At 44.3% G+C, this 143162-nt stretch overlaps 4 protein-coding genes and 1 long non-coding RNA gene across 7 annotated transcripts; 2 read left to right on the forward strand and 3 right to left on the reverse strand.

The window, feature by feature from the left end:
- Nucleotides 1-3210: 3210 nt before the first annotated feature.
- OTUD3 (OTU deubiquitinase 3) lies at nucleotides 3211-32323 on the forward strand. 3 transcript variants are annotated; one of them, XM_079150683.1, is made up of 8 exons: nucleotides 3211-3545; nucleotides 8732-8880; nucleotides 11140-11252; nucleotides 14807-14929; nucleotides 26298-26429; nucleotides 26869-26965; nucleotides 28249-28433; nucleotides 29333-32323. In XM_079150683.1, the coding sequence occupies exons 1-8, from the start codon at nucleotides 3325-3327 to the stop codon at nucleotides 29507-29509; spliced, it is 1197 nt and encodes a 398-aa protein (XP_079006809.1). In that variant the 5' UTR covers nucleotides 3211-3324; the 3' UTR covers nucleotides 29510-32323. The 3 variants fall into 3 exon arrangements, with proteins under 3 accessions (XP_079006809.1, XP_079006811.1, XP_079006810.1); XM_079150685.1 differs by having other exon boundaries at nucleotides 3391-3531; XM_079150684.1 differs by lacking the exon at nucleotides 3211-3545 and adding an exon at nucleotides 3759-3829.
- A 3211-nt stretch (nucleotides 32324-35534) lies between these two features.
- Nucleotides 35535-52724, reverse strand: PLA2G2E (phospholipase A2 group IIE). The gene is made up of 7 exons (XM_079150711.1): nucleotides 52048-52724; nucleotides 43929-44059; nucleotides 42512-42655; nucleotides 41955-42035; nucleotides 41052-41190; nucleotides 40749-40855; nucleotides 35535-39392 (listed from the first exon to the last, which is right to left on the reverse strand). Exons 3-7 carry the CDS (start codon nucleotides 42543-42545, stop codon nucleotides 39250-39252), a joined length of 504 nt encoding a protein of 167 aa, XP_079006837.1. The 5' UTR covers nucleotides 42546-42655; nucleotides 43929-44059; nucleotides 52048-52724; the 3' UTR covers nucleotides 35535-39249.
- Nucleotides 50897-52758, forward strand: LOC306667896. Its single transcript, XR_013765670.1, has 2 exons — nucleotides 50897-51046; nucleotides 51629-52758. It is a non-coding gene; the product is annotated as an uncharacterized lncRNA (long non-coding RNA).
- A 15769-nt stretch (nucleotides 52759-68527) lies between these two features.
- LOC306663340 (ras-related protein Rab-5A-like) lies at nucleotides 68528-70614 on the reverse strand. The gene is given in 2 exon segments (XM_079143741.1): nucleotides 68528-70185; nucleotides 70188-70614. Coding segments are annotated over 2 exon segments (645 nt in total). The 5' UTR covers nucleotides 70504-70614; the 3' UTR covers nucleotides 68528-69856.
- Nucleotides 70615-126458: 55844 nt separating this feature from the next.
- PLA2G2A (phospholipase A2 group IIA) lies at nucleotides 126459-130694 on the reverse strand. Its single transcript, XM_079148747.1, has 5 exons — nucleotides 130462-130694; nucleotides 129646-129788; nucleotides 129293-129437; nucleotides 128926-129035; nucleotides 126459-126915 (listed from the first exon to the last, which is right to left on the reverse strand). Exons 1-5 carry the CDS (start codon nucleotides 130686-130688, stop codon nucleotides 126773-126775), a joined length of 768 nt encoding a protein of 255 aa, XP_079004873.1. The 5' UTR covers nucleotides 130689-130694; the 3' UTR covers nucleotides 126459-126772.
- Between the last annotated feature and the right edge of the window lie 12468 nt (nucleotides 130695-143162).

The raw sequence follows: 143162 nt of genomic DNA on the forward strand, positions 1-143162 counted from the left end.
TCATCTCTTACTGTGCCTAATTTATAAATTAAACTTTATCATAGGTGTGTATGTACAGAGAATGACATAGTATATATAGTATTAGGCAATTCGCATTAGACAGTTTTAGACAACCACTGGAGTCTTGGAACTCTTCCCTGTGGTTAAGGAGACTACCGCGTTTCTATTTTTAGGGTAGATAAGGAGACATGAGTACATCAGCAGGAACAGCCCAGTTGCCCTACAAAGTGGCTGTATTCATTCAGCTCCCAATGGCGACGTTCGAGAATTCTCCTTCCCCACACCCTTGATGGTTCATTCTTGAAAGTCCTAAAGCTAAATTGCTTCACTGAAATTCTATTAGTCACACTTTTTACTCATCTGTACTAAACGCTGCTCGGGTCTGACGATTCTTTACATGGACTCTGACAGCTGGCACGGCATCCATTCTACTCACTGAGCACTCCTTCCCCTTGGCCTTTAAATACAATTTCTAAGCAGCGTGGATTTGCACTTACAGAGCGTGCTGTCCAGCACAGGCCTCGGGTGAAAGAAGAAAACGAGCTCATTCAGAATTCTCTGCATGGGCCGAAAGGCGAAGGACTTAGGCCGGAAAAGATCTTTGCAAGGAGGGCGGGCATTTGCATCCCTGCCAAAGTGTTTGTGATCTGCATTTCCACAGGTTCCGCGGTGACAGACCCTTTTCCCCTGGTTTCTGAAGTCTGGAGGGTCAGTCTTTGCCCCTGAGCCTGTGAGTTTTGTACAAGCAAAAGAATGATTTAAAGAACTTTATTAAGTTGGTGCTTGTGTGCTTAGGGTTTTGTATTTTTTATTCAATATTTGTAAATCTCCCTCTTATTTTCATGCTGTTGTTATTTTATGGACTAGGAAACTGAGGTTCAAAAGCTAAATAACTTGCCTAAGGAGCGATCGCATCCAAGCTTATTGGGCTCCAAATCTTTGTGACCTACTTTAGTGCAGAGAAATTAAATAGAAAATCCAACAATAGTGACATGAGGCAACAGAGGGTAGAAAGACCGTTTCAGCAACACATACATAAGGCATACGAGAGCTAGCAATGAAAGAAAATCCATGTGTTGAATAGGGTGCTTTGTGGTTTGTGAGAAGTTATGTGTGGATTTTGACATAGTGGTTCAGAGGGCACACTGGAGCCAGAGGGCCTGGCTGCAAATCCTGGTTCTGCTATTTATGAGCTGTGTGATTTGGAGCAACTTACTTAACCTCTCTGTGCCTCAGTGTTCTCATCTACAACATGGAGATAAAAATAGTATTAACATACTGTAGTGATTAAATAAGATAGTATATGTCAAGCAACCTGGCACGTAGGCAACACCATGAGAAGTCCGTTATCATCTCATGTGGTTATCACTGCCCTCGTTCCCATTTTGCCAACGAGGAAAAGGAAGCTCAGAATTGAACAACAGCCCAAGACCACGGAGTCAGTCAGAGACAGACCCGGAGCAGAACTAGGTCTCTGTCGTCCTGTCTGGGGCTTTCCACGTATAGCACCCCCTCTTCGCTTTTCTCAATATGAACACAGGGGTTTGTGCCAGGCTTGGATGTCTGTGGGGGACAGGGCGAGACCAGGCACAGTCCTAAAGGAGGGAATTCAGGAATGTGGAGCACACAGGCCACAATTAATCCAACGGGTTTCATGAACTTTTACTCCCACATGATACCTGTGCTTTCTGTCGACTTTCTTCCATCCAGCCCCAGCCACTAATGTGATGTCCCCTGTCCCAGGGCACCTACCTGCCATCCTCTGCAGCCCATCCTCTTCGCTATAGCCAAAGTCATATATCTCTAAACACGAACCAGATGTGCCAGCTCCTGAGTAAAACCCTCAGTGGCTCCCCATGACCCAAGGACTTGGACGAAACTCCTTCATGTGGCCTGGGAGATCCCACCCGATCTAGCCCGTCTTCGTCTGTTCTGTGTTGCTATAACGAAATAGTTGAGGCTCTGTCAGTACAGAGGTTTATTTGGCTCAAGTTCTGGTGGCTGGAAGGTCCAAACAGCATGGTGCCAGTGTTCTGTCAACGGTCCTGAGCTGTGTCACAACAGGGTGGAAAAGCAGAAAAGGAACTTATTTCTCCTATCCTATCTCACTTCCATTTCTTGCCTTATGGCTCACGCCCTGTGTTCCTTCTGTTCCTTGAAATCCAGCAGTGGTGTTGGAGACGATCTTCTTGCTCTGAACCTTCCTAGTCTGGCCAAGTTCCACTCATCCTTTATGCTTCAGCTTAGAACTCAACTGTTCTGGGAAGCTTTGTCTGCATCTTCTGCTTCACTTTTCAATTTTTTCTCCCCAGCGCCCGTACCTCCCTTTTGATAGCATCTGCCATGTGGTTTGTGATTGCTCTGCTTAAGCTAATCCCACTGGACTCTGGGCTCCCTGAAAACCATGGTCGTGTCTCTCTAATTCCCTGTTCTCCCTGGCACCTAGCGCGGCAAATAAGAGTTATTTACATATTGATAATTAGAAAGAGAGATACTAGTCGTAGCCAAGGAAGTGGGGGCTGTTGACAAACGTAACTTGAAGGAGACAAGAAAATAAGACAAAAGGCAGAACCATAAGGAACATTCTTAGGGATGGCAAGAGACTAGTTACACAGTCCAAAGGGGGAGAAGACAGTAGCATTATTGTGGGAAGAGAGCAGATGAGAAATAGGGGCCAGGATGAGGAAGAAGCGGGGGGGCCTTGGAGGTAGGGCAAAGCTCCATCTCTTAGTTCTGTGATCTCTCAGGTTCAGACCCCTGTGATTTGTGAATCAGCAAACAAGAATGAGCCATCTGGAAGAGCCTATTGCAACTGTAGGCTCAGTTTTCTCGCTCCCTCTTTCTTTTTTTATTTCTCCAGTGTTGTGGATGGAACCCAGGGCTTGGTGCACGTTAGGCAGGTCCTCCACCGCTGAGCTCCAGCTCCAGCCGTCACTTGTTTATACTTTCCCTCTTTTCCTGACTTTTGCCGCTGCTCTCATCTCCCCCTCTTCTACAAATAGTGCCTTGTCCTTGACGTTTTAAGGCTTCTTGCTGTCTGGTTCCACCTGCTCCTGAGTACTACCCACCGCTAGGGGGCGGAGTAGAACAAACCAAGGTGGGTGCCTCTCTAGCCCTCCCAGGGTCCCTCTATGGTGCCTACCGGCCGAGCCCCCGGAGAAGGGGGCGGGGATTCCATCACGTGACCGTGGTGCCGGGCGCCCGCGCAGGCGTCGTGGGCTCGTCGCCGTCGCCGGGCTCGGTCGCCCGTGCCTCTTCTGCTAGGCGGCCGGCCGGCGGGCCTGCGGCTTTCCCTCGCGCCGCTGCGGGCCGCGGGCCGGGGTCATGTCCCGAAAGCAGGTGGTAAGGAGCCGGCCGGGCAGTGGCAGCCGGAAAGCCGAGGCCGAGCGCAAGCGGGACGAGCGGGCGGCGCGCCGGGCCCTGGCCAAGGAGCGGCGGAACCGGCCGGAGCCCGGCGGCGGCGGCGGCTGCGAGGAGGAGTTCGTCAGCTTCGCCAACCAGCTGCAGGCCCTGGGGCTGAAGCTGCGGGAGGTGCCGGGGGACGGGTGAGGCGGGCCGGGAGCGCGGGAGGCGGCGCCGGGGACGCGCCGGGCCGGGCCGGGCCGGGCCACCGTCGCCGCTCCCGACCTTCCCTTCCTTCGCGCGTCCCGAGCGCCTCCCGCGAGCCAGCACCGCCGCGAGGGCGCGGGTGCCCTCCCCGGGGGCGCGCCGCGACCCGAGGCTCCCAGGCGTGGTGCACGCCGCGAGGGAAGTGGAGGGGGCTGACTGTGGACGGGGCTGGAAGGCCTTTCCGACGGGTGACGTTGAAGCCGAGACCTGAAGGAATGAGGTGGGGAGACAAGTGGGAAGGGGCGTCAGCCCCCTGCGTGCTGCTTTGCCTCCTTCGGGCCCTTGCTGTTGGCGGTGGCCCCATCTACACTTGGCCTGCTGTCCACCCAGCTGCAGGCAGATTCTCAGTTTCTTACTCCACGGGCCTTAGCTTCTCCTTTTGGCAGACGCGCTTACCGAGCTTGCATGGGGCTTGGACAGAAATCCAGGTTCAGTTCTTTAAGGAACACGGGATAAATGAGTCGGGCAGGGGAGAGAGTGGAGGAAGGGAAGGCGATGGGGATCTGGAGCATGGTTGGAAGAAGGAAGATGATAAGGTAGAGGGGGAGGAGAACAGCATCCCCATCTCAAGGGCCGAGGTCTGGTTGCTAGGGGTTCACTGCAAGAGACAGTCTCGAGGATAGCCTGGCTCCGTTTTTTCATCCCTTCAAATGAACTGTCAGTTTGGGCAGAGAGAAGAACAGGGTGAAGCTGGAGACCAAGCAGTGTTTCCTTAGCTAGAATTTTTTGTTTTCATGATCTCATGTTACATTGCAGCTTGTTGATCAACGCTGTTAATAAACTGTCCCTAATTTACCTTTCCTACCTTTTCTTCTGTGCTTTGGGCAAATTGGATTTCTCTCTGTTCATAAAGAGTTGGCCACACCCTCTGGCCCTGGTGTTTTTGCTGAAGTCACAATTAGAGCTTGATCACATTTATTCCCCACACCTAGCACAGTGCCTGACACAGAAGGTATTCAGTACCTGTTTCCTGAGAGAATGAGAAAAGTTGAGAGGTTAGGCTTAAAGTTCATAGTCTGTCCTGATAACACATGCGTAAGCACCCTGCTGTGTAGACCAGAATACCAGTTGAACGCTTTGGAATTGGGGTGAGGCCATTCCTTGCAAATGATTGGATTGTTTGTGCGTTACAGTGGGCATGGTGTTCTCCACCTTAGGGCGCTGGAAACAAGTACTTCACAGAAAGTTGCTCATGAGTAGGAATCAGTGTGGGAGCTATAAAATCTTTAGGGGGTTTCATATGGTTTTGGGAAGCTTTGAGAGTACTACTTCTCTCCTTCCCCCAGGGAGAGCATACTCCCCTAGTTCTCCACGGCGCTTTGCTGGAGAAGGTCACTCGTGACACACTGAGGATACGGATGATGCTGTTAGGAGTTGATAGCCCCGGAAGGGAGAAGCACTGGGTCTCGAGCGTTTTGGTCTTAAGACCCCTTTGCATTCTTAAAAGTTACGGAGGAACTCGAGCTATGGTTTATTTGAGTTATAGCTGTCAGTATTTACTATATTGGAAAGTGAAACAAATTCTTGAGACAGGGATACACAGACACACGTTCCATTAGCTACCCATACCCGATGTAAGAGTGACAAGCTTATACACCTGGTAGCCGTACACTTGTGAGAGAATGAAAAGGAAGAAGGTAGTTGATGACACGTTAAATTTTTTAGCTCACAGATGCCCTGAAAGAAGACCTTCCCGCTTCGCTTCCCCAGTCTCTTGGGCCATGCTCTGGGAACAGGTGATACAGTATGTTTACAGTAAACACCTGTATGGTTTGACACATTCTCAGTAACACTGACTGACTGTAGCGTACTCTTGTGAAGGAAGTGGCTTACCACTCCCCGAAGTGGTCAGGAAGGTCTTCTCAGTTCATTCACAGATATTCACAGGTATTCACGGCAGGTATTCTGTACTACTAATGCCTCTCAGGAGGCCATCCTCTGCCCTGATTGTGTCTTGAAGGGCCAGTAGGAATATCCCAAGAGAAGATTCCAGGTTGAGTAGTGCATGCAAAGGCCCATTGTTTTTGGGAGGGCCCCAAGTTGTAGAGACAACAGGAGTGTAGACTCGAAGGTCAGAGATAAGGGCAGCAAGGGTGCAGAGGCTCGCTCAGCCGGGGTGCTCAGGTGTCTGACTTCCGAGGCCCCTGTTCTTTGGATAGTATTAGATAAAGTGATATTTACTCTTGCATGGGCTCCATGAAGCTAAGCCCCTCCTGTCCACTAGTTCTTCACTGGGGTAGCAGGAGCTGAACTTGGTCAGCCCTCTTTGGCGTCGTGGTTCCTTTGAATATGGTGATGTCAGTCTTCCTCATTGCAGTGTGTAGTGGAGGGTCTTGCGTGTGGTGGGAAGTGTCAGATATTTTACCTACATACCCTTATGTACCTTAATGAAGTTATGCTGCTCTAAGAAAATAGTTGACCACCTTCCCTTTTCTCTCCATTCTGGTCTGATTGCAGTGTGAGTAGCCAGAGGTCCTACATCTTGCTGTTGGCAGCTCGCTACTTGTAGTGTTCTTTAATTGGTTGTTTTGGGAACTCAAATGCAAGACCTTACTTGTATCTCTAAAGCTCAGTGCTTCTCAAGCAGGATGATTTGCCTCCAGGGGATATTTGGCACTGTCTGGAGACATTTTTGGTTGTCATAACTGGTGGGGTGGGAGGTGGTGGTGTGCTCGAGGCCAGGGATGCTCCCAAGTGTTGTATAACGCACAGGACGGTCCTCATGACAAAGGGCTCCCCGAAGGGCCCTGAGTGTGGAGGTCGAGAAGCTCCCCTGTGGTGTGATGGTGGAGCGTGGCCTCAGCAAGCAGCTGGATCTCCTGGAGGTCCTTAGGGCACTGCTGCTGTCTTCTCAGCATCTCAGCTGCTCTTGCTGGTTCCCCTGAGGGAGCCTGTAGTGTTTGTCACGTTTCCTGTGTCACTACTTTGTAACCCTGTTAGGAAAGCAAGTGATTTCAGTCTATCCTGACTTGTTTTTAGTGGGCTCAAAGGAAGTTTGGAAAATGAAAAGTAGATGAAATAAATCTAACACTCCTAATGCTACTGTCTGGGGAGGATGATGGCTGACTTTCTGTGGTTGACATATGGGGGGAGAGTGCAGACTGGAGCCAGAGTGGCCTGGGTTTGAGCCCTGGGTCCACCACCTGCTAGTTTGTGACCTTGGCCAAGTTACCCTCCTGGGAAAACCCTAACTGCCTCCTGGGGTCTGAGGACTAAGTGCATCTAGCAGGGTAGAGCACTGCTCAGTCCTCGCACACTCACAGCTGTTCCAGTGGTGGCGTCCCTGTTTTCGCCGTACGTCACTGTGTGTTCCTGTGTGTAGTGCACAGCCGGTCGTGTTGGTGCTCATGCAGCGTGAAGGGGTTCACACCTGCCTTCTGGGCTGATAGGGAGGACATTTGCCCACCTCCCTGAACGTTCTTAGTAAGCAAGCGACTCTGTATGGAGCATTGTGCGTAAGTGACTGGGGAGGGGCCGGGGAAGGCCAGGAACTGGGGAATGAACGGATCTTGCCGTGCACGAGGAGGAGCAGAGCACCATTCATTCCAGTTCTATCTGTGACTCTGATGCACCAATTACAACATGAACAGAAGGAAGACCAGGAGAGCATAGGAAGGGGACCAGTCTGGGGGGGGGGAGGAGAAGAATTCCTGGGAGTTGTAATGGGGAAAACTGTGGTATGTGCCTTTAGGAGTGTGGCAGAATTAACCCCACTATTATGTGTAACTAAAATGCACTAATACATTACAAAGCAAAATAATTATATGTATATAATTTTGTGTTAAATCCTACCTCTTAAAGTAGGTTCAGAAATAGACTAGTAGTGCAGATGCTAAAGGTTTAAGAAAAACTTGAGAGGAAAACGTTTTATCTGTTAGTCTCCTTTCTTTCCCCCAGTGGTTGAGAAAAGACTACCATTATTAGATTTTAGCAATAGACACTCAGTCTAGTAGATAGAACTCTATATCCCAATCCTTTCTAGAATCTTGCCCCAGATGGATTTCTGGTTTCTTGATTTCTGATTTATAGAATCACCCTTATTTAAATTCTCTCTCCTCCTCCTCCACCAAAAATATAAATATACTCCTTATACATTGAAGAGATTCCTGCCTCTTAACTTTCTATTGAAAACTTACTTTTCTGAGTTGAAAAACAAAGCCTTTCTTCTCCTACACACGTAGGTGTGAAATTCTTCTGAAAGTGGTGAATTTATGTTTTGGAATTGGCATCGCCTGTCTCGTAGCAAGAGCTGCTAGCCTGGCGTGCGGCTGGGTGGCTGGCTTTGAGTGCTCTGTGTCCCTCCTTCCGGGCACCAGGCTGTCTTGTTTCAGTCTCTGTGTTTCTGGGCTTTGGTGCTGGTGATATGTTGGGAATTTTAGGACTCTTTGAAGGATTTGAAAATAAAGATAACTCTTGGAGTTCATTACTAGCATTTTAATTTTAGAAAAACACAGTGTGTTTAAAATTTTCATTTGGCAGGAGTAACAGTGGCATGCCGCTCCCTGGGTGACAGGTGAGGAGGCAAGGGGGGCGTCTTTGCACAGCGCAGCTGCTCGCCGTCCAGGTGCTTCCTTCTCATAGCTTTCTCTGCTTCTTAGCACTCCTTCAGGTACTGTGTTCAGTTTGTATTGGGGTCTTGACACATTGCTGTCTCCTGGGTACTTTTCGTTTTATGAATGATGTCCTAGAAGAGTAGCTGTAGTGAAACTTAGTTCAGAAAAGAGGCAGTGGATTCGACATCATTTGGAAGGGGGTCTGGGAATTATGGCCTGTTGGCCTGGAATGGCCTGTGAGGTCTTCACCCTGTGTTCAGGTAGTTAGGGTGTCCTCAGCTCCACTTGTTGAGGTAGCTGAAGCCCAGAGAAATTTAGTGACTTCCCAAGCCAGTCAGCCGGTTGGGGACTAGAATCCTTGTTTGCTGTCTCTGGAGAAGGTAATGTGGTTGAATGTGTCCTGGGGCTCTGCCCCGGCATTTGGGAAGAATCCTGACCTATCAGACTTGAGGCTTTGCCTCCTCTGTGTGTGGAAGATTTCCAGGGATGGCCTGGCATGAAGCATCATTTGTTTGAAATGAACTAAGTTCGGTTTTGAAAGGTCTTGACCATCATTTTTGTTTTGACAGCAATTGCCTGTTCAGAGCCCTTGGTGATCAGTTGGAGGGACACTCACGAAATCATCTCAAGCACCGACAAGAGACTGTGGACTATATGATAAAGCAGCGGGAAGATTTTGAACCCTTTGTTGAAGATGACATTCCTTTTGAGAAGCATGGTAGGTTCACTGTGGGACATTGGCTTCTTCAGGAATCAGGGAATCAGGGATGCTTTGGTAATTAAGTGCATTAGCATCCCCCTGCCCTGCCCACCAAGAGGTTTGGCTACTATCAATTATGGCATTTGTGTATTCATCAGCTACTTATTTGCATGCTCTGTAACAGGCAGCATGCTGGGCTGTTGGGGAGCTGTTGTATGTGCCCTTAATAAAAATGGTGAAGTTGGGGCTGAAAGTGTAGTCAGTGTTAGAGTGCTTGCCTAGCATGCATGAAGCCCTGGGTTTGATTCCCAGCACCACCAAAAGAGAAACAAAAAAAAAAAAAAAAAAAAAAGAAAAGAAAAATACTTTTAATTGACCTGAAAAGCTGTTCTTGTTTTTTTGTCAATAGAATAGGAAGAACTGGCTACACAACTGTGTGTATGCTGGTTCTCTTTTAAAAGGTGAACACACATGACAGAGAAAGTCTGGAAAGACACCAATATTGTATGGTTGTTATTTCTTGGCTGCACTTATTTTTCAGAATGCTCTTTACATTTCTATAAAAACACTAAAACATCTATCTCATAGGGCTTTTTGTGAAGATTAAATTAGATAACAAGATTAAAATAAATGCTTAGTGAGTTAGTTGCCTGGATATGATGGGATTATTCTCAGTTTTTTTTGGTTTTTGAAGAATCTCATATTACTTTTGTAATCAGAAAAATTAATGAAGTCATGTTAATTTCTCACTAAACTCGAACACAATCTATATTCTTTGAGGCAAGTCAGTTAATGACTTTACTAATTCCTTTTGGGTTCAGATATATTTAAGAAATACAAATGAACTTTTAGGCTTTAATTCAACAAATATTCACAGAGGCTCCACCGTGCTAAGTGCTGAATCCTTAACGTTTTACACGTAGCATTTTCATCCCAGGGCTCATGTCTGTCTCTTATCAGGAAAGAGAATCACTCCTGTGTTTTGATCACGGACTCCAGAGGCCACATTGAGAACGAGTGGGAGGGAGGGGAGGCAAGGCAGGCTGTCCACATTGACGGGATGAGGGAAGAGGAGGGTCTCCATCAAAGCAGCTAAGGGTAAGGATAAGAAGTAGGACCCAGTCCCAGACACAGCTTGTGTATAATTGACAGAACTTCCTGGCAGTGAAGAGGGGAGAGGGAGGAGACAAGGGTGATTCTGAAGTGTCTGCTTTCGGTACAGCTTTTCAGGGAAGCTATCAGTGACTCTAACCATTCCTCACTAGGAAAGATCTATTTATTAGGCACCAGATATGTAGCATCAAACTGCCAGTGGGTCGTTCATACCAGTCTCTGAATTCTGATGGCCCCTCTGGGATCACTCTTTGTCTAGCTGATGGACACAGTTCATCAGAGAGTTAGCATTTTACAAATTAAATATATGCACATGGGGCATGTTTTATGGCTTAGTGCTGTACAAAAACTTGGATCACTTTTCCTATTAAAATATTTTGGATAGGAAGAGTTTTTAGTTTGTGATGTGAAATTTCCCTTCAGATCTTCAGATATCCTCAGGAAAGTCCATGTGGTAGATTTGGAGGTGTGTCAGGATAGGGCTGATCCCAGATGTGGTCCAGGGGCCACTGTGAATAACAGAGATGCTCCTTTAGAGGTTGCCTTGCAGGAGCCTGGGATAAAGGCCAGACCCCTCTTTGGGCAAGGCCACATTCTTTTCTGAAGCACTTAGGCATCAGTAGTGTGTCTTCTGGTTGTTTGTTCCCACTAGTTGTAAACTCTTTGAGAGCAAAGGCTTAGCGTCACGCTGCCTTCACGAAATCTCAGCTTGCCCTGTACAAACTCTGTGACCTTGAACAGGTTACTAACTATTCTCTGCCTCAGTTTCCTCATCTGTTGAGTGGCATGCATAATAGTAATACTTCTTCCAGAGGTTTGAGGACCAAAATTGGTAATCTATGAGAAACAGTCAGTTAGAGCAATGCTTGACACATGCATCCCTTAGCATGAGCTGTTGTGATCACTGTGTTGTTGTATTTACTGGGAGTACTTGGTAAATATTCATTGAAGGAATAAACGAAGGGCTCCTTCTTCAAAGAATGGTTAGTGCTCTGCGACTGCACACTGTTCACCCAGCTGCATTCAGACACTGATGAAGCTGGTGAGCTGTGCAGGGGTGGATGCTTGTTTCTTACTCTTTGGAACTAAATAAATACCAAAGCTTGTTTGCATTTGGATTCCTTCATTATAAAGACTGCCTTTTTCTTTCTTATTTTCATGCAGTGGCCAGTTTGGCAAAGCCTGGTACTTTTGCCGGCAATGATGCAATTGTAGCCTTTGCAAGAAATCATCAGTTGAATGTGGTGATTCATCAACTAAATGCCCCCCTGTGGCAGGTAGGTCACATGTTCAAGAATTTATCTACTTAATGAGCTTTGGGGACATCCTAACAGATGGGGCTTGACTTGTGACATTGAATATACAGAAAAACTCAGACTGTGAGCCTAACCAAGAATCTTGGGGTGACTGGAATTAATTCCTGTGATGTGGACAAATGGAGTTGGGAGTACAATCAGAACTCTTAAAATGCTATCAAGGTTATTCTGCAGTCAGTTAATTGAGTAATTTGGGGACAGAGAGCTTAATGTGCAACTTCTGTAGATGATTCCTTAAAAATATCCAAGTGAGCATTTAAAGGATTAATTAGCACTACAGGTTCTGGTTTTGGAGTTTGCATGTTCCCATGTTTGTTTCTATGCTTTTTGGGTAGAGTGAAACAAGACGAAACTCATCAGAATAGCCATCACCAGCAGTGTGTTTGATCAGTGTGTTTGATTCAGTCATTCATACTGCAGGGTCTAGGATGTCAGGCTTGGTTTCTGTTCTGCTCAGCTGTATACAGTGGTTTCAGTGGTTCTTCTACAACGAAAAGAAAAGGTTTTAGAACACATGTCAAGCGTGTGCTGTGGGAGGGCAGACCCCTTGTGAAGCCACTAGGGTTTCCTTCGCCCACCCCCTTTGTGGAGTGGTGTCCATTCAGCTCTTTTTACCTTCTTTACCTTTGGTAGCTTAAATTAACCTCATCTCCCAAATAGTCCAGCACACCAAACATTCTGGAGTATGGACGATCAAAGATTGGGCTGCAGGTGCGTGCAGGCTCCCGCCCCTTCTCCTCAGCTCAGGGTGCCTCTTGTCACTTTGTAGCTCGGGTCCTGAAGACTGGCGTATGATTTCTGTTACTCTCTTCCCCATCACTTCCCTATTTCTAACCTTTTCTTAATTAGAAAATTAAAACATGTTAATTATAGAAAACTTTAAAAGTTAAAAAAAAAACCCCATAAAGGTAAGTAAAACTCACCCAAAGTCACACTGCCTGGAGATGGTCACTGTTAACATTTTAATGTGTCCCTCTCATTCACACACACATACTTAGCTATAAAAAAACATTCAGATGTAATTGGAAAGGTACAGAGCAGGGTATTTCTACAACACATTTTAAACACATCTGCATGTAGTACAATTTTTGTGTGTGTGTGTGTGTGTGTGTGTGTATGTGTATGCATACACACAGGCCTACATTACCCTGAATAATTATTATCATAAAGGTTACAACACCCTTTTTTTTATGTGGCATCTGCGTATACTCCCTTGTAAATTGCTTAATCATAGCCTGTACTGCTTAAGGAAAAAAGGTCAAGTTTATAGAGATATGATTTACATGTAGCAAAACTCGCTCTTTTCAGGTGCGTAGTTCTGTGTTTTGACAGTCATTCAGCCTCCACCACAACTTGTGAAATAGTTCCACCACCACAGGTTGCGCCTGCTCTTCGCGGTCACTGGTGCCTGCACCCAGTGCCCGGCCTCTCGTAACCACGATGTGATTTGTCTCTTATGGTTTTGTTTTTCCAGAATGCCATATAAATGGAAGTATTCAGGCTTTTGTGTCTAGCACAGCTTCTCTTTAACAAAATGCTGCTGCGACTCCCCGGGTTAGTAGGAGTTTCACACTACAGGGATCTAATAGCAGGAGTGAAACAGTAGCTGGATGTTCTCTGGGGCATTGTTGCTGGAGGTAACCTGCTGACCCCAGGTAGAGCGATCACCTTTTCAGTGGGGCGCTTTCTAAGGATGACGTATGAGCCAAGAGTACTGGTTACTGCTTTGTTCCAAATTTTGTCATTAGGCTTACACTCTTTAGCAGAAGTCTTCAAAAAATCATTTGGAGCTTAATCTTGAAGGAAAATACTTGGTGCTAACTCAGTAACCATAGCCTACTTTTTCTTGCATTTGATAACTTTTTTTCCCTAAGTTTCTTGATTACCTAGGGAGTGTGGAAGATAATTCAATGTAATTAGATTTTTTCACACTTATTTCTATAGTGTTCTCTTTCATGAATTGCTGAATGATGAAGGTACATATTTTAAAAATAGATTTATGTTATTTCCATTGGATTTTCTCTGCGTCCCTCTTCTCCAGTGAAACTTTTAAGAATTGAAATGCATTGGTTGCTCCCGTCTGGGTGAGACCTCTTGCGTTAGTGATGAGTAGGCTCACACTTAACAGCATGGACACACTGGCGCTTGCGTGCTTTTCTAGTTAGAAACAGTTTGTGCTATGGACGTTGTGGATGTGTGTAACACGGAAGGTGAAAGTCCTCTGTAATCTGCCCATGAAAACTGTGGTTCACAACTTAGGGACTATTCTTTGGGTTTATTCATAGTATGTGTATATTGTTGTTAAGTATTTAAGGGCTTTAGAAATTGTGTCATTCAAAAATTCTAATACAGTGCCCCCTTTCCTAGTACTCTTCCTGGGAGACAAATGAGCTGTCACTATTTTCTGTATCCACAGTAGACCCTCTGCTTTGAGACCTAGATGTTCTGCTGGAGAAAACTTCTATGGTCCCAGCATCTGGACCTGGGTGGACCACAGATGCTATTATAATAATGGTAGTTTCTTAACTACTTATGACTTGGAGTAACAAAGAGAAGGAGGTGTTGATGTTTGGAGTTTCAACAAAGAGATAGTTCCTGGGACAGAGTCAGAGTTACTTTATAGAGTTTTTATGGAAGTGGAGGTTTTTTTTTTTTTTTTGTGGTGCTGGGGATTGAACCCAGGTCCTTGTGTGTGTGAGGCAAGCACTCTACCAACTGAGCTATCTCCCCAGCCCCAAAAATGGAGTTTTTATTTTGGGATCTGCCCAGACCAGACTTAGGGCTTCTTTCTTGCATGACTTTAGGGAGCCCCGTTCTTGTGTGTACCAGGGTTGCGTTCATACATGGAGTACCTTGTGAATTCTGCTTCCAGGGCTGTGCAGTGTGGTAGCATTACTTTACTAAATATAATTTTGTTTTTAAATTGGTGAAAGCAGAAGATTTTTGAGTTTATTGCTGATAATATGTCTGTGGTTGATGGAAAATGCAGTTTTTCTTTTAAGGACAGGTGAAGCTAATGAAGTGTGTCAGGTCCTCCATTTATATGACTTCTTTTCAAGGTTCTAGCAATTTTATAATTGTAATTTTGCTGGAGGTAACCTGCTGCATTCTGTTTCTTGAAAAAGCCTCTCAAATTGTTTGAGCTTTAAGCTCAACAACTCTAGATCCACTCCCATCTTCTCTGTTGGAAGGGCCTGAGTGTTTAAGGGACTGTGAGGCCCTAAAATCTCTGAAACTTAAACTTATCTAACTTCGCTGTAAATCTGCCCTTGGTATTTGAAGGTGTTTTCTTATGGATTTATTTCCATATTGTAGCATATTGATTAAGTGCATCGAAGCATATAAGCATGGGAGGAAGATAATTCAGAAATCAGTAATGACATACCTGGTCGTATTTTCAGCTAGCATCTGGCAGAGTCTGCTAACTGGGCTTCCTGGGCAACCCAGGTAGGCACTTCTGCCCAGAGGTCGACAGTCCAGACCCTCTCTGGCATCTCCCCATCTTTCGTCTACAGATTCGGGGTACAGACAAAAGCAGCGTGAGGGAGTTGCACATTGCCTATCGGTATGGAGAGCACTATGACAGCGTTCGGAGGATCAATGACAACTCAGAGGCACCAGCACATCTCCAGACTGATGTGAGTGAGCCTGCTTCCTTTGCATTTTCAGCCCTACAGGAGGAAGGTCCAGAGCCTTGTGCCCTGGAGCTGAAAACCAGGGTTTTCTTTTTTTTTAAAGTAGAACGTTGCTGCTAAAGATCTCTGGGTTTGGATATTAGAATGTTTCTTCCTTTTTGGTTCAGGTGAGGGAGAGAGAGAGGAAATTGCTTATTAGCATTTTGTTTCCCCTGTTAGCTGATAGCTATGATTATGTATATATAAAAATCTGTGAAATTAAAAAATTACTTTCGTATTTTAAAAATTGACCCATGTCTGTTTTCTGAAATTTGGAAACTATAGAAAAGGTAAGAAGAAATACAGAATCACACAGAATCAGCTACCCGGGTGCCAGTTTTGTTACTGTTTTGGTAGATTTCCTTTTAGTCATTTAATGTATTACAGATGGTTTGAGATTGTATTATTCATATAGCTATAATTCCTGCTTTTTTCAGTTAACACATTATCACAGAAGCCTTTTCTCACCTTTGTTACTCATTATTTTTAAAACAGTTTTATTTTTTGAGTTGTTCATATTTGTCCGTGGATCAGAATTCAAAATGTTTAACAAGATATATTTTGATTGAAAGTCCTTCTGTCACCCTTCTGCTTTAATCATCTTGTTCCCTTCCCTAGATGCAACTTGTGGGATCAGTATGTCAGAAAGTCTCCTAGGGATATCTTGCATATCGAGGAAATACACGTGCATATGTATACGCTCCGTTTTTCCTGTTTTCACACTGTCTCCATCCCCCGTTGTAGCATCCTGTACTACCACGTAACATCCTGTGCTTGAATCCTTCACTGTGCTTTTTGAATTTAATGTGGAGTTTTAATTCACAGCTATGTAAAAAACCTTTTTAAAAGGCTTAATGGTATTCTGTTATGTGGATGCTTTGTAACATGGCGACCGGTCCCTTATTGATGGACTTTAGGTGCTTTCAGACTTTGCCTTAGACTATTGTCTAAGGCATTGCACTATGTACCCCTTTTCACACATGCCTTAGTGTGCCTCCAGGATAGATTTGTAGAAGGTCCTTTCTGTGTCAGAGGATTTTGATAAATACTGCCTGGCTACTTTCTATCAGTATTTTACCACTTTACATTCCCACTTGTAATAAGTGGCTCCTTCTCTAACTTTTGCCAGCACAGTAAGTTTTTAAATCATTTTCAATGTTAGGAAAAAAAAAAAAATTTTTAACATGATTTTAATTTGCATTTCTTTTGTTAATTTATGCATCTTTCTCTTTTTTTTTTCTTTTTTTTCTTGTAAACAAATGGGATACATGTTGTTTCTCTGTACATGGAGTAAGGCGTACCATTTGTGTAATCATAAATTTACATAGGGTAATGTTGTTTGATTCATTCTGTTATTTTTTTGCCTTCCCCCCACCCCTCCCATCCCTCTTTTCCCTCTATACAGTCCTTCCTTTCTCCATTCTTGCCCCCCTCCCTAACCCTAACTCTAACCCTAAAACTAATCCCTCCCACCCCCCATTATGTATCATCATCCACTTATCAGCGAGATCATTCATCCTTTGGTTTTTTGAGATTGGCTTATCTCACTTAGTGTGATATTCTCCAATTTCATCCATTTGCCAGCAAATGCCATAATTTTATCATTCTTTATGGCTGAGTAATATTCCATTGTGTGTGTGTGTGTGTGTGTGTGTGTGTGTGTATATCACAGTTTCTTTATCCATTCATCAATTGAAGGGCATCTAGGTTGGTTCCACAGTCTGGCTATTGTGAATTGAGCGGCTATGAACATTGATGTGGCTGTATCTCTGTAGTATGCTGATTTTAAGTCCTTTGGGTATAGGCCAAGGAGTGGGATAGCTGGGTCAAATGGAGGGTCCATTCCAAGTTTTCTAAGGAATCTCCACACTGCTTTCCAGAGTGGCTGCACTAATTTGCAGCCCCACCAGCAATGTATGAGTGTACCTTTCTCCCCACATCCTCGCCAACACCTGTTGTTGCTTGTATTCTTGATAATCGCCATTCTAATTGGGGTGAGATGGAATCTTAGGGTGGTTTTGATTTGCATTTCTCTTATTACTAGAGATGTTGAACATTTTTCCATATGTTTGTTGATTGCTTGTAGATCTTCTTCTGTGAAGTGTCTGTTCATTTCCTTAGCCCATTTGTTGATTGGGTATTTGCATTCTTGGTGTAGAGTTTTTTGAGTTCTTTATAGATTCTGGAGATTAGTGCTCTATCTGAAGTATGATTGGCAAAGATATTCTCCCACTCTGTAGGCTCTTTCTTCGCATTGCTGATAGTTTCCTTTGCTGAGAGAAAGCTTTTTAGTTTGACTCTATCCCAGTTATTGATTCTTGCTTTTATTTCTTGTGCTATGGGAGTCCTATTGAGGAAGTCTGGTCTTAAGCCGACATGTTAAAGATCTGGACCTACTTTTTCTTCTATAATCTGCAGGGTCTCTGGTCTGATTCCGAGGTTCTTAACCCATTTTGAGTTTAGTTTCATGCATGGTGAGAGATATGGGTTTAGTTTCATTCTGTTGCATATGGATTTCAATTCTCCCAGCACCATTCGTTGAAGAGGCTATCTTTTCTCCATTGCATATTTTTGGCACCTTTGTCTAGTATGAGAAAATTGTATTTATTTGGGTTTGTGTCTGTGTCCTCTATTCTGTACCATTGATCTACCTTTCTATTTTGGTACCAATACCATGCCGTTTTTGTTACTGTTGCTTTGTAGTAGAGTTGAAGATCTGGTATTGCGATACCCCCTGCTTCGCTCTTTCTGGTAAGGATTGCTTTAGCTATTCTGGGTTTCTTATTCTTCCAGATGAATTTCACAATTGCTTGCTCTATTTCTGTAAGGTACGTCATTGGGATTTTAATTGGAATTGCATTGAATTTGTATAGCACTTTAGGTAGTATGGCCATTTTGACAATATTAATTCTTCCTATCCAAGAACATGGAAGATCTTTCCATCTTCTAAGGTGTTCTTTAATTTCTTTCTTTAGTGTTGTATAGTTCTCATTGTAGAGGTCTTTCACATCTTTTGTGAGATTGATTCCCAAGTATTTTATTTTTTTCGAGGCTATTGTGAATGGGGTAGTTTTCCTAATTATTCTTTCCAAAGATTCATCACTTATGTATAAAAATGCATTAGATTTATGTGCATTGATCTTATATCCCGCTACTTTACTGAATTCACTTATGAGTTCTAAAAGTTTTCTGGTGGAATTTTCTGGTTCCTCTAAATATATAATCATATCATCAGCAAATAGGGATAGTTTGAGTTCTTCTTTTCATATTCGTATCCCTTTAATTTCTTTGGTCTGTCTAATTGCTCTGGCTAGAGTTTCAATGACAATATTGAAAAGAAGTGGTGAAAGAGGGCATCCCTGCCTTGTTCCAGTTTTTAGGGGGAATGCTTTCAGTTTTTCACCATTTAGAATGATATTAGCCATGGGCTTAGCATAGATGGCCTTTATAATGTTAAGGAATGTTCCCACTATCCCTATTTTTTCTAGTGTTTTGAGCATGAAGGGATGCTGTATTTTATCAAATGCTTTTTCTGCATCTATTGAAATAATCATGTGATTCTTGACTTTAAGTGTATTGATATGGTGAATTACATTTATTGATTTCCTGATGTTGAACCAGCCTTGCATCCCTGGGATGAAACCCACTTGATCATGGTACACTAACTTTTAAATATGCTTTTGTATGTGATTTGCTAAAATTTTGTTGAGAATTTTTGCGTCGATGTTCATTAAGGATATTGGTCTGAAATTTTCTTTCCTCGATGTGTCTCTGTCTGGTTTAGGTATCAGGGTAATATTGGCTTCATAGAATGAGTTTGGGAGGGTTCCCTCCTCTTCTATTTCATGGAATACTTTGAGAAGTATTGGAATGAGCTCTTCTGTAAAGGTTTTGTAGAACTGGGCTGAGAACCCATCTGGTCCCAGACTTTTCTTTGGGGTAGGCTTTTGATGACTTCTTCTATTTCATTTCTTAAAATTGGTCTATTTAAATTGTGTATGTCCTCCTCGTTCAGTTTAGGCAATTCATATGTCTCTAGAAACCTGTTGATGTCTTTGAAATTTTCTATTTTGTTGGAGTATAGATTTTCAAAATAGCTTCTGATTATGTTTTGTATTTCAGTCGTGTCTGTTGTGATATTTCCTTGTTCATTCTGAATTTTAGTGATTTGGGTTTTCTCTCGTCTTCTCTTTGTTAGTGTGGCTAATGGTTTATCAATTTTGTTTATTTTTTCGAAGAACCAACTATTTATTTTGTCAATTTTTTGTATTGTTTCTTTTGTTTCAATTTCATTGATTTCAGCTCTGAGTTTAACTATCTCCTGTCTTGTACTACTTTTGGTGTTGGTCTGTTCTTCTTTTTCTAGGGCTTTGAGCTGTAGTGTTAGGTCGTTTATTTGTTGAGTTTTACTTTTTTTATTGAATGCGCTCCATGAAATAAATTTTCCTCTAAGTACTGCTTTCATAGTGTCCCAAGAGATTTTGATATGATGTTTCTTTGTTCTCATTTACCTCTAAGAATTTTTAAATTTCCTTCCTAATATCTTCTGTTATCCATTCATCATATAATAGCATATTGTTTAATCTCCAGGTGTTGGAGTAGTTTCTGTTTTTTACTCTTTCATTTATTTCTAATTTCAATCCATTATGATCTGATAGAATACAAGGTAGTGTCTCTATCTTCTTGTATTTGCTAACATTAGCTTTGTGGCATAATATATGGTCTATTTTAGAGAAGGATCCATGTGCTGCTGAGAAGAAAGTGTATTCGCTCTTGGTTGGATGGTATATTCTATAAATGTCCGTTAAGTCTAAATTATTGATTGTGTTATTGAGACCTATGGTTTCTTTGTTCAATTTTTGTCTGGAAGATCTATCCAGTGGTGAGAGAGGTGTGTTAAAATCACCTAGTATTATTGTGTTATGGTCTATTTGGTTTCTGAAATTGAGAAGGATTTGTTTGACATACATGGATGAGCCACTGTTTGGGGCATAGATATTTATGATTGTTATGTCTTGCTGATTTATGCTTCCCTTAAGCAGTATGAAATGACCTTCTTTATCCCTTCTGACTGACTTTGGCTTAAAGTCCACATTATCTAAAATGAGGATGGATACCCCAGCTTTTTTGCTGAGTCCATGTGCACGGTATGTTTTTCCCCATCCTTTCACCTTTAGTCTGTGGGTATCTCTTTTTATGAGGTGAGTCTCTTGCAGGCAACATATTGTTGGATCTTTCTTTTTAATCCAATCTGCCAGTCTGTGTCTTTTGATTGATGAGTTCAGGCCATTAACATTCAGGGTTATTATTGAGATATGATTTGTATTCTCGGTCATTTGGTTCATTTTTTAAATTTTATTTATTTTTTTTGACACAACTTGGTTCCTCCTTTATTTGACAATTCCCTTAGGATAATTCCTCCGTTTGCTGATTTGCTTCTTTGTTTTTCATCTCTTCCTCATGGAATATTTTGCTGAGAATGTTCTGTAATGCTGGCTTTCTTTTTGTAAATTCTTTTAGCTTTTGTTTATCTTGGAAGGATTTTATATCATCGTCAAATTTGAAGGTAAGTTTTGCTGGGTATAAGATTCTTGGTTGGCATCCATTTTCTTTCAGGGCTTGAAAAATGTTGTTCCAGGCCCTTCTAGCTTTTAGGGTCTGGATTGAAAAATCTGCTGATATCCATATTGGTTTCCCCCTGAATGTAATTTGGCTCTTTTCTCTCACAGCCTTTAAAATTCTGTCTTTATTTTGTATGTTAGGTATTTTCATTATAATGTGCCTTGGTGTGGGTCTGTTGTAATTTTGTGTATTTGGAGTCCTATAAGCCTCTTGAACTTGATTTTCCATTTCATTCTTCAGATTTGGGAAATTTCCTGATATTATTTCATTGAATAGATTGTTCATTCCTTTGGCTTGTTTCTCTAAGCCTTCCTCAATCCCAATAATTCTTAAATTTGGCCTTTTCATGATATCCCATAGTTCTTGGAGATTCTGTTCATGATTTCTTAACCATCTTCTCTGGTCAACTTTGTTTTCAAGGTTAAATATTTTGTCTTCAATATCTGAGGTTCTGTCTTCTAGGTGTTCTATCCTATTGGATATGCTTTCTATGGAGTTCTTAATTTGGTTTATTGTTTCCTTCATTTCAAGGATTTCTGTTTGTTTTTTTTCAATATCTCTAACTCTTTATTGAAATGATCTTTTGCTTCCTGTATTTGCTCTTTTAACTGTCGATTGGTGCGATCATTCAGTGCCTACATTTGCTCTTTCATCATTCAGTGCTTGCATTTGCTCTTTCATCTCATCGTTTGCTTCCCTGATCATTCTAATTATGTACATTCTGAACTCCCTTTCTGTCATTTCTTCTGCCATGCTGTCATTGGATTTTATTGATGTAACATCTAGATTAGTTTGTAGCATTTTCTTTCCTTGTTTTCTCATATTGTTCAGGTATCAGTGGACTGCTGAGATATTGCAGATTTCCTCTATTGACTTATAATGTCCCTGAAGATTTCTAGTATATCCCCTCTTAACCTTCAGTAGCCTAAAGTCTTGGAGGAAGTCGATAATGCAGTGCTCCACAAGGAAGCTGCTTCTCTAGGGGTGGTGTCCTTCAGGTGGGGTATATTCCCTGCTAGTGAGCAGAGGTGCCTCCACTTGTTGACCAATGGTCATCCAAAGGGGAACTAGGCTGTGGGCTGAGGCAAGGCCTGTTTGGGCCTGTGTCTCTGGTTTTACCGTCCTTTTGGAAAAACCTCACCCGGCAGGGAAGACTCACCCCGTGGGGAGATCTTGCTGGTCAGTTCCCCTCCTAGAGGTTCCCCTCAATCCACAACTACTGCCTGGGCTGGGCTGCCTTCCTCTGCAACGTTCCCAGGGGCCCGGACCTACCTCCTGGGCCTGGGAGCCTCACCCTTCGCAGACGAGTCTCCTTAGGCTGCCTCTCCTCAGCGAATCTGCCCACAGTCCTGGAACCTGCACTCTGCCCCTAAGCGTGTCTCTGTGTGGCTCTTCCACCAAGAGGCTTCCTAGGTCCTGGGACCCTGCTCTGCACCTAATCTCCTGGCTATGCGGCCCCTCCTCTGAGCAGCCACCTAAGCCCTGTACAGTCGCTCTTGAGTCCCAGCGACCCGCCGCACGCCTCTTCCTCCAGGCAGCTGCTCAGTGTTCTGGTGCGGTTGCTAGGAGTCCAAGCAACTCACTGCGCGCCTCCTCCTCCCGACAACCACCTGTAGCCCTGGTGCAGTCATTCCGAGTCCAAGTGACCTGCTGCACTCCTCCTCCTCCGGGCAGCCCCCCTGGTGTTCGGGAGTGGTCGCTCTGAGTCCAAGCGACCTGCCGCATGCCTCCTCCTCTGGGCAGCCTCCCGGAGCTCTGGTGCGGCCACTCGGAGTCCAAATGACCTGCCGTGCTCCTCCTTCTCCTCCGGGCAGCCCCCTGGGTGTTCAGGAGTGATTGCTCTGAGTCCAAGCGACCCGCTGCACGCCTCCTCCTCTGGGCAGCCGCCTGGAGCTCTGGTGCAGCTGCTCCACGACCAGGCGACCTGCCGCGCTCCTCCTCCTCCGGGCAGCCCCGGTGTTCAGGAGCGGTTGCCACGAGTCCAAACAACTCACTGCGCGCCGCCTCCTCTGGTCAGCCGCCTGTAGCCCTGGTGCAGTCAGTCTGAGTCCACGTGACCCACGGCGCTCCTCCTCTTCCTCCGGGCAGCCCCCCGGTGTTCGGCAGCGGTCGCTCTGAGTCCAAACAGCTCGCCGCGCAGCTCCTCCTCTGGGCAGCCGCCTGGATCCCTGGTGGGTTGCTCTGAGTCCAAGCGCTGTGCTGAGCGGCCTCTTCTACGATGCTCCCAGTTGTCCGAGTTCACTGCTCCAGCAGGGGGAGGGGTGTCTCGTTGGGCAACTCTACTTCACAAAGTTCCCTGTGTTCCGGGACTACTGCTCCATCCGGGATGCCTCCCCAATGGGAGAGACTCACCCGGCGGCTTTGAGTTGGTCCCAAGTCTCTCAATATCTCCTCTTTTGAATCCTGAGTCCTGGAGCAACATGAAATGCAGCCACCCTCTAGTCCGCCATCTTGAAACGCCCTCTCTTTCTGTGTTTAAGACTTACTTGTACTTACTTTTTTGTGGATGCTATTTTCTTCTTATTAAGTTGTATTAATGATTTTTAGGAACTTTTTGTACATTAAAGAAATTAGCCTCCATTTGTGATATAAATTGTAAACTTTTTTTCATAGTTTGTTTTTGTCTTTTTAGTTCTATCTCCTATGGTCTTTGCTATGAAACATTTTAAGATTTTTATATGGTTAAATTTATCAATATTTGTTTTCTTTTTTTAAGGGATTCTGCTGGGGTCTTTATGTATGCTAGGCAAGCTCCACCTACTGAACCTATCCACAACCCTATCAATGTTTTCTAATATACCTTTGGAGTTTGGGGTTATAATTGTCCTATAGTTTATTCTTGTGCTTTTCTAATTCATTTTATTTTTTTAAATTAGATTTTGATTCTATTTGAAATTTACAATCATATAAGGGTATGAGGCTCTGGACCCAACTTTGTGTAGGGTACCTAGTTATATATTATTCATTATAATATTTTTTCTCACTGACTTAAAATGTCATATCCTCCCTGTGCCATATACTAAATTTCTATATGTATTTGAGTCTGTGTTTAGACATCTGGTTCTGTACCAGTGATCTCACTGTTGACTTGTTGTTGCCCTGTTGTTTTAATTAGTAACAGTTTTAAAATCTGGTAGATATTTTTCACTCATCATAAATTTTCTTTTTCATATGCATTTTTCCTTTTTCGAAAAACTAGGAATATTGGAATCAGTATGTCTAGTTAAAAAGTCCTGTTCAGTTTTTTTTTTTTAAATTGGTATCTCATTAAGTTAATAGACTAAGGAAAAATTGACATTTTTCTGATGTTAAGTCTTCCTAGCCATGGACCTGGTAAAGTTTTATGTTTGTTTAATTGACTTTCTTTTTTCTCTTGATCTGTAGGAGCCTTTTCTTTATACAGATCTTGCCCATTTTTTTTTTTCTTGTTGTTGAACAATTCAATTCTGAGGTGTTCTGCTTTGTGTTCCTATATAAGGAAAAGATCTTTTTTTCCTCTTCATATTTCCTAGCTGGTTATCATTTGTATATGAGATATTAACAAAATGCTAATTATATGCCCAGATATTCTGTAGAAGTCTCATTTAAAAAATGGAAATAAAAGTCACATGGTAGAAAATGAACCATTTTAGAGCATAGAACTCAGTGTCACTGGGTACACCGTCAGTATTACATAAGCACTTCTTCTGTCTAGTTCCAAAACACTTATCCCCCCAAAGAAAATTTTGTACCCATGAAGTAGTTGCTCTCTGTTCCCCTGTGTCTTCCAGCAACCACCAGTCTTCCTCGTCCCCTTGGCTTTACCTATTCTGGACATTTAATACAAATGGAATCCATCCATACGTGACCTTCCTGTTTGGCTTCTTTTGCCTAGCATAATGTTTTCTAGATTGATCCATATTGTAGCATTTGTCAGTATTTTGAAAAAAATGGCCTTATAATATTCCATTGTGTAGATATATCACATTTTGTTTGTCCATTCTTCCACTGATGCACATTTGGTTGCCTATCAACAAAGCCAGTCAAACTTGCCTTCTGGCTATTGAGAATAGTACTACTGTGAATGTTTATGAATGTATTTGAGTACCTGTTTTCAGTCTTTTGGGATATACATAGAGTGGAATTGTTGGGTTACATGGTGAATAATAAATTTAATTTTTGAGGGATAAAAAGTGGCCAGATTGTTTTCCACAGTGGGTGGTACCATTTTATATCACTCGCAGCGGTGTATGAAGGTCCAGTCTCCCACATTCTGATTCTTGCTTTCTCTCTCTTCCTCCTCCTTTTCCTTTTCTTAATGGCCATCCTAGTTCTAGTGGTTTTCATCTCATTTTCCTATTGACTAATGATGTTGGGTATTTTTTTCGTGTGCTTTTTTTGTCTGTTTAGCTTTCGAAAAATGTCTGTTCCAGTCCTTTACTTATTTTTAATTGAGTTGTCTTTTTGTAAGAATTCTTCATAGATTCTAGGGACTAGATTCTTCTCAAATGCATGATTTGCCAGAATTCTTTTTGTTTATACTAGGGTATTTTGTTGTTGTTCGTCTTGTTGATTCTCGTTTTTTCCCCAGGTACAGAATTCTCTTATCTACAAATAGTAATTTCTTTTTCCTCATTTTATACTTTTGTTTGTCTTGGCTAATTACATTGGCTGTTACTGCTAAAATGTTAAATAATAATGGTGGGAGTAAAGTCCTGCTGTGTTCCTTACTTTAGTGAGAATGAAGGTAGTAGCATTCTGTGGGTTTCCAGTGGTTAACTATGCCCGTACTGTGAAACCTTTATCTTGTTTCTGGTTATTTACCACTACAGGTAATGTTGTTATGAGCACTTTTATATAAATCCTACATTTGACATTTCCTTTGGCTACATTCCAAAGTTGCAAAACTATTGGGTCTGGGACTCTTGAAACTCATTGTTAAACTGTTAATGTATGATTTTATAATAGGTTGTTTTGTATTAACTCTCTAAGGAATATACTGTCCATTGTTGGACTCCACTTCAACTTTTACATACAAAAAAAAGAAATGTCTTTGTCTATTTTCCCATCTCTTTCTTAATGGGAAGCAGAAGAAGAAGGTGTTGGAATAGTCACAGGGATGGTTTTAGCTTTTCTTTTCTGATTTAGGCTTTGATCACAAAGGCCTCTTAGACTCCAAGTGAATTAGTCTTTGTTGCTTCAGAACTCCTATTGGCAGGTCCCTGAATGTGGTGGTACACACTGGAGGGAGAAGAGCCATGCTCTGCCGAGTATCCCAGAGCTCACCGATGACCAGGACTTACCTGGGAGCCAGATGAGAGTTGTGTGTGTGTTTCCTGAAGACCAGAATGGTTCTTCTGCCAAAGCGCATTCACTGTGGGTGTTGAGGACCCTGTCCAGAGGTCCAGCTCTCAGCTCTGGCAATGAGCGGAGGCAAGCTTGCTGTTGTAGTCGGCAGACATTGCCAAAACATTGGCCTCTAGACACTGTAGGAGCTCTGTTGCTGTCCCTGATGAGTGGTTCTCCTCATCTCTTTATTTTTGTTTGTCTGTGGTGGCCTAGAATCTCAGTGTGTTGATGAAATTCAGTCTATTCATTGTTCTCTTCAAATTGTTTTCAGAGTTTTCTCCCCTGTGTTCGAATGTTTGAGATTAGGGTATATTTCTGTGTTGGAGATTCTGAATGGGTTTTGCTAGAGTTTCACAGTTGTTATGCTTTTTGTTTCCTTTAGTTTCAAATGCTTCACCAAGATGAGTCAAATAAAAGAGAAAAGATCAAGACAAAGGGAGTCGACTTTGAAGATGACCTGAAAGATGAAGTAGAAGATGCTGTCCAGAAAGTTTGTAATGCAACTGGATGTTCAGTTAGTATTCCCATCATGCAGTAGCACTTTCTAAACACGTGAGCGATGCCTAGGTTACCTGCTAGTTTTGCAGCATCACTGTAGCATGCCAGCGTGGTGGGCCAGAACGAGTCCAGGGGATTGGTGGTCTGACTTAATGAGAGCTGTTTCATTCATCGAAGTCTAGTAGTATTAGACTTCATCTAGTACTACTGAAATCTTAATGAGGGGGTTTAATTTTTTCTGACTGGTATTGGCACTATTAAAAGTGAAGTTTTATGAAGGGAATTTATTTATAATAATAAAATGGGTTATTTCAAGCAACCAACCTTATTTGAAATTTCTAAATGGACCTCCTGTTAATTCTCACTGTTCCATCTTTGTGTTTATCAGATTGTTGAAGTAGAGCTAGGCAGGAAAGTAGATCCAGTCTTGAAATTTTTCTTTGTTTCTTGGATAGGATTTTGACTTAATAGTCCAGAACCTGGAAGCTGAAAATTATAATATTGAATCTGCAATAATTGCCATGCTTCAGATGAACCAGGGAAAAAGAAACAGTAAGTCCATGAATGATATTTATAGGACTTTGAAATGATTGAGTTGGTGATTTTCCAAATACTCATTTTTAATCAGTTGGCAGGGGGTACTTGTCCTGTCATTTATTCATTCATTCAGCAGGTATTTGCTGAGTGCTTCTGTGTGCAGGCATTTTTTTTTACTGACCCCGCATCAGGAAGAGTAGTCAGAAGGTAGAGAGGGTGGTAGAGTCAGGCAGGTGAGTTGGCTGATGGTACGTAGTAAGGCATGGTGCAGGGCGCTGGGAGAATGCATGGGAAGTCCACCTGGAGGGGCAGAGTGTCCTTCTAGAAATAAGCTCTTATAAGACTCACGTGCTGGCCTGGGGCTGTGGCTCAGTGGGGAGTGATTGCCTAGCGTGCATGAGGCACTGGGTTCGATCCTCAGCACCACATATAAATAAATACATAAATGGTCCATCAACAATGAAAAAATATTTAAAAAAAACTCAAATGATAAGTGAAGAAGAGAGAAAAATACCTTATTTTTATATTGGAAATGTTAAGAAAACTAACATCTATTAACTGGTGATAATTCAGAATTGTTTTAAAAATATAATCTGTGACTCAGAGGAAGGAAGATGTAACATCTTATTAATTTCTCAGGTCATTTATTTAAAATGATATCAATAAATACTTTTTGCCAGATATCATATGCCAGATACTTCCTGTTCCTGGCGTTAGGGCTCACGTGCTTGAGCATTTTAGTGTCTGCTTTATGTGTTTGCTGTGTTTCTTCAGAAGCCATGAGTAACTTGATCTTTGTGATGTTGACAGCCTCATCCAGGGTGGTGTACTTGACATGTGGAGAGTGAGGTTGGGAGCTGCGTTTGAAGTGGTATTTGATTTTAATTAATTTCAGTTTTAATAGCCACATGTGATTGGTGGCTGCTGTATTGGACAGCACAGCTTTAGGTTCTGGGTTTTTTTGTTGTCGTTTTGTTTTTTCTTCTGAGTTCAGGGTACAAGTGAATGATTTCTCCCTAAAAATTCATGTTAAAAATTTTATCCAAGGAAACAATGCGCTATGCTTGTGGGATGCTAACCATGTCTTAGGACCAGCCTGGTCAGCAGGTTATTTTTAAATCTATCTGCGGAATTTACTAATTATTTTGTCTCCATTTTCCCCACTGTATTGACTTGGTATTAAGCGTTTTGTTTCAGGGAAACACACTTCCTGCATGGCAGTCATCTGGGGACTCAGGTGATGTTGGAGTCCTTTAACATAGCATTTGCATTATGTAATTAATACCTTTCTTTGGAAGATGCAGAGGAGAGCCTTGAGCCCAGTGGCCAAGTACCGAAGCAGTGTGGCCCTTTATGGGAGGAGGGTGGCAGCCGTACCAGAATCTTTGGAAATCAGGATTTAAACGAAGGCAGGACTGAAAACAACAAGACCCGGGCCAGCCCTAGTGAAGAAAACAAGGCAAACAAAAACCAGCTTCCAAAGGTACGAGGGAGGCGGTCCGAAGGGCAAGTGACGGGCTGCTGAAAATCTAGCAGTGGTGGGAGCTTGAATTTCACTGCAGTGTGTATTTTTCCTTTAATTTATAAAATAGTTATTGTGGAAATCTGGGGAATGCATTAGATATATCAAGAAGCAGAATGAAGACTTTGTCTTGTTTGCTGAGTGCCGTGACATTTAGAAGGACAAGTGCTGCAACTGTCCTGTGCCTGTGTCACTGCACATGTGGGCTCTTTCCACTGTGTTCCACGCTTTTCACAGACGCCATCATCTGCAGCCAGCATGTCATGTGTGAATTTTTGTGTTGTACATTATTTTCTTGCATTAAGTCAGGAGAGGAGTTAGCTGGTTAAAGGGCATGGATATTGGAATCTTTTGCAGGCTTTTGGTAAATTATCAGGTGCTTCCCAGAAAGGTTGTACATCTCCCTCCCCACCCCTATAAACAGATGTGACATTGTTCATTTTGCTGAAATTGGGATTCATTTTAAAGACTCACCATGAATTTCTGAGCTCAAAATGCCACCTGATGTGAAAAGCCACAGGCAGAGGCAGAGGGGCTATAAGCGTCTAAGGATTTCATTACAGTTATCTGGGTCTTAAATTATGAAAAAGATGTCGTCTGGCCCCTTGCTTATTGTCTCTTGCTGGACAAGGGTGATGTCTCTTTGGGTCATTGTGAATTGGTTTATGGGGAGAATGGAGCTGACTGCTAGTTCAGCCAGGGGATGTAAAGTCCAGCATAATGGAAAGTGGGGCGCTCTGGCCTGTGGGGTGGGCTTCCTCTGTTCTTGTCGGAGTCATCAGAGCCTCGAGCATTTGTGAGCCCAGCATCTCTTGCAGCAGGTGGCAGCTTGAGTCAGCCTCGGTGACCTTCTCTTTCAGGTCACAAACAAACAGCGCAGGGAACAGCAACGACTGGAGAAGAAGCGGCGACAGGAGGAAAGGCACCGTCACAAAGCCCTGCAGAACAGGAGTGGCCATAGGGACAACAACAGAAGTGAAGCAGATGTGAACACACAGGTCACCTTGGTGAAGACCTTCGCTGCTCTGAACATCTGACTGGCCTCCTGGGAGCCGTAGGAAGAAGGACCACGGAGTGCCGCACAGGCCTTGCAGGGAGGCACCCAGCACACCACTCAGTCACACGCCGAGTTAGTTCCTTTCAAGCCGCCTCTTGTTCAGATTTGTCAGTGCTGTGTTTTGTTTTATAAAAGTGCAGTGAGGCCATTCATATTCTGTAATACACACTTAAAATACTGCGTTACAGGGGTGGATAGTTAGGTCAGGAAAAAACCTTTTCTGTGTGGCTTTTTTTGCCCTGAAAAAGCAGTTCAGTGACCCTAGGATCTTCCTTTAGTACTTAGGGTAAGTTCATGAAGTAGTTTAACTGTTACAAATTCAGAATGACAGGTTTCTTCATTTCTCTCATTTTCAAACAGATACCAACATGTAGAGTGTTTATGAATGATCTCCGACTTAGGAACATATTTAGATTTAATTTTCTCCCTATCTTATTACTCAGAACAATTCAGGAAGTGTTTTCCCAAAGTAATGTGACACGGGTGGCCTGCAGAATCAGGGGGGCTGCACAGCTTCACCTCTCCTTCCTGACTGACGGCCTCGCAGTTGCGCGGGTGCTGTGGGCTCGGTGGCACTCAGGCCATAACCTGGGCACCTGCCTGGTAGAGTGTGAGGCCTGAGCTTTCCTGGGAGGTCATTCCTGGTGTTGAGTCTAGGTATTTGTTTTTGACAGCGGGAAGGGTGGTGTGTTACTGCTTTGAGAGAGTTCTGCAATCTTGGTGGTCCATAGAGCAGGTTCCCTAGTGTAAAACAGGAAGCTCCTGGGTTTCTGTCTAGGAAGAATCGAAAGAATGATTTTTTTCTAGAGCAGAAGTCTGAGTGACTATCTCTTAAAATTTGTTGTGTTCACTTTTTAAGCAACTCTTTTTTCTTTCCTAGCATTCTAGACTTAGAAAGATGCCTTTAGAGAAATAAATGGTAACTTGACCTTATAGGTCGCAAAATTTTCTTAGTATTGTGGCAGTGGAATCCCATAAAAAGTAGTAGCATTTATTTCTTGTTATTTCAACCTAGTTTGGGATTTGGATGGGGGAGTACCTACTCTGCCAGCTGTCAGTGACTTAGGGTAAACAGGCAGGGTGGAGTGCTTCTCTGGGCTGAGACCTTCAAGTGACTCACAGTTCTGAAGCGCCATCAGGGGACAGGTGGCATTCTGAGAACTGGGTTAGGTGGATGCAAATTCTGAAACGGTCCTGTGTGCAGCAGACGTGAGGCTTTGCCTTCTGGGAGCCTTGTATTTGGGCAAGTAACATACGCTGAGCCAAAAGGAAGGCAAATTCTTGGTTATCTGTCGCAACCCTCAGATCTCAGTTATAGGCACCTAGAGGCAGAATGAAGACCGTAAGCAGTTTTAATGTGTGCAGACATGTCGCTGTCAGAGTGGGTCCTGGACCTGTGGAATTATCTTTATCAGTAGGCTTTTTGCTTTCTTTGTTTCAGTGATGCCTTTTAATTTTTGTTTGTTTGATTTGGGGACTTTATGTAGTTGGAACATCAGAAGTCTCCTGGAGTTGTGCCCAGGACATTGTGGATTGGGCTTCTTCCTGGGTACAGTACATTGCAATATTGTGCAAATTTAAAGACTGCATTGCACTTTTTCTCTGCTCATCACAGTCCTGGGTTGAGACTCGAGCACTAAGTTGCAACACGGGAAGGCTCTCTGTTGCCTTTTCTATCGGGGTGCAAGCTGGTGCTTGAGGACAGATTGTTCTCTTGGCCTTCACCTCTGGGCAGATTCCTGGCTGAGCTTTTCTGAAAGAACATTCTTTCCTGTCTGCTCTGTACTGTGTGAGTGCAGAGAACAGATCCCCTCAGAAGGATCAGCTTTACCAGAAGCTCAGAAGTCAAAGTAGAAATACCTTGTGGAGACCGTTGTTGTCATTAGTCAGATTGCTTCATTTTCTCGGTTAATGAAGGTGGCCTTGGGCCCTATTGAGTTTTAAGGTTTTAGAAGCTGCTGAAAGGTTTTATTAAAGAATACTGGGAACATTTATTTATAAATTACCTAATTCCGATAACAGACTTCAGCAATTCTGGGTCACAATAGCACTGGTTTTATAAACTAATCAAATGGCTTTAGTAGTTTTCGTTTGTTACCGTTGTAGAACTTTTCATTTATAATTGGTCTGTGCTTAGTGTGTTAATGATTAGAAAGGGTATGGTACCCAACTTAAAAGGTGTCTTCTAGCAGAAGGTTGAATTTAGACCCCTGCCTTGGTCCCCTTGGAGTGAGAGGTGGGTAGAGTCCTCAGGCTTAGTTGCCTTGCTGGGCACTTGTTCTTTACTTTGTTGGCAGCCACAGTGGAGGCCGTGTGTTGAGTCTAAGGTGATGATTGTCAGCTGCTGGTCCCCCAGGGCAGTTAGTCACGGAGCTCAGTGTGGGACTGAACCTGTCTCAGCCTCTCAGCCTTTGGGGTACGACTCAGCTTCACAAGGTTAGGTCCCGGTAGCCTGTGGAGGGCCAGGAGAAGGGGGTGGAGCAGCATTTCATAGCTGCTTTCTGGCCTTATAGACTGTATATAAAGGTTTTATGGATTTTTTTTTAAACATCAAAACAAGAAAAAAATTTCAGTAGCAAAAGCTTTGAACTAGGGAGTTAGATGTATTAAAACAACATAGACCTTAACTTCTAAATAGTATAGTTGTCACCAGGAGATATTAGAAAGATAGAATGTATATGTATTTACTTTTTCAATAATAAGAATACACCTTCAGGAGTAAAGTGTGTTTGAGGAATTGTGGCAGAAAGAGGAATCTTAAATGTTAGTTGAAGTCGTTTATAGTTTTTTTTTTTTTTTTTTTTTTTTTTTTTTTTTTTTTAAATAAGCTCTGAAGACATTTCCAATTCCATTTTGATTGTGAGGACTGTGAAATGGGGTCTCCCTTCTGGGGCAGCTTGAGCTGGGCTCAGTGAACCTTCATATAGGTCGTGGACAGCGCCCACTCTGCTTCCCTGGGGAACTCGTACAACATGACGCGTGTGCTGGGCCAGGAGGAGGGCTGTGTGAGGATGGGGAGAGAGTCACTTGCATGTCATCTAGTCATTTCAGGGGGACTTCGGTGTAGTGGGTCACACTCGTAGCGAGTCCCTGTAGTCACTGTGCAGTTTCTCGCATTCTGAGAAGCTCTTCAGAGTCTGCCCGGGTTTTACTGGGTCAACATGGACGCCCTCAGTTTACCTCTGTGAAGGGTTCAGATGATGAGAGGAAACTTGAATCCCTAGTCGGAACTGACGGAAGTCTCCCTGACTGGGGAAGCAGCTCTTTGTGGCAGAAGAGTGCAGCTTCTTGATGGAGCGTGTCACCTCTGTGCCCTCCCCAACTCCCTTGTCCCGTAGACAGGGCTCTTCAGCTCTTTACCTCAGCCCGTGTCGCGCCTGTAGACTCGGCTGATGCAGCGCTCCTGCCACTCCCGTCCTCACGGCTTGCTCGTCTCGCTCCCAGCCAGGTGGCTGAAACTGGCCTTCAGCAGGTGTTCAGAGCTGACTTAATAATGGCACTTTTTCCCAAGGTGTCTTCCCTGACTGTAAAGCAGATTTTGTTTTTCCACTGACATCCTTGAATTGAAGATCTAGATGCATGTACTTAAGTTTTAATAAATCTGCCACTACATGTCAGAAAAAGTAAAACTGATCATTTCTCACATGTGGAGATGATACCAAGCCTCTGTGGCCACGTGTGTGGACTGTGTGACGTGCTGTGCCACTGAGGCTGGACCACAGGAAGCGCTGTGCCTTGTGGGTGGCCTGACCCTCTTCTGTCCCAGGTAAACTTCGCTTTCAAAACCTCAGGCTCTTAATGAGTTCTTCCAAGTGGTTCTTTCTAGAGTCTCTATTTAACGCTCCTCATTGTGACTGCTTTGTAGCCCAAGTGAAATGTTGACTGTCTTCTCAAAGGTACCGAAGAGGGGGCGGGTGCCAGTGCACAGCATGACTGCATAAGCATGCTCGAGATTCAGAGCTGCTTCTGCTTGCTGTGCTGCTCGTCACAGAAGGTCCTGATCACTGGAGGAAACCTCTGAGGTCCAGCTCTGATCCTTTACTTGTTGGCATCCAGCTGGTCCCTGTTGCCAGCCATCCATGACAGTCATTGGTGCTCAGTCGCAGATCTTTGCCTGTGGTTCGATCCCTGGCAGGTCTTTCAGCTGAGATGTGGGCCACACTGGCGTGGGGCTCCTTGGGTCTTCTCATTCTTGGGCTTGTTTTCCGTGGGGGCTGCCCTCCCAGCAGCTTTCACTAGCACTGAAACCCGGAAGGGGAAGGGAGCCACGAGTCAGACTTGGCACCCGTGCTGCCCTTCCTGGTGGCCAAGTGCTGGTGTGCGTCAGACCCTAGGACGGAGGGCGAGGAGTCTGGGTGGGCCTTCTCTTTTTCCCAGTTGCACTCTACTTGTTCTAGCTTCGGTCTGGAGATGTTGAAGACCTCCGTGGGGTCACAATCCATAGACTTAGCAAGTCTGCCTTATCTCTGGAGCTCGGGGGTGAGAAATGTGACCTTACTCATGTCCATAGTTCATTTCCCCTAGGCTTTTTCTTTTCACAGATTGTGTTCATCTGAACCATTTTTTTTTAATTTTCCAAAGTACTGTACTTGGCTATTTGCAGTGTTTTCAAAACCAAATGTTTCTTTTTTTTGTTTTTAATCTTCAATACTTGGTGCAATAGAAGCTGCAAAGATGTGCCACTTATCTATGAAATGGAGTTTTGTATACCAGTAAATTCTAGTTAAAAAAACAAAGTTTCTGTGCTTTCTTTTCTTTGCTGGGGACTAGACCCAGGTCCCCGTACATGCTAGGCAAGTGCTCTGCCACTGAGCGACAGACATCCCAGCCCAAAGTTGTTTTTATCAGCATCTGACTGCCATTTGAATGAATGAGAGGGCCTAAGAAAGCATGCTGGGAAATGTCCTTTTTAGAGACCTTTGCATCTGCTGTGTATGTGTGGGTTGGATTGGGTGTTCTAGTCCTTGGGGAGCTGACTGATGTGGCTTTGGTGCAGTGACCACAGCCTCTGCACACCCTGGCAGAGCTGCTCCTAAGACCTGAACACGTGCGATCTCTGCCTGATGCCTTCGAATGTCTTTGACAGTCTACACCCATCTGTTAACTGTGGAGTCAGGAACCCCAAGGGTTGGCTTGACCCCATTCCAAGAGGGAACTCATGTCCCCAGACACATGTGGACAGCTGTGACCACAGCACAGATTCATCTCGAAGAGGTCTACAAAGGGGTGGGGAGATTGGTGGCCACAAAAAACTAGAGGAAGATAAATCCCCATTGTGTCCAACAGGCCTACTCCACGTGTGGCCACCACTGTTGGCCAGAGGCCGGCTCAGCAGAACTCACATGCCTCTCTCTTAATTTTGTACTCAACAAGCAGCTTTCTGAATTGGCTCCTTGGTGCCTGGACAGCAGAAAAGTCCCAGAGTAGCATTTCTCTTGAACTGTCCCCCTCAGTGCACATAAGGTATGAGTGGCAGTACACAGTAATGCGTAAAATGTCCTGCCCTGGCACGGTTCTGGCCGGACTGCTGGCAAAATGGGTTCTCTGAGACCATAATGATGCAGAGGTTGATGGCATCTTGGTTGAAAGGGATCGAGGCTAGTCCTGCCACTTCATAGGTTCTGTCTTGGCAGAAGGAAATGTTTTGTACCTCGGAGAAACTCGTCTAAGCTTGTTTGAACTTGGTTATTCAGTTTTAGTTCAATTTGGTCCCTCATCTAAACATTCAGGAACACCCAACATTTGATGACCCTCTATTGTGGGCAGCTAATATTTCTGGACATTGAAACAGACATGGACCCTGTCCTCACAAAGCTGCCAGTTCAGGGCCAAAAGTTAACGTGTGACTGTGACCCAAGAGAACACGCCCTAAAGGAAGGCTGAGAAGAGGACTGTGGACACTGCCATCGGGACCTCAAGGAAGGCTGTTGGAGGAGGTGGCCTCCGGACTCCGAGTGAGGGGAGAGAGGCTGCGGAAACAGTGAAGGCATTTTGTATCCAAGGACCTTAAGCAAAACCAGGGAGTGGGAGCGTCCATGTAGTTAAGGTACAGAACTAAGGGTACAGAACTAGTTTGGAGGAAGACTGGGGACTTCTTCCCCCACCTGCTTCCCATGTCCCTTTTGCCACTGGAAGATTAGTACCATGCTTGCTGAGTGCACGCTGAAGACGAGGTGTGCTTTCTGACCCGGGGTCGTTACAGGTGGCTGCGAGTTCTCTGTATGTGGGCCATCTGCTCAAGGACACGGAAGATTAATATTTTCAAACATAATATAAGGTCCATTTAAGAAAGTGAGCACTCAGATGGTAGCAAATCCAAAGGCTTTTTGCATGAATCATGACACTATAGCATCATTTCCCTAAACTAGTTCCGGTGGTCATGTATTCAACTGAACAGATACTCACCTAGCACCTGTGGTGCCATGGCCGCCTCAGGGGAGGCAAAGGGACAAGTAATTGGGCATAGATGGAGTGGTAATGCACCAGAACTTTGAATACCTTGTGTCATCTGAAGCTTAAAGCCACGCCATGGGCTGATGCATTTTACACGTGAAGGAGTAAATAAATGGACCAAGATCACAGGTAGCAGCAGAAGCAGGATTTGGACCCAAGACTGCCTGCTGCCACCATATGAGAACCCAAATAACGGGTAAGCAGCACTAGGAAAGATCTCCAGACACGGGTTGGCATACAGAAGAGACTGGAATCTGCTCCAGCTGGAAAAGGTGGAATTCGAGGTGCATCTGTGAACAGGGGAAGCTTTTAGGTTGAAGAAGGCTATTTGCATGAAGGAATGAAGGCAGGAAAGCAGTGGATCATGGAGAGCCACTGCTGGTATGGTGGGGAGGAGTGACTCGATGGAAATCAAGCCATCGGTGGACAAAATAGAGACGGTGAAGAAGGGAGGGCTTAAGAATCTTTGGTGCTGATCCTCTACTCAGCTGTAGTTAGTGTAGACTAATTGGTATGTCTGCCAGTTAACCCTATCTAATTTTTCTCTATCTCCAGCATCCACCAAATGCCAGAAAGTTTATACAAAGCTTATTGAAGGAAAGAATGATCTTCATAGTACACAGTTCTCCAGCAGTGACACTTGCAAAGAACTTCAGAGAAGCAGACAAAAGTCCCCGGAATCATAATCAGACTCTTCAGTTAGCTCAGAAATTCCATCGTGATTTCTAATCACTTATTCAGCAAGTTATTTAACTGGGCACTTCATTCCTAGCTTTTGTTAGGGGCTAAGTAGGAACAACAGCAAAAACAATCCGAACTCTGTCTTCAGATTCGAAGAGATAAACGATGAAACATTCAGGCCACAACGTCCATGCCCCAAACTTGATGTAGTTCTTTGCCTCATTTATCCACACATCCATCCAATGAATTAATACATAAAAGCACTGAGAACAGTGCCCTGTAAACACAAGGTGCTTAGTAAAATGTTGTTTTGTCTTATTTTAACATTCATTCATTCACAGGACACAAATGTACATGTGCTAGGCATATAAATATGCGTTCATACGTACTGATTTTACTGATTTACTTAAACCTCGCTACAACCAATCTGTCAGGGGAGTGTCATTGTTTCATTTTACAAATACAGAGATCAAGGCTGTGCCCAGTCTTCTATGACTTGCCAGCACACCTGGAGGTCTTGTTAACCTACTGATTCTGACGCAGCAGGCCCCGCAAGCTCTGTTTTTCTAACAGGACCCCCACTGCTGCTGCTTTCCTAGACCTGCCTGAGCCTCTCAGCGCTACAGCATACCCCCTGCTGCTGGGTGGCTCAACACAGGTCTGTAGTAGAACCTGACTTCAAGTTCAGCGTTCTCCTTTTCCTTTTTCAGTCCTTTTCACAAGTCTGCAGCTGGAAGCCAAGTGTATATAGGTACACAAGCGGGTTTAGCCTCCTCGATTCATTCATTGAACATTTATTGAGCTTGGGGAAAACCAAGGGTATGAACCTGGCCTGTGACCAAGAGACTCACAATCTGGGATCACAGCAGGTTGCACTGGGATCTATCTTAAGTTGCAGTTTTCCCTTGTTGGGACGGTTACACAATTGGAAGATCACCTGGTCTGCATCTCAGCGTGCCCAGAAATCACCCCTCTCTATCCCACCCACATCGCTTCCTTTTCCTGAGTTTATTTCTGCAGGCACACCATCATCCTAAAATGGTTGGAAGTTCTTTGATGATTCCTTAGCATGTTTATTACTGACAATGCAAGTTCAGAAAGTTCATTAGCCCAAAGAACACGGCCCGGGGCATGAAGGGAAATCGCGTAAGCCAAGTTCGGGTTTCTTCCTAGTAGTGGAACAAGGTGGACACCAGAGGGCGCCTCAGGATCACTTTCCCTGACCAAAGGGACTCACGCTCACCCCCACAGAAGCCAAGCTCATTTCAAGACACAGTCTTTGGGTGGTTCCAACTTTGGGTCAATTACAACAGCAAAGCTCATATCCTGGTCCCCCACACTTTTTATTTTTATTTTTATTTTTGCTAGCTCAGAACTTCTTTGCCTTTTAAATTCTAGGAGGATGTACCCCTTTATTTCCTGTGCTCCTCAAAGTCTCCATGGGTGTACACATACCATGAGAAGGACCAAAGGGAGTGAAGTTTGTCCAGCCTAAGCCATGGGCTTTGTACCAGGCACCGTGGCTTGGTCCTGTTCAGTAGGCACATCCGGGTCCTGTAGGATTTCGTCAGTGTATTGCAGGCAGCGGAAACAGCATATCTACAGTCCTGAGTGAAATCTGCTGAGGCACATGGCTTCCAGAATGGGCTGCTTGCCTCCTGGTGGGAATCTTTTGGGTTGACCCACGATGTCCTACCCTCACCTCCTCTTCCCGTGCATGTGCTCACAGCTGGCCTGGTCTGGATATGCAGTCTTTCTGAGGTGACAACTATTGGGTCTGGTCAACATGGCTACGTCACAAAATTGGCAGCTGATGCCAACCTCTTGAAGAAATTAAGAGAGAGGAGCAAGGATGCCCTGGTAGAATGTCCCCTCTTGGCCCTCCGATGTCCATCTGTCAAAAAAGGGGATTAGATAAGATGGATCTAGAGTTGCTTTCCCATCTAAATCAGTCTTTGTCACTGGGGGCGTTTTGAGGTCTGATGACAGTGGGGACAATATTTTTAGGTTGGTATTTTTTTATCCTCCTCACATTAAGCCATATGGCCAGAAATATTCCTTTTGGAGATTGCCATTATTGTCTCAGAGAAGATTGCAGAATGTTTAAAAAAGAGAATCATGGAAACTTACTGTTGTGAAATTGAAAGAACTTAATATTGACATTGCAGATGGGGACCACCCAGTCAGATTTGTTTCCTCTGCATTCCAGGGCTTAGCACCAGACTGGCGCATGGCAGGTGCTCAAAATATGAATGAATGAATGAATGAATGAATGAATGAACAAAAGAAGGAATAGGGTTAGACTAATCAAATCCTAGCATGACAGAATCTGCAAATCAGAGAATATTAGAGCCACAGGGAGACATTATTATTCAGAAGAAAGAAAGGAGACCCCAGGGGTGGGTTACTGAGTCTTGTGGGTGCTGCAGGGGTCATGGCCACTAGGGCTCTCCCTGGGGGAGGTGGAGGCTCTGGGGAGGCGACGGGTTTGCAGGAGAGGGCTTTTCCAGAGGGAGGGCCTTGGTTCTAAGCTTGCTCAGGCCTGGGGCTGTGGCACTGCGGGTGGCCCCGCAGGCCCAGCAGAGCTTAGCAAGGCGGGGTGGGCCCGGTGCACAGCTTGTTGGGGTAGTGGGCGTATTTGCGGTCGTAGGTGCTCAGGTACTGGCGAAAGCAGAGCGCAGCCCTCCTGTCACACTCGCAGGTCAGCCGCTGGCAGGTGGTCTTGCCGGCTGGATGGAATAGGTGAGTCAGGCACCGCGGCTGGTGGCTGGATGGCGCCTGGCTGCCCCCGGTGCATGTCTCAGCCGCATCCTCACGGTTCTGACGGGAGCCTGCAGTGAAGCAGGCTCCAGGGCTGGGGGCGTCAAGGGTGGGGCGGGGGAGGCTCCGCGAAGGCCGGAGTTGGACCTTACTGTCCCTCCTTCCCCCCAGCCCACTTCCTGGCTCTTGGCCCCCGCCTGCCGGTGAGAACGTCAGGTCCTCTTGTTCTCACCTGCCCCTGGCCAGGGGTTTCTGGGCAACTCCTTCCCCTCGTGAGGGTGCACTGCGGCCCGCAAGGAGAGGGAAGTAGCTATGGGATGCGCATGCCACGAGTGGCCCCTGGAGTGCACAGAACCTATTTTTCTGTCCACACCGGCCTGGGAATCAGACTTTCCAGATCTGCCCTCCTGGAGGCCAGCTGCCCAAAGTCACATGGTGGGCAGAAGGTGAAGCCCTGCGAAGAACCCAGAGCCCAGGCCCCCCACCTGCTACCTTCCCTCGCTGGACCCCAGCGCTGACTATCCCAGCCTTGCATGAACCCCAGGGGTGGGTGCCCACCACCTTTATCTCCCACAGCTGCCCCCCTGAGTGGCCCGCTAAAGGAACGAGACACTCTGAGCCCCCTCTGCCTTGGAGTTCTGGACCCAGCTCTGCCCCTCCCCTCTGGGACCTTTGACATCTGAGCTGTCTTCTCTGACCTCCCAGGCCCTTTGCTGCTCCTCACAGCCTTGGGCCTGCCCTCCCTCCAGGCTGTGCCTGGCCTTACAGCAGGGAGGCCTGGCTTCGGTCCACCTGAGCCCCACACTCTCAGTTTAGGCTGCTTTCCCAGCTGGAGACCAGAGGAGAGATGATTGGTCCAGGTGAGCATTGGATGTGGCAAAATGGAAAGGACCAGCCCACCTGACAGCCCTAATAAAGGGAATCAGCCTTTGGGAACGGGGTCTGCTGTCCCAAATCAAAGCTCCTGCTGCCTCCATCCCGGGGGCCTGGAGATGGGCGTGTGAGTCCAGCTCATCCGGGTGCGGCTCACCTCGGCCCCTTCTGCACCCTCCCCAGAGGCTGGAGCTGGGAGGTGTCTCTGGGTGGGGAGGAAGCACCTGGGCTGAGGCAGCGACCGGGCTGCACTGACGGACCGCAGGATCTCTAGCCCAGATGCCTGGTGGGCTTGGGGACTGGTGGAAGCCGCTGCATGCCTCCCGATGATGGGAAACCTCATACCTCCAGGCAGGGTCTGCCCCTGACAAGGCCCCAGGTCACATCAGGAGGGGATCCAGTCTTAACTGCCCCTGGCCCAGCATGTGGGTCACTCCAGGCCGCCCACTTACCACAAAAGATGTCCTGCTGGCTGGCGGAGAAAAGGTACTTTTCCAGTTTGGGTTCACAGCCCAGCTTCTCCAGCCGCCCGTAGCAGCAGTCATGGGCGTGACAGCACCTGTGGGGTCATGGTCAACTGGAGGGGCCTGTGACCCAGGCCAGGCTGGACCAGGGGCTGCTGGGGCACGGCCCAAAGGAGCTTGGAGGGGAGGGTCAGTTGCTGGTCTCTCGGTGTCCCCGGATCCTTCCCCATCCCAGGGTGCTCCCCCCAGCTCCTCCTCCCAGAGGGGTCCCCCTGCTGGCCACCTCCTCACCAGTCTGTCTGGTCCACCGGCCAGTGGGACCCACCAATGCCACAGTAGCAGCCGTAATCGTTGTACTGCAGGGCCGACTTCCCTGTCATCCTCTCGATCATCACCCCGAACTGGACCAGGTTCCCGCTGACCAGGGCCACTGAGGAGGAGGAGGGCTGAGGCTGTCAGGACCCTCAGGGCCCGTGAGCCTCTCACCCGGGGTCCACCCCTCGTGTCACTCCGATCTGATTCGTGACAGCTCAACGTCGTCTAGTTAAGCTTCCCTTCCCAAATCACCCCGTTACCAGTAACAACAATGATACTAAGTGGCGACACCCCCAAGGGAGGCCTTTGCATCTTAATGCCGTAGACCCCACCCCTTCCTGTCAGCCATACACGCCCTGGTCTCCTCCACTACCCCAAGAATATCACTCGCCCACCCTTCTGGGGATCCCCCTTGGCTCTTCACATCTCTGCCAAAGAGCCTTCGCTGTCCCCCCAGGTGTTAGCCCCTGCCTCCTCCAGGAGAGCTCTGTCCCTTGAGGTCTCACGGATACCACAGGACATGATTCCTAACTCCCTTGGGGGACCCCCGAATTCCTCCAGGTCCTCCCATGCAGCCATGGAGTGGTGCCCACTGAGGCAGGTTGGAGCCAGAAGTGGGAGCCAGTGTGTGCTGCCAGGGTCCCGGCCAGCCCCTGTCCCGCACCCCCATCCCTCCCTGTCCCCACTTCTCCCCCATCTCCTCCAGCCACTGCTGGCTCCGGCAGAACTGGCCTCATCCCCCTGGTGGCAGGAAGAGCAGGGCTTCCGGGAGCTGGTACCCACCATGCCCTCTGAAGAACAAGCCCAGGGGCATCGAGGGAGCTCGGGGTTACCAGGCGGGGAGCGGGAAGGGCTGTCGCAGGTCACGAGTTCACTTACCCAGGAGGCCAAGGAAGGCCAGAAGATGGGGAGGGCTCATCTCAGGGGGTCTCAGAGGAGGGGAGCAGGGGGCAGAGAAGCCTGCCAACAGTGGAAGGGAGTGAGCAGGGGCGCTCTGATCTCAGGGCACCACCCGGTGAGTTAAATACCCGGTTCTGTCCACTCCCCATCATTAACCCCTGAGTGCCCAGTGATGCAATGAGCTTTCAGGTCTGAGACTCTGGCCAAGTCCCCAGAGGAGGGGCCAGCTGGGCCCACGGCGGTGCGGAAGCAGGGGATGTAATGGCTTTCCCTTCTCCTGCTCCGTCGCCTCCCCTTTCCCAGCCGCCATCCCGGTGCCCTGGACTGAGCTGTGAGCCCATGGCTGGGCTGGCTTTCCTTTCTTGGCATCTTTTCCTCATTCCTGGTTTATCAATTCGGCAACCGAGACCCAGAGAGGAGGAGAAACTTCAGTTCTCACAGCCCGGAGCGCCACGTGCCAAGTCTGCCTGTCTCCACACTTCCCCTGGGCAGACCTGGAGGCAGGACGCCCTCCCCAGGCCGTCTCTGCTCCTGACCTGTGACTGGGATAACCCGACCATCCACTTCCATCAACGCTCAGGGCCTGGGAGCTGCTGGGCCTGTGGCCTGGGTGTCCTGGCTCCACCACTTATTACGTGGCCTTGGGCAGGTCCTTTCCCTTGCTTGGATCTTTGGTTTTCCTGTTTATATTAGGGGGTAGAAGGCATCCCACCCTTGCCTCCTTCTTCAGAGGATAGGAAACTCCAGTGTGACTGGGCAGAGGCCTGAGGTTCAGGCCGTGCTGAGCCCCTGGCAGGCAAGGCCACACTGAGCCCAGTGATGCGCGTCCTACGACCACTCCCATTTTACAGAGGAGGAAACTGAGGCTCAGGCCTAAGTAAATGGTGAGGCAGAATTTGGGCCCAGGCAACCCAAAGGACTTACCCAGAGCTTAATACCCGTACCACTTTGAGACCCTTCAAAATGTTTCAGTTTCTTATAAAATCAGAAGGAGGATGAGTACACCCCAGCCTGGATTATATTTGTCTTCATAGGAACATGACTGTTAAAATTCAACTTTCTGGATCGAATCCAGGGCCACTGAGCCACATCCCCAGCCCTTTTTAATTTTTGTTTTGAGACAGGGCCTCGCTAAGTTGCCGAGTCTGACCTTGAACTCGTGACCCTCCTGCTTCAGCCTGCTGAGTGGCACGCGCCCCCGTGCCAGCTGTAAGATTTAACTTCTAAGGTATTTTTATCTGGAGGAAAGGGTCCCCACAGGCAGAAGTGGCCAGGGCTCTCGACGGAGTTCACGCTGCCACCCTGGGCTGAACCACCAGGCTCCAGGCTTCAGGTGCTGATGTGGGGCCTGGGGTCAGCCTCCTTTCTGGGAGGCTGCAGCTGGGAGGGCATGGCCAAGTGGCAGGGATCCTGGGCTGTGATTTGGGATTAAAGGTTGTTGACAGAGGAGTAAAGCCCAGTAAACAGGGCTGTACGTCAGCCTGCCGCCCTGCCTTTTGCCCTGCCCCTTGGCTTCCTGCTAATAACTCCCCGGTGCCTCTCCACGCCTTGGCCTGCTCTCTCACCCCTCTCTAGAGAAGACTGGGGGCCAGCGGGCCAGAGAGGTGAGTCCACCTGCCCAGGAGCACCCAGCAGCTGTGAGTCATGGTCTCCTGAGAAGGGGGCTCCCTTTTGCTCACCGTTTCCTTTTGATTTTAATGAGGGCACCTGGCAGCCCCTGGCTCCTGGCCTGGGTCATGAGAGACCAAACAGTGAGTCACTGAGGAGCTGCCTCAAAAGCTAACCGAAAATTAGCTTTGATTCCCGGGGAGGTTTGGCCCACAGCTGCTCCCGCGGCAGCAGGAGGGGTGTTTCCCAGGAAGAGCCAGGTTTCTGAGAAAACTGCTTTCATGACCCATTTCCAGTCCTGGCCTGGCCAGGACAGAGCCCCTGCAAGCCCCTGCTGGTCTGTACCTGGAGCAGAAGATGGAGGAGTAGAGGGCCAGGGCCTGGCAGGGTGGACCAGGCTGGCTTCCAGCTGATAGACGTGCTCCCAGCTGCGGTTCGGAGCGGCAGTGTTGGTAGGACCGGGTCTGGGAGGACACCTGCGGACATTTGGGAAAGGCCTTGGTGTGGTTGTTACCACCAGCACAATGTAGCAGGAAGCGTCAGCAAGACCAGGGCCTGAGTGGCAGCTCCTGTACTTGGCCAGTCCCATCCCCTCCCCGGGCCCAGCTTCATCTTCTGTAAAATGGGGACAACTGGGCTGAACCTTCAGGGGCGTGAGTCAGATGGACATGCAGAAAGCCCTCTGCGGGAGGCTTGCCCACAAGCATGGGGTCTCTCCTTCCCACCCCCTCACCTGGCCACAGAGGAGGTGGCCGCTGTCCCAGGAGCTCAAGCACTTATCCCCTGGGGAACAGCAGGCAGCTTGGCCAGAGCTCCTGGCATTTTGATAAGATTGTTGTCCCTGCTTGACAAATAGAGGAGAGAGGGGTGAGGAGTGAGGGATTAGGGGTGAGGGTGGGCGTTGGGGTGGTGGGCATGGAGACCAGGTGGAGGTGGGTGGAGGAGCAGAGTGGGGCTCTCGGCACGGCCGCCTTTTTCTTGGTGTAAGTTTGTCCCCGTTAGCTTAGAAGTCACCACCACCACCGTCGTCATCGTCATCCTAACGACAAAAATGGCCAAATAAATGACTGCCGTCTTCTAAGTTCCCACAGAGTTGCAGACACTGCGAGCCCTTAATCTGCTGGATCTCGTCACTTCTCGTCACAGCCTCTGTTTTGTCCCTTAGGGAGCCTACAGACCTCTTGGAGACAGTTCCTGGAAGGACTGATTGCTCATCTGGTCAGTAAGCCCCGCTGAGGACCTGGGGATATACTGGGGAGCAAAACCAGGGGTGCTTCCCTATTGGCTGGAGTCTCGAAGATTCTGGAGGTGTGGGAGCTTTCCAGCCTGGCTGGATCTGGCTCTGCCTCTGTTTCCTCTGCGGTTCTTCCTCTCCTGCTCCTTCTCAGCCTCTCCCTTGTCCTCAGGGGACTTCTCGTGTGGTTTGAAGGTGACTGCATGTGCCACCAGGGCCTCCTGCTTGCTCATTCATGAGGGGAAAGTAGAGGAGGCAAACTTCCCACGGTCACCAAAGTCCTAAACTTTGTTTTGTAGGAACATCATGCACCAATCTTTGTTGCAAAGGGACAGCGTTGTTGCAAAGCTGGCTGGCTTGTCCATCGAGGCTCACCCTTGGATCCAGGGAAGGGGAAATAGGTTACCCAGCCTCACAGTGGCTGTGCAGCATGGAAAGGGTTTCTCCCCAAGCGAAAATCTGGATTCTTTTAGGATGGAGTTCGGAGGGTGAGGAGATGCTGCAGAAGCCATCAGAGCAGGTCCCCCACTCTGTGTTCCAGAACCAAGGAAATCTCTAGAACCACCTTCAGTATAGTCAGAGGTAGGTTGAATCAGAGGTAAATAAGAGGTAGGTTGCGAGAAGGACCCACCCTTGTGAGGTCGGGGACAAAAGCCGAACCTAAACCAATTAAATAAAGTTGTGAAGTTGAAACTACTCCCAGAGAAAAATCCAAAGGACCTTCACCTAGATGTGACCAACTCGGGAGACACTTTCTCTAAGCCCCAGAGTCTTCATCCGGGGATATGAATTTTGCTGTTGCAAGTTGCTGGAGGATATCCAAGTGGCAACCAGGAAGTCGCACACCAAGACTGTCCCAGGGTATCCCCTACCAGCCAGAACACAAAGGAAACCGTCCAAACAGTCAGATTCCCTTACACAAGGAGAAATGACAACCACAGGAAGAAACTCAGCAAGGTGAGATGTGACAACAAGGCACACGTGGCAGGCCCACAGCAAGCCAGCTCAGGTGCTCTCAGGAAACCTGCAACAGAGAAGCTGCCAGAAGCCAGAGGGGAGCTGCCCCAGCAGTAGCAAGCAGCCTGCAGTCGTCTGAGAGCTCAAACCAGGTGCAAATGAATGGCTTCCACGTCCTCACTGAGAGAGAAGAGAATCCTACAGGTTCAACTTAGCAGACATTTTGTTTCCAACACCATGTTGATGGAGAAGATGGTAAGACTCCCGGCTGATCCCAGTGGGCACAGGCAGGTGACCGTGTGCACACCTATAACCAAGGTGTGGTGAAGAGCGCTTTGGGAGTCACAGAGGAGGGGACAATTAATTCTGCTTGGATGGCCTTCAAGGGCGCTGACAGCAGAGCTGTCCCCAGAGCTGGGACCCTGAAGGATGAGCAGAGTACAGCTGATGGTCAGGAGGGACATATGGTAAGGGTCGTGGGAGCAGATGCCTGTCCTATGAATTTCTTTACTTTCCTCTGGACACATCCCTTGTCCCTGTGACATCATCAGCCACTCTTTCTTCAGGGAGAACCCCTCTCTGAGTGTATGTGAACAGAACTTCCACCCATAATGAGGGCACACGACCAAGCCAGCCGACCGGTCTCTCCCCTGGGACTCTTTTCCCAGGACTTGCACTAGCGTAAGACAGAGCAGAGCCATTTTGTCTTGGTGTCCTAAGAGACTATTCATGAGGTCTCATGACTGACACTCCCTGGCTCCACTGTCCTTCCCAAGGCCTGGTGGATGAACTCCTCCTGTCTCATGAGTGGTCTGCCTTTCTTTCATCGAGTCTCTTTTTGGTTTTAGCCAGAATAAATAGCTGTTGCTTGCAAGCAAAGAATGTCAATTGTATGGCAGTTGGGGCCAGAACGAGGACTTTGGGCACTAGATCCCAAGGGAAAGAGGGAATCTGAGATAGTTTGCTGGGCAGAGATAGGGCAGTGATTTTGCACACCCTCTGCCCATCCACGGCTGATAAACAGCTGTCTGTTCAAAGCTTGGGGGACTTAGTGGTCATTACCATACACCAAGAGGAAGGCCCCATGGTGAGATGGTTGCTTCGAGGGCATCAGGTCAACTAAAGAGGGAAGTACGCATCATCTTCAGCAGTGTTCGCCATATTCTATTTAACATTGGTTTATTTCTTTTGTTCTTCCCTAATAGAATGCGAATTCCTTGAGGGAAGGGAGCTTTCAGGCATGGTTGGATCATGGTTGAAGTCCCGCCCACTTTTCTGTTTTTCTTTTGAGCAGGCCTAGTTGATGAACGAGGGCATGTGCGCATTAACAGCAAGCTCTAGCTTAGAATTTCTAGAATAAAACCCACAAGGGTCATCGCAGAAAAAAAATGGAAGGAATTGGCTGATTTTCATTTTCAAAAATCTGGGGAGAAATTGTGGAAATAAATGTTGAAGGTGCCCCACTAAGAATAAAACGTGAGGTCAGGTTGGATTTATTAGTGTTGGTGGCCTGGCACAAGATTGTGTGCTAAGGTGGGTAGCTCCCTCTGGGTGGCTGTGGCCTGGGCTGGCAGATTCCAATCCTGGTCCATTCCACAGGACACAGAGAGGCAGACTCCTTTGTCTCAACACTTGGGAGACACGCTTGTATCTATCCTGGGCACGCTGTCTCCCACCCCACCCTCTTCCTATCTCTTTGAGAGGGTCCAGATTCCTCCCCTGTTAGCCTCACTCTGAGAAGAAAATTGGTGTGCAGAGCATCATAATTTTGAAGAGTTTTGTTTCTGGCTGCTTCTCTTTCCTCATTTGTTTTTTGACTAAGGATGATAATGGGAGGGGCTGCAGTTGAAACTCTTTTCTTTTAAATGTTTTTTAGTTGTAGATGGACACAATACCTTTATTTAAATTTTATTTATTTATGTGGTGCTGGGGATCCAACCCAGTGCCCCACGTATGCGAGGCAAGCACTCCACCACTGAGCCACAACCCCGGCCCTGCAGCTGAAATTCTTTTGGTGAGGTAGAGGGATACCCAGGTTGACCCAGCCAGGAGCCCACTGCCACCAGGGGTAAATAGACACTGTCGTTGTGAATGTGGTAATCAGATCTCAGAGCATGGGCTGATCCACATGGCAATCACCAGCACTGAACTGGGCGGTCAACCCCCATGTTGTCTTTGATTTGGAGTCCAATGACATGAACATAAGAGATCTTTTTTGTTGTTGTTGTTCTAATTAGTTGTACATGACAGTAGAATGCATTTTTGCATTTTGATAGCTCATACATAAATGGAGTGTAATCTCTTATTTTTCTGATTATACATACTGCAGGATCACATGGGTCATGCAGTCATACATGCACATGTCTGTTTCACTCTACTGTCATTCCTACCCCCATGCCCCCTCCCCTCCCTTCACTCCCCTCTGCCTAATCGAAATTAACTCTATTCTTCCCTCCCCCCTGCCCTGCTTATTGTGAATTAGCTTCCGCATATCAAAGAAAACATTCAGCCTTCGGTTTTTGGGTTTAGCTTATTCACTTAGCATGATATTCTCTTCAGGGAAGTTTCTTAGGGTCCAGGAGTTAGAGATCCGTCAGGATATTTCCTCTAAATTAAAAAGAGACTCAGCCTGGTGTTGAGTTTGCATCAGGCACAACTGTCATTCATCCTGGGACTTCTTTTTATTATCTTTGTAGGTCAGCGTCAACTTTTTTTAGGCTTTACGCCTTCATTTTAGCTTACGTTCTTAGGCTGTTGGAATGTATCCTCAGGTAGTTCTCTACAAAAAACCTCGGTTGCATTAGATTCTCAACAAATGTACAATTCGTGGAGAGACTGGCCAGCTGTGGCCCACGGACCACCTCAGGGTCCCTTCATTTACACACGGTCTCTGCTGCTTTCATCTGAGTTGGTAAAGTCCAGTAGTTGTGTCGGAGGCCCTCGGCAGGAGAAGTTTGCTGACCTCTGCTCTACACAAGAAGCGCGTCTCTCAGGACACGGAAGGTATTGCTCGGCTGCCTCCACCATCCAAGAGTAATGACAAGTGTGACACTGTGTGGTTCTTGTTCCTTTGTGGATAACGTGCATATCCCCCTCCACCGCTGGAGGCTTTGAAGAGCCTTCTTCATCTTCGCCCTGTTCTGAGATTCTGTTGTGACATGGCTGGGTCTGGGTCTTTCCCCGCCTGTTTTGCGAGACACTCTGAGATCGTTTAACCCGAGGATTTGTTCTTCAGCTCTGAGCAGTTCGCAGCTTTCTTTAAGGATCTCTTTTGCTCCCTTTTCTCTCTTTGTATTTCCCATCAGGTGAACGTGGACTGGATTGACCCACTGAGTCTTTTATATTTTTTTCCTTTTAACGTCTTTTGCTTCTGTTCTCTAAAATATTCAAAAAATTTCAGCAATCATGGAGTTTTAAAAAATTTCTGCTCTTTCTTTTCATCCAGTGACTGTTTTAACATACCTTCTTGGTGTCATTTTCAGAGTTGTGATATTTTCTTGAATCTTTTTGAGGGTAGCAATTAAAGGTTTTAAAAAATGATCTTCCGTTCCCTGAATCACTTTTCTCTCTTTCTGGGCCCCCCCTAGCCCTCCCATGTCCCTTATTTGGTGATGTTGGCCTCCTCTGTCTCCCTGTGTTCCCCCCATTTGGTGGCACTTGTCTGTGCACCTATACCAAGAAGACAATGGCCATCTCTATGATGTGGGCGGCTGTCCCCGGGTGAGTTCCGCCGTGGCGAATGGGCCGTGTGGAGAGAACTTTGGTCTTGGGCTTTCAAGTCCACGGTGGTTGTAACTATCCAGAGTTTGTTGAAATTCTTTAAATAAGAGCCCCCTGCTGTTTTGGTCAGAAGGGTGGTGGAAGTGGTAATGGTGGGGGTGGAGTCAGATGCCTAGGATCTAGGCACCGTGTGTGTGTGTGTGTGTGTGTGTGTGTGTGTGTGTGTGTGTGTGTGAGATGGGGGGAGTGTGTGTTGACATCTCGCTTTGTTCACAATAACCACTGTCCACTTGGAACCACCCCCCCATTTCCCGTGATTCTGTAGGGCTGTCACGGTACCCAGCATGTGACCTGGGCTGCCCAGGTCAGGCCTGCAGCCCACCTGCACAAGGGCAGTAGGTACACCATCAAGAGGCTGCAGCAGCCACCCAGAGACAGCCTGTGGGACGCAGGGCTTATTGAAACTCGCTTATAGGGAAGGTCCAGTAGCGAGAGGCGGGAGGAGTAGCCTGTGTCCTCCGCACAGTGCCCTGTTCCGCACCAGCAGGGATTTAGGTTAGGCTGCACAAGCAGGGACATCATCAGCTTGCTTTTCTCCATGATGTGACCGGCCTTCCCAGGAACTGCTCTCTTGTATACGCACGACAGCGATTTCCGCAGAGGACGCCGGCTTGCCCTAGTGACCAGGTGTGTGAGAGTCAGGGTCCCTCAGGAAAACACTCATCTGCGCGTGCCCGACCAGGCCCTCGCCGCCGCTGCCGTTCCCTTGATCGCGCTAGGTTCTGGGAACGGAAGGGAGCATCTCAAGACGTGGCTTCACTGTTCTTCCTTCCCCCAGGATGACCCGCCCAAGCACAGTCCTGCATTTCCCATGGCCACATGCATATTTTTAGGAAGGGACACCAACCCGAATTGGACTGATTAGAATCTCAGAGCAGAAGGGTAGAGTTGATGTATGGCTCTCCCCTTTCTCTGGGGTCATAAGCTGTGGACATCATGGAAGGCTGGAGCTGCCATAGAGAGAGAGAGGGAGGGAGGGAGACAGGGAGAGGGAGGGAGGAGGGAGAGAGAGGGAGGGAGGAGGGAGAGAGAGGGAGGGAGAGAACTTTGATGCGACTTCATTTACTTTTACTCTGGACCTTCACTTTGGTGAGCCAACAGTTCTATTGACTTAGGTTAATTTGATTTGGGTTCTGTCCTTTGAAATTATAAAGGATCCGGAGGAATTCAGGCAGTTTCCATGCATGGTAGAAATCTGGTCTTACTTGTACTGAGCAGACCTGGGTGGAGTGTGGGCGCCAGCTGAGGTGAGGTTAGACCCTGGTGTTGGACTGTGGGAACCTCAGCTAAGATCCCCGGGCCCAGCCTTGGCACGGAGAGAGCACAGCCTTGCTCTCCCAAACACGCCACGCCATCACCAGGAAGCGCAGCCAGGTCAACAGAGACCCTTTCCTGGACATCCTGGGATGGCCAAATCCACAGGACAACTTCCGGCAGGGGGAAGTGAATAGCCCTTAAAACATGATTTGATCTGCCCACCAATCTGGACTTGGTGAGTCTATTTGATTTGATTTTTGAAAGTTAAATTAATGTGAAATTGCTTTTACTCGAATGCCTTGGAAGAAGTTCATACTGGTGCCTTTCCCCCCTCCCCTCCCCCTCCCCTCCCTCTCCCCCTCCCCTCCTCCTCCTCTCCTCCTCCCCCTCCCCTCCCCCTCCCCTCCCCTCCCTCTCCTCTCCCCTCCCTCTCCCTCTCCCCCTCCCCTCCTCCTCCTCCTCCTCCTCCTCCTCCTCTCCTCTCCCCTCCCTCTCCTCTCCCCTCCCTCTCCCTCTCCCCCTCCCCTCCCCCTTCTCTCCTCTCCCCCTCCCCTCCCTCCCCCTCCCCTCCCCTCCCTCTCCCCTCCCCTCCCCCTCCCTCCCTCTCCCCCTCCCTCCCCTCCCTCTCCCCCTCCCCTCCCTCCTCTCTCCTCTCCCCCTCCCCTCCCTCCCCCTCCCCTCCCCCACCCCTCCCCTCCCCTCCCCTCCCTCTTCATCACCACCATCACTTATCTTAAGTCCATCTACTCAGGGTTAACTCATACCAAGTGTAAAATACGAACAGCTCCAGCCATCTCTCTCTCATTTCTCCTCGCAGCTTGGGGTCTTTTCCTGCCCATGCCACCTCGGTATACTGTGATGTGAGGCATAGAACATTCTCAGATACTCAGCTCAAGCTTCGAAACATTCGTTAATCAAGTCCCTTATTGTTGAGATGATGGAACGAGGATGATCCAGGCACAGGCAAGATAACCAACCTCAAGCGTTAACAAAAGGCAAGCTGGGAACTCTCGAGGAAAAATCAACCAGCAAATTAGACAGCCTGACAGAAGATCTTCAAGGTACTGTTTTGAAGCTCCAGGATGTGGAAGGGGGTCTGGCCAGGGGAGGAGGTTAGCCCACAGAACTGGTCTATGTCACACTGAAAGCAAGTTGAAGAATTACTTAATTCATACCGGAAGTGGGCCATGTGGAATAGTAAAAGCAGTTGTGACCGCTCATTACCCAAATACGCACTGAGCATCTGCTACGCTCCCTTTCTGTTCAGATCAGATATGACGGCTATCTTCCGGGTGCGTTGTCCTGGGGAGCGATGAGCAGGCTCAGAAACAACTTCAGCACACTGGAGAAAGTGATCAGAGGCCCAGGAGAGGTAGACATAACATTTTATACTATTTGTGTGAAGAAGTTTTAAAATGTTAAAAGAAAACTATTTGGGGGAGATAAGATGTTCTTCTGGATCTGGTTTAAGAAGAGACAGAGTTTAACATTCACGGCAAAAGCTATCAAAGTGGAAACAAAAAGAAAACATTAAGGATTTAACTCAGTGAGAAGCGATTGTGTTGTCTTAAACACAAGATGAATTTACCACCTTGCTTTAAATAAGGAGGGGAGTGTCATTACTGATTGCATTGAAAGCAAAGTCTATCTGACTATCTGCTGCTTATAAAAGCACAAATAAAAAGCTATTAAAGGAAAGGTATTATATGATGAATAAAAGATCTTTTGAACTTTTACAACTGTGAGAAATTGAGAGCTTGCTACTATTAGTTAAAAATCTATAGGAAGGGCTGGGGAGATAGCTCAGTTGGTAGAGTGCTTGCCTTGCGAGCACAAGGCCCTGGGTTTGATCCCCAGCATCACACACACACACACACACACACACACACACACACAAAAAAAAAAAAAACCAAAAAAAACAAAAACAAAACAAAAAAAAAAACAAAACCTTAAGTGGATATGCCAAGCACAGATTTCAAAGTGAGATCAGATTAGCTGTCACAGCCTTTTAGATCAAGGTACATCATAAATTCTGTGTGTAGCCTTTTCTAGGAATTTTTCTAGATCAGTTTGTAGGGATGAAGTGGTCTATGGCTGTGGCCACAGGACAGGCCATCTTTCTAGGGACACATGGAGTTTCGCGGCCCTTCCTAAATCCCCCAAGGTGGCATCAGCATTGCAAAAGAAAGAGAGACCCACTGTTGGAGTCTCCAGAAAACTCTGAAGGTCCTACTTCGTTTCTTGTTTGTGGAGTACTAACTGCCTGCCCTTTAGAGAGAGAGATCCAAGTACCGAATATCCTTCAGATTCAGAATGGTGGCTTCCATAAAATCTTGCTTCACCACTGGTCAACACTTCATAAGGAAGGAAACAGTCAAGACTCAGCTTGGAAAATGCAAATGCTTCTTTCTCTTTTCTCACCTTAAATTGCTTTCAAAAGGCTAAAGTCCTTTTCCTGAAGGTCTTCAATTACGATTAAGCACAAGTGAGTGGATTCAAGTCTTTGATGGCTTCTGGGAGTCGGTACGGCTTCACCTTTTCAGAAAAGGCATGAAAGGGCCTGGGGACCCCAGCACAGAAGTGGAAACCCTGAGGCCCACCGTGCTCGCTCCCCCTGAAGTGCTCCGCAGGCTGGCAGGCTCTCGGTCTTGCTCCGAGAATTTCCTAGTCTGCACCTAGGAAATGCCTTGAGGAATAAATAATTAATGGTTGCTAAGCATCAAACCTGAAGTGCTACTGTAACAGCAACGATAAAGGGACTGTCCGCACTGCTCGGCCTCAGCACTTGTAGAAACAGCTCGTGAACAAAACAGTCCACGCCCGCGCCAGCCTGGCAGGGTGCAAAAGTGAGCCCCGTTTCCCAGTCTGAGCGGCACCTCTACTAAGCCCTGCCTCAACCTACACTCACTTCCATCCTCCTCCTTCTCCTTTCCCCACGCCATCAAGAGGAAAATAGATCAGATGAAACACACACACACACACACACACACACACACACACACACACACAAATCTGCAGGAAGAAAGCATTAAGGAGCTGGGTTACTCTGTAATGGTGAAAGACATAGCAGAAAACCATGACCCATGACTGGGACTAACTGCTCATTTTTCAGATATTTATTATTAAACCTGCTAATGAAGTACAAAGGGGTGACCACCAAGGAGGTAGAGAATCCTCATGCCAAAGAAATAGGAAGTCTGATCCTTCAAACATTCACAGAAGAGAAAAGGAAATTTGCTGAGTATTTTTGGCAAAAAAAAAAAAAAAAAAAAAGCACGTGGCCTTTCTGGTTTTACTGGAGACTGCAAGCATTGGAAAAATAAATCAACTCTGCCGAGCAGACTGTAGAAAAGGATGGTTATTTTCCATCCAACATGTCAAACATCCATCCGTTAACACTCCTGGTCTCCCTCCACCCATTCCCTCATTACTCCCTAGGTAATTTTCTTACCTGATGGACAAGTTTGGGAGAAGCAACTGGGCATGTCCAGTTCAGCCCCTCTTTATCTTTCCTCGTGGAGTGCTGCCTGACTGTGAAGGGCACGGGCTTTGGTCTGCTTCAGGTTGGGTGGCCAGCTTTGCTGTAAAGGCTCTGCCCCTCTGGGTGCTATGGAGGTGAGTCATCTAACTCTGGGAAATGGAATTAGGAAGTTATCGTTCCCACAATCATAAGCTACATCCTCCAATTTAGCCTTATCAATATGTTAAAAGTCAGAAATAATTTGCTCACTACCCCACTGACTCAATTGTCTATGGACAGGGAAACAAGGTATTATTTGATGATCTTGCCTCCAAACCCCAGAGCTGCTGGGATAGCTAGGAACTTAAAAAATAAATGAGGAGCTGAACTAGGATGCACAAAGCACAGAAGGCATTTGAGGCAAGCTGTGGTGGCAATCTGAGCAGACACAGGCAGGTGCAGGAGGGGACTAGAGAACTGAGCTCCAGGGCTAGGGTAAGGGTTTACCAGGGCTGGTCTTAGCCATGGGCAGGGGGTACTGGGGGTCTTTGGCTGAGGCTTCAGAGAGCTCGCACAGCTGAGGCCAGGACTCATTACGGGGGGAGAGAATGACTTCCTGTGTGCAAATCCCACAGCCCCTGGGGCCGGAACGAGGATTTGCTGCCTTTCCTGAGCTTCTTTAGCCAGGCCTCCGACCCTGACCCCAGCTCCAGCTCCATGCCTGTGTGCTCCTAGGAGGCAGTGCTTCTCAAACCTTGATGGGGATTTTGGTTCCTTTGGTCTGGGTTGGGGTTCAAGTCCCACACCAGCCTCCTGCAACAGGATCTGCATTTTAGCAAGACTCCCTGGGTGATTTCGAGGGGTGTTTTACTTTGGGGAGTCCTCTCCAGAGTGCTGCAGTTGCAGCTTCGGGTTCTGCAGGCTTGTGCAGTGGTACTGGGGGAGGGGACCCCTTCCTTCCCTGTGTGTTTGTGTATTGTGAGTCTGAGAAAGAAACTGGCAATAGACCGATTCACAGGACGAAAGGTTTATCACGTGCCTGGGGGGCATCACCGGTGAGAAACCTTCTGACCCTTCATCATGGGGGAGAGAAGTGGGGCAGTAGGCAATTTGGAGGAAGAGTAAAGGCTTTGGTTGGGGGGTCGGCGAAGGGCCTGAGGAATAGGAAATGGCCTGGGACAAAGTTTGGCTATTCTCTGGGTATGGGGTCGAATTGAATCTTTCTCCCTGTGAGTTAATCTTCTGGAGGATTCAGACTTGTAGGTGAAAGGGGAACTTCAGAGAAAGTCACAGTCGGTACAAGTGCCTTTAAAAATACTCAACATGCCAAGGAGCCATATTGGGGGGGCGATGTCCCTGGCACCCCTTCAGTTGGCATACGTGTCAGGTTCCATTCCCTTTATGTCATTTTGAGTGGCCTTGGAGACAAGGACCAAAACCATAGCACGGTATTCCCAACCAGGGTGACTCTGGCCCTTGGGAACCTTTGGAAATACCTGGAGCTATCAACAGGGAGGGTGCGCTGGCTCTGGGAGGCGCAGGCCAGGGATATTGCCAAACACCCCACGACGCCCAGGACAACTCCCTCGGTCACTAGTGTGAGGTGGAGAAACCCTGCCGCAGAGGACAGGCCCTGAAGACAGGGGCTCGTCCACATATGCTCAGTTCTGCTCCAAGACTCAAGCTGGCTCTAGATTTCTTAGGAAAGTCAGGCCATAGTCAAGTGTCTACCGAGAAGGATGGTAGATTTTACAAGAGAGAAAAAAATTTAAAAATCATGGGCACTCTATTATAAATATAGCGTGCCATTAATACTCTGTCTCTGGGACACAGATTGCACGGGAGATTTTAAAAGGAGCCAGCATTATTTGAGAAGTGTGGTTTGGTGCATTTTTTAAATTTAAATTTTATTTTGTTTCATCTTATTTTATTTTAAAGAATCAGAGCAGGAGCAGCCAAAGAAGGAAAACAAAACAAAGGAAGATAGTGATCCCGCCGTTGACCGGTGACGATTTCTGCTCCTTCTAATGTTGAAGATTGAACACTAGAGAAGCAGCCAAGGCAAGCAGATTAAGCAGGTTTTATTTAAAGGTAATAATACAAACTTCTCCTGGCAGGAAGAAGGGGGCCATGGCTGATGTTCTGAAAGTCCCAAGAAGTGTGCTCACCTACGTCTTTTATAGGTTAAAGTCTCTTTTGTTCTCCAGTTCCCTCCCCCCTTATCTCTCCTTTCTGCCTACGTGACTAGGCCTGGTTTTGCATTAAGTGAGAAGCCATGGGCAGGGGGAGGGCCAGGGTGATTCAGGCAGGTAAGGGCCAGGGGGCACCAATTAGCAGCCCCTTGTTTGCAGTCCTTGATAAAGGCAGGTAAATTTGGTGACATTCCATTCTTCCAGGGGCAGTCTCCAACTTCCAGAGGCAGATGGCTTTATGGCCTCCATTTCCTCGATTTGACCCGATCCCCTATTTCTACACTAACTACCTGTTCCCAATTCTGGCTTCAATAGGAAAAGAGGAAAAGAGATTTCCTTAGGAGAGCGATTCTCAGAAGGTGGCCCCTCCAGCAGCAGCAGCACCTGGGGACCTGGTAGCCATGCAAATCCTGGGGCCCCACCCGAGACCCGCTGAATCAGGGCTTGGGCCCTGGAGTTAATTTTCACAGGACCTCCAGGTAACACTGATGCTGACTCAGGCAGGAGGGCCACTGTTTTAGGAGAAAGGTTGAGATGCTAGGGACAGACCAGAAACTTGGGACGACGAGGTCTTGAAGGCCAGGCATTTAGAATCCTCTAGCTGAAGCTGAGCCAAGGGGAAACAGGGAGGATAAATGTGGAGCATAATCCCCCTGGGTTTTAGTTTGCGACACGATCTATCCCTATTCAGTCTCATATGCTTTGGTGTGGGCGCTCTCTCTTAATGGCAGGAAGGTTTTCACAAAACAAGGTCATGAATGCTACCTGCCAGACAATCGTAGGGTGACATTTGTTTTAAGATGCATCCAGATCTCAGGGATGCTAAAATGAGGGGAAAATATACATTATGGAATAAATGAATTAGGGTAATTTTCAGACTGTGCTTTCTTCTTGAGAATATGGATAAAAGGAGAGGGTTCACATTCAAATGAGGGGCGCTTTGTTGTTGGAATTTGCTGTTGGAGTATCTTTCTGATGTCATCTGAACTCACTGCAGAATCATCGATAGAATGCACCGGACAATAAAGATGAAATGTTTGGGAATTGAAAATAGAATATGGAATGAATTTTCAGTTTACGGGTTAGGATGATGTATCAGGATTATGTTCAGCCATGACTGTAGAATACCCAAATAATGGTGACTTAAATGGGATAGAAGTTAGTTCTCCCTCACAGAAAAGAGGTTTGGAAGTAGACAGTCTTGAATGTAAAGGTGAGTCTACAGTCATCAGGGACATGGTGTCTTCTACCTCGCTGCTCTGCCATTCCTAGTGAGTACCTCATGGATCATTATGATTGCTTGAGTGCCAGCCATCGTATTCATATTCCATTTCAGAAGAGTATATGGGAGAAAACAGGGCCCAAGTGCAAGCCTGAGGGGACTGGGGTCAAGTAGAGGAGCAGCCCTGCAGTGGGGTGGAGAGGGACCAGGAGAGTGGATCAAAAGGGAGGAGAGAATTCCAGGATGTGGAGAGCCTCTCTTTCTGATTAGGGCCACCAAGTTGTCTCGTTGCTCCATCTGCCCTCTTTTCCGTGACCCCAATCTGTTGAAAGATCCATTCTTTTACCAATTAAAAATGTAACGTAATTTTTTAAAAATGATCTTTCTGTTCATCTAGTCCTGAGCTTCTTTCTCGCGCAGCAAGTGCCCGTACAAGTCATGAAGGAGCTAAAGGGCCGGGGCAGCGCTGGGCTCTCACCCTAAATGCAGCCGCCACCCTGTCCCCGCTGCTCAGCCAGGAGCCTGGCTTCCCACTGGGCTCAGCCACAGGCGGGACTCGCAGGAGAATCCGGGAGGGAGGGGAGCGAGGTCGGGCACTTGTGCCAGGCCCTTCCCCTCAGGGGGCCACCGTGGCCGCAGGTCTGTGTTCCCTCCCTCACTACTCCCTCGGGGTCCCGGGAGCCACGTCTCCTTGGCTTTGCGGGCTGGGCCTTCCTAACACGGGCCGCATTGTCACCCATTCTTGGGATTTCCCTGCGCCTGCCCACAGCATTAAATCCTCCTGGAATTCACCAGTTTCAAGGGGCACCTCTTTTCCACTGGGACCTTGACTGATCTAACACTCCAGACAATCATTCTCACTGTGTCCCTTCCTAGGGTCACCAAGGGCCACCACTTAGCCCGAGAGCTGGTTCTTGATTCTCTTCTTAGGGGACCCCTGCCACCTGCCTTCGCCTCCTCCAGTGCCTTTGCTGCTCCGTCCTTCTCTGGGACCCCATGCCCATCCCGGTTCCCTCCTCCTCCCTGGGCCACTCCTCCTCCTCCCCTCCAGCCTCCTTCTGGGCTCCTTGGGCCTCTGTTGCTCTTCATGGTCATCTCTTGGTGACGTCCTCAGCTCTCCTGGCTTTAAACACTGTGGCTGATGACTCTAAAGTCGCATCTGCAGCCCCGTTGCCGCGTTTATCCAGCTGCCCAGTGGGTGGGCAGCTCTCGTGGCGCCACCCAGGCCTCCTGGGCTCCCCATGAAGCCTTCACCCCATCTTCCTGGTCCAGGCGTGACAATCCCTCTTTCGCTTCTCAGGTTCGACCCTCGGATCCGTCCTGACTCTCTTCACACCTATCTCCATTCAGTCTGGGTCCCGTGGGGTCTTGTCCAAAGACGAAATGACAACACCTTAGTTTAAAGCTCCTAATTGGCTTTATTTGCGACTCTAGCGTCAGGTGACATTTCCTCCCAAATATATGGCGGGCATTTCCAGGAGCCAGGCAGAGGTTGTCAATTTGCAGGCAGAGGAGGCTGAGGAGGGACAAGAACAGAAACCGGAGGACATCTAAAGTGACCCTCCTCTCAAGACAGGGACAGGGAGACAGACGACAGAAAAATAACTGGTCAACATCGGGCTATGCCAAGTGACATTTTTTGGGGTGGGGATTAAAGCAGGAAGATTTATTGTCATGTTGACTGACACTGGCCTGTTTGGGAAATCTGCCTCTTACTCTGTCCTGATTCTTAATCACCCTGGGATTCTCTTTTCTTCCCAAACCAACTGCTAGAACTTTGGGGTTGCCCTTGAGAGTAGAGCAGGGACCTTGCTGGTCCTATGGCCTCTCAGCTTGCCTCTCCAGCCAGGTCCCCCCTGCCTTACCTCTGGGATCCCTGGACTGGGAAGCCAGAAAGCTGGCTTCTGCTTCCTGGACAGCCTCTCCCTGCCAGGTCTGCTCCCGCTCCAGCTGCCGATCAAGTACAGCTACCTCCTGCATCTTCCTGCTTTTCCAGGCCCCACGACCCACCTTTGTACGTCGATCTCTGCCTTCCTTTCCTGTCCTGCACTAACACACTTCTGCAGACTTGATGGCTTCACATAACACATTTATTATCGCACAGCTCTGGAGGTCGGAAGTCCAAAATCAGTTTTCCTGGTGCCAGTCAAGGTGCAGGCAGGTTATGCCGCCTCTGGAGGCGCCAGGGGAGAATCATTTCCTCGCCTTACTGGTTGGCAGAGCCGCATTCCTTTGTCTGCAGCTAGTGGCCTGGTGCATCCTGTTCAGGGTGACGTTGCCTCCATCTTATAATACTGCACACGTTGATTCCCTTTGGGGCCCACTCAGGCAGTCTCCCCAAAGCAAGCCCTGCAATTGTGTTACTCTGCAAAGTCCCTTCTGCCACATGAGGTGACATTCACAGGTACTAGGGACCACGACCTGGACCTGGTGGGGATATTCAGCCTATCACAATCTCCGTCACGGTCACCTCTCCCGGAAGTGCGAACCCTGGAGGAGACAAGTTTTTCTTGCTCTGACACCTGCCCCACTTCTTCCATGAGCCCAAGCTGTCTCAGTGAGGCGTGCTGCTTGTTCTTTTCCTGCGACAGGCTGTGAACCCAGGGCCCCTGAGTGGGTGGGTCCTGGGCTCATGGTGGTTGAAGCCCTCCCACTGGTTATGCCACGTCCTGCTCATGGACTTTCTGTCCTTCCTGGAAACATCCCAGGTGCCCTGCCATGGGGGGAGCACCATTCTTCATGGCCTCCAAACCCCACGCAAGGACCCTCCTGAGCGAGGCTGGGGGATCGTCAGTCCTTCCTCGTCAGTTCGCACGGCAAAGCAGAGGCCCTGCTCCTGCTGAGGTGTCCCTCTGGGGCTCCCTTCTGCTGATCCTGCCTTGCTGCAAAGGCATTTTGGCTCACTGAGGTCACGTGGGACCCTCACCCCGCCTTTGCCCCTTTCTGCTCAGAGTTTGGGAACTGTGACTGAGCTCTTGGCTCATTTCTGGTGGTGCATTGATTGGCCACAGTTCTCAGCTCTCGTGGATACCTCTGAAGCCTTCTCTGCTGTCCCTGTGGTGAAGGCCAGTGCAACATGTGTGTCTCTTGCCCCGGAGGCTGAGGAGGCTCACTCCTGGTGCCATCTTGGTAAGGCAGGAGTGGGTATCTGTTTACCTCAGAGTGGAACATTTATGAGGTAAACCAACCTCCCTCCTGCTACTGCCGATGTCCTCTTAGCGAAACTGATGTCTGCTGTGCCAAATATTCTCTCCCCAAGAAGACTGAGAGGAGGAGGAAGGTGAGGGAGAAGCCACCCTCTGCCCACCACTTCCCCTCGGCCAGTCCAACCGTGCAGTGGCGCCCCAGGGGAGTTGTGGTGTGGTGCACAGTTCTCACAAAAAGCCCATGTGGTACGGTTGTGCTTCTCTTTGGACAATAAAACTGAGCTCAGAGAAGTTGAGTAACATGCTCTGGATGGCACAGCTAGCCAGAAGCAGAGCTTGGACTTGAGAAGTCCTTTTTCTCTCTACCACACAACATGGTTTTTGTGACATGAGAGTATGTGGGGTTGAAAGACACCCAAGCACAACCCTAAAGGATGAAACGCCCCTTTTCTGGGGTGGAGGCAGGAGAGAGATGCTCCTGGGATGGCAGGTTCTGAGAGTTCCCAGGGGTCTGCCTGGGCACCAGCACCTAGCGGAGCCGGCCGGCCTCCCTCTGGGGCACTGCCTTCTGCTGCTTTCCCCATCTCTGAGCGCTGGAAGATGGCTGCAGCCTGTCCACTCAAGTGCTCAAAAGAGAGTGCTTCTTCCAAACCTTGGAACAGGAGTTCAGGTTTGATTGGCGTTGGCCCATTTGGCTCCAGTGTCCACCCGGGAATGGACAGCCATGGCTTAGGCCTGGGTCCTGGGTGGAGCTGCACTGGAGCAGTGGTCGGGGGCCTGGCTCTCTGGGGGAATCTGGGGTGCTCCACCCAGAGGAGTGTGTGAACGTGGGGAGCTGATCAGTGCAGGCCCGCTCATGACCAGGCAGACAGGCTTCCAGGCAGAGGGAGCAGCGAGCTGAAGGCTCAGGAGAGAGGCTGGAGCAACATGTAGGTGCACCTCAGCGCCCCGTCGGCCCACCTGGAGGAACTGAGGCTGGAGAAGGAAAGGGCCTCCCCCGGGGCTCTGGATTCGCTCTGTAGCAGAACTAAGGTAAGAGCTCTGTGCTCAGCGGCACACATGGGAGGCTGAGGCACTGGGACAGCTTGAGACCAGGCATTTGAGGCCAGCCTGGGTGACAAAGTGAAACCCTGTCTCTTAACAAAAATGATAAGAATTCAAGGGTCCTCCCAATCAGCAGACCCCGGTGGACTGACTGCCAGCCCACACACCTGCTTGTCTCTCATCTAAGAGCGGTGGCTTTGGGGGATGCCAGCTCTCCTGGGGGTCCTGGCAACCTCCCTCCTTATCTTTGAGTGACAGGACTGGGCAGACCCCCAGATGTCCCACAGGTAGTGAGCATGGAGGGTCTGTCTGTATGGCGGGGGCTCTGCTGTGCTGCAGGGATCCTGGGCAGGACAGTGACATCTGGGTCTCCCTGATGGGGGGTCTCCCTTGTCAGCCGGTTCTCCAGAGGGTGGTCTGAGGTTTGAAGCAGGCAGAGTGCTTCAGTTCCACGCTTCCTGGGGCTCAGTCTAAGTGCGGGAGTCTGTCCCCGTCCCTATAGTTTGTCACATGTGGCCACTCTCCCACTCCAGGGAGGCAGGTTGGGGGCGAGGTCTCAGCTTCCATCCCACCCCCTCGGCTGCCACTTGGAGGGCCCAACTTGGCTGGCAAAGTGGGGTGATGATTTGGGGTCGGGAAGGTGAGGGAGGCTCACTATTCCTGAGACTGGGCCAACCCGCCACCTGCCCAGGCCAGGTCCCCAGGTGGGGGAAGAGCGAGTCAAGAAAGGGCCGGAATCCAGGAGTCAGAAGCCACCTCAGCCTCAGAGGGGTTGGTGGGGCTGTCTGGGACTGTGAGCTCTGCAGCCACAGGTGTGGGTGGCGGGCAGCGTGCTGGGGCCTCAGGGCCTGTTGGGGTTTGAGAGGCCGCATGCAGCCATGGGAGGGTGTAGGTCATGGGCGTGCACATGTGCGCGTGCGCCATGGAGAAGGCCGATGGCTGTCAGAGGACTTGCTTCTCTCTGCAGGTGTCTGTGAACTGTGTGGGGGTCTGGGTACCCGGGTGTGTGAATGTGTGCCTGTATCTGTGGGGCACCCGGACAGGTCACCCTGGGCTTGGCCCTGGAGCTGGGCCTGTCCCCACATGCCTCCTCACTCCTCCTCACTCCTGCGCCTGCGCCTTGCCAAGTTGCTGAGCCAACTCCACCTTCAGAGGCCCTTGCCCCAGGGCCGGCCTGGGCACGAACGCTCTGCTGCAGCTGCTGGCAGTGCCAACGACCTGGGGTAAGAACTGCCCCGTGACCTCTGACCCCCAAGAAGCTACCCTGGGGAAGGAGGGTGGGAAGGGAGGACCTGGGTCCCTGCCAGACAAGATGAGCAGATGCTGGATGACAAACCGGCAAAGCTGAGGCCAGAGTGGAGGCCATGTCACTGACCGTGGAGGTCCCAGGAAGAGATCTGGCACCCACCTTGGGGCCCTGGGGAGTCTGAAGGGGTCGACGCAGGACGACCTGGTAGCTGGTGGAGGATGTGGGAGGAGGGGGAGAGGTGTCTGGGGAGCTGATGCAAAATGCAGGCAGACGTGAAGGTGAGGTGCGCAGAGTGGGGGAAGACGGTGGGACAGAGGCCCGAGGGGCCCGCGGATTTCTAGTGGCAGAGCTGTGGCACCTGTGAGTGGACGCGGTGGGAGGCAGAGCGTTTGTCGCTGTGACGAGCGTGTCTGCAGCTTGGGATGGATGATGGCCTCTCCGTCCATGGTGGGGCCAGGCCCGAGGTCTTAGATGGAGGCCTGGGGAGCAGGAAGAACTCAGCCTGGGACATGGTGACATCAGGGCCTGGGGACACTGGGGGGAGATGTCCAGTGAGGGCTGGGGCACATCCTGCAGCTCAGGGCCTGGCCTGGAGAATTTCCCACTGAGAGTAGAAGGAAAGGGCCGGAAAGGAGCAAAGAAGGAAAAACCAGCAACGGGAGAGAGAGGAGCCGACAGGCAGAGGTTCCAAGAAACCAGAAGCAACTAATGACGGAAAGCAGCTGGTGACCTGGTGGGACAGGGGTGCACGGGGCCTGGAGCACAGTGGACACGTGGGAGCGGCAGGTTCATGGGGTGGTGCAGAGGAGCCTGGCTGTGGATCCCGAGGAGGGGGGTGGGAGGCAGAGGCAGTGAGTGGGGAGGTTTTTTTTTTGATGTTCAATTGTGAAGCGGGCGAGAGAGCCCCTGTAAGGACACTGGGGGAGCTGCTCCTTGGGACAGATAATTTAGGGTCTCTGGAAGAGCAGTTCAGAGTTCAGCTTGGAGGGTCTGCTCCAGGATTTCTAGGGCCTTCTCCATCAGACTGGGGAGAGTTGCAGCTGCGTCTCCACCAGCAGACTCAGGGATGCAGGGAGGTAGAGGCTGACTCCTCCATCAGACTGGGAGGTAGAGGCTGACTCCTCCAACACACTGGGAGCAGAGGCGGGATCTCCCTCAGAATAGGAGCTGCCTGAAGCCAGGAACTATGTCTCCCTCACTCGACTGCTTCTGAGGGGAGGCACTGAGTATCCCCACTGATCTGAGGGCCCCAGAGTCAGAGGGCTGGGTGCCATCCTTCCCCTGTCCTCAAGGTGTCCAGCAGCAGAGGGGGGACCTGGCTTCCTCCTTCCCCCCAGGCCTGCTTCTGTGGTGTCAGGGAAGAGTGGCTTCTGCCAGGAGGCAGGCTGAGATGACGGGGATGCAGGGCAGCCCTCTGTTCCCTTGACAACCGTGACTCCCCCATAAGATGGTGTGAGCTGCCCCAACTCCTGGTGTGGAGAGCTGGTCCCCAGTGCCGAGCGCCCCTCTTCCCACCAGCCTTTTACTAGGACAGAGGGCTTCTGCCCTCACCTGCTTGACCCTGAACCACCCTCCTCCACACCAGGACAGGATGTAGTCGTCCCTGAGATAGGCCAAAGCCAGGCCAAGCCCAGGGTGCTTGTGACCTGGGATGCAACTCCTAAATGGCAGTGGGACTAGCGGGCAGAGACCTTCTGGACAGGGCTCAGTCCTGCTGCGGTTTCTAGATCCTCTTCCTGAGCCACCAGCATCTGTCCCTGAAATACACGGACCCAGCGCTAGTTGTGTGAGGGCCTGTCAGTGTGTACCGCGTGCAGGCACCCCTGGACCAGGGTCATTCACTCGGTCATCCACCCGGTCATCCACCCGTCGATGTCCAAGAATTCACTTGGAACCCCACTCCACGTCAACCCCGTTCTGGAGACTCAGATTTCGGTGGGAGCCAGATAGCCAGGATTAGAAGTCCCTTTTGCCCAGTCTCTCTGGCCTTGCTGCTCCTGGAATGACATAAGCTTATTCCAATCTCAAAGTCTAGAATGTTCTTTCACAGTGGCTTCTTCTCTCCAAGCCTGAATATCACCTCCCCAGGGAGACTTCCATCACTACCCAACCCCCATCATCCCACTTATTTCCCTCCTGGCAGGTCTCCCAGGTGATATATTCGGGTGTTTACTTTTAGGTTAACTAGCGGAGGATGAATAGTGGAGACCCGCAGGCTTCTGGGGTAGGGGAAGCTCTTGGGAGTTTCCCCCGCTCCTCCCCTCGTTCCCCACCTGAGTGGTCAGGTGTCACTTTGGATCCTCTGCAAGCAGGTGTCAAGATTTAGTTGGAAGGATTTAAGATGTCTCTGGGGGTGGAGGGGGAGAGCGTGGAGCGGGGAAAACTCTTAGATCACGAAGCAGGCTGACCTCTCTGGAAGGAGCCAGGACAGGGGAGGCCTGGGCAGGCAGAGCCGCCACTGCAGGCAGCTCTAGGGAAGCCGTGGCCAAGCTGGTGGGGCATCTCCTCTGGGGCAAGCCCACTGGAGGAGCCCTGTGCAGGAAGAAAGGGCGTGTCTCTGGTCCCCATGGGGCTCAGCAGCACACCACTGCAGAATGTGGCCCTGTCATGGTACTGTGGCAGATCCCCAGGGGCAGGTGCTGGGGGCTGTCCATCAAGCACACTGCTCAGTACCAGTCTGTCTGAGGGGCCAGCTGAACCCGAGTAGGCACATGAGCGGTCACTCTGGACTGGTCGGCATTAGGACACTGAGCTACTGTTGCTGGCAGATGGGTCACGAGGCTCTAAATGGTCAAGCGTGGACGGCGGAGGAGCAGCTGACACAGGCATACATGCTGGTGGGAATGCAAAATGGGACACTTTCAAAAGAAGTTTGACTTGCCTTTATAAAATTAAACAAAACTTAACCTGACATGAACCATTTCATGACTAGGCATTTATCTAAGAGACCTAGACAAGTGCATACAGAGACTTCAATAGGAACGTTCGTAATCATTTTAGTCAAAATATCCCAGAAGTGAAGCAGCCCAAATGTCCACTGTCAGGACAACAGATCACCATGTTGGAGAATGACGTATGGCATGCGGCACAGCAATCACCAAGAGCAAATTATGGACTTAGAGGGTGACGTGAATGGATCTCATCATTATTATGCTGCGTGAGAGAAGCCAGACATGGGAGAGTGCATGGAACGTAGGGTTCCATTTATGGGAAGATCTCAAACAGGTCCACTAACAGAAGGTGAAAATACTCAGCGCTACAAACTGACTGTGTCCCCTAAAAATTTGTGTGTTGATGTTTTAACTCTCAGGACCTCTGAATAAGACTGTGTTTGGACTTACGGTCTTAAGAAGTGATTAAGGTAAAATGAGGTTCTTAGCACGGGTCCTAATGCAATCTGACTTGTGTCCTTACAGAAGGAGGAGAAGAGGACACAGACACACGTAGAGAGAAGACCACAGGAGGACACAGGGTGAGGATGGCGTCTACGGGGCCAGGAGGGGGACCTCCGAAGAAATAACCCAGCCGACACCTTGATTCCAGATTTCTAGACTCTCTAATTGCAAGAAAATAAATTTTTGTTGTTTAAGTCACCCAGCTTGTTGAGGCAGCCCTAGCCCTCTAAACCAGTACTTTGGAGTTGGGGATTGAGAAGCAATGAGGGGGAAGTAATTAGCTTTGTGTTAATTATTTGACCTTTTCCAACCTCTCTTTTCTTATTTATGCAAAGGAGTTGTTAACAGTTTCTTCCTCAGGGAATATTGAAAAATATTAAATATAATAATGTATATGAACCAATTAGGGCACTTTTGATAACAAACACAGAAAACCTAACTCAAACTGGGATACACAATAAAATAGATGTTATCACATGTTCAATGGAAATGGCTAAAGGCTTTCAGATGTGGTTTGATCTAGAGGTATGTGTTTTTTCCTTCTTCTCCTTGAAGCCAAGTATTAAGACCAGATCTCAGACCTGACTTCCTGTTTAACTTGTCTTGACCTTGTTTTCCACAATAATCAGGTGGAGTATGTTTTCTTACATTAATGTGAGTTTGGTGATCAGCAAGAGGACCTGGGGGCAGCTATCCCCTGTAGCCTGTCCTTCGTGTAATATGTCAGGAACTACGCAGGGACAAACTAGTCCGTGACAAGAATAAGCCTGAGGAAATAATGATCTAGGTCCTTGAGATCTGTAGCACCGAGAACATCCTGCGACAGGCAGTTAAGACGGAAGTGCATCATGTGATCACAATCCTCCACCTGCGGATGGGACCTGTCTGCCATCACTCTTTCCTACATCAGTTGCTCCTCACTCAGCCTCCTGGTGTTATGGGGTGCAACTTAAGAATAGACCGATCACCACTGAGAAGTCCAAATTTGAGAGTCTTTATTAAGCTGGCCGGCTGACTGTCTCACACAACGCCCCAAAAAATGGCTATTGGGAGAACAGCCCCGACCACAGGGTTGTAGGGGTTCTTATACCAAAAATCACATCAATCCTAAGTGTCTGTTGCTATGATTCAAAATTACAAACTAATATCATGAGATCATCAACAGAGGGGGAAGTGGGTCAAACTGACCCTTACCTAGGTACAAACTAAAGAATGGTTGCTAACATCCACACAATTACCATTTACATGGTACATTGGTTAAGAGCAATAGAGGTCAAAGGAGAGCAATTTTTACTACACAGGTGTTGCCATTGTATATTATTAAACATGTCACGCTAAGTAACTGATGATGGGTACAGAGGCGGGGTGTTCCCATGGGAGAAACTTATTTCTTACATAACATGGAGTCTCCGAGCAAAATGGAGTCTGTTTAGTCATTTCCCTTAGAGTCTGGCCTAGAACATTCTCATGGAGCCAGATCTGTCAGCCCATCACACTGGCAAGTAGACCTTTAGAGTGATGGTCCGCCATCTTCTGATCAGCTAACTAACGGTAATAAAGTTCTTTCTCTGTCGTCTTGCCTTCCGTGAACTGGCTTCTGTCCTGGGGTGAACAGAACAGCAGTCCTTCCCCTCCTCCCCTCTTCTCCTCCCCCACGTCCTCTCCTCCTCCTCTTTTATTATTGTTTCCCAGAACCTGCAACTAGTCATGCATCCCTTTCTGTATTTTATTCCAGACATCTAGGGTCATTTTTTAAAAATATTTTTTTTAGATGTCAATAGACCTTTATTTTATTCATTTATTTATATGTGGTGCTGAGAATCGAACCCAGTGCCTCATGCATGCCAGGCGAGTGCTCTACCACTGAGCCACAACCCCAGCGCTAGGGTCATTTTTTTAAAACAAATTTTATTTGTTCTAATTAGTTATACATGACAGTAGAATGAATTTATACATTTTGATTAATCATACATAAATGGAATGTAATTTCTCATTTTTCTGAGAATCATTTTATTTTTTTTATTTTTTATTTTTATTTTTTGCTTTTTATACCACTTTATTCCAACCTGAGCACCTCAATATAAAACTAAACACTGGTGAACTGTTTTCCTTACTAATCTGAATTACTGTAAAATGTACAAGTTCTGTTAGCAGTCCAACACTTAAATAGATTAAATCATCTGACACATGGTAGATTTCATATAATGAAAAGACCTAAAATAATTAGTGCAATATACTGAACTGATCAAAATAAAATGGACTTTGAAAAACAAGGTTGCAAGATTGTTACTAACATTGCAATATTTATGTTACAAATTACAGGTACATTGTTTATTACGGTTCTAGCCATGAGGAACAACTGAAGCCCCTTTCTTTCAAAGGAGGAAGAAATAATTAGCTGTTTTAGTAACTGTACATTTTGTATACTTTTAAGCAACTCTTAAATATTACAGAAAAATAATAAACATATGGAGACAGTGCAGTACCCTATTTACAGTACAGCTGGAAATCAAATTTAAAGTAATCAAGTTTGAATGTACATAATTGTTAGTGCACTGACTACATGTCCAAAGGGAACAAAAGCCCCCTCCCTACCCCCAAACAAGACCTATATAATGGCCAGCAGTGATTAAATAGAAATCACAGACACCTGGTTTGTTTCATTTTTGTTGAAGAGCTCACATGACGGGAACACTATTTATTAAACTGCATTTATCAGTTTTTATACTCTTAAAACAAGATGGGGATACATCTGCTTTTTTTACCCCATTTAAAAAAATAATGGGACTGGCTATAATATCAGTGCCACTAATTTTTTTTTTCTTCCTGGGCATGTGGGATGGTTTTTTTGTGGTTAATTTATTATTAAAATGTGGAATGTACATTTTAGATAAAAGAAATTATTTGCCTGAATATTGCAGCTAAGCAAAACATCTGGAGAATCCTATACATGTTTTTCAAAAGCCCAAATTAATCATTTTCAAATCTTTTCCATAGATGACTACTGTTCCAGTTTGGAGAAACTGGATGGTTAGTTGTGGATCCAGTCATTTGTCTTTATCCCTAATGATGAGATATGATTCCCTCATAACTTTCCAATGAAACACGTATACACATAGTTCTCATCTTCCCTTTCTATTGCTGTAACATTAGTTGGAGGGATACATGCATGTTATTAAAAATTAAGTTCAAAACACGTAAAATAATTCTGTATTAGAAACTTGACTCTATCATAATCTCTTCTTTTTGGAAGTCATACTGGGCCGGTTAAATGCTCCAATCCCGCTGTTAACAACATTTAGGAAGCAGAATATTCCAGCTAGTTCAAACTGGAGGTTTAGTTACTACAACACTGACTCCTGGTTGGTTGTGTAGGTTCGGTAAGGTCTACTCCTCTTCCTCTAGCAGAATTTGCTCCTGGATTCTGTGGTTCATTCTTTGGCAACTTTTTAGCTATTGCCATGAATATTTCATTTACATTCATTGATGTTTTAGCTGATGTCTCCATGAATAATAAACTGTTGTCATCTGCATAGGACTGTGCTTCCTGGAAATCTACAGCTCTTTTATTTGCTAGATCAGCCTTGTTTCCTGATAAAGCTATTACAATGTTAGGACTTGCTTGCCTCTGAAGTTCTTTAACCCAGTTTTTGGCTCTTGCAAAGGTTCCTCATTAGTGATATCATATACAACTATAGCTGCTTGTGCTCCTCTGTAGTACATTGGTGCTAGACTGTGGTATCGTTCTTGACCAGCTGTATCCCATATTTCAAACTTTACTGTTGTGTCATCAAGACACACGGTTTGGGTCAGAAAAGCAGCCCCAATAGTACTTTCTTGAAATTCATGAAATTGGCCTTTCACGAAACGAAGCACTAGGCTTGATTTGCCAACAGCAGACTCTCCCAGAAGTACTAGTTTGAACTGGCATATTTTATTTCCAGTGTTTGGCCCATTTGGTCTTGTTGCTCCTCGATTAGCCATGTCCAAATTTGAAAGAAGTTTCTAATTTCAGACTTCTAAATGCACTTCCAGGATGCAAAGTGTCAATTTATTTTTCTTTCTAGAGGTAAAGAAACCTTAGACAGCTCCACGCGGGGCTGCAACTTCCTCGTGGTAAGGCCCAGGTGTGGCCCGAAGGACGAATAAGGCTGTGGCTGCCGCGGCGTCTCTTCCTCGGAATCATTTTATTGATTGTAGGTATTGTAGGATCACATTGGTCATGCATGTAGTATATGAGGTAATAATATCTGTTTCACTCTTCTATCCTTCCTACCCCCTTACCCCACCCCTCCCTTCATTCCCCTCTACCTAATATAAAGTAACACTGTTCTTCCCTAGCTGCCCCCCATTTGGGGTTTGGCTTATTTCACTTAGCATGATATTCTAGTTCCATCCATTTACCACTAAATGCCATAATTTCATTCTTTTTTAAAGTGGAGTAATATTCCACATTTTCTTTATCCATTCTTCTGTTGAAGGGCACCTAGGTTGGTTCCATAGTTCAGCTATTGTGAATTGAACAGTTATAAACATTAATGTGGCTGCGTCACGGAGTATGCTGACTTTAAGTCCTTTGGGTATAGACCAAGGAGTGGGATAGCTGGGTCAAATGGTGTCTCCAATCCAGATTTTCTGAGGAATCTCCATACTGCTTTCCATTATGGTTGCACCAATTTGCATTCCCACCAGCGATGTATGAGTGTACCTTTTCCCCACATCCTCATAACATTTATTGTTGCTTGTATTCTTGATAATTACCATTCTGACTGGAGTGAGATGAAATCTTAGAGCAGTTTTGATGTGCATTTCTCTAATTGCTAGAAATGTTGAACATATATTTGTTGATGCAAAAGAAACAATAATGTGAAGAGAGAGCCTTCAAAATGGAGAAAATCGGTACCATATGCATCTCAGATAGAGCGTTAATCTCTAGGATATATAAAGAACTCAAAAAACTTAACACCAAAAAAAAAAAAAAACCCAAATAACCAACCAATAAATGGCCTAAGGGACCAGACAGACACTTCCTAGGGTCATTTTTTGTTGTTGTTCTGCCTTGCTCATCTGCCTGGGACAAAGGTCACCACGAGCCACCTCCATGTCCTCACTTCCTGTACGCTTCCACCTGTTCACTGGGCCTTCTTTCTCTTCCTTCCATTTCTTTCCTGCACCACAGGGTCCTTCTTTCTGGTCTCGAGTGCATCACACTCAGATCTGCCTCTGATCTTCCCTGTTCCCTCTGCCTCCGCCCATTTTCTCCTCCACCACCTGACAGGGCTGACTCTCGCAGTGTGGGAAGTTCAAACTTTCCTCTGGAATGTTGGGTAATTGAGGCTACCGAAATAAACAGACGATAGACCCGCAGGAGAAAGGGTGTACGGATTTATCAGTGTCCATGGAAGGGCCAGATGGTTGAAGCTCCTCCATTCTCTTCATGGGGGAGAGGGAGGTGGGGAAGGTAATGGGACTTCAGGGAGGGGACCAAAGGCAATTGCGTTCCTTCTGCATGGGCTTCTAATCAGGAAGCTTGGCAGAGAGAGAGGAAGAGAGAGAGAGGGATGGAGGGAGGGAGGGAGAGGGAGAGGGAGAGAGGGAGGGAGAGAGGGAGAGGGAGAAAGAGAGAGAGAGAGGGATGGAGGGAGGGAGGGAGAGGGAGAGGGAGAGAGGGAGAGAGAGAGGGAGAGGGAGAAAGAGAGAGGGAGGGAGAGGGAGAAAGAGAGAGGGAGGGATGGATGGAGGGAGGGAGAGGGAGAGGGAGAGAGGGAGAGAGAGGGATGGAGGGAGGGAGGGAGAGGGAGAGGGAGAAAGAGAGCGCATCTATCCTGCGCTTGGATGGAGAAGTCTAGAGAGACCTCGATTCTGTCAGTTTCTAAAGCCTTTCAATTCCTTTCAATTCAAAGCACTCAGCCTGTCAAAGTGTCCTACTTTAGGGTACCATTTTCGAGCTCCAGTAATATCATGCGTGATGTCACTTCCGTCTTTTCCTACGCAGCCCTTTCCTGGGCCTGCCTTCTCCTGCTCCCTCCTAAGCTCTCATTTGATTTTTTTATACCACCACTAGAATTTTTTCCCCTTGAAATTTCTTTGTTGGGTGCCTTTGTCTCCTTCCAATGGCTCGGAAGGGCAAGAGGCAGGGACCCTGCCTGTCTGGCTTCTGCGGGGTAAGGACAGCCGCCTGGTTCTGCACCTGGAATACTGAAGGTCCTCGACAGGTGTCCTGTGGAATGAGTGACTGGGAAATGGGAACAGCGGCAGTAGCCACTTTGCCACATCCTCAGGAGGACTGAATGAGAAAATGCACTTGAAGCACGTGACCTGGGACTGCCAGCAAGTCAGTGGCTGCTGATGGTGGAGGTGGGGGCGGGGCCTTCAAGACACCACTTCGCTGCCGATGTCTATCGTGTCGTCAGTATCCTAGCTTCAGGAGTCCCAGGTCAGAAGCCCAGCTCTGGGGTCCCCACTTGTCCCAAACACCAAGTGAGAAGAGTCATGGTGAAAGGCAGGAAAGGACCTTTAATACTGGGAAAGGGAGCGAGATCAGGGGTCTCAGCCCTGTCCTTGGGTGCGGTCGGAGCTTAGTCTAAACGGAGGAAGAGCTGCGGCAGGCAAGAGTGCTCTGGCTGACCGCGGTCTCAGTTCTGCTTCTGCGAGGTCCAGAACACGTTGGGGACCTGGAGGGAGCAATTCCATTCCCAGGAGGTGGCTGGTCTGGCTCAGTGGGGCAGCTCATCATGGGGCGCTCTGCCTGCCGGGCTCCATCATTCCTGGAAGGCGTAGGGCAGTGACCGGAGACTCAGAGGCGACGTTCGGTGGGAGTCTGGAACGGGACACAGGATGGTGTAAAAGCTGGCAGTCAAATGTCCCTGCAAATCTTGAGAACACTTTAGTTACTCTTATCTTGCTGACTTCGGCCTTGAAGGGCCTGTCGCCCGCTTTCGATGAACGCTCCCTAGTGATCAGCGTGGCGGTGTCAGCAGGAATCTGACCCAAAGTTAAAGACCGATACGAAATGAGGGCAGAGAGGCCACGCTGCTGTCCTCCCGCTTTCGGTTACCCTTTGGGCATCTGCAGGCCCAAGTGGAGAGTCCGTGCTTCTCAGCAAAGGCAGTCTCTCTAAGCGCCTGTCCTCCTTGATGTTCTCATAAAGGAGAAGTGAAAAAGTCCCTCGGTCAGCCAGCGGGTTCCCCCACCTCCTCCAAGCTGTGCGCAGTGCTCAGTGTGGTCTCTTCCCCTCGGGACTGGGATTCAGCCATGACTTTGCCCTTGAAGTCTCCTGGGCTAGATTTGAACTGAATGTGGGAAACACAGATGGTCTGAATTCCTTTTCAGAATGAATAAGCCCCATCACCTCACTGGCCAAATCAGAGGCCTGGACGTCACCGTGCAGGTGTGCTGTGGGGAGGTGAGGGACAGAGGCTGGCTTTCCCTAAAGCCTTCCTCTGTCTCCAGCAGCAGTGCCATCCTTGGGCCGAGGTACCCAGGACTCGGTCCCTGGATGAGGACTCCTGAATCCAGAGGACGTGTCTGAATCCGTATTTCCCCTTCTGGACCATGAGCTGAGCATCTGGCTCTGGAAGTTCTTGTCCCAATGAGCTTGGGCCTCTTCCATGACCTGCGTGAGTGCCCACAGTCAGCCTTGTGAGTGAGGGTGGCTTTTGACATGTGAACAAGACATAAGCACAGGGTGGAGGCCGAGTGGGTGGGGAGGAAGGCCTGGCACTTAAGCTCTTGTATGATATTGGATTTATTATGGATACACACTGAACTTGATCTTGGCACAGGACTCCAAAGTGACAGTGCCTTTTTGTATGCTAATGAGGTGATTAATAGCTGGAGCCTCCTGGATTGTGCAGGTTGGAACTTTCATCTTCCTTCTTGCCCACCCCACCCCGAACCTCTGGGGAGGAGAGAGCGACCGAAAGTTGGATTGATCACCAATGGTCGATCAATCCTGCCTACTTAATGAAGTCTCTAGAAAAAACAAAAAGTGTTATTGGACCATGTCCATTTTGCCTGCCCTCCAGTATGCCAATCCCTGAAATGGCAAGCTCTGCCAAGCAAGAGGCAATAGCAGACCCGAGTCTCAAATCCACCTCCACAAAGGTGGGGCTTGGGAGTATTTATGGGATAAAGAAGCAGGTGGTCTTGTAACAAGGACTTAGAGGTTGTGTTTCCTAAAAACACTGACTCTGTTTGGGTCCACTGATGTGAAAAACTTGGCGACTCTGCCTCCATTTTGCATCTTGTCTTTAATTGCTTTGAGTCAGTCATGTTGGATTCCAGACAATAGTTCTGATTGATAAACATTTCTGGATAAGTTGAAACTACCCCCGGCCCAGGCAATGGCAAATTTCTTATTGCCTGACAAGGCCTTGCCTAACCAATCCTTAGATTATGATCAACCAGACCACCATTAGACAAAGACCGCTTGGCCATGCGCACTCTGCTTCCCTTATCTATATAATTAGAGAGTGTGTGTAAGTAACTCCCAAAGGCAAGACTGGAAATGCTGGTCCCTTGTCTTCCAAGTACAGTTGTGGTGATTAAAGTTCCTGTCCTGCCTTTCACCCTTACTCTTTCCATTTGGTTTGTGGGGCAAGTGGCCAGATGTGATTTGTTGGGATCCCCAGAGTTGGCTTAGGATTCCAGTGATCATCTAAGGCCTGGGGAAAGGTGACTGGGGACAAGGAAAAGTGAAGTTATTAATGGTCTGCACATGAGTAATTGTCGTTAGAGACTATGCCATTAACAGACTGGACACACTTGTGTCTTCCACAATGTCAGAATTTATTGAAAAACAACAAATTCACAAGCTGTATCACTTTCACTGGTCGCAATTCACCAAATATTCATGGGTGACCTAGTAGTCTTAAGCTGAGCAAGCACAGATTCTTTTATTCCAATCTTAATTACTTATATTTTTAACACTCAGGCCATATATCACCCTTTACATAAGAAAGGCTATGAAAGGGTTAAGCTGGCTGCAGGACTTCTGGAGGCTGAACTGAGATCAAAGGCAGAGAGCAGACACAAGTGCAGAAGTCGCTCTGGTGGCCAGAGAAAAGCTCCTGTGTTAGGCAATGCAAGAAAATTTTGAGGTGAAATGATTGGGTTATGATCTTAACCTAATCATTGCATGAAACTTCTGTTAGGGATTAACTGGGTGGTAACTGTAGGCCATTAAGGTGTGGCCAGAGGAGGAGGTGGGTTCCTGGGGGTGTGCCTTTGGGGTATATATTTTGTCCTTGTTGAACATCTCTCTCTCTCTCTCTCTCTCTCTCTCTCTCTCTCTCTCTCTCTCTCTCTCTCTCTCTCTCTCTCTCTTCTTTCTTGGTGTGATTTTCTGAGTCACTTCCCTCCACCACATTCTTCCACCATGTTGTTCTGCCTCACTTCTGGTTCAGAGCAATGGAGTTGACCATCCGTGGGCTGAGATCTTTGAAACTATGAGCCCCCAAATAAATTTTTCCTCCTCTTAATTTTTCTTCTCAGGTCTTTCTGGCACATCAGCAAAAAGCTGACTAAAATAGGTTTATTCTTGGCCAAGAATAGAAGTGGGAGACAGGTTTGCAAGTCAACTTCTCTACCCTTGAGCGTTGGGAGGGGAGAGGCAATGAGAGAGAGGGATAGTCATGTCTTTTCTGGAAATTTGGGCACCACCTTCTTTTGTTCCTTTTATGATTTTTCCGGTCACTGTCATGGTAATTGTTAACTGTCACAGCCCTGGGTGTGTCGTTTAGCATGCAGATGGATTATAATGAAGGGAGAGTTGTCTGGCAGTCACTCTTGCTGCTATCTTAGATCCAGCTGGTTTTGGTTAGCCTACCTGCAGAGGAACTTCTGGTCTTCAGGAACCCTGTCCTTAAAAATAAACAAGAGCAGGGCAGGGCTGAAATTTGGTTAGAAGTTAGGTCACCTAGACAACACAAGATTGGGGCAGGGTGACAATAGGGCACATGTCAGAAAATGGCAGTGTGACCATGATCTGGGGGTGGGATTTTGGCCCTTTAACATCAACACTTGCATAGGCCACATGGTGGGCTGGTGGTTTCAAATGGTTTGAGACAGACAATTGGCCTCTGGGTTCCTGAAAAACAAATGAATCATGGTGACACTTCTTCAGGGGTGTTTCTAAACTGAAGCTGGGGGGAGTGTGCTGCTTAGCTACCTGACCTCTAAACTTGGTGATAAAAGCAGCAACTAAAAGCAAGTGAAGCTAGAGCGTTTCTTCACATTCTCCTTTTGCATTTCAAAAGGACAGTGTTCTGAGGGATTTGGTGTCATCAAACATCTGGAGGTGGCCAGAAGGTGGTGCCCAGAGGGCAGGGAAACCACACACCCTTCCCACACCTGGCTCTGTGCAGCTCTTCATGCTGTTCGTCTGTGTGGGTTAAAGTGTCCTTGGTAGTAAATTGGTAGTGCTAAGTGTTTCTCTGGGTTCTGTGAGCTGCTCTAGCAAAATAAGTGCATTTGAGGAAGAGGACAATGAGGACTCCTGATTCATAGCCAGAGGGTCAGAGGCATGGATAAAACAACCTGTGGTTTGCCATTGGCATACAAAGTGGTGGAAGACTTGTGGGACTGAGCCCTGATACACAAAGTATATGGGAAGCCGTATATGGGAAGCCGTTGTTTTGGACTAGCCTCTTGCATTAGGCCCCAGCAGACCAGACTAAGCCGTGATGGAGTCACTTATGCTAAATGCCACATGATCAAACTGAACTTTAAAACAGGCCACATTCCACCCCTGAAAAATATGTCCTGGAAATTCCAGTCAACCTGAGTTAGTAAAATAAAGAAGCTCCTCTGTGTTAACCCTATAAGGAAAGTAACCTTTGAAAATACAAATAAACAGATGGGAACAGACTGCATGGATGGACTATGCCTTTTATTCAGCAGGAGAGTCAGGCATCGGAGGGCTCACTTTCTGGGTAGAAAATGGCACTAATTTCGGGAGAGGGCTGGGTTTGTGTAGGTCACACACTGGGAGATGACGTAACTGCTGAAGACTTTAGCAGAACGTATCAGTTTGGGCATTGAGGAGGCAGGTGGTGAGAATTTGAGATATGTTTTTACTGGGCAAGGATGCAGGGTCCCGAGTTCAGCAGTCAGCAATGATCAATCTTTCCCTCCAGGGTACTGTCACTGGGAAAGGATTTATTTGGGGAAGGATCAATGTTTTGGCTTCTTCCCAGAGACTGTCATCTTAGGCTTGACGGATATCTCCTTCTCAGGGATTGCCCTGTCACTGGGGAAGGATCAATGTTATCAAAGTTTTGCCTTCTTGTCATTTCCATGTCCTTCAACTTTGGAATGACCAATCTGTTCCCTGTTTTTTCAGTTTATTGAAACGTTTATTCTATTTTCTATAGTGATGTTTTACTTGATTCTAGAATCAAAAATAAAAGGTAATGAGATCTTTGGGCCAAATTTGTTGTAATATTGTCTTTTGACAGCCCTGAATCTGTGGGATCAGATTGTAACTCAGGGTTCAATAGTATCTGCTTGAGTTAAATTGTAGGGCACCCAGCCAGTGTCTGCTGGAGAATTACTTGATGTGTTAGAGATCCCCTCCACTACCACACGTGGTGTCAGAAGTGAAGTATCGAGATTATCAAGGGTTAGGAAGGGAAAACGGGATGCCAGGTAGTTTTTTTTTTTTTTTTTTTTTAAACTTACGTGGCACCTTAATAGCATCTGTAGCAACAGGGACTATGCCTATTTCATTCACTTTCTTAAGTCTGCTAAAAAGATGTAACTGTGAGACCATGAAGGTGAGACACTTTCAAAGCATTGAGCTCCCACATAAATACACAGACCTTCAATAGAAAATTTAAATTTTGGTAAAGCAAAATTCAAGTTTAACCAATCAGAGACTACCCAATTCACCTCTATTATGGACTTTCCATTTTAATCAATCAAATAGATTTTCTTTGTCTTGCTTCCTTGAACATTTTATAAATTTCCACCCCTGTTTTTGTTTTTATGACCAAAATACCTGACAAGGACAACTCAGAGTATGAAAAGTTTATTTTGGCTCTTGGTTTCAGAGGTTCAGTCCATGGTGGGCCAACTCCGTTGATCTGGGATCAAGGTAAGGAGAACATCATGGTGGAGAGGAATGATTGAGGAGTGCTGTTCCATTCATGGTGGGTAGGAATGAGGGAGGGGGAAAGGGGCCCAGGGAAGACGAACCCTTCTAGGGCATAAGCTCAGTGCCCTACCTCCTCTGGCCATGCCCCACCTGCCAAGAGCTACCACCCAGTTAGTGCATTCAAGCTAGGATGGACTGATAAGGTTACAGTTCTCATAATCTGATCGTTTCACCCCTGAACATTCCTACATCAACACAGGAGCTTTTGGGGCACACCTCATATCCAGACCGTAGAACCCCCAGTGCATTGTTGAACTGCTTGGTGGTCTAGTGGTACCCAATTCATGAATTTCTATCAGATTAGAGAAACTCCTGAAAATTTTAACATGCCTATGTTTATCCTTTAACAAGTCCCTTAGGAGGTCTGGACTGGATGTTGACAGGGACTCTGGGATCCATTGGTCTTACACCTTCCTCTTAGCAGGCAGCGAGGGATCCTATTTTCACAGGATGTTGCAACTTGTAGCATGGAAGCTGGGTGGGGTGGAAGGGCATGAGTGGACCTGAGTGACTCAAAAGTAGACCAGCAGATGTTGGTCACAGTTTCTGTGCCTATCAGAATCTTTCAGCCTCACCTGTCTCCTTGACCCCCGGCAGTTTGCTGAACCCTAGGATAGCAACTGGGCTAATGGTGAAACAGAGTGGTTTTTATCTTTGAGTTCCTTGAACTCTACCATTCACTCTTTCTTTTACACAATCAGTATCCCATTCAATGATTAAAAGAATGGAGGGGAGAAACCAAAGCTCAGAGTGTCTTCTCCTCTGTCTTCTACACCCCCACTGGCTATACCATTTCAGATATGTGGCATTCCCCTGCCACCCAGAAATTCTGCAGCAGACACCAGCTGGGTGTCCTCAGCTTCGATTCAGTTTGGACCCTGTCTACTTGGAGATAGCATTGGACTGCACAGCATGAGGATCCAGTCCTGCAAGGTCACCCCACTTCGGATGCACCTGCAAGATCCAGATTGTAGCCTGTACTTCTGACCCAATAGCTATAAATCAGGCTTCCCAGGATGCCCTCCTTGGGTTGATCAATTTGCTGGAATGGCTCAGAACTCAGGGCAATGCTTCACCTATGTGGATTCCTTTATCATAAAGGAGACTACAAAGGATGCAGGCGAAGAGCCAGAGGGAGGATAAACAGGCTGAGGTGTGCAAGAAGCAGGTGGAGCTTCAGTGCTGAGTGCACAGCCCTCTAGGAATCTCCACTTGTTCAGCAATCCCAAAGCTCCCCAGATCCTGTCCTTGGGGGTTTTAAATACAGAAGCTCTATTACATAGATGTGACTGATCAAATCACTAGTCATCAGTGATTGAGTTAACCTTCAACCCTTCTCCCCTCCTCAGAGGTGGGAGGGTAGGACAGAAAGTCCCAACTTTCTAATCTTACCTTGATTTCTGTTACCAGCCCCCATCCCAAAGCTACATCAGGGCTCGGTCCGCAGTCATCTCACTGAGATACAAAAGACATTCATATTATTTCAGTGATTCCAAAGGCTTTAGGAACTGTAGGTCAGCAATTAGGACTGAGACCAAATATGTATCACAAGATCACGATCAGATGTAGAAAACACTTGGTCTCAGAGAGCCTCTTTCTGCCACTGAGCAGAAAGTTACCCAACTGATTTGATGCCACCTGTTGTCAGGCAGAATGCATCAGCTTTCTCCATCCTAAAACTAGGACAAGAGTGAGATAAATATGATTTTTAGATTTTCGCTGATCTCTGCTAATATCATCAAGAGATAATACTAACTGAAAAAGGAGTATTTCATTCTGATCTGAAAGTGTAAATGAAGACCCAGAAGCACAGAGGTCAATCTGTAAGGAACACTCACGACACAGAGACCAGTCTTCACATCTAGTCAGCTCTGGATTTGAATTCTCACTCTCTCATGGACATGTTGCTCACACTTCTGTGTGTGTGTGTGTGTGTGTGCGTGCGTGCACTTATAGGGTGATTTTCCAGACGTTGGGTTGCTGAGTCAAAGGATAAGTGCATTTTATAACTGACAAATTGATTGATCTTGTTCAAGACACCAGTTTTGTCTTATGTTATTTATTTTTTCCCCACTCATCTTCCGTCTCCACTATCAAATCACTCCTTCATGTGGGTATTTAGATTTTTGGTTCCTTGAAAAATATTTATTGTTTTCATGACTCTGCGTGCTTCTAGATTACACACAAGATACGGTGCGCACATTTTCCCCTTTTCCTGCCAATATCGCAAATTAGCATAGACTGCTAGCTCCTTTTGCCAAAATCAGTCTGGCAAAATGACAGATTTGAAACAAATGCTTAAATTTGAGGAAATAGCAAAAGAACCTATGCAGAGCCTTTCAGGAAGTAGGAAGTAAATCTTGACAGTTGGGTGTGGTTGGGGTGCAGATGGAGTAAACTGTGCCCTGTAGCAGAGAGTGGGCATTTATGGCTAGCAGTGGTGGGGTTAGGAGGAGGCCGGAGATAAAATTAGGTCTGTACAAAAGCCCTGCTGGGTTGGGAAATTGTTGAAAACAGATTCAGGCAGCTGAGATTCCCTCCTTCCTTCCTTCCTTCCTTCCTTCCTTCCTTCCTTCCTTCCTTCATTCCTTCATTCCTTCATTCATTCCTTCATTCCTTCATTCCTTCATTCCATTCTTTGCTGTCTCCTACCAGATATGGCTGGTTACAACCTTGGGATGTGGATTCTTCCAACGCAGCTAATTCCAGGTGTTATAGTGATAAAATCCTGACCAGAGCACCTGCTTACGGTGACAGCAAATGGGAAGCACCAAACATAGAACTTGTCCCATCCCTTCTTAAATTTATCTTGAGGCACGCAGATTATACCCACTAGAAAAAAAATGTGACATGTACACATTCTGTCTGCAAGAGAATTGGCAGAAAGGACAAGCCAGATATTATAACAAACACGTTTAAGATCCTTTACAGATAGGGGAAGATGCTAACAATACAAGAGAAGATCAAGAAAGATTTTTAAAAATTCAGTTAGCTATGAAGGAGCTAGGGAGTAGCTCAGTGATAGACCACTAACTTAGTATGTGCAAGGGCCTGGGTGTGACCTCCAGCAACACACACACACATACACATTAGTTATGAAGGATATAATCAGTGACATGGGGTAGCTAGCTGAAGAATGGCCAAAAGAAGGAAACTTAGGTTGAGAAACCTTCCAAGGGGAAAGAGTAAGGGGAAGCTAGGGACAGAAAAGAGGAAAGAAAATCTAAGGAATTCAGGATGTAGATGCACCATATCATGCACTTCCAGACAATTGAAGTTATAGAAGAAGAGAGGAAAAATGGAGGGGAGAAAATATTCAAAGGAATAATGAATATTAAATTCCTATGAAGAAAGATGAAAGGACTTTGGAGTGCAAACAGGACAGATAGATAAAAATGCCACTGGACACATTGCAGTACAAGTTAAGAACATTAAAAACAAATAGGATGATCCTAGAGGCTTCCAGAGGGAAAGAGCAGATAACCAACAAACACTGGGAGTAAGATTAACATCAGACATCTCTTTGGCAACACTGGATGAAAGAAGAAAATGGAGGGATATTTCTAAGGTATAAGAGAAAATGCACTGAATCTAGGATATTGTATTCTTCCAAATTGTTATTTAAGCTGAGGTTATAAGAGAGATGCTCTCAGGAATAAAAGGCCTCCCAAGTTTTGCACACAAAGACTTACATTGAAAAAGTTCTTGAGTGGATAGTTAAAAAGTAATCTCTACTGGAGGAAGAGATGTAGCAAAGTAAATAAAGCCACATGATCCATTCTCCTTCCCTTAGATCGAGGCAGGAGGAAGTACTTTATAGTAAGGCACTTGTACTTTGTACTTCATACTATTAAAATACAAAGAAGAACAAGCTACTGATTTATACAAAACCATGAATGAGTTTTATCATTGTATTGGATGGAAGAAGCAGACATGAGAGTATTTTGAATTTAGGGTTCCATTTATAGTCAGTTCTAAGGCATGTAAATTAGCATAAAGTGAAAAGTATCGGAAGGGTACTTTCCCCTGTGTTATGGGATGAATTGTCCCCCTCTAAATTTAGATGTTGAAACCTTTATCCATGGTGTCTCTGAATGTGACTGTTGGAGATGGGGTCTTCAAAGAGGAGATTAAGTTAAAAAGAAATCATTAGGATGGGCTCAGTTCAATGTTAAGGTGTTCTCATAAGAAGAGAGTAGGAAAAACAAAGAGGGGGAAAGCTTTATGAGGACACAGGGAGAAGACAGCTGTCTACAAGCCAAGGAGACAGGCCTCAGGAGATGCCAGCCAGGCCAATGCCTGGACCTCACACCACACTTCCAGCCTCCTTCTGACTTCCTGAGATGGCATACTTTTGTTGTTTAAGTGCCCAAGTCTGTGGCACTTTGTTATGGCAGCCTGTAGTGAATTCTTGTACTTTTATGTTGCTTTGGCATCCATTTTAAAGTTAAGTTGGATTTTCCCAAACAAGCAGTGGGAAGCCAGTTTCCAGTTCTGTGTCTCTTCCCAGTTCCTCAAAGTGTTGGTCCTGATGTCTGCCTAATATCACCACCTCTTGGTGGCCACTTCTCTGTGGGACGCTAGATACCACCTGCTTGACTCACCCCTCTTGTTCCCTACACCCTGCAGGGATCACCTCGTGGCCCTGACTTGACCCCATGGAACTTGTTCCTGTCTGTTTTAGGCTCACCAATCAGAACTGCAGGGAACCTGCTTGGGTAACACTATGGGCCCCATTAAAAAATTTAGTCCATGGGTCCCTCCCTTTTTTTCTCTTGCTCTCCACCCACCTTTTGAGCAAAGCATGCATGTCCTGGATGGCTTCTGCTTCCTGTGGTCCCGGGAGGCATGCTATCCTCTTCCCTCTGCGACATGTAAGTAATAAAATGCTTCTATTATTTGATGTGCTTTGCTGTGCTGCCTCCTCTGGGTTTCTCCTGACTGATATACCTGAACCCAACTTCTTTACTGGTTAGGATTCTACTTTATAGCCACTTTCAAGAGAGACCTCAAGAATAACTTGAAAAGAATTGATATTTACAAAGCATAGCCCTAGCAGACTAGTACATCCCAACTGGGAAGGGACACGAAGAGAACATTCTTGGAGATGGGAATGTTCTATATATCTTGATGAGATGTGAGTTACTTGGGTGTAACCACTTGTCAAAACTATTCAGTTAGAATTTATAAATATCATTGTATGTGTATTTAACCTCTAAGAAAGTGACTAGAAAGAAGCCCTTTTTTCTCTAAAGACTTAGATATTCCTGTATTAAATAACCATTATAAGAGGCCATGACTCTGGGACTGAGCCCCTGTACTGGGTATTAATACACAAGACCAAGCCAAATTGGAATCACTCAGGCTAGATAATCAAACTGAATTTAGAAATGAACCACTTTTCAAAAAAACAGGAAGTTCACAACAATTAACCCGGAGGGGCCCAGACACCTTAATTATCACGATAAAGGAGTCCTTTCTGCTTTAATCCTGTATGGAAAGTGACTAATCTACTTTTTGTCCATCATTTATGTTTTTTCTGCCTATAAATCCCATTTTCTCTGCTCAGCTCAGTAAAGTGCATGTCTATTTCAGAAACGGGACATTGCCTGATTCATGAATTGCTAATAAGCCAATTAGGGCCTGGGGTTGTGGCTCAGTGGTAGAGTACTCACCTATCATGTGTAAGGCACTGGGTTTGAATCTCAGCACCACATAAAAAAATAAATAAAATAAAGATATTTTTTAAAAAAGCCAGTTAGGTCCTTAAACTCAATTTGTTAAAATTTTGTTTTCTGACAGTTCTGAGGACTATGAAAGGACTTAAAGAAGACTTCCAATGACCCCAAGATCACTGAGGGATGCAGGCGAGATGGCCAGTGACTCCTTCAGAACCCTATGTCTCCTCACTGGACTCAGAGGTTGTGATAATGTGAGCTCCCGATCTTTTTGACTTTTTCTTTTAATATAGACATTTTTTAGTTGTTGATGGACCTTTATTTTATTCATTTATTTATATGTGGTGCTGAGAATTGAACCCAGTGCCTCACACATGCTAGGGAAGCGCTCTACCACTGAGCCACAGCCCCAGTTCTCTATTTGACTTTTGAGGACAAGTTCTCCTTGTGGCAGGACATGTGACCTTGGGTGTTCCCAGTGATCAATGGGACATTGATGATGACTGGCTGCAGTGTTTCAAAATATTTTTATTGGTGCATTATAGTCACACATAAGAGGCAGGTTCATTTTGGCATGTTCACGTATACTTATGATAGAATCTGCTCCATTTCAATCCCCAGTACTTCCTCTTTACTTTCCACCCTTTTTCCCTTTCCTCTATTCAATTAGCTTTCCTTCTATTTATTTATGGTACATGATAGACATAGATAAAAGTGGGATTCATTATAATATATTCTTACATATACACAGCATAATGGGGTCAATTTCAATCCGTAGTTCCTCACCTCCCCCTTCCACTTCCCTCCCCTCCATCCCCTTCCTCTACTCCACTGTTCTCCCTTCTACTTTTTTCGGTCCCTTTTTTAAAAAATTGCTTATTTCTCTCTAGCTTCCACGTGTAAGAGCAAACATTTGACCTTTGACTTTCTGAGTCTGGCTTGTTTCACTCAGCATGATGTTCTCCAGTTCTATCCATTGACCAGCAAATGAAAACTTAACTCTTTACGGCTGAGTAAAACTCCATCATGTATATATACCATGTTTTCTTTATCCATTCTTCTGTTGATGGATACTAGGTTGGTTCCATTGAAAGAATGGACTTTTTTAAAGCTGTTTTATCTCAACTCCCTAAGGTCTCCCTCCCAGTGATGGGAACAAAGCCCTTAAAGCTGTTCCAGGAAACAGCCCCAAACAGAGAGTAAAAGAGTAATTGGAGCAAGATAGTACTCAGACAGTTAAGATATATATGATATAAGATTACCAGAAACTGTTGACCAGAATCTACGCCCTGTTGTAAAACATTGTGAAACATGTTGTATGTTATCAGCAAACCCAGACCCCCTTTTGGAATTTCCTGGTGGCTTTGTTCCCCTTTTTCCCCCTTTCATGTGCGACCCCTCCCGATGTGTGGTTTCTGCCTTTATAAACCTGTAAGATTTTCTGCTAGGGACTCAACTCCCCGACTCCTGTGTGAGTCACGAGTTGGGTTCCAGCGCGCTGGAATAAAAACCTCTTGTGGTTTGCATCAAGTGACGCCTCCTGCGGTTGATTGGGGTTGCCGTCGATCCATGGGACAGAGTTGGGGGTCTCCTTTTTGGGGGATCTTACACCATAACTTGGCTACTGTGAATCTGCTGCTATAAACATCGATATGCATGTGTCTGTATAGTCTGCTGATTTTCATTCTTTTGGTTACATACCAAGCGGGATAACTAGGGCATATGAAGGTCCCATTCCTAGTGTTTTGCGGCATCTCCATGCTACTATCCAAAGATGGCAGCAGTTTTAAAGGTAGTTGGTGGTGACCAGTTTTAATGACACCTGGTGGTGGTTTCAGTACATGGCAGTTCCTGTACGGGTGCCCAGTTTCATCATTTTAATATGCAGGAATTGAGGTTCTATTCTCTTTGCTTCTTTTTCTTGTGTGCTAATCAAAGGAAAATTACTGGCTATGGTGATCCAGGGAATCTCAGAGCCAAGCCACAACATTATTGCTGGACATGGGATGAGTACTTTAAATCTGTTTGTAGGCCCCTTCACCTAAAGATTCTTATGGTAGGATAAGTTGGTCGTGGCATAACTTATTCGGTACTCGGTTATCCACCAACCTCAAGAAAGATTTCTGTGTAACAAGGAACATGACAAAGCAGCACACACCCAGCCAGGTCGCACTGTCCTCTATTGGTCTCATCTCAGATTTGAGAGATTCAAGACTTAGTGCAAGAATGGGATCTTACATTCTAAAAGGAATCGAGTAGTCCACTTTCTAGCTCATCTGCCTTCCATGTGCATAAGAATCATGGCTCAGGAAGCTGTAAGTTCTTACAAAGATGGCAAAATCCTAGCAAAGCGTCAGTCATATATTATACCAAATCAGGTCCATGGGCCCAATTTGTAGTATGAAATGTCAAGTTTTGCAAAAGAGAAAGTGTTTTTTTTTTTTTTTTCCCCATCAGGCAACCACATGTAGAGACAGGACAGCAGATTTCAAATTTGCCTTCCCAAGGATAGGGTTTGGAGGTATTTATGGGATAAAGGAGGGTGATCTAAGGCCTGGGGAAAGGTGGTTGGGAGTCAGGAAAAGCAAAGTAATTGGTGGTCTGAATCAAACTTGGTTGCTCTTCATGGGACACATTCTCAGGAAATGTCAATGTTAGCAGTCTCTGAGGGTGGAGCTTTGCTCTCTGACACCGAAAGATCACCTTGTATCGTCCAAAGTGAAGGGTCAGTGGTGTCAACCAGTTTGTACGCCCTCCAAGTTTCTGAAAAGCAACTTAGCCCATTAGCAGAGTGACTCATACATCACAGCTATTTTCTGCAGCAGAGCTGATGGAGTATTTTGCTGAGATATGTGAAAAAAAAAACTGATGGCAAAAGCAAACACAGGGTTTATTCATATTTTCCCTTGGTTTTGGCACCCCCTTGTCTTGGTTCATTCTTCATCTGGGAGGACTGGGGTGATAACAACTGGTCAGCTTGCATCCTGCAGAATTGGGGTGTGGATCCCGGGTAGACAGTGAAACAGCTTAGCTCTTATGGGAGATGTTTATGGGTTCCCAGGTCAGGTGGTGAACTGACCTTAGACCTTAATTTTTGTTTGACGAAGAGTACACAAGACGGGAGCACACTGGGTTTTAAACAGTGGTTGAAGTCAATAAGTATCACCTTTGAAAAGGAACAGATACTTAAGCCTAAAGTTGGAAGTATCATTAGAGACGAGCAGGCAGTGCACAGAAGTTGTCGAAACTAGAAGGTTCCTAGCCAAGGAAGTCAGGTAGGGGAGCCTTTGTACATCCTGCTGCTGTGGAGCCAGTTTCTGCTGCTCCCTGGGTGTTACTTTGAGTAGAACCTGCTTTGCCAGCAGGTCATCCAGAATAGTACTAGCAGGAACTGCACGGTCAGGGGAAAGGATTTAAAGAAAATAAAAGAAGTATCACCTTAGATCTTTTGAAACAATAATCCTCAGCCACGGCAATTGATAACAAGAGTGTCATCAGTCTGCATTTAAACAGCTGCTGGGCAGATGTGCTTCTTGAAGTACTTTTTTTTTTTTTTAATTACAATGGTACTTTATTTTAATAGTCACAAGATTTGATGCTTCAAAAAAAATCATTAATAAATAACAGAAGTGGAAAGCTTATTAAAGTCACAGTAGACATAATGTTCAGCTGAGAATCGCTTCGAGATACCGGAGAAGCCAATGCTTGCTGGAATACGCTGTGCAGCTTCCTTACTGTTTGGGTTATAGAGGCCCCAGTTCTTTGTGGTCAGGGTTATGGTCATAAAACCAGTTTGAGCACAATTGTGCTTCAAACTAAATTTTCAATAGTTGTGACAGTCTGCACAAGATGTGGAGGAATGCCCCCCTGGAAAGAGGTTAAAATTTGAAAACTTCCTTCTACAATTTCCAGTAGCCAGTATATTCTTACATCCCTGGAAACAGAGCAAAATCAAATTTAATAGATACTGCCATTCACATCTGATGGAATAGGCTTATCTTATACTTGGTAAGTCTACATTTTGGGGAGTACAGGCAGCAGAATATATTCACATTAGAAGGTGGGGAATATCAGGATCAAATGAGAATACATTTCTTGACCAGTGTCAAAAATCCTCAAGTTCATAGAAAATGGTTAATAGCCACCCAAACTAAACATAATTTTTAAATATTCAATGTTTCTCCATACTGGTAACACTAAAGTCACTAAAAACTAAAGGGTATAATCCACCTGGTAGAGGTAATACACAGGAATGAACTGACGACGGAAAACTGCTAACCTTTTAAATGGACCCCTTTGTGTCTGCTCCCTATATTCCATCCCCCTCTTCCCTCCAAAATCCAGTTCAGGCTGTCCTAAAGTGACCTGTTACAGAATACAAGCTGTACAGGTCTAATAGGATGGTGAATTTTTACTCTTGACTCTCCAATTTGGAAACCTCAGGTCCAGACTCCTTTAAAACCCTTCCCGATAAAACAATTTGTGATCCATAGATTAAGACAGTATAAGTTAAAATAACCTAATATGTGAAAACTCCTCTTTGAACTTTTGTTGATGTACTTTTTGTGTAAGGTTGTGATTGCCTCTGTGTGGGCTTGCCGTCCGGCATGGTCTCCAGTGAAGGTTATCATCAGGCAACCGTGCATGAAAATCCTTCCTTCACAACCTGCGGGCTTTATTTACTTTTTTTTTTTTTTCTAATTTTATTTGTTTTACTTAGTTATACATGACAGTGGCATGCACTTTGATGCATCATATATAATGGAGTATGATTTCTCATTCTTCTGGGTGCACATGATGTAGAATCCCACCATTTCTATAATTATATATGTACACAGCGTAATAATGTCTGATTCATTCCACTATCACCATACCCCCTCCCCTCCCTTCAGTCCCCTCTACCTAAAATAATTCTATTCTTCCCTAGCCTTGTCCCTGCTTATTATGAATTAGTATCCGCATATCAGAGAAAACATTTGACTTTTGTTTTTTTGGGATTGGCTTATTTCACTTAGCGTGATATTCTCCAGCTCCATTCATTTACCAACAAATGCCATAATTTCATTCTTCTTTAAGGCTGAGTAATATTCCATTATATATATATATGTATATATATGTATATATATGTATATATATATATACACATACATATGCATATAGGTGTACATATATATGTATATGCCATACTTTTTATCCATTCACATGTTGAAGGGCACCTAGGTTGGTTCCATAGTTTAACTATTGTGAGTTGAGCTGCTATAAACATTGATGTGGCTGCATCACTGTAGCATGCTGACTTTAAGTCCTTTGGGTATAAACAGAGGATGGGACAGCTGGGTCAAATGGTGGTTCCATTCCAAGTTTTCTAAGGAATCTCTATACCACTTTCCATAATGGTTGCACCAATTTGCAGTCCCACCAACTGTGTATGAGGGTACCTTTTCCCCACATCCTTGCCTACATTTATTGTTGTTTGTTTCCTTGATAAGTGCCATTCTGACTGGGGTGAGATGAAATCTTAGAGTAGTTTTGATTTGCATTTCTCTGATTGCTAAAGATGTTGAACATTTGTTCTTATGTTTGTTGATCAATTGTATTTCTTCTTCTGTTAAGTATCTATTCAGTTCCTTAGAATGCTTATTGATCAGGTTATTTGTTTTTTTGGTGTTAGGTTTTTTTGAGTTCTTTATATATCTTGGAGATTAGTGCTCTGTCTGAGGTGCATGTTGTAGAGATTTTCTCCCATTCTGTAGGCTCTCTCTTCATGTTATTGTTTCCTTTGCTGAGAAGTTTTTTAGTTTGAATCCATCCCATTTATTGATTTTTTATTTTACTTCTTGCACTTTAGTTAAGGAAGCCAGATTCTAAACTGATATGGTGAAGATTTGGGCCATTTTTTTTCTTCTATTAGGCACAGGGTCTCTGCTCTGGTGCCCAAGTCTTTAATCCACTTTGAGTTGATTTTTGTGCAGGGTGAGAGATAGGGGCTTCATTTCATTTTGTTACATATGGATTTCTGTAGTTTTCATTGTAGATGTCTCTCACTGCTTTTGTTAGATTGATTCCCAAGTATTTAGTGGCTTCTCTTTTTAAGCCTAGTTATTTTAATTGCATAAGAAACTGGCTAGAAACCAGAAACAAATTAACCAAATTAAGCTCTTTAAGGTTGTTTTGCAGGAAACACCTCCTTAACCCACTAGAAACCAGCCGAAAAGCTGGTCTCCTCAGTTGAGCCTGCAAAGAGCAGCCTGCCCACCTGGTTCATGATGTTACAAGCTCAAAATCCCACCCACACACCATAACTACCTCTAAAAGGAAAGTGCCACCCATAGAGAGGCACAATGACCCACAAAAGGACCCTAAAATTTCCCCTCCTCACCATCAATCCATAATCTGCTTCTTCCCTTTCTCTTTCCAACAATTCCCTCACTACCTACTGATGTCTCTCTGAGGGTCAAACCTCCACAAAAGCTCTTTCTTTTTTGACAAAACCCAATGCCATAGCTGGCATCTCTCTTGTAAATTAACACCATTTTACAATTTCTAGAAGCAGATACTTCCTCAGTACTATTTTTCCATGTGGAACAAGACATGCTTGTTCATAGACCCAAATATCTTTAGTTTGTCTGCACTGTGAAACCAAAAATTAGATAAGCTTAAACTTGAATGCAGTTACTAATGCTTCATCTTTTATCTTATTTGGAATGATCTAGTTGATGAACATCCATTGTCTAATTCAGATAAATTCAAGGTCATAAGTTACCCAAAGAATTTGGGTAACTTTTTTAGGTAGACCTATTAGAAAACATAATCACTGTTAAGGAGTACTTTTATCTCACCTGTTTAAACACCTGTTTCACTTGTTCTCAGCTATTATGCTTGGATTACTCATAAAATTTAAATGAGGCACTAGACAAAGCTAACCAGCACCTCAAGTTATTTCCCTGTTATTTCCACAGCACATGCTTCTTAGGCAGCCTTCAAAAGCAAGAATCCAAAAGTTAAATTCATGATTTAGTAAACCATCTATCTTATACCAACAATAAAAGTTAGCCTTATTTACTAAAGATTTACCTATCACTTTAATTTGACATCCATTAGATTCATTTCTATACTTCCAAAAGCTTAAGAAATACTTAGTTGATATAAACATTTGTTATTTCATTAAGCCAATTAAATAAAATTTCTTGATTGGATTGTATAAATTAACTTGGTAGTATCTTTGAAAGGTAGGAAAATATCACACATACATAACATACGTACATACACAGACAGAACCAGATCTTATAGTTTACATTCTAAAATCTTAGCCATATTCCACATACAGAGAAATAAAACTCACTAGTTTATAAAAGAATGTCTGGATTGAAATTGTATTTCTGACTCATGGAACCAGATTATCTGCCCAGATGACTAAAGTGTCTCACTAATATTTGTGACAAGGATTGTAATTGAGGCTAGCTTCACTTGCTTTCAGTTGACCTTTGAAATCACTGATTTTGGAGGTCGTGCAGCTGAGCAGCCTATCAGTGCCCCACTAGCATCACTGTATGCAACACCTCTGGTGTGCACGTTATGGTGATGACAGCCACCTAGGTTACTTTTCAGGGACTCAGGGGCTGCGTCTGCCAAGAGCAATCACTCTCCACAGGAGTCTGATGGGTGACTAAGATGGTGGGAAAGTGTGGCATCTCTGCTTCCATATTGTATCTCTCTCCTTTGCTATCTTAACCTTCAGATCAGATTTCTGCCCTGCTCCACACATAGACATGTTGGTCGTTTAAGGACTATTTGTCTGGAACTGACCCTGTAAGGCTTTTCCCTAAATTCATGTAATCTTTTTCCTCCCCTTTCAAGGCAAAACACCAAGATTAGAGTGACTGAGATATTTCAAGATTTAGAGGGGCATCAACAACTTGTGGTTTCATGAGTACCAACCACCAGGTCCCCCAACATCCCATTCCCGACCCCCAGAGGTGCCTAGAGGTTTCCAGTCATCAATCCTCTCCTAACCTAATCCCTCATCTTTCCCCCTCGCCTGAAGATAAAAGGAGCTTGAAACAGGCTGAGTTTGGATGTTTTTTTTCAGGGAACAAATCTGCCATCTTCTAGTCTTTCTGGCATGCTAAATACTTTTCTTTGCCCAAACAATTTGTTCTCAACTTATTGGGCCCCTTTTTTATTTTTATTTTTTAAATTTATTTTAATTTTAATTTTATTTTTTGCGGTGCTGGGGATTGAACCCAGGGCCTTGTGCTTCCAAGGCAAGCACTCTACCAGCTGAGCTATCTCCCCAGCCCTGGGCCCCTTTTTTAGTGGCAAGTGAATAAATTTGTGATTAGTAACAGAACTTTTAAGAATACTTTTTCTAGTTTCCAAATAGTTGTCTCCACTTTCAACAGCCAACCTTTAAATTTTTCCTTTTATTGTTCTGTCAACCATTACTCTGATTATCTCTCTCTTCTCCACCCCTTGACCATTTCTTGTACTCTTAGGCAAAAAGTGTAAGGTCCTCAGAAGGGGGCTTAGTCGAAAGACATTTGTCTTTTTGTCAGTTTTGATATTGATTATCCTGCCTGTTGTCCTAAGCAATTGTTAGTCAGGTTTTTTGTTGTAATTAAAACCAACAGAAAGCCTGAATACATCCTCTAGCATCACTTACTTTTAGCTAATTACTTTTATCATCTATGGTAGAGGTCACATGCTAAGCTTTGCTACAGACAACACCTGTGACATATGACTCAAAAAGCTAACAGTTGCGTAAATTATTTTTCAAGAACCAGGAGATAAATCAAACCAGTTAAAACCACTGATTGTTCACTTGAGCCTGTGCTAGTATCTGGTGGGTGACTAAATTTAGATTTCAGTTTGCCAAAACCACCCTCAGAGTATGCCAATGCCACCATTTCCTGAACATGCACATATGAAGAGCCATGAAGTCTGATCATACTTGCACAGATCAATGATTATTTCTTACCTTTTTCTTGCCTCCAGTAGCCTTTCCCCATATGCTAGGCCATCCTTCTTCTTTATCCTATAAATACCCAAAAGTCATATCATCAGGGAGGCAGATTTGAGACTATTCTCCTGTCTCTACATGTGGTCACCTCATGATTAAACCCTCTCACGCAGTGACTGAAACAGGCCTGTGTTTTTAACAATTTGGCGAGCCAGCCAGCAGGCAGGTCCAGACTGACCTTTTGCTCGTGGTTCCTCAGCTCCTTGCCAGTATTGAGAAACTGTGAATGAGTCTGAGCAACTTCCTGGACCATTGGGCTCCAGGGATCATCTCCAGGACTTCCCCCCAGCTCAGCACCATCAATCTTCATGCATAATTTCACTTTTGCCATAGAGAAATGGTTTCTGAGTTTGGAAGCTGTCTTATTTAATGAGTAACTTGGTACCAGTGACCAGATCCCTGTTTTTTCTTTCCTCTGATTTGGTTTTCATTGTGAGGGCTCTGGTTCAGGAAACCCCAAATTAGGGAATAATTGGGGAATATCTCCTCATAGAATTTTTTCTTGGTTTTGGTTGACTTGAGATCTGTTTCTAACTGCAGCATAAGAACCAGTTTTATGTATGTTTGTGAATTGTATGTCTACATGTTGTATGTGTGTTTTATATTGTCTACATAGTACCACAATGATGTAGAAATAAATGAGCGCTCATAAATTAAGTAACATACCTAAATGCTTTTCAGTTTATGTGACTTGGAGAATATTAAGTAAATAAAATATATGTAATATTGTTGCTTTAATTCTTTTTAAAACTATATCTTTTGACAAATAAAACACCATGACTTAACTTTTTGGAAGTTCTTGCTTAGGTGAAGACTGCCTAATATCCACCTGCTTGGAAAATAGTTAACAAGAAAGAACTTGAGATGATAGCTACATAGCTTTGCTTAATGCCTCAAAGTTTCTATGAGCAATCAGACACTTGTTAAAGAGTAAATAAGGTAAATGTGAATGAACATTTTCTCAGTAACTTAAAATCTTAAGGTCATATTAAATTAAGTAATTGATATACAACATTTCTAAGTAAAATACTAAAACATCAATTTCTAAATATAAATTCAAGTAACCTTGACTTCTCAAATTCTATTTGCTAACAAATATGCTTTCGTAAGTTGTTTGGCGTAGAGAAAGTTCAATGTTGCATTCTTCCTAGATTTCACTAGTAAGAGTAATTAACAGTAATTTTATTTGTAAGGAATATGAAAATAAATTAAGATGTATTTTGGTGAAAAACCTTTAAGATATAAAATATATTCTTTTACTGAGAAAAATAAGTTTTACCTAAATTTAGCGGTTTTTAGAAGAGTTGATGATGTGTGAAGGATTTCTTAACAGCTTTAGAAATTTTAGTGTGATACATCTCTCATGCAGTTTGGGATGAATTGTAAAAATGAAGAACTATATTTATGTAGTGAAATACCCCATTTGAAGATGATTTTTTGGGGGGACTTCAATATGAAGAAAACCAAGAATGCTGTGTTGGGCTGCTTTGAACATTGTTTCTTTGTAAATGAATATAGAAATGAGGACTTGGGTGGATCCAACACTGACTCTCTTCACCACTGCATTTCTCTGACTAGCAATGTGACAATGTAACAAATGAGATTTTTCTCATTTAATAATAAAAAATTGAATAACGTTTTGCAAAAAAAAAAAAAAATCAAAAACCACTGATTTGTTTTAAAAGCAATTAAATAATCACTTTACAACTCTGGTTACATCCAGTTTATAACTATCACTAAATGAATAACAATTATTTTATAATGATATGAGATGTGTGCTAGTTATGTAAATACTCTAAGGACTCATAAAAGCCTGATGGTTCTAATGTAACACTGTCAGCAAAGATGCAATGCTATATGCAACTTAAATAATAAATTTTTTGTCAATTGCTAAACTTTCATCAAAATGTTTGCCATGGCATGGCTGGGGGTATAGCACAGTAGCAGAGCTACTTGCTACCATGAATGAGATCCTGGATTTCATCCCCAGCGTCACACACACACACGCACACACACACACACGCACACACACAACCATGGTTATTCTAAGTCTTTTGTCATTCATAATTTTTCTGCTTCTCTCCAGCATTTTGCAATCAGATTCATGAATCAGACTCCAACAAGTACTCTTAGAGTTTTTTGATAAAACTTTTCATTTTCATATTAGTTTCCCTTTGATTGTCTATAATAAAAATTTGGCATGACTATAAAAAAATTATGTCCCTTGGGTCAAAAATATTATACAAACTGGATATATTTTGCATTTTTACTTCTAAACATTGTACTTGTTGCCTGTCAAAATTCTACAGAAGTGTGACCCCAAAAAAACTAATGCTGGTCCAGTGCTTTGAAATGATACCCATCACATGTAGAACAGATAGAAATGAACTTAACAAGGGACTCCAAGTGAGCCTGTCCTGAGAACTAGTCCTTATAAACCTCACTCTTGCTCTCATGTGGTCAAAATCTGGATACTGACTCCTATTTGTCCATCCCTTCACCTGCAATGTGGGACCAGGTCAGACTAAAACCATTCAGAGAAAAGACCTCCCAGTGGGACTATGGCCTACAACACTGATACCACTGCCCCCAAAGCCACTGTCACTAGGAAAACTACCTCATTCACAATAGCTTCAACAAAACAAAACAAAACAAAACAACAACAACAAAACAAAACAACAACAACAACAACAACAAAAAACAAAACAAAACAAAACTTGGGAATCAATTATCAATTTAACAAAAGAGGTAAAAGACCTCTCAATGAAAACTACAGAACTCTAAAGGAAGACATTGAAGAAAACCTTAGAAGATGGAAAGCTCTCCCATGCTCCTGGATAGGCAGAATTAATATTGTCAAAATGGCCATACTACCAAAAGTGTTATACAGATTTAATGCAATTCCAATTAAAATCCCTACAACATTCTTCGTAGAACTAGGAAAAGTAATCATGAAATTCATTTGAAAAAATAAAAAAAACTGCAATAGCCAAAGCAATCCTTAGCAAGAAGAGTGAAGCAGGAGGCATCACAATGCCAGACCTTAAACTATACTACAGAGCCACAGTAACAGAAACAGCATGGTATTAGGACCAAAACAGACACATAGACCAATGGCACAGAATGGAAGATAGGGAGACAAACTCACATAAACACAGCTATCTCATACTAGACAAAAGTGCCAAAAACATTCACTGGAGAAAAGATAGCCTATTCAACAGATGGTGCTGGGAAAATTGGAAATCCATATGTAATAAGATGAAATTAAGTCCCTATCTCTCGTCCTGCACAAAAATCAACTCAAAGTGGATTAAAGACTTAGGCACTAGATCAGAGACCCTGTGCCTAATAGAAGAAAAAGTCGACCCAAATCTTCATCATGTCAGCTTAGGACCTGACTTCCTTAACAAAACTCCTAAAGCACAAGAAGTAAAATTAAGAATCAATAAATGGAATGTATTCAAACTAAAAAACTTCTCAGCAAAGGAAACAATCAACAACAAAAAGAGAGCCTACAGAATGAAAGAATATCTCTACTACATGCTCCTCAGATAGAGCACTAATCTCCAAGATACATAAAGAAATCCAAAAACAAAAACAAAAACAAAAAACCCAATCAATAAATGTGCTAAGGAACTGAACAGACACTTCACAGAAGAAAAAATACAATTGATCAACAAACATAAGAACAAATGTTCAACATCTTTAGCAATTAGAGAAATGCAAGTCAAAACTACTCTAAGATTTCATCTCACCCCAGTCAGAATGGCACTTATCAAGGAAACAAACAACAATAAATGTAGTCAAGGATGTGGGGGAAAAGGTACCCTCATACTTTGTTGGTGGGACTGCAAATTGGTGCAACCATTATGGAAAGTGGTATGGAGATTCCTCAGAAAACTTGGAATGGAACCACCATTTGACCCAGATATCCCATCCCGTTTATACCCAAAGGACGGTGATGCAGCCACATTAATGTTTATAGCAACTCAACTCACAACAGCTAAAGTATGGAACCAACCTAGATGAAAGGATAAAGAAAATGAGGTCTAAATATACAATGGAATATTACTCAGCCTTAAAGAAGAATGAAATTATGGCATTTGCTGGTAAATGGATGGAACTAGAGAATGTCACACTAAGGGAAATAAGCCAATCCCAATAAGCCAAAGGCTGAATGTTTTCTTTGATACATGAATGCTGATTCATATTAAGGGACAGGTCAAGGGAAGAATAGAGTTACTTTATATTAGGTAGAGGGGAGTGAAGGAAGGGGAGGCATTATGGGGGTAGGAAGGGCATTAGAATGAATCAGACATTATTACTCTTTGTACATATGTAACTATATGAGCAGTGGGATTCTACATCATGTGCAACCAGAAGAATGAGAATTTATACTCCCTTATATAGGATGTATCCAAGTGCATTCTACTGTCATGTAAAACTACTTAGAACAGACTAAAAAAGGGAAGCAACTGTGTGTAAAGTATCCAAGGATACTGAATTGTATGTTTTGTGGGGAAAGTTAGAATGTTTGAGGATGAGTCTTATTTTGCTGTTAAGGGGAAAAGAGAGATTTTTTTAAAATTCCTACAGAGGTTTTTTAGAATGAAAACCGGAAGAACGGGACTGGCCCCTAAGTACACTCCTCTATCGGGTTCCATCTGGGGTGAGCTGAGTGGTGGTATCCAAAGTGGCCACGGGGGAGTCGCTCTGGACCGGTCAGAGTCTAGGACACCCATCAAGCTGCCGTTGCTGGCGCGTGGGGTTCCTGAGCATGCAAAGGATAAGCGCAGAAGGTGAGTGACTGTCACACACTGCCATCAGAGTGTAAGAGGAGACCGACACTTTGGAAGGAAATTTGACCTTTCTTTGTGAACATTCTAGAATGAGGTATTTATTGAAGTAAAATGAAAGCTTAGCGCACACACAGATACTTTAACGAGCATTTCGATACTAGTTTTAATTCAGCAGCCACTAAGTCGCGGGAACATAATCAGCCTGCTGCTGTTCCCCAGGTTAAAGGCTGAATGGCATCCCTGCCCGATTCCTGCGGAAGCCAGACCCTCCTCGCCTGAGAGCATGACTGCTTTTGACCACAGGGCCTTTGAGAGGAAATTAAATGCAATCCAGGTCAACAGGCTGCGTCCTGACCCAATATGACTGTGCCCTGAGGAGAGGAGGAAACGAAGACACAGACGCATGCAGCAGGAAGGCCCGGTGAGGACGTGGGCCAAGACACTTCCCCAAGCCAGGAGGGCCCTCAGGGAAACCAGCCTGGTCAGTGTCTTGTTATCAGAGCTGCAGCCACCAGCAGAGTGAGGCAGTGATATTGTCGCTGAAGCCTCCCGCTCTGGGGTACTTTGTTGTGACATCTCTAGGAAAGTAGCATATTCAGAGAGGAAGACTGACGGGGTAGGAATATGAGGGAATATTAGTGGAGACGGAAATTACATATCCATATATTATATGGGCTATATATTATGACATAATATATCTATATATAGCATCTATTTATATATAATCTATCTATGTCATAGTGATGGAGATTTATTTTAAACAGATTTATTGAGGCATAATAGATATAACCTGCACATATTTAATGTATCCAGCATGATGGGTTTGGACATAATCACATACCCATGAAACCATCATCTCTGTCAAGGTAATGGATGTGTATTTTCCATATAGCCCCCCAATTTTTCTACCTCTGTAATTTTTTTTTTACTTTATTAATTTTTAAATTTGATTTTATTTTAAATTTGTCATATAATGTTCACATTTATGGGGCATAGTGTTGTGATTTGATACATGTATATGATGTATGATGATCAAATTAGGGCAACTGGCATTTCTATCTTCTCAAATATTAAAATTTCCTGTGTTGGGCACCCTCAAACTCTTCTCCTCTAGCCACTTTGAAATACACAATCAATCGCCATAAACTACAGTTGCCCTCTTATAGAGGACTTTAGAACTGCTTTCCTGCCTTGATGTTAGGTGCTTATTATCCACCCTCTCTCAATCTTCCCCTTCGTACCCTCCCGTGACCTCTATTATGCTGTCTGTGTCTATGTGGGCAGAAATGTCCTGTATTATGACAGGATGTGGGTGTATATACTTGTCTAACTTGTGCATCTAAGATTTGTTCATTTTACTGTATGTGTATTTTATATCTAAGGGACTAGAAAGACAAGGTCAGCTTTTTCTAAAGTTGCAGCCTTCCCCATATTAAATAAAGCTTACAAAACGCCCTTGTCCTGGATTGAGCTCCTGCACTTGACTATAGCACATCAGACCAAACCACAGAGGAGCCACTCAGCCAGAGACCATCTCATCAAACTGGCCCTGGGCCAGTTTTCCATGAAACAGGAGATTCATAGAAAATTATCCAAAGGGTCAACCTGAGCTGGCATGATGAGATAGTCCCCTCTGCTTTAACCCTGTAAGGAAAGCGGCAGTGAAATGACGAATCTGCTTTCTGTTCTTTCTTTCAGCTTTCTTTAGCTTTTCTTCTGCCTGTAAAGCCCACCCTCTTCACTCAGCCCATTGGAATGCCTTTGTACTTTAAAGATGGGATGCTGCCTAACTCACACATTGCCAGTAAAAGCAACTAGGTAATGAACTTGGTATGCTAAAATTTTGTGTTTCAATGCCTCAAAGAGCCTCTTATTTGGGCCACGTGCATTTCACCAAGAGTCCATTCTCAGATTTTCCTGAGCCAAGAGAAGCATTAATACTCTCCTTGGACCTGCTGTGTTAATCAGCTTCCCATTATTATAAGCAAATAATAGAGAGAATCAACTTATAAAGAGAAAAGGCTTATTTTGGCTCACAGTTTTCATGCTCTCAGGTCATGATTGGTTGGTCCATAACTTTGGGCCTGTGGCTAGTTAGCACATCTGGCAGGAGCTTACAGCAGAGCAAAGCTCACCTCATGGCCAGGGAGCCAAAGAGGAAGAGGAAAGGAGCAGGCCCCACAATCCCCTTGAAGGACACATGGACAATGACCTCAAGACCTCCCAGTAGGCACCACCTCTTACAGGTTCCACAGTCTCCCAAGCAACACCCCAGGGACCAGGTTTTTAACACATGAGACTTTGGTGGATGTTCAAGATATGAACTATAGTGGTTGGGTAACCAGGGCCCCTGCCCTGGGGTGAGGACCCCTCAAGTCAAGTGATGTGCCTTCTTGGAGCACATGGTCCTCCTTCTAGATCAAGATCTGGGTATCCATGACTAGAATTTCTTATCCAGATTACCCTGAACAACCTCTAGGACCTGAAGACCTTGCTTACATCCATCCATCCTCTTGTGAAGGCAACATTAACCACACGAGCAAGAAACAATTCACAGTGCTGGCTGAAGGTGAGGGATGTGTGGAACGGGTGGAGGAGGAAGGAGAGTTTGAACATCAGTTAAGACCTTGTGTGATACCATGATTTGTAATGAAAATATATATTTGATATTTGCCTTATTTTCTGGCACATTATTCTGAAAACCCTTGGAATTTCCAAAGGGGTTTCTTTTAAATCCCAGTGAGATGACGGATGGATGGAGTGTTAGCCTCAGGAGCGGGGCTGTCTGTGATGTGAGCCAACCATGTGATTAGGATTGAAACCTCGAGTTCCAAGCTCTTCCCACACCACCTCTTCTGGGCAGGGGAGAGGGACTGAAAGTTGACTGCTAGTAATGAAAGTTTCATAAAACCCCAGATGACAGGGTTCAGAGAGCTCTCAGGTTGCTGTGAGGTGCCCAGAGGGTCGGAGCATCTGGAGAGGAAGCTCAGCACGTGGGTTCACACACCTTGCCGGATGCATCTCTTCAACTGCCTGTGCATTTGTATCCTTTAAAATACTCTCCATACCAAGTAAAGTGTTTCCCTTAGCTGCACCAACACATTACTTAACCTCAAAGAGAGGGCTAAGGGAACCCCTGATTTATTGCTAGTGGGTCGAAGGGCATGGAAATGAGGTTTGAGATTGACACCTAGGAGAGGCATCTTGTGGGACTGAGTCCTTCTTCCTGGGATTGATGGTAACTCTGGATAAGAAGTATTATAATTGACTTTATTTTTTTTTTTAACCATTTCATACCCCCAGATGAGGTAAGGTCTAGCCGAGAGAATGAAATCAAGAATTACTTTGAATTATTAAAGAAAGGATGGAATAACTAGATGAATGAAAAATAGTCTTGGAAAAGCATATTGATTTTTTTTGTAAAAAAATATAATTTGATTATTTCCCCCACATTTTTATTAGTACATTTTATTGCACATACTGATAGGATTTGTCGTTACGTAGTTATACATGCACACAGTACTAACAACATAATTTGATCAATATCGCTCCCCACATTCCCTCCCACAGTGCCTCCCACCCCTCGGTCCCTTTACTGATCTTTGATTTTCATGAGATCCACCTCCACCTTTCTTTTCCTTTTTCCTCTCTAGCTTCCACATTTGATAGAAAACATATGTCCCTTTACCTTCTGAGTTTGACTTATTTCACATAACATGATGGTCTCTAGTTTCATCCATTTTCCTGAAAATTACATGATTTCATTTTTCTTTATGGCTGAATAACACTCCATTGTGTTTATATACCACAATTGATCCATTCGTCCATCAATGGACATCTAGGCTGGTTCCATAGTTTGGCTATTGTGAATTTTGCTGCTCTAAACATGGGTATGCATGTATTGCTACAGTATGATAACTTTAATTTTTTAGATAAATACTGAGGAGTGGGATAGCTGGGTCATTTGGTGGTTCCATGCCTAGTCTTTTGAGGAACCTCCATACTGATTTCCATTGTGGTTGTACTAATTTACAATCCCACCAACAGGGTAATAGTGTTTCTTTTTCTTCACATTCTCTCTGGCATTCATTATTCGTGTTCTTTTTTTTTTTTGCATTTTTTATTAAAAATCATAAATTTACATAGGGCAATGTTGCTTGATTCATTCTGTTATTTTTTTCCCTACGCCCAACCCCTCCCACCCCTCTTTTCCCTCTATACAGTCTTTCCTTCTTCCATTCTTACCACCCTCCTTATCCCTAACCCTAAACCTAACCCTAACCCTAATGCTAACCCTTTCTACCCCCCATTATATGTCCCCATCCGCTTATCAGCGAGATCATTCGTCCTTTAGTTTTTTGAGATTGGCTTATCTCACTTAGCATGATATTCTCCAATTTCATCCATTTGCCTGCAAATGCCATAATTTTATCATTCTTCATGGCAGAGTAATATTCCATTGTATATATATGCCACAGTTTCTTTATCCATTCATCAACTGAAGGGCTTCTAGGTTGGTTCCACAATCTGGCTATGGTGAATTGAGCAGCTATGAACATTGATGTGGCTGTATCTCTGTAGTATGCTGATTTTAAGTCCTTTGGGTATAGGCCGAGGAGTGGGATAGCTGGGTCAAATGGTGGTTCCATTCCAAGCTTTCTGAGGAATCTCCATACTGCTTTCCAGAGCGGCTGCACTAATTTGCAACCCCACCAGCAATGTATGAGTGTACCTTTCTCCCCACATCCTCTCCAACACCTATTGTTGCTTGTGTTCTTGATAATCGCCATTCTAATTTGGGTGAGATGGAATCTTAGTGTAGTTTTGATTTGCATGTCTCTTATTACTAGAGATGTTGAACATTTTTTTCATATATCTGTTGATTGCTTGTACATCTTCTTCTGTGAAGTGTCTGTTCATTTCCTTAGCCCATTTGTTGAATGGATTATTTGTATTCTTGGTGTAGAGTTTTTTGAGTACTTTATAGAGTCTGGAAATTAGCGCTCTATCTGAAGTATGAGTGGCAAAGATATTCTCCCACTCTGTAGGCTCTCTCTTCGCATTGCTGATAGTTTCCTTTGCTGAGAGAAAGCTTTTTAGTTTGAATCTATCCCAGTTATTGATTCTTGCTCTTATTTCTTGTGCTATGGGAGTCCTGTTAAGGAAGTCTGATCCTAAGCCAACAAGGTGAAGATCTTGACCTACTTTTTCTTCTATAAGATGCAGGGTCTCTAGTCTGATTCCAAGGTCCTTGATCCATTGTGAGTTGATTTTTGTGCAGGGTGAGAGATAGGGGTTTAATTTCATTCTGTTGCATATGGTTTTCCAGTTTTCCCAGCACCATTTGTTGAAGAGGCTATCTTTTCTCCATTGCATATTTTTGGCACCTTTGTCTAGTATGAGAAAATTGTATTTATTTGGGTTTGTGTCTGTGTCCTCTATTCTGTACCATTGATCTACCTGTCTATTTTGGTACCAATACCATGCCGTTTTTGTTACTATTGCTTTGTAATAGAGTTGAAGATCTGGTATTGCGATACCCCTGCTTCGCTCTTTCTACTGAGGATTGCTTTAGCTATTCTGGGTTTCTTATTCTTCCAGATGATTTTCATGATTGCTTGCTCTATTTCTGTAAGGTACATCATTGGGATTTTAATTGGAATTGCATTGAATCTGTATAGCACTTTTGGTAGTATGGCCATTTTGACAATATTAATTCTGCCTATCCAAGAACATGGGAGATCTTTCCATCTTCTAAGGTTTTCTTTAATTTCTTTCTTTAGTGTTCTGTAGTTCTCATTGTAGAGGTCTTTCACCTCTTTTGTGAGATTGATTCCCAAGTATTTTATCTTTTTTCGATGCTATTGTGAATGGGGTAGTTTTCCTAATTTCTCTTTCTGAAGAATCATCACTTATGTATAAAAATGCATTGGATTTATGAGCATTGACCTTGTAACCTGCTACTTTACTGAATTCACTTATGAGTTCTAAAAGTTTTCTGGTGGAATTTCCAGGTTCCTCTAAATATATAATCATGTCATCAGCGAACAGGGATAGTTTGAGTTCTTCTTTTCCAATTCGTATCCCTTTAATTTCTTTGGTTTGTCTAATTGCTCTGGCTAGAGTCTCAAGAATGATGTTGAATAGAAGTGGTGAAAGAGGGCATCCCTGCCTTGTTCCAGTTTTTAGGGGGAATGCTTTCAGTTTTTCAACATTTAGAATGATATTGGCCATGGGCTTAGCGTAGATGGCCTTTACAATGTTAAGGAATGTTCCCACTATCCCTATTTTTTCTAGTGTTTTGAGCATGAAGGGATGCTGTATTTTATCGAATGCTTTTTCTGCATCTATTGAAATAATCATGTGATTCTTAACTTCTATTCTGTTGATATGGTGAATGACATTTATTGATTTCCTGATGTTGAACCAAACTTGTATCCCTGGGATAAAACCCACTTGATTGTGGTGCACTATCTTTTTAATATATTTTTGTATGTGATTTGCTAAAATTTTGTTGAGAATTTTTGCATCGATGTTCATTAAGATTTTTGGTCTGAAATTTTCTTTCCTCGATGTGTCTCTGTCTGGTTTAGGTATCAGGGTGATATTGGCTTCATAAAATGAGTTTGGGAGGGTTCCCTCCTCTTCTATTTCATGGAATACTTTGAGAAGTATTGGAATGAGCTCTTCTTTAAAGGTTTTGTAGAACTCGGCTGAGAACCCATCTGGTCCCGGACTTTTCTTTGTTGGTAGGCTTTTGATGACCTCTTCTATTTCATTGCTTGAAATTGATTTATTTAAGTTGTGTATGTCCTCCTCGTTCAGTTTAGGTAATTCATATGTCTCCAGAAACTTGTTGATGTCTTCGAGGTTTTCTGTTTTGTTGGAGTATAGATTTTCAAAATAGCTTCTAATTATGTTTTGTATTTCAGTCGTGTCTGTTGTGATATTTCCTTGTTCATTCCGAATTTTAGTAATTTGAGTTTTCTCCCTCTTTCTCTTTGTTAGTGTGGCTAAGGGTTTATCAATTTTATTTTTTCAAAGAACCAACTATTTATTTTGTTAATTTTTTCGATTGTTTCTTTTGTTTCAATTTCGTTGATTTCGGCTCTGATTTTAACTATTTCCTGTCTTCTACTACTTTTGGTGTTGGTCTGCTCTTCTTTTTCTAGGGCTTTGAGCTATAGAGTTAAGTCGTTTATTTGTTGATTTCTACTTCTTTTGTTGAATGCGCCCCATGAAATAAATCTTCCTCTAAGTACTGCTTTCATAGTGTCCCAGAGATTTTGATATGATGTGTCTTTGTTCTCATTTACTTCTAAGAATTTTTTAATTTCCCTCCTGATGTCTCTGTTATCCATTCATCATATAATTATTTAATCTCCAAGTATTGGAGAAGTTTCTGTTTTTTTATTCTGTCATTTATTTCTAATTTCAATCCATTATGATCTGATAGAGTACAAGGTAGTATCTCTATCTCCTTGTATTTGCTAACAGTAGCTTTGTGGCATAAGACACGGTCTATTTTAGAGAAGGATCCATGTGCTGCTGAGAAGAAAGTGTATTCGTTCTTTGTTGGATGGTATATTCTATATAAGTCAGTTAAGTCTAAATTGTTGATTGTGTTATTGAGATCTATGGTTTCTTTATTCAATTTTTGTTTGGACGATCTATCCAGCGGTGAGAGAGGTGTGTTAAAATCGCCTAGTATTATTGTGTTGTGGTCTATTTGATTTCTGGAATTGAGAAGGATTTGTTTGACGTACATGGATGAGCCAATGTTCGGGGCATAGATATTTATGATTGTTATGTCTTGCTGATTTATGCTTCCCTTAAGCAGTATGCAATGTCCTTCTTTATCCCTTCTGACTAGTTTTGGCTTGAAGTCCACATTATCTGAAATGAGGATGGATACTCCAGCTTTTTTGCTGTGTCCGTGTGCATGGTATGTTTTTTCCCATCCTTTCACCTTTAGTCTATGGGTATCTCTTTCTATGAGATGAGTCTCTTGCAGGCAGCATATTGTTGGATTTTTCTTTTTAATCCAGTCTGCCAGTCTATGTCTTTTGATTGATGAGTTCAGGCCATTAACATTCAGGGTTATTATTGTGATATGATTTGTATTCCCAGTCATTTGACTCATTTTTGTTTTTTGACATGATTTGGTTTCTCCTTTATTTGTCTATTCCTTTAGGCTAGTTCGCTCCGTTGCTGATTTGCATCGTTGTTTTTCATCTCTTCCTCATGGAATATTTTGCTGAGAATGTTCTGTAATGCCGGCTTTCTTTTTGTAAATTCGTTTAGCTTTTGTTTATCATGGAAGGATCTTATCTCATCATCAAATCTGAAAGTAAGTTTTGCTGGGTATAAGATTCTTGGTTGGCATCCATTTTCTTTCAGGGCTTGAAAAATGTTGTTCCAGGCCCTTCTAGCTTTTAGGGTCTGGATTGAAAAATCTGCTGATATCCATATTGGTTTCCCCCTGAATGTAATTTGATTCTTTTCTCTCGCGGCCTTTAAAATTCTGTCTTTATTTTGTATGTTAGGTATTTTCATAATAATGTGCCTTGGTGTGGGTCTGTTGTAATTTTGTATATTTGGAGTCCTATAAGCCTCTCGTACTTGGTTTTCCATTTCATTCTTCAGATTTGGGAAATTTTCTGATATTATTTCATTGAATAGATTGTTCATTCCTTTGGTTTGTTTCTCTAAGCCTTCCTCAATCCCAATAATTCTTAAATTTGGTCTTTTCATGATATCCCATAATTCTTGTAGATTCTGTTCATGATTTCTTACCATCTTTTCAGTTTGATCAACTTTGTTTTCAAGATTAAAAATTTTGTCTTCAATATCTGAGGTTCTGTCTTCCAGGTGTTCTATCCTATTGGTTATGCTTTCTATGGAGTTCTTAATTTGGTTTATTGTTTCCTTCATTTCAAGGATTTCTGTTTGTTTTTTTTCAATATCTCTAACTCTTTATTGAAATGATCTCTTGCTTCCCGTATTTGCTATTTTAACTGTTAATTGGTGCGATCATTTAATGCCTGCATTTGCTCTTTTTTTTTTTATTTTAAACAAATGGGATACATGTTGTTTCTGTTTGTACATGGAGAAAGAGCATACCATTTGCATATTCATAAATTTACATAGATTAATGATGTTTGATTCATTCCATTATGTTTTTCCTTCCCCCACCCCTCCCACCTCTCTTTTCCCTCTATACAGTCCCTCCTTCCTCCATTCTTGTCCCACTCCCACCCCCCATTAAGTGTCATCATCCGCTTATCAGTGAGATCATTTTCCTCTTTTGGTGTTTTGAGATTGGCTTATCTCACTTAACATGATATTCTCCAATTTCATCCATTTGCCTGCAAATGCCATAATTTTATTATTCTTTATAGCTGAGTAATATTCCATTGTATATATATACCACAGTTTCTTTATCCATTCATCAATTGAAGGGCATCTAGGTTGGTTCCATAGTCTGGCTATTGTGAATTGAGCCGCTATGAACATTGATGTGGCTGTATCTCTGTAGTATGCTGATTTTAAGTCCTTTGGGTATAGGCCGAGGAGTGGGATAGCTGGGTCAAATGGTAGGTCCATTCCAAGTTTTCTAAGGAATCTCCACACTGCTTTCCAGAGTGGCTGCACTAATTTGCAATCCCACCAGCAATGTATGAGTGTACCTTTCTCCCCACATCCTCTCCAACACCTATTGTTGCTTGTGTTCTTGATAATCGCCATTCTAATTGGGGTGAGATGGAATCTTAGTGTAGTTTTGATTTGCATTTCTCTTTTTACTAAAGATGTTGAACATTTTTTCATATATCTGTTGATTGCTTGTACATCTTCTTCTGTGAAGTGTCTGTTCATTTCCTTAGCCCATTTGTTGATTGGGTTATTTGTATTCTTGGTGTAGAGTTTTTTGAGTACTTTATAGAGTCTGGAAATTAGTGGTCTATCTGAAGTATGAGTGGCAAAGATATTCTCCCACTCTGTAGGCTCTCTCTTCTCATTGCTGATAGTTTCCTTTGCTGAAAGAAAGCTATTTAGTTTGAATCTATCCCAGTTATTGATTCTTGCTTTTATTTCTTGTGCTATGGGAGTTCTGTTAAGGAAGTCTGATCCTAAGCCAACAAGGTGAAGATTTGGACCTACTTTTTCTTCTATAAGATGCAGGGTCTCTGGTCTGATTTCAAGGTCCTCGATCCATTGTGAGTTGATTTTTGTGCAGGGTGAGAGATAGGGGTTTAGTTTCATTCTGTTGCATATGGATTTCCAGTTTTCCCAGCACCATTTGTTGAAGAGGCTATCTTTTCTCCATTGCATATTTTTGGCACCTTTGTCTAATATGAGAAAATTGTATTTATTTGGGTTTGTGTCCATGTCCTCTATTCTGTACCATTGATCTACCTGTCTATTTTGGTGCCAATACCATGCTGTTTTTGTTACTATTGCTTTGTAGTATAGTTGAAGTTCTGGTATTGCGATACCCCCCCTGTTTCATTCTTCCTGCTAAGGATTGTTTTAGCTATTCTGTGTTTCTTATTCTTCCAGATGAATTTCATGATTGCTTCCTCTATTTCTGTGAGGTACGTCATTGAGATTTTAATTGGAATTGCATTGAATCTGTAAGCACTTTTGGGAGTATGGCCATTTTGACAATATTAATTCTGCCTATCCAAGAACATGGGAGGTCTTTCCATCTTCTAAGGTCTTCCTTAATTTCTTTCTTCAGTGTTTTGTAGTTTTCATTGTAGAGATCTTTTACCTCTTTGGTTAGATTGATGCCCAAGTATTTTATTTTTTTTTTGAGGCTATTGCAAATGGAGTTGTTTTCCTCATTTCCCTTTCAGCTGTTTCGTCACTTGCGTATAAAAATGCTTTAGATTTATGCGTGTTGATTTTATAGCCTGCTATTTTGCTGAATTCATTGATGAGGTCTAGACGTTTTCTGGAGGAGGTTTTTGGATTCTCTAAATACAGAATCATGTCATCCACAAATAGTGACAGCTTAAGTTCCTCTTTTCCTATTTGTATCCATTTAATTTCTTTAGTCTGCCTAATTGCTCTGGCTAGAGTTTCAAGGACAATGTTGAATAAAAGTGGTGAAAGAGGACATCCCTGTCTTGTTCCCATTTTTAAAGGGAAAGGTTTCAGTTTTTCTCCATTAAGAATGATGTTGGCCATGGGCTTAGCATAAATAGCCTTTACAATATTCAGGTATGTTCCTACTATCCCTATTTTTTCTAGTGTTTTGAGCATGAAGGGGTGTTGTATTTTGTCAAACACTTTTTCTGTGTCAATTGAAATAACCATATGATGTTTAAATTGTGTATGTCCTCCTGATTCAGTTTGGGAAGATTATCTGTCTCTAAAAATTTGTTGATGTCTTTGAGATTTTCTATTTTGTTGGAGTGTAGATTTTCAAAGTAACTTCTAATTATATTATGTATTCCAATGGTGACATTTCAAAGTCGTGATATTTCCTTTTTCATCACAAATTTTAGTAATTTCAGTTTTCTCTCTTTTTCCTGCATTAGTGTGGATAAGGGTTTATCAATTTTGTTTACTTTTTCAAAGACCCAACTTTTTGTTTTGTCAATATTTTGAACTGTTTCTTTTGTTTCAATTTCATTGATTTCAGCCCTAATTTTAATTATTTTCTATCTTCTGCTACTTTTGGTGGTGTACTGTTCTTCTTTTTCTAGGGCTTTGAGATGTAATGTTAGGCCATCTAGTTGTTGACTTTTAATTCTTTTCTTGAATGTGCTCCATGCAATAAATTTTCCTCTTCATACTGCTTTCATAGTGTCCCAAAGATTTTGATATGCTGTATCATTGTTCTTGTTTACCTCTAAGACTTTTTTTTTATTTCCTCCCTGATGTCTTCTGTTTCCATGCATCATTTAATAGCATATTATTTAGTTTTCAGGTGTTGCAGTAGTTCCTGTTTTTTATTTTATCACTGATTTCTAATTTCATTCTGTTATGATCTGAGAGAATTCAAGGTGGTATCTCTATTTTTTTTTTTTTTTTGTATTTACTAAGGGCTGTTTTGTGGCATAACATATGTTCTATTTTAGAGAAGGATCCATATACTGCTGAGAAGAAAGTGTATTTGCTCATTGATGGATGGAATATTCTATATATGTCTGTTAAGTCTAAGTTATTGAATTCTGTGGTTTCTTTGTTCAGTTCTTTTTTTTTTTTTGAGGATCTATCCAGTGGTGAGAGGGTTGTGTTGAAGTCACTCAGTTTTATTGTGTTGTGGTCTATTTGGTTCCTGGAATTGAGATAGATTTTTTTGATGTACATGGATGTGCCATTGTTTGGGGCATAAATTTTTCAAACATTATTTCTTGCTGATTTATGGTTCCCTTAAGCAGTATGAAATGTCCTTCTTTATCCCTTCTGACTAACTTTGACTTGAAGACCACTTTATTTGATATGAGAATGGAAACCCTAGCTTTTTTGCTGAGTCTGTGTGCATGGTATTTTTTTGCTATTCTTTCACCTTTAGTCTGTGGATATCTTTTTCTATGAGATGAGTCTCTTGAAGGCAGCATGTAGTTGGGTCTTCCTTTTTAATCCATTCTGTCAGTCTGTGTCTTCTGATTAATGAGTTTAGGCCATTAACATTCAGGGTCATTATTGAGATATGATTTGTATTCTTGATCATTTTGGTTTATTTTTAGTTTCTAACTTGACTTGGTTTCTCTTTTGATTGGTGTATTAGTCAGGGTTCTCTAGTGGAATAGAACCAACTGGAAGTATGATTATAAAAAGGGGACTTATTAGATTTGCTTAAACAACCAAAAGCTGGATAGTCCACAATGGCCATCTGTAGCTGGACAGCTGGAAGAACGAACAGCTGTGCAGTCCAAGATGCAGAAGCCCAAGAACAAGAAAGATCAACAGTGCTACCCTAGTCTGAGACTAAGGCTTCTGGAAACTACCTGGAGAATCACTGGCAGAGTCCACTTTGGAAGAGTGAAGAAATGAAAGTCCAATATCTTCAGACGATCGAAGCAGCAATCAACCACTCCATCAAGAAGAGCTGAGCTTGCATTTGCATCTGCTTCCTTGTTCTTCCAGCTTTTATTCTATCCTATTGGGCGGTGTTGCCCATGCTTAGGGAGGGTCTCCACTTCAGTTCCTATCCCACATTTCAATCATTCCTAGACACGCCATTATGGACACATCCAGAGGCCTCTTAGTCATCAGCATCTCTTAACCCAATCAAGTTGACAATCAAAGTAACCATTACAATTGCCTTTTCCTTTAGGGTAGTTCCTCCCTTTGTTGACTTACATTGTTATTTTTCATTTCTTCTCATGGACTATTTTGCTGAGAATATTCTGTAGTGCAGGCTTCCTATTTGTAAATTCTTTTAACTTTTGCTAAGCATGGAAGAATCTTATTTCATCATCAAATCTGAAGGTTAGTTTTGCTGGGTATAAGATTCTTGGTTGGCAAGAATTATGTACATGTTCTTTCAGAGCTTGAAATATGTTGTTTCAGGCCCTTCTAGCTTTTAGGGTCTGGCCTGAGAAGTCTGATAATATCTGTATTGGTTTACCCCTATATGTAATCTGATGCTTTTCTCTTGCAGATGTTAAAATTCTACCTTTATTTTGGATGTTAGTCATTTTCATTATTATGTGTCTTGGTGTGGGTCTGTTGTAATTTTGTACATTTGGTGTTCTTTAAGCCTCTTGTATTTGATTTTCCATTTAATTCTTGAGATTTGGGAAATTTTCTGATATTATTAATTGAATACGCTGTTCATTCCTTTGGTTTGCATCTCTATGCCTTCCTCAATCCCAGTAATGCTTAAATTTGGTCTTTTCATGATATCCCATAGTTCTTGGAGGTTCCACTCATGATTTCTTACCATCTTTTCTGTTTAGTCAACTTTACTTTCAAGGTTAAATATTTTGTCTTCATTGTCTGAAGTTCTGTCTTCCAAGTGATCTAGTCTGTTGATGATGCTTTCCATTAAGTTTTTGATTTATTTGTTTTTTTTATTGTTTCCTTCATTTCAAGGATTTCTGTTTAATTTTTCTTTTCAGAATCTCTATCTCTTTATCGAAAATGATCTTTTGCTTCCTAAAGTCACTCTTTTAACTGTTTATTGGAATGATCATTCATTGCCTGCATTTTTTCTTTTATCTCATCCTTTGCTTTAAGGATCATTTTAATTATGTACATTCTGAACTCCTTTTCTGACATTTCTTCTACCATGCTGTCATTGGATTCTATTAATATAGCATCTTGGTTTGTTTGGAACACTTTCTTCCCCTGTTTGTTCATGTTGCTCATGTCTCATTCCCTCTAGCAGTGTGAATCTGAGGTATTACAGTCCCCCCCCCCCCCAAAGGCTTATAGAGACTCTACAGGTTTCCAAAACCTCTCCTTTAAGGGGGAGATCAATATTAGCTGCACCCAGTAGAAACAATATGTAACCCTAAACCAAATAACCCTGATGTAGATGTTAACAGTATTATCATGATAAACAGAGAAGATGAGTTTGATTATTATCTACAGTATAACCAATAGGTTTGCAATGAGGTATACAATTTCTATTGGTGGTTAAGGAGGATGGGGAGGGGTGTAGGATGTAACTATTAATGGGATAAGAAGAGAGTATATAGAGGTACTAGATCATAGGAAGAGTGAAAGTGGAATCAAAAGAAGCTGGTTGTTAGCATGAGAAAAGGGAGAAAGACTGAGGAAACAGGTAAACAAAAGGAAAATAGAGTGAGAAAAATAAAGGAATAAAAACTTAAAAATTTAAAAAAAGAAAAAAAATCTATACCATAACAGTCATATAGTATTCAAACCTCCCAGTCTTCAGTAGCCTGATGCATGAGAGGTACCTGACAATGAGCTTCCAGCCTACAACAGGTGTCTCAGGATGGCATTTGCCCCACCTAAAGGTGGCAGCTTCTGCTTTGGGGACAATCCAAAATGGCTGCACTGGCTTCCAAACACATTGATAGATGGGGAGCTGCAAGCATGGGTGCTGGGGTCATGAGGGGTGTGGTTGGGCTGGGGTCCTGAAGCCTAGAATTTCTTTGTAAGGGGTTAACAATCCTCAGACCTTTCTGCCACCCCTTTCTCAGTACATAGCCTAGGAAGAAATGACAGTGGGTACAGGCTGTGACCATTCATTCTCATTGGTTGTTTTGACCACATCAATGAAGAAAATTTTTTCATCTTTCATTAAGAATATTTTTTTCCTTTAAAAAATTTTTTTTGGTATTCTTGCTGTGTTGATTGGTTCATTGATATAAATATAAATATTTATATATTTATAATATGTATATATATTCATATAATCTATAATGTCTATGATTTATAATATGTATATATTATATATTATATATAATATACATATGATTTTTCCCCCTCGATTTTAGCATTTTTTTAAACAATGGTTGTCTTTTCTTGCCTTGTCTTTTCAGAGTTAGGGGTTGGGGTTTGTTTGTTTTTATTTCTTTCTCTTCCTCTTCTCCTGCTCGCAGTCACAAGCTTTCCTTTTCCTTCTCTCCCTTTACTTCGTTGTCCCTATTTCTCTCCACCATTTCATCACCATCACTCGCTGCATCTATTCTGCATTCTCTCTGTTCACATTTTGAGCATTCTGAACTTCTTTTCCTTCCTTCACATTTTCTTTTAGTGAACTGTGTTTTTACCATCTTTAGAACTATTTGGTCTATATAATTCGTACTCCCACCATTAGTGTTGTTGCAGTTATTAGTGCTGTGGATGACATAGCGGATACTTGCTGTTTACTTTAGTTCATGGCTATTTATTGCTTTTAGCTGTTGGCGATTGCTAGCCCTACCACTCCTGTTTTTGTGTTAATCAGTGCTGTAGATGTCATAGTAGGCACTGAGTATTTATTTTAAGGTTGTATATTATTTGTTTTTGTTGTTGCTGTTGTTTGTTTACCCTTTTCTATGAGGCATTGGGAATTTTCAGGGACATTTACAAGTTCACAGAGTAGAGAATCTGCTGCTGAACTAAATCTAGTCAAAAGAAAGTACCCCTTGCTTCACACACAAATTAGCCACACTCAAACTTTACCTATATTTTAATACAACAAATAGAAGAGACCAAAACAAACAAATGAACTAGCTAACTAATGATCAGATCCCATAGGAACAGCTGTGGGGGGCGGGGGACTTTCAGGCCCCATTCACTTATATCTACTCCTACAGCAAAAACAGAGAATTAGCATAAAGATCACACCTTTGAGGGAGTCTCAATCTAGATCACTCTAGGACACTTTAGTTAGAGATGGCCATGTCCTAAAAAGGCCCACACATAATAGTGGAAAAGAAGTCCACCCCATCAAATGCCTAAAACTCAACACAGGAGTACCAGAAACATGAAAAAACAAGGTAACATGATGCCTTCTAAAGTTCATAATCCATCAGTGACTGACTCCAAAGATACTGAAGAGGATGAAATATTAGATAAAGAATTCAAAAGAATGATCATACAAATGATCAATGAATTCTAGAGAACAAAGAAAGGAAAACTGAATGAATTAAGGAAATCAGTATAGGATATGAATGAGAAATTCAATGAGATAAAGACACTGAAAAAAAAAGCCAAACAGAAATCTTGGAAATGAAAAATACACTAAATCAAATACTCAGTTGAAAATCTCTCTATTAAAATAGATCATGCTGAAGACAGAATCCAGAGTTGAAAGACAAATTGAATGGCCTTGGACATTCAGAAAGTTTTAAAGAAAAAAAAAAAAAAAAAAAAAAAAAGCAACCATGACCCATAGAAGAAATCTGGCATATTAAGAGACCAAATTTAAGAATCATTAGAGTCATAGAGGGTTATGAGATACTGGCTAATGGCATGAATAAACTTTTCAGGGAAATAATAACATAGCATTTACTAAACTTTGAGAATGAGATGGACATTCAGATGCAGGATACATTCAGAAACCCAAACAGACAAGCTAAAAAAAGATCCACTCCATGACACACTATAATTAAAATGCCTAATGTACAGAGCAAGGATAGAATTTTAAAAGCCTCAAGAGAAAAATGTCAGGTCACATTTAGAGACAAGCTGATCAGAGTTACTTCTGATTTCTCAATACAAACTCTAAAATTCAGGAGGCTTGAAATGATATGTTATACTGAAAGAAAATAACTGTCAATCAAGTTTTCTATATACTGCAAAGCTATCCTTCAGAATTGAAGAAGAAAAAAACACCTTCCAAGATAAGTATAAACTAAAAGAATTTATGACCACAAAATTGGCACTACAAAAAATACTTAAAGAAGTGCTCAACACTTAGCATGCTATTTTACAACTTCATTCATTTGCCAGCAAATGCTATAATTTTATTCTTCTTTAGGGCTGAGTAATATTCCATTGTGTATATGTAGCACAGTTTCTTTATCCATTTATCAACTGAAGGGCATCACAGTTAGTTCCACAATCTAGTTATTGTGAATTGAGCTGCTAAGCAAAATAGGCCAAGCCTAAAAAAACCAAAGGCTGAATGTTTTCTGTGATAAGTGGATGATGATATATAATGAAGAGGGGTGGCAGGGTGGGGAGAGAAGAACGAAGGAACTTTGGATGGTGTAGAGGAAAATGGGATGGGAATGAGTGGGGGACAGAAAGATAGTAGAATGAAACAGACAGTATTACCCTATGATTACATGAATGGTGTGAAGCTACATTGTGTACAGTCATAGAAATGAAGAGTTGTGCCCCATTTGTGTACACTGAATAAAAATGCAGTCTGTAAAAATAAAAAAAATTAATAAAAAAAAGAAAGCTCACAGAGAAGAGAAATAAAAGGAGTTGCAAAACTAATGTAAAAAAAAAAAAGTGCTCAACATAAACCTCAGAGCTCACAAATGAACAAATCTCATTTGAAAAGTAGATAAGAAAATGAAAAATAGGATGAAATTAAAGATTAGAAATAAATAAAAATGGCAGGAATTAATTAATATCTCTCTATAATAATATTCAAATAAATGGTCTCAACTCTCCAGTTACAAGAGGTAGGCTGGCTGAATGGATTGAATAACAAGACCCAACTGTATGTTGTTTGCAAGAGACTCACCTTACAGGCAAAGACAGCCACAGGCTGAAAGTGAAAGGATGGAAACTGATATATTATGCAAATGGAACTTAAAAACAAGCAGGAGTAGCTACTCTCATATCTGACAAAGCCAACTTCAAACCAAAATTAATCAGAAAAGACAAGATCACCTCATACGAGTACAGGAAAAAAATCCAACAAAAATGTATAATGATAGTAAATATTTATGCCCCCAAATGTTAGTGTACCTAATTACATGAAACAGGCACTACTCCAATTAAAGACTCAGGTAGATCCAAAAATTTTGGATGATTTTGACATACTTTTTCACAAATAGATAGGTCATCCAGACATAAACTCCAGTAAAGACCTGTAAAACATTTTAAATAAAATGTACTTATCAGACATCTACAGAATATTTTATCAAACAACAGTCAAAATATACTTCCAACTCAACAGCTCATGGAACCTTCTTCAAAACAACATGTTTTAGGCCACAAAGCAACTCTTAACAATACAAACAATTGATACAATTTCTTGCATCTTCTTATCATATAATAATGAAATGAAATTAGAAATCAACACTAAAAAAACCCTAAAGAAACTGTATAAACACATGGAAATTGAAAAATACACTTTCAAATGTTGACTAGTGACAGAAGAGATCAAGGGATAAATTTAAAATTTCTTAGAATCAAATGGGAATAGTGATATAACATATCAAACCTCTGGGACACTATGAAGATGGTTCTAAAAGTTTAATAGCTTTGAGTGCCTACATAGGAAAATCAGAAAGATACCAAATAAACAACCTAATGATGCATCTCAACACTCTTAAAAAGAGCACAAACCAATTCCAAAGCCAGTAGAAGTAAGGAAATATTCAATATCAGAGCTGAAACCAATGAAATTGAGAATAAGAAAACAATATAAAGGACAATGAAACAAAGAGTTGGTTCTTGGAAAAGATAAACGAGATTCATACGCCCATACTCAAAACTACCAAAAGAAAAAAAGAGAACCCAAATTAATAAAATTAGAGATTGAAAAAGAAGAAATTACTATAGACATCATAGGAATTCATAGGATAATTAGGGACTATTTTGAAAACTTATACTCCAATAAATTGGAAAACCTAGAATAAATGGATACATTTCTATACACATATGACCTATCAAAATTGAATCAAGAGGACATATAAATCCTAAACAGACCAAAAACTAGCAATGAGATAGAAGTAGTAAAAAAAAGCCTTCTAACCAGATCTTTAAAGAAGAACTAATGCCAATGAGTCCTTCTTAAATTATTTCATGAAATAAGAAGGGATGGAACACTTTCAAATTCATTTTATGAAGCCAGTATGACACTCCCACAAAAACCAGACAAGGACACATCAAGGAAAGAAAACTATAGAACAATATCCCTGATGCAAAAATTCTTAACAAAATATTCATAAATCATATTCAACAATATATTAAGAAAATTGGGACTGGGACTGTAGCTCAGAGGCAGCATGCTTGCCTAGCATGTTTGTGTCACTGGGTTCAATCCTTAGCACCACCTTAAAAATAAACCAATAAAATAAAGGCATTTTGTCCATCTACAACTACAGAAGAAGAAGAAGAAGAAGGAGGAGGAGGAGGAGGAGGAGGAGGAGGAGGAGGAGGAGGAGGAGAAAAGAAGAAGGTTGTACATCATGACCAGATTGGTTTTATCCCAGGGATGCAATAATAGTTTAACATATGTAAATCAACCAATGTAATTCATCATATGAATAGAATTAAGGACAAAAATCACTTATTAATCTCAATAGATGCAGAAAAAATGTTCAACAAAACTCAGCACCCATTCACACTAAAAATATTGAAGAAACTAAGGATGGAAGGAACCTAACTCAACATCATAAAGGCCATATGCAATAAATCCACAGCCAACATCATAATGAATGAAAGCATTTTCTTTAAAATCTGGGACAATACAAAGATGTCCACTCTCACCACTTCTATGTAATATAGTGCTAGAAATTCTAGCCAGAGTAATTAGGCAAAAGAAGGAAGTAAAAAGGATAAAAACAGGAAAGGAAGATGTCAAGTTATCACTTCTGTTAGTCAGAGTTTTCTGGAGGAACAGAATCAACAGGAAGTATGATCATGAAAAGGGGATTTATTAGATTGGTTTATGTGACCAGAAGTTGGATAGTCCACAATGACCATCTGCAGCTGGAGAGCTGGAAGAACCAACAGCTGTACCGTTCAAGACACGGAAGCCCCAGAACAAAAGATCAACGGTGCTACCCTAGTCCAAGACCATGGTTTTTGGAAACTACCTGAAGAATCACTGGCAGAGCCCGCTTTGGGAGAGTGAAGAAGTGAAAGTCTGATATCCTCAGACAATCAAAGCAGCAATCAAGAACCCCATCAAGAAGAGCCGAGCTTGCATCTGCATCGGCTTCCTTGTTCTTCCAACTTTTATTCCATCCTATTAGGTGGTATTGCCCACACTTGGAGAGGGTCTCCACTTCAGTTCCTATCTCACATTCCAGTCATTCCTAGGCACGCCCTCATAGACACACCCAGAGGCCTCTTAATCACTGGCATCTTTTAATCCAATCAAGTTGACAATTCAAATTAACTATTACATCACTGTTTGCAAATAATATGATCCTATACTTAGAAGATCCAAAGAATTCCACCAAAAGACTGTTAGAGTTAATAAATAAATGTGGTGAAGTAGTGGTTTACAAAATCAATATACAAACATTGGTAGCTTTCCTATATACCAACAATGAATCTGTTTATAAAGAAATCAGGAAAATATTCCCCTCATAATAGCCTCAAAAAATACCTAGCTATAAATCAAACCAAGTAGATGAAAGACCATTACAATGAAAACTATAGCACACTGAAGAAATAAGTTGAAAAAAGACCTTAGAAAATGGAAATACCTCCAATGTTCATGGATAGGCAGAATTAATATTGTTAAAGTGGCCATACTACCAAAAGTAATATACATATTTAATGCAATTCCCATCACAATATCAAGGACGTTCTTCACAGAACTAGACAAAACAGTCCTAAAATTTATTTGGAAGAATAAAAGACCCAGAATAGCCAAAAAAATTCTAAGTCATAAAAGCAAAGCTGCAGCTATCACAATACCTGACTTCAAATCATACTAAAGAGTTATAGTAAAACCTGCATGGTACTGGCATAAAAATGGACACATAGACCAATGGAACAGAATGAAGACACAGAGACAAACCCACACAGATACAGTCATCTAATCCTTGAGAAAGGTGCCCGAAAGCATGCATTGGAAAAAAGACAGCCTTTTAAAAAAATGGTACTGGAAAAACTGGTTATCCACATGTAGAAGGATGAAACTAGGCCCTTATCTCTCACCCTGCACAAAAGTCAACTTAAAATGGATCAGAGACCTAGGAATTAGAACAGAAACTATGCAACTTCTAGAAGAAAATAATGAATCAATATTCCAGCATATAGGCACAGGCAACAACTTTCTCAATAGGACCCCTAATGCTCAGGAAATAATGCCAAGATTTAATAAATGGGGAGGCATTATATTAAAGGCTTTCAAAGGAAACAAAAATGTGAAGAACCTACAGAATGATTCTTTGCTAGTTCCTCTTCTGATAGAGGATTAAAATCCAGAATATATAAAAACTTAAAAAAACTTAACACCAGAAAAAAAAAAAAACTCACCCAAATAATCCAAGTAATAAATAGGCAAATGTACTAAATAGATACTTCTCAAAAGAGCTACAACGGTCAATAAATATATGAAGAAATGCTCAACAACATTAGCAATGAGGGAAATATGAATCAATACTACGCTGAGATTTCATCTCACACCAGTCAGAATGGTAGTCATCAAGAATACAAGTAATAATAAAAAAATGGAGGGTCGACTGTCAGGCGTTTATCATCTGCCATTTGCCTGCCTCTCGCCTGTCCATCACCTGCCTTACCCCTATCCATCACCCAACGCTCGAGGTTCACCTCCGATCGTCGGACAGCTGCCAGCAGATTGACTGCAGACCGCCAGTGGAGAACCAGCTGCCTGCTGCTGCCTGGAAGTTCACTGTTATAGTACCTGCAGGTTTGATTACATGTGGCTGCCGCCATTTTGAGACAACAGCCAGGCCCTATAGCACCCCTGGCCGGACTGACTGAGTCCCGTCTCCAGGATCCTTCAGCCCAACCAATCACTCCCTGCCTCTAGGGCCCTCACATCAACTGACTGCTCCCTGCCGCCAGGACCCCCAGACCAACTGACTGTGCCCTATCACTGGGAACCCAGACCAACTGATTGCACCCGGCCTCCTGGATCCCATAACCACACCAAACACACTGGACCTCCAGGACCACTGCCGGACCAACGGCATCCTGTCTCCAGGACCTCCAGCTGACCACGTCCACCCCTGAGCTGCAGCTCCCCATTTGCCAACACATTTGGAAGCCAGAGCAGCCATCTTGGATAATCCTGGAAGCCATAGCTCCGATCTTCGGGTGGGGCAAATCCCATCCTGCAACGCCTGCTGGAGGCTTGAAGCTCATTGTCAGGTACCTCTCATGCATCAGGCTACTGAACTCTGGGAGGTTTCATTACTATATGACTATTATACAGTAGATTTTCTTTTTTCTCCGTTTTTAAAAAAATATTTGTTTTTATTTCTTTACGTTTCTTGCTTTCTTTTCCTTCTGTTTACCTGTTCCCTCAGAGTTGCTTTCTCCCTTATTTACATGATGTTATTGTCCCCATAGGGGCTATTTGGTCTAGGATTGCATAGTGTCTGGTTTGGGCACTGCTAATATTGATCTCCCCTTAAAGAAAGGGTTTTGGAAACCTATAGGGCCACTATAAGCCTATAGGGGGAAATCTGCAATACCCCAGATCTGCAGCACTAGAGGGGAAGATACATGAACAACATGAAAAAACAAGGGAAGAAAATGATCCAAACAAATCTAGATTCTATAGTAATAGAATCCAATGACAGTATGTTAGAAGAAATGTCAGAAAAGGACTTCAGATTATACATGATTAAGATGATTTGCGAAGCAAAGGATGAGATAAGAGAGCAAATGCAGGCAATGAATGATAATACCAATAAGCTGAAAGAGCACCTGCAGGAAGCAAAAGATCATTTCAACAAAGAGATAGAGATTCTCAAAAAAAAAAAAAAAAAAAAAAAAAAAAAAAAAAACCAAACGGAAATCCTTGAAATGAAGGGAGACAATAAAACAAATAAAAAACTCAATGGAAAGCATCACCAACAGACTAGGCCACTTGGAAGACAGAACCTCAGACACTGAAGACAAAATATTTAATCTTGAAAATAAAGTCGCCCAAACAGAGAAGATGGTAAGAAATCATGAACAGAATCTCCAAGAACTATGGGACATCATGAAAAGACCAAATTTAAGAATTATTGGGATTGAGGAAGGCACAGAGATACAAACCAAAGGAATGAACAACCTAGTCAATGAAATAATATCAGAAAATTCCCCAAACCTGAAGAATGAAATGGAAAATCAAATACAAGAGGCTTACAGAACACCAAATGCACAGAATCACAACAGATCCACACCAAGGCACATTATAATGAAAATGCCTAACATTCAAAATAAAGATAGGATTTTGAAGGCCGCGAGAGAAAAGCATCAGATTACATATAGGGGGAGACCAATATGGATAGCAGCCGACGTCTCAACCCAGACCCTGAAAGCTAGAAGGGCCTGGACCAACATATTTCAAGCTCTGAAAGAACATGGTTGCCAACCAAGAATCCTATACCCAGCAAAACTAACCTTCAGATTTGAAGATGAAATAAAATCCTTCCATGATAAACAAAAGTTAAAAGAATTTACAAATAGAAAGCCTGCACTACAGAAAGTTCTCAACAAAATCTTCCATGAGGAGGAAATGAAAAACAACAATGGAGGTCAGCAAAGGGAGGAACTACCTTAGAGGAAAACCACTCAAAGGAGAAACCAAGCCAACTTAAAAACCAAAAATAAGCCAAATGACTGGGAATACAAATCATTTCTCAATAATAACCCTGAACGTTAGTGGCCTAAACTCATCAATCAAAAGACATAGACTGGCAGAATGGATTAAAAAGAAAGACCCAACAATATGCTGCCTGCAAGAGACTCATCTCATAGAAAAAGACATCCACAGAATAAAGATGAAAGGATGGGAAAAACCTACCACGCACATGGACCCAGTAAAAAAGCGGGGGTTTCCATCCTTATATCAGATAAAGTGGACTTCAAGCCAAAGTTAATCAGAAGGGATAAAGAAGGACATTTCATACTGCTTAAGGGAACCATAAATCAGGAAGACATAACGATAGTAAATATTTATGCCCCAAACAATGGTGCATCCCTGTACATCAAACAAATCCTTCTCAATTTCAAGAATCACATAGACCACAACACAATAATTCTGGGCGACTTTAACGCACCGCTGTCACCACTAGATAGATCTTCCAAACAAAATCCAACCAAAGAAACCATAGAACTCAATAACACAATCAATAACCTAGACTTAATAGACATATATAGAATATTCCATCCATCAACGAGTGGATACACATGGAACCTTCTCAGGAGCACATGGAACCTTCTCGAAAATAGACCATATGTTATGCCACAAAGCAGCCCTTAGGAAATGCAAAATATAGAGATACTGCCTTGTGTTCTATCAAGTATTGTGTTGCTCTACCTTTTCCCTCTACCAGACTGAATGTCCCATGCAGAAGATGTCAAGCAAATTCCCTAAACCTTCAAGGTCAGCATTTCCTGTTTCCCCTGTCAACCTAAAAAATAACCAGAGGTGGCCATGCTCACTCTTTGTTGGGGAATATCTCTCTGATTCATACTGAGGTTGAGATATCTGGTGTCAGAAGTGGAGTTGATCTAGGTAAAGCATGTGGTATCAAAAAGGGCACATTTTCTTAACCAATAATCCATCTAGAGTCATGGTATCATTTGATAGCCCGTGGTTTGGTTAAATAAAGAGAGTACTATCAAAAGAGATCCCCAGTAGGATTTGAACAAAATACTATATTGGGGGATGTTACCAAAGTTAACCACTAGGTGGCCTGAAAAGTTTCTTAGGTCAGGTTCTGTCAAGTTACCTACAGGAACTATTGACTGCAAAATTTGAACTAACCCATCACTTTGATCAAGATAAAACTGATGAACGTGAGCAAGGAAAAAATTAAGAGAATCACGAGTCTCAGTACTCGATGGAAATCTCATTCTGACATCAATTTTCTCCCTAGTTTGTGGTTCAAATGGGTACTGAGGGTGTTGGGAAGTCTGGGAAATTTCTCTGAAGCCCTCACATCAGGTGTGAGGCTTGTTCCTTGAAATTTGCATCAAGTTGTCCAGCTCAGCAGTTCCTATTCTTAGTAATTATCTGGGAAAAAATTATACTGGAGGAACCTAGAATAATTCAGAATCTAGGTACAGTTCACAAGGAGATCAAATAATAACTGGAAAAAAAATATAGAGAGATACAGTCTGCTCACAGGCATTTTATAGCTTTTCTTTAGAGATATATTTTTCTCTCTACAGTTATACTGACTTTTATGAAAGATAATTAATGAAAAACCAATTTGTTAGTACCATGAGTTTAGTTTTATCAGATTTGGCTTGATTATTTACATAAGTGCAGCAAGAAAAGCGATATACCATAATCTCAGATTTAGAGGCTTCTGGAGACTTCTGGAGACTTCTTAGGTACTTCTGCGGTACCTAAGCCTTTGAGGATTTATTCACTCTCTGTGACGTTGGGAACTCTTGAAGTCAGACGTTCTATGCGTATTTTCAAATGTACCAGTGTTTCCAGTTTTATCCTGTCTAAAGAGGACAGATTCTAATTGGGTTTACACAGATTACCACATTGCCACCCAAAATACTGATGAATAATTTTTGAATTTTGCAGGAATCAAGTATAGAGAAGAAAGTAAATGCTTTCAGCTTTGTTTACAAAAGTATATATTCCCAGATTGCTGTAAACTATAGATAAAAACAGACATTTCCTTAAATTTGGAAAACAAAAACATTCAAGAACCAAAAATGTCTTTCATTAAAAGACAAAACCCCATAGATTCTATCAGTTCAGCCAGTCTTCTGTCGTGTTCTTCTTGACCTCCGTTAGCCGTTTCATGAATCCATCAGTTTCTTCGTTAGAGTCCTGGAGATTTTTCTTCAGTCCACTGATCTTAAAGTTATCAGACACTTGTGTTCAGGAGTACTTGTTAAGAGCCCCGCCTCCCGCCCATGAATCTGCTTGCAAATGCTTTTAGAGAAGAATCAAAACTGTGGATTACAAAAGACTCAGAATAGACATGGCTGCAATTTGATGGCAGTTTAGCAGTTGATGAAGAAATTTTATTGTATACATCATTTTAAGATAATAATTATGACTGACATTGTCATACCAGGAACTTAGGACTTTTGTAAATTTCACAAAGTCTCTCGAACTTTGCAATCAACCTACCTCGGCCTCCTGAGTTGCTGGGATTACAGGCAAGTGCCACCACGCCAGGCATCTGTACATATTTTGGTATCTACAAATGACAATCTTTTTGTTTTCCATTTAAGATTTTAGTTGCAAAACAGAAAAGTAGAGTAATATATGTTCACTGATTTATAAAAGAATGATTGAAACCAACTTATATTTCTGACAAAAATGGGACAACTTAAAGTGACCTGTTTGTATGACTAAACTTTTAGGATTTTCATTTGTCCTGAGAGCCATGGACCATACGTTCAGATCAACCAGTTCCCTCTATTGCCCCCTTTCTCAGTCTTGAATGAGTTTAGGGTTAACTCTTAGATGTTCACATTTTAGGCCGGATTGCCTGGAGCCGCAAGCCTCCAAGTAACCTTGAATTTAATAATAAAATTATCTTTCTTTCATTTGCCCTTCTTGTTTGATGAATCAAATAGGTCAGGAAACATTTCTTAGAAGTGATGCTTAAAAGGTTGTTTGTAGTTTTTCTTTGTTTTTTTCCCAGCCTGGGTGGCAGATGAAGCAATTTTTACGCTGGACAGAGAGATCTTTTGCTATTACTCAAGATTTCGTCTAAAGTAGGGCGGTGCTGTTTTGTAAAAGCCAGAGCAGTTTTTATCACCCTAAGCTATTAGAGTCATGCAAATCTAAATTTTTCATTTCCAGGAAGGATGACTCAGTTGCCATGGAGGTGCTGAAAATTGCAAAACCACCCCTAGAAAAATTTCCTCTTTTCCTCTGTTGGTTGATGTGCCATCAGAAAAACAAAACAAAACAAAACAAAAACTTTGAAGCGATCGTTGCTCTTTATTCATTTCAACTTGTCTTTCTCTTAATGTAAAGCAGATTCATTATAGACTGAGGGGAAAAAATAGAGAGCTAAAAAACTTTACATGTTACCTCACCTCTATAATTGCAGCTTATAAGTTAATAAGAATTAGGCTTTCCCATTGAGTTTTCCCCGAAATCGACCACCATGTTGCAGATGGAGTGCCTCCAAACACAGCCTTCTCTGTGGGCCTTAGAATTTTGTTTCTTATCAGTGTCTGGAGGGCTAAGAAAATCCCCTAAGTTCTGTCAGGGAATTTTAAGCGGTTGGTCAGAGGGTCTTGCTTTGACCAGTGTATCTGTCTCAGGATTCCATTTGTGCTGGGCAGGTGGCCCTTGTGCAAGGTCATGGTTCTGGTGGTCTTCTGTGAATAGTTCATGATGTGGCATGTATGCATGGGATCCCGCCTTCAGAACCTTCTGTTTTGCTTATTTAATTTGACTGGGCCTTCACAAAGTGATTCCATTTGGATTCTGACAATTGTCACATCCTCCAACAGACCAGTAGGAGCTGTTCTGGTCCAGGGAGGAAGAGAGAGATGTCCGGGCTTCACTCCTAATAGGAATCGCAACCATAGACAGGTTGGACCCAGTGCTTAAAAACTGGTATCTCCCTTAGTTTTCAGACCCGCCCAGATGGAGGTACACTGTCACCCCCATTTGGGTGGGAGAACCAAGGCTAAGAGTAGAGGGATCATGTAGTCTGACTCTAGAGCCCGGGACTTTTTACGTTTAACTTATATGTACCGGTTTGTCTGGTGTAGTGTGTTCTCATACTGGGTGAACACACACACACACACACACACACACAGAGTTTGGTGACAAATTGGTTTATTCAAAAAAGACCCCCAGGAGTGTAGCCGCTACAGCTAAGCAGGGAGTTGGAGGTGGCAGGGAAGGGCGGGAGTGGACATCAGCTGTGCAGGTAGCCTGGGGAAGAGGCCTGACAGAGGTGCCTGGCAGAGGGTTTGGTCTTCTTGTTCTGGGTGGGGACAGAAGGGCTCCTAGCTTGCCTCTAGGATGGGCCGGGACTGTTCTTTTGATTGCAGGGAGCTGGTGGGGGCTGGGAGAGAAGGTGTTTGAGAAGGGACGCAGCACTGGGTGGCAAGGCTTGGCGGAAGAGGGGCCTCAGCATCGGGGCGCTTTCCCACCGCACAGCGCATTGGGATAGAACTGGTACTTCCTATTGTAGGATTTCCGGTTTTTAGCAAAACAGTAGGCAGCAGTTTTATCACATTGACACAGCTGCTTCCGACAGGAGCCCTGGTTCGCTGAAATTACAAGAAAATAAACACAGGATGGAGTTTGTTAACAGTCCGTGGTTGCTTGTAGGGGAGAAGACCCAGCCGTCCTCCAGCCTCTAGATGCCCATCGTCGGACACAATATGTATGGGATCCCCTCCTTCAGAACCGGCTCCAGATAGTCTGCCTGATGGGTCTCCTGCCTGGGGAGCTAGCGCCGGCTCAGATGGAGACACACCGCGCCACGCAGCGGGACCCAGGTCTCCACGTTGGCCGCCGGCTCTTCCTTCTTCTATCAGACCTGGCTGGGCAGCAAAGCCCCGCCCCCGGGCCCCGGAGGATCGTGATTGGCCTAAGCCAGGCACTCCTCGCTTTCTCCTTGACAGTGATTGGTCTCTGCATAGCTCGGAACCTTGTTCTGGCCACTGGGCCGCGAGGGGAAGTCTATTGGAAAAGGGAGCTGCGCAGGCGGAAGCCTGTTGGGTAGCGAGACCCGGGTGCGTGGGTCAGTGACGTGTGTCCTGACATGTAATTGTAGGTCCTGCCAACCCGGCATCGCGGATGATGTGCAAAGGCAGCCCCGGGCCTGGCTGCAGTCTTGAGAGTTCTTACTGTGAGAGTCAGGCACCCCCCTTATCCAAACCAGTGCAAATGGGGTGTCTTGGACTGGCACCTAGAGCTGCTAACATATACGCCCCTATGGAGAGGCCGCCATTGCAAGAGACAATTTCTGATCTTAAAAAAAAGAAAAATTACTCAGGCCATGGATGGGAGTTCATGTCCTCTCCCAACTGGACCCACTGTCTGGGGTTACTAAGCACATCCTTCCAGCCGCCACCCATCTCCTCCCCTTCAGCTTCAAGCTTTCTCCATATAGTTGCCTTTACTTACTGTCTCCACTTCCCTTCCCACCTTCTACCCAACCATTCTAACCTGGTTTCGCCCTGGCGCTCAAGGAAGTGACCTTCCTCTGATGTCCTGAATAGCCTTCTTGCCCCACAGTCCAGAGAAACCCTGTCCATCTATGTGGCAGGCTCTGTTAAACTGCCGTTGTTAATCATCTCCTCAATGGCACCGTGGCTGCCTCACCTTGTCCTCTTCCTTGCTTTCTGTCTAATCTGCTGGTCTCCTTTCCGGGTCTTGAAGTGAGCATACCCAGCTCTCAGTTCTCTGAATCTGAATATACCCCCATTCCAGACCCTACACTGAACTGCAAGTTTGCTCGCCCAGCTGGATGCTGGCCATTGCCCAGGGTATCTGGAGACCCCAGTCTCCGAGTATTCTAATTAGAATTGTTCCTCCCACAATCCAGCAGAACAGCATCTGTGATCTTTACCTCCACTGTACCATCTGCACAGTCAAATACCCACCCCAAAGCTCATTATTCCCATGCCCTCCCTAGGCGGTTTCCAAGCTGATTCTTCCTCAAAATCATATAGTTGCTTCTTGATTTCTTCTGCACCCCTTCCATCCTGACCACCAGTGCTTTATGCCAGCCTCTCTCTTTTGTCTGCATTCTGGCAAGAGCAGGCTCACTAGTCCCCATCCATTCTGCAGCCAGAGTGAGTCCTCTGAAATGCAAATGTGCTTCGGTCACTACTTTGCTAATTATCTCCCTGTGGCTTTAGAACAAAACCTAAGGACACCCTGACCTGAAAGGTCTGGCCTGACCTAGCCCCTGCCTTGCTCATGGGGCAGCACAGAATGGCCTGCAGCCCCCTGGATTCCTTGACTGTCCCATGAGCTCTTTAGGGAATACCCCAACCCTCTTCTCTGACTGCGCAGCTCGGGCGTCACTGCCTGCAGGTGACTCCTGGAGCCCCAGATGGTGTTTTGTCTGGCTCTTTGCTTACTTCCTTCTGGACTCTGTGTCACTTTGTGATCTCAGTTTTCTTGCTTTCTTATCAACCCTGAGCTTCTCAAGGCAGGGAGAGCGTCCCTCTGTGTCCCCATCTCTTGTGTCTAGCACAGTACCTGGCACGGTGGCCAGTGAACAAATGCATGAGGGACGTTGGATTGGCTGCGGGGCTCTTTCTTACCTTCACAGACAACTTTGCCTCCTCGGTATTTAAACTTGTATTTCAGAAGTTTTGTGCCACATCCACGCTTCTCCAGACGATAGTAGCAGCAGTCGTGGGCGGCACAGCACCTGGTAGGAGGTTGTACCATGAGGGCCGCCTTCCACAGCTCCAGGGGGCCTGGTGCCCCGTCATCTCCCTCCCACCCTTGATCCTGGGCAGTCTCAATGGCCATAGGTAGTCTAGAGCAGAGGGTGCAGCCTGCTGACTGCCCTTCCAGTGGGCACATGCTGGGGCCTTTGTGCCCATGGGCACCAACTGTCCTTCCAACTTCAGTGCTGCTGAGGTCAGAGTGAGCACAGGGCAAGGAGGGCTGGGGTGGCCTCACCGATCCGTTGCATCCCTGGGGGCTCCTTTGCCACCCAGGCCACAGTGGCAACCATAGAAGCCATAACTGGATGCGGCATTCTTTCTTGTCACCAAGGAGATCATGGTATGGAAATTCACAATATCCCCCTGGGCCCACATTAGGCCTGAAAGGAAATTGATAAATAACTGGTGATGGGGTACCAGGCCCCATGTCCCTCCTCTCTGCCTCTCTCTGCTTCTCTCGCTTCCCGCCGTGGCTTCTATTCTCCTCCCATGGGGACAGGACTGTTGTAAAGGGAAGGAAAACTTGGGGTTTGTGTTTCTCCCCCTCCCCTGGGGCTGCCCCATGCTGAGATCAATGTCAGCTCTTACCAAAGACCATGATCACTGCCAATAGCAGGAGGGTCCTCATGCTGAGAGTTCTGTGCAGGACGAGGGCAGCTGGATTGGTCTGGGCTCCTCTCCTAGGTGGTCCTGGCTCCTGCCTTGGCCCCTGTTCTGCCCAGCTCACAGTCCTAGAGCATACAGGCATGCTACTGCACTGGACCAAGTCCAGGGAGAACCCCCAGAGTACCCACGCATGGCTCCACCAGGGGGCTCCTGATACCACCCCTGAACCCTCACTGCTCTGTGGAATAGCTTTGCATACATGCAGGCCCTGGGACCACGGAGACCCCACATGAGACACGAGTCCCCTGTTCCTCAGACGACTGAGAATTCATGAGAAGCTGGAACCAGGTTCACCCACATATTTGGGAACTCTCTGAGGTCAGAGGTTGTGTCCCCCAAACTCGATTCACCCACATCCCTGTGCTCAATTCAAGCCTTGGGAATTCCATCCAAGGTATCAGAGTCCCAATAATTTTCTCCAGAACTAAAGCAACACACTGCAAACCTTTCCAACCCTATGCACATGCACACATACACACCCCTGTGCTGCTACACGGATGCCCGTGGACATCTACCTAACTAGCGCACACGGTCTCTTGTTTAGCCTGCTCACAAAACCACACAACACACTTGTCCACTCACGCCCTTCTTTTACATACCAAGTTGTGCACAGGCATGCTTATGTCCACGTGAGCTCACAGACGGCACACACAAACACACAGCACGGCCATTCTCAAAGGCAGCAGACAAGCAGGGATCCTGATGCCTGTCATGGAATATTAATTTCTGGGTATTTACCTCTCAGAAGATGCTGGAACTGATAGCTCCAAATGGCCCTCTTGTTCTTCCTGAACAGCTGCTCTTAAATAACTGCTCCCCCTGGGAAGTCGGGGGCTGGCGAGGCGTAGGGGTGGAGGTGGGTGTGGCCTATTGGTGGACTTGAAGATTAGCATGGGCCTGGGTAATCCCCTTTTTTCCCCCTCATCAACTGGCAAGACAGAGCTGCGGACTGGACAATCTTTCATGCCATGAGCTGCTGCCAGAATAAATTTCAGGTCATGTTGAAGCCTTTCCCATGGCTGAGCTCCCGAATGGGTAAATTTCCATAACCAGCCATGGGTGTGACCACCAGTCAGTCACCTCCCTGCAGCCGGTTTCATGGATGGGCACACACCGTACTGTGGCAGGCAGGGTGAATGGGCTGCTCATGGCACTGGGGAACAGGAAAAGGGCATTTGGTGCTACCCATTCATCTCATCAATCCTTCTTTCATTCATTCATTCCCAGGAGTCCACGCTAAGCCTCTCCGGAGTTCCAGGACCCGCACAAACCTCTCGGGACTTGATGAGACTGTTCCCTCCTCCTGCCCGTGGGCTCCAGGGGAGCAAGGGTTGAATGGGGAGGAATCTCCTTCCCCCTAACTGGAGCAGAGCCTGCACCTTCTCTGCCCCCTCCTCTTTATTCCCCTCCTCCTCTCATCCCACATGAGTTTCCAAACTCAGGAAAAGCCAGGAGCTGCCTTGAAGTTTCCACCAAACCACTGCCTCCACCTTGTACCCGCTCCTCACCCGTTTTGAGAGACGAGTCCATTAATGCTCCCTGAGGGTATTAGTCCTTTATTCTTCCGTCTTCGGGGATTCAGTGATTCTCGCTAAAGTAGATTTTTACCCAAAGTAAATATCTTTTTTCCTGCCCTCCAATCTATGCTGGGAATTCAGCTTCCAAGGTCTTTAGTAAACATCCCCGACACTGGTCCTAAAAAGCCCCTGCCACCGAGGCTGTGGTGGTCAGGAACATCCCCTCTGCGCCCACCATCTGCAGCTCCTTGCTGTGTACAGCCCTGTGTTCGCTCACACGTGAGCGTTGTCAGGAAGGGCCACTTCCAGGCTGAGACCAGTTGAAAACCAGGAGCAGTGCCTGGCCTTTCTGGGCCTCCTATGTGGACCTGCAGGTGGAAGCAGTCTGGGTTCTGGAGACATAGCTCAGAGGACTGCTGTTCTGGAAAGTTCTGCTGCCTCCACGGACATGTGGTGGCAGTGTGAACCAGAGATAAACTTCCGCTGAGTTAAGCTGCCGAGAGCCGAGCTCCGCGCTCGTTGCGACCTTACCCACTTTATCCTGAGGGCCATCAGACGGCTGTCCTCTTGAAAGCGGATTTCCTTCGTGTGCCAGAGCTGTGGTGTGGGTTCAACTGCGTCCCTCCCGCTTCTCCACTTCCTGTGTGTAGGTCTCAGAATGTGGCCTTATTGGAAATAGGGTCATTAGAGATGAAATGAGTTCAGATGAGTTCGTAAGCATGGAACCTAATTCTAGATGACTGGGGTCTTTACAGAAGGGGACGTTTGGACCCAGACACTCATGCCTGGGTAGAATGCCCTCTGAAGGTGAAGGCAGAGATGGGGCCATGATTCACAAGCCCAGGTGGCCAGGAAACCAGCAAAGCCCCAGAAGGTAGGAGCCTGGCCTGGAGCAGACCCCGTCTCAGCCCTCAGAGAGAAGCAGCCGTGGGGCAGCATCTTTGTCCTTTGCCTCCAGATCTGTGAGCCGTGACCTTCTGCTGTTTAAGCCACTCACTCGGGGGTGCTTTGTTCCTAGTACAGAGTCATAGCGAACAACACAGCCCCCAAACTCTGGGCTCCGTTCAGTCCTGTTCTGTTCCTCCAGTGGCTGGTTTCAAGCCACATCAAGGTCCAGGGGTCTCGCGCCCTGGGGTGGACATCACCTGGCTTTCAGCATCTCAGCCTTGGGAGCACTTGTAACTACAATAGGCAGACCCCCCCCATACATCCTGGTGTCCCAGGCGTTGGGTCAAGTGCTTCAACACTCATGGGCCTTTTGATATCAGACGGTGCCTCTCCACTTCCATCTTCTCAGCAATGTTTTTGGGAATTCAAAGTCTACGATTTGACCCTCTGTTCATTCTCTTTCATCCAGGGTCTAATCTCAGCCCTTGGACATCGATGAACAACCACTGCAACAAAACTCTCTGCTCTCCTGGGGCTTACGCTTCCGTGACGGGGAGACCGTGTGAGGTAGATGAAAACCCGAATTTCTCTGATGCATAAGTTTGCAAAAATCCTCAACAGTAACTAGCAAATAAAATCCAACAGAAGATCAGAAAGGTCATACCCTATGATCAAGGAGGATCACAACAGGGAGGCAAAGATGGTTTAGCATTTGCCAATCATTAAATGTAATACGTCATATGAACAGAATGAAAAAACCCAAAACATATGATTATCTCAATAGATGCAGAAAAAACATTTGATAATTCAACGTCCCTTCATGATAAAACCTCTCAACAAATTATATGTAGAAGGAACACACTTCAAAATACTAAGGACTATATATTACAAGCCCACAGCCAGTATCATACTGAACGTGGAAAAGGTGAAAGAGTTTCCTTTAAGATCTGGAGCAAGATAAGGATGTCCACTTTTTTTTTTTTTTTTTTTGGTACCAGAGATTGAACTCAGGGGCACTCAACCATTGAGTCACATCTCCAGCCCTGTTTTGTATTTTATTTAAAGACAAGGTCTCACTGAGTTGCTTAGTGCCTCATTTTGCTGAGGCTGGCTTTGTGCGATCCTTCGGTCTCAGCCTCCCAAACTGTTGGGATTATAGGTGTGCACCCCTGCACCTGGCTAAAATGTCCATGTTTGGCATATTTATTTAATATGGTATTGTAAGTCTTAGCAAGAGCACTTAGGCAAGAGAAAGAATTAAAGGGCATCCAAATTAGAGAGGAAAAAGTCAAATTATCCATGTTTGCAGATATGGTTTAGATATGTGGTGTCCCCCAAAAGTTCATGTGTGAGACAATGCAAGAGGGTTTAGGAGTGAAGCAATTGAGTTATGAGAGCATTAACCATTTGTGCGTTAATCCTTTGATAGGGGTTAACTGGGTGGTAACCGTAGGCAGGTAGGGTGTGGCTGGTAGAGGTGGCTCATTGGGGATGTGCCTTTGGGGTATATATTTTGCCCATGTTGAGAGGAATCTCTCTCTCTCTCTCTCTCTCTCTCTCTCTCTCTGTTTTCTTTTCCCAGGTTCTCAGCCGATTTCCTCCACCACACCATTCCACCACCATGTTCCTCCAGCCCAGAGCCATGAGTCAGCCATCTACAGACAGAGAGACCTCTGAAACTATGAGTCCCCAAATAAACTTTTCCTCCTTAAATTGTTCTTGTCAGGTCTTTTGGTCACAACAACAAAAAAGCTGACTAAAACAGAAATTGGTACCGAGAAGTGGGGTTGTTACGATGACCCACCAGACCATGTGGTTCAGAAGCTTGGAGCTTTCTGGAATTTGTGGGAGGAATTTTGGAAAGTTTAGTGATGCAAGCTAGAAAATTTTTAGAATGTTGTAAAAGGACTTTAACAGACAATTCTGGTGGGAGTTCAGAAGATCAGAATGCCAGTAAGACTGTGGACAGCAAAGACGGGGCTCATGAGGTTTCAGAGGAGAAGGAAGACTCTACTGGAATTTGGACTTCAGGCCATTTGTGTTACATTCTGGCTAAAAAGTTATCTACACTTTGCCATGTCCTGAGACTATCTGTGAGGCTGAATTTAAAGGTGATGTACTTCTTGATCTGGTAGAAGAAATATTTAGGCAGCATAGCATTCAGGCAGTGGCTTGGATATTGCTGGCAGCTTTTAACTAAATTGATTATGATAATCAAGAGCAGTGTTATGATTTGGATGTGAGGTGTCCCCCAAAAGCTCACTTGAGACAATGCAAGAAGGTTCAGAGGAGAATTGATTGGGTTGTGAGAGTCTTAACCCAATCAGTGAATTAATCCCCTGATGGGGATTAACTGAGTGGTAACTGAAGAGCTAGGGTGTGGCTGGAGGAGATGGGAATTGGGGGAATGGCTTTGGGGTATGCATTTGTATCAGGCAAGTGGAGACCTCTTTCTCTGCTTCCTGATCACCCTGTGAGCTGCTTCTCTCTTCTGCCATGCTGTTCTGCCTCAATCCCTGAGGGATGGAGCTGGCCTTCTATGGACTAAGACCTCTGAAACCATGACCCTTTAAATAAACTTTTCCTTCTCTGCAGTTGTTCTGGTCAGGTCTTTTAGTTACAGCAGAAAAAAAAAAAAAAATGGACTAAAACAAGCAGGAAGTAAAACATAAAGATTTGAAAAACACAGTTTGGCCAGAAAACTTTGAGTAAAACTGAGGCTAAGGAAGGTGTGCTTGTTAAAGACATTACAGCCACTAAAGAAATGCTGAATACTTTTCCAAGAAACAATAGTAAAGATGGCCTCAAGGCATCTCAGGAATTGGCACCCATTTCAGGCTCAAGGGTATAAAATTCAAATTCCCACGAAAAAAGAGCAGTGAGGCACCCTGCTTGCTAAGCCACCCAAGCTCTCGAAGAATCCCGTAGCCAGATTCCCTGGAGGCTTGGCTACTGCTCAAGATGGCGGCAGAGTCTGGCAGCAACCACATGGTGCTGATTCTGCAGGAATGCCGGACGCTGGAGTAAGGGGGTCATAGAGGCTTCCAGTGAGATTTCATAGGAAGGCCTGGGAGGTCAGCCATGTGATGCCTGGGAGGTCAGCCATGTGATGCATGGAGATATAAGAATGAAGCCAAAGCTGCAATGGAGAACCCTGAGTTTAAGAAATGCCAGCCAAGGAAAGCTGCAGGAATTGAGCAGAGAAAGGCCAACAGAGAGCTTATGTGGGCTGCAACCACCGATGCCATAGGGTGCAGCTGCAAAAGCCCTTCGGAGAGAACATCAGGATGCCACGTGCTCTACATGCCAGACATGGAGCTACAGGACTTGCTTGCCCAGCTGGGTTTTGGTCTTGTTCTGGTTCCATCCCTTTTTTCTATGCCTCTAGTACTCCATTTTGGAGTGGAAATGTTTACCGTGTGCCTTTATATATTGAGTATATGTAACCTTGCTTTTGGCGTTCACAGGTACTCATGCTGAGAGTTTGCTTTGAGTCTCAGTAGAGCTGTTGTACTTCTGGACAGTCTTGGAACAGTTGAGACTATGTGGACTCTTGAAATGGACTAAATATATTTTTCATTTTGAGATGGGAATGAGCTTTGGGGGTCCAGGGGTGGAATGTTATGGTTTAGATATGTGTTATCCCCCAAAAGCTCATGTGCAAGAGGGTTTAGAGGTGAAGTGATCAGGCTATGAGAACCTTAATCTGATAAGTACATTAACCTGCTGATAAAGATTAGCCAGGTGGTAATGGTGAGTTGATAGGGTATAACTTGTAGAGGTGGGTCATTGGGGATGTGCTTTTGTTTGTGGTGAGGGGAGTGTCTCTCTCTCTCTCTCTCTCTCTCTCTCTCTCTCTCTCTCTCTCTCTCTCTCTCTCTCTCTCCTTTCTGGTGCCATGTTCTTGTGATGGGTTGACATATTTGACTCCATGGAAATGTTATAGGCCAGGCTACACGGACAATTACTAAACAGACTCCATTTAACGAGACTCCATGTTACGTAGGAAATGCTTCTCCCATGGGAACACCCCACCTCTGTACCCATCAACATTTACTTAGCATGGCATGTTTGGCAATACAAAATGGCAATTCTTACTTAATGTAAAATTGTTCTCTTTTTGGTTCCTATTTTTCTTGGACAATGTACCACCTAGACAATGATTGTCTAGATGTTAGTAAACATTCTTTAACTTGCACCCAACTAAGGTTGTTTTGACCTTCTGCTTATAATATTAGATCTCATGATGTTAGTTTGTAGTTTTGAGTCATAGTAACAGACACTTATGATTGATGTACTGACTTATGGTATAAAAACCCCTGCAACCCTATAGTTGGGCTATTCTCCCAATAGCCATTTTGGGCATTGTGTGAGACACTCAGCTGGCCTGCTAATAAAGACTCTCAAATTTGGACTTCTCAGTTGTGATCGGTCTGTTCTTAAGCCGCACCCCACAACATTCCCAGTTAATTTCCTTCACCACACCCTTCTACCAATGTTCTGCCTCCCCTCCCGCCCAGAGCAACAGAGTCAGCCATCTGTGGACTGAGACCTCTGAAACTGTGAACCCCCAAATAGACTTTTCCTCTTTAAATTGTTCCTGTCGGGTCTTTTGGACACGGCAACAAAAAATCTGACTGTAACAGCTGATAAATTTTTTATAGGTAAGAAAGCCTAAGCACTCATTAAAAAATTAGAATTGATAGATGAATTCAGTTAAGTTGTAAGATACAAATTCAACATACAAAAACCAGTAGTATTTGTATAACAAACTTGTTGAAAAAGAAAGCAAGAAAGCAATCCCATTGGTAGTAGTTACAAATAATTTAGAAATAAATTTAACCAAGATAATGAAAGATCTGGCCATTAAACTTATGAATCATTGATGAAAGAAATTATAGAGGACACACACACAAAATTGGAAAGATATACTATGTTCATGGATCACAAGAATTAATATTTTTAAAATGAACATACTACCCAAAGCAATCTATAAATTCAATTTGATTCAAGACTTTCTTCACAGAAATAGAAAGAAACAATCCCCAAACTGGTATGTTACCACAAAAGACTCAAAATATCCAAAGCAATCCTGAGCAAAACAAAACAAAAAAATAAGCACATCAATAAACAAAACCAAAGCTGGAGGCCTTAAAGTATCTAAATTGAAAACATACCACAAAGTTATAATAACCAAAACAGTGTGGGTACTAGCCTAAAAACCAGTGCGTAGATCAATACAACAGAATAAAGAACCCAGATATTAATTCATATACATACAGCCAACTGATTTTTTTTATAAAGGTGCCAAATCATACGTTGGAGAGAAGTGATGGAAATACTAGATATGCATATGCCGAAGAATGAAATTAGTTCCCTTCCTCTCACTAAACACAAAAATCAACTCAAAGTGGATTGAAGTTCTGAATGTAAGAACTGAAACTGAAATTGGCACAGGAAAACAAAGGAGGAAACACTCTGTGTAGGGAATTTTTTTTTTTTTTTGCATGGGATTCCAAAGGCAAAGGCAAGAAAAATAAAAAATAGACAAAGGAGGTCATATCAAACAGAAGCTTCTGCCCAGCAAAAGAAACAATCAACAGATTAAGAGACAACCTATTGAATGGGAGAAATGCAAACTATTCATTCAAGAAGGAATTAATATAGAGAATACGTAAGAATAGTGTAGCCATTATGGAACACAGTAGAGGTCTTAATAATCTAAAAACTATGATATGATCCAACTATCCAAAGGAGAGGAACTCATTATATCAAAGCTATATCTGAAATATCTGAACTCCTGTGTTTGTTACAACACTCAGTCAAGGTATGGAATCAACGAAGGTGTCCAAGGCAGATGAATGAGGAAAATGTGCTATGTGTACATGATCCACTCTTATTCAGCCATGAGAAAGAATGGAATTCTTTCATTTGCGGCAACATGGATGGAACTGGGGGGCATTATGTTAAATGAAATAAGCCAGATCCAGGAAGACAAATGCCACATGTTCCCACTCACTTACAGAAACTGAAAAGTTGATCTCATGGAAGGAAAGAGTGGAATAGTGGGCAGTAGACACTGGAAGGGCAAGGGTGAGGGACAGAAAGAAGGTAGAAGGGGGGCATCGAAATGGAGAGGAGGGATCAGCTCCGGTTTCCTATGGCACAGTGTGATAACTACTGGTTAAATGATCTATGTACATAGAGAGTTCAAGCTTTATACTTCAGAATAACTAGAAGAGGACAAAATTCCCAACACACAAAAATGATTAACGGTTGAGGAGATGAACGTGCTTGTTACCCCAATTTGATCATCATATACTGAACACATGTATCAAATCATCACTCTGCACCCCACAAAGATGTACAGATCATGTCTCAATTAAAAAGCAAAAAGAAAAGTGTTTTTCCCATCCTCGCACCGCTCGACACAGCAGTGCGTCCCCGGTTGTGTGTGGGACTCCACTCCACATCGGACAGTGCTCCAAAGGTCAGCAGCCAGATGTCCTAGTCTAACTGGACCCGGTGTCACATTCCACAGGGTGAGGGCTCCGTCCCCAAGACTGCCCACGTCACATGCTGATCACAAGGCCCAGGTTGTGTCTTCTGCTTCCGACCCACTGACTGAAAATACGGGTTCCCTTGACGCCTTCCTCAGGTCCCGTTAATTTGCTACAGTAGCTTAGAGAATTCAGGGGACACTAATAAACACTTATCAGCTTGTTAATGAAGGATATTATAAAGGATATGGAAGAATAATCTGATGAAAAGGTACATGGGTTATAGAAGGGTCCTGAGTAGGGGAGCTTTTCTGTCCCCAGGGAGTTGGGGTGCTCTGCCCATGCTGCACGAGGATGCACTCACCACCCTGGAAGCTCATAAACCCCATAATGCAGAGGTTGTGTGGAGGCTCATCATGAAGGCACAAGCCATTTCATTTCCAGCCTCTTTCCCCTCTCAGCAAAGTAGATATGTAGATTTGTTTAGTTATTCCACAGACCAACAATAAAAGCCATAATAAGTAAACAGCACAGTATGTTAGGTGGTGAACACACAGTAGGGAGAAACCAGGGAGATGGCTGGGGATGGAAGGCATGTGGGGGGTGAGGGGTGGGCTGCCACTTTAAATAGGATGGGGAGATGCTCTCAGGGTAACCAGTGCTTGCAAGAGCTTTCTTCAATTATAAATAATTAAAAGAACCAGCATCCTTTTCAATATCAGGTCCTGGTAGCAATTTTTCTATTCTCTGCCTTCTACTTTTGCCCTTGTGAACATGTATTGCTTATCTTTCTAAGGTTCTTATTTTGAGATAAATTTTCACTTACAGAAAACCTGCGAGCCTCGAGTTACCGTGTGCCTCCCCCTCAGCTTCCCTGATATTGCATCTCCTGCGAGGTGTGGTGCCCATGCTTGAGATCCCGGCTCCTCTGCAGACCTCACCTGCATTTCGTCAGTTTTCCTACTGATGTCTTGTTTCTGGTCCAGGATCTAGTCGGGGGTCCTCACCTGTGGGTTCTTTTCAGCCCTCCTTGGCCTCTTCTGATCTGACGGCTCCTTTTCCGTGTTTGTCTTTTATGATCTAAACACTCTTGAAGGTGTTGGTCAAGTTCTTGTAGAATGTCCTTCAACTTGGATTTGTCTGATGCATTCTTAGGGCTGAGGTGAGGATGTGCAAGGATATCAGGGAAACGATGTCATGTCTTCAACGAATCTTACCAATAGGACCTGATATGGATCGATGTCTCATTATTCTGGATGTTAACCTAGATCACTTTGGTGTCTTACTGTTTTTTCTTTATTATTGCTCTGGAGGGAGATACTCTGAGATGATATAAATATCCATTTCTCATACTTTCTTCCACTCACTATTTTTAGCTTTTTACCACTTATCAATGGTTCTTGTCTGCAACAATTTTTCTGATTCCCTGATTCCTTTGATGATAAAAATTTAAATTCAGCTGCTGGTTAGAAACTCTCCTCGCATTTAGTCAGGGTTGTGTGGGCCACGGCCTGGATAAGTGTCCCCCAAAGGCCTGTGTTAAAGACTTGGTTTCCAGCCCAGGTGCTGTTGGGAGGTATGGGAACCTTAGAGGGTGGGGCTTAGTGGGATTAAGTTAGATTACTGGGGTAAGCCCTTGAGAGAGATATTTGGGTTTTGACTGCTCTCCTCTTTTGCTTCCTAGCCACCATGAAGTGAGCATCTTCCTCCACCATGCACTCCCACCAAGTCACCAGGATCTGAAATCCCCAAAACTGTGAGTCAAAATAAAACTTTCTTCTTTATATCTTGATGAACTCAGTTATTTTGTCACAGTGATGGAAAGCTGAACAACACAGCGTGGACTCATCATTTTCATGCATGGGTTGTAAATATCATCTTTATTTTCACAATCAAATTGTTCCATCTTGGCCATGGAGAGCTCTTTCAAGTTGACACCCAAGTCCTTTTGACATGAACCCACCATTTTTTTTTAAGCATTCCCTTACTTTCTGGAACCTAAGGTGTTCTGAAAATGTGTTGTATTTCATCATTTTATCTCACCAAGTCCTGGAATCAGTGTTTTCCCTGAGGGGCCCTGGTTTTTTTGTTGTCAGAACATGTTATTTAGAAACAAAGTTCTGAGAGTGAGAGGTGCTCAGAGCTACTGGGCTGCCACTGCTTTGGGGCCTCCTCAGGAGTCAAGGCTGGGAAATACACACACACACACACACACACACACACACACACACACACACAGAGTTCATACTATACCTCTGATTCCAACCCAACACCTTCCTTTTCCCTACAACTCCTTTCTCAGCTGGGAGTGTCATTATTCACAATAAGTATAAGCCTTTTTGTCCAATGCTAGTGTGTGGAAATAGTTTCAGAGTTGTTCACCTTTACCTCTGTGGCAGGCAGATTTACAATCTGGCCTACAAGATTTATGTATAGTGCTTTTCATCTTTAACCTTGTGGTATACCATCAAAATACTGTTTTGCAAATGTAGGGCTGTGATTTTCTTCTCTTTCCTTGAGGTGTTTATGCCATTCACTTTTAACATGTGTTTGTATATTTGTGACTGCTTGCAGTCCACTCTGGGTTCCACCTACCTCCTGAGAGATTTTATTTATTTATTACTTGGGGGTTATTGTAGTTTGGATCTGGAAGATTCCCCCATGATCCCATGTATTTAAAGATTTGGTTCTTGGCTTGGTGCTACTGGAAGGTGCTGGAACCTTAAAGAGGTGGGGCCTAGGGAGAAGTTTTAGGTCAGAAGCAGACGTGCCATCAAAGGGGTTTATGGGATGCTGGTCTCTTCCTCTCTGTGTCCCAGCTGTGTGTGGGCAACCTGCTCACCACCATGCCCATCACAGTGTGCTGCCTTGCCCAGGCCCAGAAGCACCAGGAGTGGATGCATGCATATTTTCTTTTACCTCTTTTTCCTTATATGAAGAGTAGCAAACGACAGACATTTTTTGTACCTTTTCAACCAAGAATGTACATGGAAACTACTCCATCTTTTTTTTTTTTTTTTTTTTTTGCAGTGTAGGGGATTGAACCCAGGGCCTTGTGCTTACAAAGCAAGCACTCTACCAGCTGAGCTATCTCCCCAGCCCACTCTTTCTTTTTACATAGTATTCTACTGCATGGGTGTATTATAATCTTTTCAGCCACACTCCCAGGATTGCCAGTCAGAACGTTTCCAGTATTTTGCAATTGCAAACAGGGCTTCAATGGGTGCCTTCATGCATATGTGCATTCATAAGGTTGCGTGTGTATCTTCTGGATAGACTCCTAAAGGCAGGATTAGTGGGTCAACAGGTAGGAACATATGTAGCTTTGTAAGGTGCTGCCAAATTCCTGCCTGGAATGGTAGAACTAATCTGCTTTCCTGCTAGCAACGTAGGAGACTGCCCATTCCTCCACAGCCTTGCCAACAGGATGTTTTTGCTAGACTTTTAACTGCATGCATTCCTCTTACATTTTTTTTTTTAAAGTCACTATTCCCGCAACAAATATTTATTGAAGACGTGCTCAATAATACAGGCAGCATGTGTGGAATGCAGTGGTGAGGAAGACGGAGGCAGTTTCTTCTCCGATGGTGTTTTCAGTCCAGCAGGAGAGACAGTGATCATGTGACCACACACATGCAATTATAGAAATACAATGTGCTGGATCATTCCATGATCCACTAGGTTAATCTAGGAGTTGTCTTTCTCAGAATTCCCTTTTCCGCATGGTTCTGGGTTAGAGTATATCAACAGGTGAATCTACAAGGTTTTAGGAGGTAGAAACAAATCGGTGTCATTATTCCCCACAAGAATTCTGGATGGACAGGTGCTCAGGTTTCTAGAAGGTTCCATTTGTTCCCATTCTCTTCTGCGTTGTGTCCAGTTTTCCTTCCTGAGTGCTGGTCGTGATGACTGGCTGCAGCCCTTGGCCCACCCCTGAGGCCTGGCTGCACCCCAGGAGGGTGCTATGGGACAACGGCCTCTCACAGACTTCTCCAGAAGCCCTTGCCCATCTGGCTTTGGCCAGTGGAGATGGTTTCTCAGATTTCCTGCAGGTTGCAACTTATCCATCTGCCCAGTGCTTCTGGAGGCCGAGTAGTAATTCTTCTTTGATCCTCTGACTCCCTCTTTAGGAATTTGTTTCCCGAGCCCTTCCTCCCCAAACAATTGCGCCTCCTGCTTCCCACGACGAATCTCTCACCCTTTCATGCTGGCGGCAGTTCTGCTTCCCTGACCCACACACAGAGTAAGTGCTCTGCAAAAATACACATGGCGGGAGCCCTCAACTCGTCTGGGAAGGAGAAGGCTTCCAAGGAGACGACATTGTTTCGGAGGTCTGCAGGGAGCTTAAGAGTTAACCATGTGAGTGTTTGTGTTAACTGGCCCACTTGACATTTAGTCCAACCCACTAGTGTCTCTCTCTGGATTCCAGAGTCTAGAAGTCTGAATGCCACCTTTCCTTTTCTCTCTCTCCCTGTCTTCCTTAAAGTGTTTCTTAAAGTGGCAGGAGTCCAAGTAAAATTGAGGTGAAAATACA

Source organism: Sciurus vulgaris, assembly GCF_902686455.1.
Source record: "Sciurus vulgaris genome assembly, chromosome: 1".
In the NCBI taxonomy this organism is placed as follows: Eukaryota; Metazoa; Chordata; class Mammalia; order Rodentia; family Sciuridae; genus Sciurus; species Sciurus vulgaris.

Bases quoted from the DNA above. Each gene is read 5' to 3' on its own strand.
- PLA2G2A (XM_079148747.1), bottom strand. From the start codon at position 130,688: ATGAAAGATTGTCCAGTCCGCAGCTCTGTCTTGCCAGTTGATGAGGGG. The intron at 129,789-130,461 runs GTAAATACCCAG...TGTATGCTCTAG, and splicing joins GTTCCAGCATCTTCTGAGAG to GACTGTGAGCTGGGCAGAAC. The intron at 129,438-129,645 runs GTAAGAGCTGAC...ATTTCCTTTCAG, and splicing joins GGCAGTGATCATGGTCTTTG to GCCTAATGTGGGCCCAGGGG.
- OTUD3 (XM_079150683.1), top strand. From the start codon at position 3,325: ATGTCCCGAAAGCAGGTGGTAAGGAGCCGGCCGGGCAGTGGCAGCCGG. The intron at 11,253-14,806 runs GTAGGTCACATG...TTTCGTCTACAG, and splicing joins TAAATGCCCCCCTGTGGCAG to ATTCGGGGTACAGACAAAAG. The intron at 26,430-26,868 runs GTTAGTATTCCC...TTTCTTGGATAG, and splicing joins GTAATGCAACTGGATGTTCA to GATTTTGACTTAATAGTCCA.
- PLA2G2E (XM_079150711.1), bottom strand. From the start codon at position 42,545: ATGGAAGTGGATGGTCGGGTTATCCCAGTCACAG. The intron at 42,036-42,511 runs GTCAGGAGCAGA...CACTGTTGGCAG, and splicing joins TCGGGTTATCCCAGTCACAG to GCTTCTCTGCCCCCTGCTCC. The intron at 40,856-41,051 runs GTGAGGAGGTGG...ATGACCCCACAG, and splicing joins CCGGTGGACCAGACAGACTG to GTGCTGTCACGCCCATGACT.